The sequence below is a fragment of the Amblyraja radiata genome, chromosome 6 (assembly GCF_010909765.2).
Source record: "Amblyraja radiata isolate CabotCenter1 chromosome 6, sAmbRad1.1.pri, whole genome shotgun sequence".
Classification (NCBI taxonomy): domain Eukaryota; kingdom Metazoa; phylum Chordata; class Chondrichthyes; order Rajiformes; family Rajidae; genus Amblyraja; species Amblyraja radiata.
Genome location: NC_045961.1, coordinates 38,981,358 through 39,117,131, shown reverse-complemented (window position 1 = coordinate 39,117,131; position 135,774 = coordinate 38,981,358). Strand labels below are relative to the sequence as shown.

The 135,774-nt window shown below is 41.8% G+C and overlaps 2 protein-coding genes across 3 annotated transcripts in view; one reads left to right on the top strand and one right to left on the bottom strand.

Annotated features, from left to right (window-relative positions):
• Positions 1-54,922: 54,922 nt before the first annotated feature.
• On the top strand, positions 54,923-130,024 carry rev1 (REV1 DNA directed polymerase). Of its 2 annotated transcripts, XR_004412321.1 has the most exons (24): positions 54,946-55,080; positions 67,686-67,752; positions 70,159-70,291; positions 70,553-70,721; positions 77,201-77,347; positions 78,242-78,948; positions 84,102-84,200; positions 87,506-87,622; positions 88,619-88,751; positions 89,214-89,342; positions 95,052-95,206; positions 102,273-102,392; positions 106,195-106,415; positions 109,998-110,170; positions 112,392-112,494; positions 113,402-113,564; positions 117,857-118,035; positions 120,619-120,852; positions 120,981-121,062; positions 122,386-122,570; positions 124,279-124,429; positions 125,256-125,358; positions 127,411-127,525; positions 129,272-130,020. XR_004412321.1 is itself a non-coding variant. In XM_033022564.1 (23 exons), the coding sequence occupies exons 2-23, from the start codon at positions 67,696-67,698 to the stop codon at positions 129,381-129,383; spliced, it is 3,672 nt and encodes a 1,223-aa protein (XP_032878455.1). In that variant the 5' UTR covers positions 54,923-55,080; positions 67,686-67,695; the 3' UTR covers positions 129,384-130,024. The 2 variants fall into 2 exon arrangements, 1 of the variants encoding a protein (XP_032878455.1); XM_033022564.1 differs by lacking the exon at positions 127,411-127,525 and having other exon boundaries at positions 54,923-55,080; positions 129,272-130,024.
• A 5,111-nt stretch (positions 130,025-135,135) lies between these two features.
• The window catches only part of eif5b (eukaryotic translation initiation factor 5B), a 71,475-nt gene continuing 70,836 nt past the window's right edge, over positions 135,136-135,774 (bottom strand). Inside the window, exon 24 of the mRNA XM_033022563.1 lies at positions 135,136-135,774. This exon is cut by the window's right edge and continues 890 nt beyond it. The gene's annotated coding sequence lies outside the window, so the exon portion shown is untranslated.

Sequence of the window (135,774 nt, the reverse complement as noted above, 5' to 3'; positions counted from 1 at the left end):
GGTAGCCTGTTGTTCAAGCAGGTCCCAGTCGGTGCGATCAAAGCAGTCCTGGAGTTGTATATATATATATATATATAAGAAGCAAAACTTGTATGTGTCCACAAAGTCTCTCAAACAATCAACAAATCGCTTTAGTGGTTTTGTTTGCCAAGGCATGATTTGGATATTGGGGAAAAAAACAGCTCCAGCAGCCAACCTATTGCTTCAATATTTTAGACATAAATACTACAAATGTAGATCGAGCGGGGGAAGGGCGAGATATAAATAGTTAGGAATCAAATAGTAAGGCGTTTATATAAGACCAGAATGCCAGGAATACAATATATAACCACTGGCAAATAAAGGGCGTAGTTTAATTGTGAAGTTGAAAGATTGTCAGTGGTATTAGAACCTTTGCATCGATGTTATGAGTCTATGACTTGAGTCAAATCTTGTCATCTAAGGAGATTTGTTTAGATACTTTGTTCAGGGGTCTCTGACTGCCAATGACTGATTACAGCATCTTTATGGTTATACTGACCTTCAATTATGTGAAACCCATATTGATATGAACATAATCAATCAATAGTGCTTATTTGTCACATATGCATAATGCCAGAGGCCATTAGGACTGTAAACTCCTATCTCACCAGGGACTAACTTTACTGTACCACTCTACTGCTTTTTTTAAAAATTGCTGTTTTTTTCCCTTTTTCCTTCCGCCCACAATATTTAATGTGTGATTCTGTTTGTAGTTTGTTTGGTTGTTTGTTTGTGTGTCTTTTTGCACAAAGTCCGCGAGCATTGCCACTATTCATTTCACTGCACATCTCGTATGTGTATGTGACGAATAAACTTGACTTGACTTGACAGTGAAATTCATTTTGTATATATTACACATGCAGGCGGCACCATTTTTGGCACCATTATTCACAGTCCAAAGACCGGTCGGCCCATGCGCTCGATGTACTGGAGCAATTCCCGCGAACTGATGTCCCACCCCTCTCCTCGCATGGCCATCTTGGTGTCCCAGGGATCGGGATGTCTCCTGCAGCCTACCTGAAGGGGCTGGGGACATTACCTCGGTTCACCCTCCTACTAATCCTTGCTTCTCGCGTCCAATGTCTCCAGCTCCCTCCCGGTTGCACCGACCGACCAGCCTTCGCGTGGGTTCCCACTGACCGCGATTCGGGTGACTTCCTGGTCCCGCTGACCGACAAGCCTTCGGGCGGGTTCCCACTGACCGCGATTCGGGTGACTTCCTGGCCCCGCTGACCGACAAGCCTTCGGGCGGGTTCCCGGTCCAGCAATGGCCAGATCCAAAGAAATAACAAAAAATATAAAAATATATATTTTAAGTGAGATACTATTGATAATTCTAATTTTTGTCCATTTGGTGCATCCTTTTCTACAAAGAAATGAAAAGGTGCAGCTCTCATGAACATGTTGTTTGGGCTTCATGGAAGATCTCGAATAGCAAAATTAATGTGCTTTGGGTGAATCTAGTAACTTGAACACTTTGAATAAATTTGTCTGCAGATTTAGAACAGATCTGGTTTTAAATAATTATACTTTTGAAATGATCCTAAGCATGGCTTTTTGCAACCATATTTTGATCAGTCACAAAATGAGCAGGCTGCATATAAGCACCCAATAAGCATTCATATGCTTATTATATGTAAATAAGTAATGTAATTTCTGAGTTTAGATAAGTGCAATCTGTCCAAGGCACGATTTATTGTGTATGACAGCTGAGCGCTCTGGTTTATTTATGCAACTGCTCTCTTTAATATTTCTTTCCCATCCTATTACTCCAAATGTATTTCTCACTGTGATGGGAAATAATTCATTTACATTCATATAGATAGCTTACCTGTTGTTCTAAAAAATGTTTTAAAACAGATTATTTTTGAAGCTTGGACAATGTTTTGGTAAATGTGACAACTAATGTATGCATAATGAACTCCAAAAACGATGAGATAAAATATCACAGTCTGATCTGGAGGTATTTTGAGGGGAATAAATATATTCCAGCACATCAGGAAGAACTCCTACTCATCTTTAAATAGTGTCATGGGATCTTCTGTGTGAGCAGCTCAAGATTTATCAGATAATCTGAGAGATAACACCGACTGCAGGTTATCTTTGAAGTGGCTCTGGCCTGGGTGTTGAGCACTCAATACTCAACTTTCTAATTCAAGAGAAGGTTTGGTCCCACTTCAATCAGTGAGGTATGAAATGAAGCAATACAAAATAGACATATTAAAAGCTAGTTTTGACAAAACAAACAGGCACGTTTTCATAGACACAAAGAACTGCACTTGCCGGTTTACAAAAAAGACACAAAGTGCTGGAGACAGGAGTAACCCAATGGATCAGGCAGCATGTTGTTTAAGAAGGAACTGCAGATGCTGGAAAATCGAAGGTACACAAAAATGCTGGAGAAACTCAGGCAGCATCTCTGGATAATGTGAGTAGGCAGAGATGATGCCTGGCCCTTTAATTGCTCTAGCACGTAGTGTATTTATCTGGCTATTTTCACGATCTGCAAACTTTTGTTATGTACTACAAATCTAGGTCATAGGTTACATGTGTATTTTGCAATGTAAGATCATTAGAACATAAAAAGTTAAAACAAGAGTGGGCTATTTAACTCTTCTGCCTGCTCAATGAAATCATGGTTGACCTTTTACCTTCACTCAGCTTTCCCCCTACCCAATATCCCTTAATTCCATTACTATCCCATACAACCTTCCTTTACCTCGGCTCATTTGACATTTTTATGGCAGGATCAAGCATTCCAGAAAAATGTCAGATGATTGATGCATGGCAGGAGAAGAGTCCGGCTCTGTTTTCCGGACCTCTCAGATGGGCCCAACCAGGATCTAAGGTACCTACAATCCATCCACCTCTTCTTCCAATATTGTTCCTCTGTTTACTGCATTCTACACACTCCACCATGTGCCAGTCATCCCTGGTCTTTGTCCAACCATCTGGCAATCAAATCCCCGCTTCACCTGTATCCACTTATCACTTGCTAAGCCTTGTCCCACCTGCACTGCTCTTCCAACTTTCTTCTCTCTAATACAATCAATCTGAAGAAGGGTCCTGACCCAAAAAGTCACCTATCCATGTTCTTAAGAGATAGAAACATAGAACATAGGTGCAGGAGTAGGCCATTCGGCCCTTCGAGCCTGCACCGCCATTCAATATGATCATGGCTGATCATCCAACTCCGTATCCTGTACGTGCCTTCTCTCCATACCCCCTGATCCCTTTGGCCACATCTAACTCCCTCTTAAATATAGCCAATGAACTGGCCTCAACTACCTTCTGTGGCAGAGAATTCCAGAGATTCACCACTCTCTGTGTGAAAAATGTTTTCCTCATCTCGGTGCTAAAAGATTTCCCCCTTATCCTTAAACTGTGACCCCTTGTTCTGGACTTCCCCAACATCAGGAACAATCTTCCTGCATCTAGCCTGCCCAACCCCTTAAGAATTTTGTAAGTTTCTATAAGATCCCCCCTCAATCTTCTAAATTCTAGCGAGTACAAACCAAGTCTATCCAGTCTTTCTTCATATGAAAGTCCTGACATCCCAGGAATCAGTCTGGTGAACCTTCTCTGTACTCCCTCTATGGCAAGAATGTCTTTCCTCAGATAAGGAGACCAAAACTGTACGCAATACTCCAGGTGTGGTCTCACGAAGACCATGTACAACTGCAGTAGAACCTCCCTGCTCCTATACTCAAATCCTTTTGCTATGAATGCTAACATACCATTCGCATTCTTCACTGCCTGCTGCACCTGCATGCCTACTTTAATGACTGGTGTACCATGACACCCAGGTCTCGTTGCATCTCCCCCTTTCCTAATCGGCCACCATTCAGATAATGGTCTATTCAGATGCTGCCTGGCCCATGGAGTTACTCCAGCACTTTGAGTAAATCTGAATGTTTTGTTGATGTAATTAGTCTTACTTAATGGTAGAACAGGTTCTGAATAATTTAGTTTGGTTCCCGTAAGTTACTGTTTTTTATCATATAACAGTGACTTATAGGAACAGAACCAAATTAGCCTGTTCTACCAGTTTAATTTAAAAGCCATCCACCTCTTTGCCCGAACAAAGAAGCACAAAGAAGCACAATTTATGAGCTGTAAAGGTCATTCAACAAACAGATTGCTTTGAAACTGACAATATAAATTATTCCTGGTAAAATCACAATGCCATACAAAATTAGTAATATCAAGTATATAAATATAGAGAAAGGCACAAAAGGTTTTTTGCAATGGATTATGGAAATAAATTATGAATGTGAACCAGCCCTATTACTCGTGAATGATACAGGCGAAAATGAATTACTTGCAATCTTATGGATTTACAGTATCTACTCAGTTTATTCATTACAATCTACCTACCCTTCTAATATAGTTATTATTGAAAGCATATATGATCGTAATTGCATTTTAAATTTCAAAAGCAGCTTCATATTGTCCAGTTTTTGACTTCTGGTATCTTGTAATATGCTAGTTTGTGGGAAGAATTTAGATTATGATACCATTATGCCCCTGTCCCACTTAGGAAACCTGAACGGAAACCTCTGGAGACTTTGCGCCCCACCCAAGGTTTCCGTGCGGTTCCCGGAGGTTGCAGGTGATTGTCGGAGGTTGCAGGTAGTGGAAGCAGGTAGGGAGACTGACAAAAACCTCCGGGAACTGCACGGAAACCTTGGGTGGGGCGCAAAGTCTCCAGAGGTTTCTGTTCAGGTTTCCTAAGTGGGACAGGGGCATAACTGTTACAGTTTGTTGAAAATGTATTGATTTTGGATATTTTGCTTGGCACTGCAGATTGAACAGAGTATGAGATCTCTGTGAAAGAACAAGCAGGTCTGCTATTGAGGAGGAAAGAGATCTGTGTACCATTAACTAAGTAGTGGCAGATACGATAGTAGGATATAAGTGACTTTTAAGAAGCTTTTAGACAGGCACAGGTACAGTGGATGGGGGGGGGATATGGATCACCCCGCAACGGAAACTAGTTTTATTTCACATATATGACAGTTCACATTCAAAGTTATCAAAAGATAAGAATCAAAAGTTAGGCTATTTCTTCAATGCAGAATTATTTTATGGAAAAGTTATTTCTGTGACTGACACTTAGATGTAAGAATTTATTTTCTACAGACTAAATCCATATCCAGATTGTGAAACCTTTCCTAAATATTGTATTCATCTGTAAATCATTCACTTAGTTTAGGAGCTCACTGCACTTCCACATCCTGTAGGGTTTATAACAGTTAGCTTCTTAGTGATTATGGCTGCATTCCTATGATACTCCATAATGGTTTAAAAGGGTATATTTTAAGTAGCATTCATGCAAATTTAGGATTAAAATAACAAACAGAAATGTCAGATCAATTATGCGAATACAAAGCATCCTTTACTTCACCACAGATTGTAATAAACAGTTTGGAATGCAAAATGCTGGAGTAGCTCAGCAAGTCAGGCAGCATCTCTGGGGAACGTTTTGGTTAGGACCCTTCTTCAGTGCTTGTGAAATAAGAGAGGAAAATATTTTTTGATGTTGGTTAATAGGCATCCAGAACTGAATGACGTCACGTTACTCCACCATTTAGTGTTTTGCTTAAGGTTCTAGCTGCATCTGCAGCTCCTTGTGTCTCCAATTTCACACTTTTCCCTCGTTCAAAATTTGAATGCTCTTTAAGACACCTTTAACATTATGAATGGTGTAATTCTGCGAAGCTAACATCATTAATATTAACAATTATATCACTGATGTTTCCAGATTACAACGATTTGTTTACCACGAATGAACAATTTAACAGTGGAGGCCAAGTCATTGGGGATTTTTAAGGTGGAGATTAACAGACAATTGATTAGTAAGAATGTCAAGCGTTATGGGGAGAAGGCAGGAGAATGGGGTTGAGAGGGAAAGATAGATCAGCCGTGATTGAATGATGGATGGGCCAAATGGCCTGTTTCTTCACCTATGACATGAACTTATGAATTTACGATGTGTTGCTCTACTTTTCCATTTACAACTCCCCAGTACAGAAGCAATCTACCCCAGCCTGGAGAAATACCTGGGTGATTTGGACATGTAGCTGAATATATATATTTCATACAGACACTGATTAACCCATTCAGAAAAATTCTATTTGTCTCCCCTTGACAGTACTTTTGCTGAGCAGACCTCTCCATCCTCTGGTATTAAAATCTCGTGGGTTACAATTGATCAACAACTCCACAAGAGTAGTCATAAAAACACCATAGCTACAAGGGCATGCAAAGCACTGGTTATCCGGCAGTGATAATTCATCTCATCTCACTAATTGTAAAACACAAATCAAACGGAATACCCTGCGGTTCCCCAGACGAGTGCAGCGCCAACAGCACCCAAGAGGTCCAGCACAAAGATCTTAGAGCAGAGCGCTCTGCTCTAAGATCTTTGGTCCAGCACTACTGACAACAATGTAACCTAACTGATAGGCCCTTCACCCCACAACCTAAACATCCATTGTACTTCATCAATGGCTGCAGTAAGGGCTACCTAAAAATGAATTCTAACATACTTGTAAGCCTTCTTTGATTGCGCACACAAAAACCCAGGGCCCCAATTGTCCAGAGGACAGAAACATGCAAATAGACTTCCCTCCAAGTCATACATCACCCTAGCTTGGAAATATATTACTGTGAATTCATTGTTGCCGAATCAAATCTGGAACATCTTACCTCTGGAGCACTGTAAAAGTACCTTCACCATATGGACTGCTAATGTTGAAAATAGATGTTCACCACTGTCTTCTCAACCACTGATGGTCATTACTGTAAATGTAACAATGCTACAAATTTTTGAGATTTTAAAAATCAAGTCTGCATTTTATCCCATCAGATAAAGCATAAAAAGAAGTTTAATTTGACAACTAATTCACTTTCATATCTTCAGTATTAAAAATGTTATGGCCATTTTCATACTCGGAAATTAGCATCTTGTTCCCTATTGCTTTTCCATTGACTTAACACAAAAGCTGTGATCGAGGACAGTCAAAAGCCCATAACTTTCTTAACAATTAAGAGAACTGAATGAAAGTTTCAGTTATTATAGATTGAAGCATTCTGAAACAAACATAAACCATCTTACTTGGATGACCTGAAATTAAAGCATATAATTAGTTAATTACTTAATTGTAGTCAATTACAAAATTGACCATTGTGACGGAATAATAATAAGCACCCAGACTGCCTTGAAAATTCAAAAATGTGATATTCTCAAGATCAGAACTTTAATATTATTGTTTTATATCCTGTAAGTCTGTAACAGATAGGTAAATAAATTACAATTTCTAGCAATATACCAAGTCTTTATGGAGAAGATCAGTTGCTAGCTGGTACATTGACATATCATAATCAGTAGCATCATCATACTCCTCAGATTGTAACCAATAAGCAACTCTGTACACCTTGTTTTTTCTCAACTTTTCAATTTTGGCATTGTAAACTACAGGTTTTTGCTGTTCAAACCACGCATGACATGCCTTTCTGCCCACTACTTTCCCATTAAGAATGTCCTGTAGATTCAATTTCTTAAGAAAAGGATATAGCCTAAGTATCCAAATAACAAACTAATCCCATTCACACAAGAATTCACAATATAACATTATTTTTAAATCTCACTGTCACGAATTTATATGCCAAATGGAAGGAATTTGATGTTTAATTCCCATAAATTAATTTTAAAACATCCGCTCAATATAATCAAAATTTTAATTTTTTTGCACAATACATGGGACTAAAACTGATATTTAATATAAAAATATTGACTATGGGTAGACAATAACACAAAATATAGATGATTTAGATGCTCTTATGATATGATTGCCCAAAAAAAAAAGAGCATTTAAATCATCTTGCGAGTGGGGTTTTCTGGAACGCTGAAGGAAACCATTGGAACGTTGCATTTGCGGTGAATTTGAACCCCAAATCGGCAGGAAAAACACTGCCGGTTCGTATGGGACCCAAATCACATTTTCGCAACATAAAATTTGATAAAAGCCATCCCAAGAAGCAAGTTTATATGTAAAATAAACGACTTACCCGTTGTTTTGTCCCGTTCACGCAATCCATCACATTGTAGGCGTTGAGGTCGCTTTTTATTTTAATCTAATTATTAAATTGTCTCGCGATTTGAAAAAAAAAGTCGGGAACGGAAGTCGGATCGATTTTTCTTCAGCAGCTAGCAGCCCGAGGAAGTCCGCCTCTGTCAGGCAGGAGAAAACGGCATTTTAATCCCCCCCCCTCAAAGGCACCAAATTTGCGCGCACACGCCCAGTGGCAAAACTGCAGCGCTGCTGAAGGTTAGTATTGTAACATCGCTAGTAAATGCTGGGCTTACCTGCACCCGCATTCCATCATTCAATTAATAAAATGTGACAACATCAGTGCAAAGTTCCCATTGGGCCAATTGGGCCACTTAGTCATAAATCAAAGGCCACCAATGTTCTTGAGACTTCACTGTCAAAAATTTAGTGCTGCTGTAAGACATATTATGTTTCTCTGAAGGTAATCACTCTTATACATTATGTGTCTGATCATCATACTTTTATAGGACATTACTCATATGGCTTTGTATCTATTTGCACAATAGCATGATTTAGGTAATTAGCAAAACAGTGAGCAGTCTGAAGAAGGATTTCGGCCCGAAACATTGCCTATTTCCTTCACGCCATAGATGCTGCCTCACCCGCTGAGTTTCTCCAAGCATTTTTGTCTACCTTCGATTTTCCAGCATCTGCAGTTCCTTCTTAAACAAGCTACAAATGGTTGCTGTCTCGTGAAAATAATAAATTAAGCACCAGGGCTTTCACTTTGATTGTCATATTTTACATCAAAACATAGGAAGAAGAACATTCCCAACAACTTGTAAACTAAATTAAACTTGTAATCCAAATTCAGGGAGGCACAGTGGTACCGCAGTAGAGTTGCTGCCTTACCACGCCAGAGGTTCCATTCTAACTATGGGTGCCATCTGCACGGAGTTTGTATGTTCTCCCTGTGACCACGTGGTTTTTATCCGGGTGCTCCGGGTGCCTCCCACACTCCAAAGACATGCAGGTTTGTAGGTTCATTGGCTTCTGTAAATTGTAAATTCTTCATAGTGTGTAATATAGTGCTTGTGTACAGGGTGATTGCTGGCCAACGTGGACTCAATGGGTCAAAGGGCTTGTTTCCATACTGTATCTCCAAAGTCTAAATCAGTCATTTGTCTTTTAATCTGCTTTTCTTCAACTTCAGAATGGTAGATGATAATTTCTGTAAATCAGTCAGAATTTAGCTACATTAGTATTTTGTGGCAGGAGTTTGGCTGTGTTTAATATAGTTCAGAAACATCCTGGTGTGAATATTAAAGCTGAGTATAGTAAGTATGGTAAGGAAAGCAAAATATGTGTCATTACCTGAAATGTTTAAAAGATAGAGATGTTGTTGTCAATGTTGGGCAGGTTAGGATAGAGATTAGTGTTATTGTTGAAAAGGACAAGGATGTAAGCAGGTGTGAACATTGTAATTTGTCGTTTGTAAATTGGATTCTTTAACAGATCAGGTAGTGCTTGGGAGGAAATTAATGATATTGTGGAGAAGCCACTTTAGTCCACAATAATCCTTTGTAGCCTTTGTAAATTGCACCTTGTGTGCAGGGAAGTGAATGCGAACATGGGATAACATGGAATTAATGTGAACGGATGATCAATGGTCGGCATGGACTCAGTGGGCCGAAGGGCCTGTTTCCATGCTGTACCTCTAAATTAAAAACTAAACTAATCTACTTGTTTAAACAATAACATTAACGTGCAAAACAATGCTTACAAAGTTACTTTGCTCAATCGATACAAATTATCTCCACAAGCAAGCAAAAATAATGAATGTATGATGCTAAGGGAGTCATCTTCAAGGGAGTTTCATTTTGCAGTTTTACTTTTATGAAAAGCATTTCCTGTCCCTGCCTGTCAACCCAGAGAAAGCTAACCTGACGTTTACATTCACTGCTTCATAGTGAGGCTGATTATTGTTAACGCTGTGGAGAAAAATCTATTAACCACCACCATTCATGGGCACACTTTAAAAAAAAGTCACTATATATGAAAGCCGAGAATAGAATTAACTATATTTCCCAAATAATTTGTGTGGAATTATCAAAAATCTTACAGGATGGCATGTTTATGTGAGAGTGTTGAGTGTGGGATGTGCAGAAATGTATAGGGCAGAGCCGTGTCAGAAATTAAACCATTATTATTTATGGTTAAAATCCTTGAAAATGACATGTAGAGGAGAGTTTCTCCTAACCAAGATTCATCGGCATTTCTATAGAAGAGCTGATTCTCTTATCCTTTTGTTCACTTCGTTTTTGTCTGAGAAGATGCAAGAACATCAATTGTTGTCAATTATCATACTGGTGGGCTCCATAGTTAGTAAGTAAGTAAGTAAGTTTTAATTATATAGCACGTTTTAAGTCAACTCGCATTGACACCAAAGTGCTTTACATAAAATAAATAATAAGTTTCCATACAAACCATAGAAAAAGGTTAAAAAAAAAAGAAAAAATGGACAAAACACATTATAGAGTTCAACACAAACGTCCCCCCACAGCAGAATCAAAAATGTCCACTGTGGGGAAAGGCACCAGAAAGTTAAGTCCTCTTCCTCTGTGAAACACCCGAGGTCGGGGCCCATTTGTGGCCTTGCAGCCAGTCCGATAATTTTCAGGGCCCTCTTGCCGTGAAGATGGAACTCCGGCGTTGGGTGAAACATTCCTCAGCGGCTTGGAAAGTCTGGAGCGGCTGCCTCCTCCCCGGAAACCGGGGCACTCGTAGACCTCAGGCCGCGCCGATTGGATCTCCGACCCCGGCAAACTCGATCCCAGGCTCCGCGGCGCTCCAAATCCAGCGCCGCCCGCAGCCACAGCTCCGCGATGTCGGGAGTCGGCGGCCACAGTGCTCCGGAGCTTACCGCACGGCGACCCGGTAAGGCTCCATGATGGTGTCCCAGCGCTGCGCCACCGCCGCCGAAGCTGTAGTTCCGGCCGGTCCCGACAGGAAACGCCGCTCCATTCTCGATGGTAGGTTGCGAGGACGGGGCGAAGAAGCAGCTCGGAGGGATGCTGCCTCTCCGACCAGGTAGGGGACTAAGAAATAAAGTTTCCCCCTTCCCCAACTCCACCCACCACATAAAAGACCTCCAACTAACATTTTTTGACAGGACTTAAAATAAAAAAAGATGAAGAGACGGACTGCGGGCAGGCTGCCATACACAGACGGCGTCCACTCCTGCACATCCGCCATACACTATAGTCATTTAATAATCAATGCATAGATTGTGCATCTTTACCTTCGTATCTAGTATTAATTAATATAACAGAATAGTAAAATTAGTGGTGGTAAGTTAACAAGGGATACAGGAAAATAAAATATTTTGTTCTCAGAAAGAACTTCGGTTGTACAGTCACTGTTAAAATTTGATTTTTAATTTCCCAATATGGGTTACATTATTTTTCCAGAGTAGGAATTAATCAGCCACATATACTCACTCTTAAGCTCAAAAGCTGCGTTTGAATTCTGATTGTTATTTTATTTTAAACACTAAAAGGGAATCATTGTGTGACCACAATTACCTCAATTTGCCTCAAGCAGCATATGACATGTTTGTAAAACACTGCCAGGTGAATGGCATAGACTCATTTCAATCTATCAGCACATTGAAATCTAAAATGCTGCTGCTTTCGCTGCTAAGTACTTTAACCCAAGTGGGGACAGCACAGTAGATACATCTTTTGGGAACAGGAAGTGGGCAGCTTTTCATGTGGCAGGAAATCAATGAACTGGGCATAAATTATATCCATAAACCGATTTCAGCTGAGACAAACCAGGTCCCTCTTGTTCTGTGACACACGAGGGCGTAAAATGGAACAATTTAAATGATTTACTGTGTATGGTTTCCTTTACGTCAATTTATGACTCAGAGAAATTCTTCATCCTTTGTGATTTATCTCTGCTTCTCAGGAGGGAGTCCAAGGATGGATATCCTAATTTAACTGTTTCATTATTATTTTAATGTATCTAGATGGCTGTTTACAAGATTAATGAGATGGGTACATGTTGAACATTTGTGTTTAAAACATAAGATACAGAGTAAACGCACAGAATCTTTTGCCCAGCGTAGGGGAACCAAGGGCCAGAGAACATTGGTATAAAGTGAGGGGGGGAAAGATTTAATGGGAAACTTAGGGGTAACTTTTTTACACAAAGGGTGGTGGGTGTATGGAACGAGCTGCCAGAGGAGGTAGTTGAGGCATGTATGATTGCAACATTCAAGAAATATTTTGACAGGTACATGGATATGACAGGTTTAGAGGGATATGGGCCAAACGCAAGCAGGCGGGTCTAGTGTAGATGGGATATGTTGGCAGGTGTGGGCAATGTGGGCTGAATGGCCTGTTTCCACTCCGTTATTCTATGATTCAGTAATAGAAACATTAGGAAAGAAATTTCACCCCCAGTTAGCTGAGATGCCAACAACTAATATACCAACAACGATATAGACAATAGGTGCAGGAGTAGGCCATTCGGCCCTTCGAGCCATTCAATGTGATCATGGCTGATCAGCCCCAATCAGTACCCTGTTCCTGCCTTTTCCCCATATCCCCTGACTCCGCTATTTTTAAGAGCCCTATCTATCTCTCTCTTGAAAGCATCCAGAGAACCTGCCTCCACTGCCCTCTGAGGCAGAGAATTCCACAGACTCACCACTCTCTGTGAGAAAAAGTGTTTTGTCTTCTTCGTTCTAAATGGCTTACTCCTTATTCTTAAACTGTGGCCCTTGGTTCTGGACTCCCCCAACATCGGGAACATGTTTCTTGCCTCTAGTGTGTCCAAACCCTTAACAATTTTATATGTTTCAATAAGATTCCCTCTCATCCTTCTGAACTCCAGAGTGTACAAGCCCAGGTGCTCCATTCTCTCAGCATATGACAGTCCCGCCATCCCGGGAATTAACCTTGTAAACCTACGCTGCACTCCCTCAATAGCAAGAATGTTCTTCCTCAAATTAGGGGACCAAAACTGTACACAATACTCCAGGTGTGGTCTCACTAGGGCTCTGCACAACTGCAGAAGGACCTCTTTGCTCCTATATCCGATTCCTCTTGTTCCAACATGCCATTCGCTTTCTTCACTGCCTGCATGCTTACTTTCATAGACTGATGTACAAGGACCCCCAGATCCCGTTGTACTTCCCCTTTTCGCAACTTGACGCCATTTCGATAGTAATCATGTGTTTGCTACCAATGTGGATAACCTCACATTTATCCGCATTAAACTTCATCTGCCATGCATCTGCCCACTGCCCCAACCTGTCCAAGTCACCCTGCATTCTCATAGCATCCTCCTCACAGTTCACACTGCCATCCAGCTTTGTGTCATCTGCAAATTTGCTAATGTTACTTTGAATCCCTTCATCCAAATCATTGATGTATATTTTCTATTATGGACTCGCTTCATATAATAAAATAATACAAATAAATTCTCACACTAAATCTTGATCCTGTTTGAGAAGCATGGACTCCAAAGTCAGTGACAAGCAATGCAGTGGACATTTACACGGTTGTTTTCATCTTCAGGTAAGTACAACAAGGAAGCTTTAAAATGGCTGCATATATTTAAAGTGAGTCTTTCAGATTTTCAAAAGGTTGCAAAGCTAAGTATTACGATAATAAGTATGTAGTTGGGAACCTGAGAAGGTCAGCTTTTTAAATCAGAGTAACTTAGTTTTCATATGGTGTTGCAGAAGGAAATGGAACACCACCGATCCATGCACCATACATTTGATTTCCTCAATCTTAATGTGACTACCAGTAATACAAACAGCATCTGGGTCATCCACATTTGAATTAATTTTATTATTTTATTATATAAAGCGAGTCGACATTAGAAAATATATTGTTGTTGGTATCTCAGCTTACTGGGGGTGACATTTCTTTCCTAAAGTTTCTATCACTGAATCATAAAATCATAGAATCATAGAGTCTTACAGTGTGGAAACAGGCCCTTCGGCCCAACTTGCCCAAACCAGCCACCATGTCCCAGCTGCACTGGTCCCACCTGCTTGCGTTTGGCCCCTAGCCCTCTAAACCTGTCCTATCCACGTTATTGGATTCATACTATGGAAATGTGTTAGTGCAGTATCTAGCTCTACTGAAATCCAACCACAGCTAAAACCACAACTTCAACCTCACAAAAGGACAATGTAAGTACTGCCCATCATTGAGGCTTCTTCACATCTGTTTACAGGAGATGGAAGCAGCATATATCTGTAATAATGAAAGAGCGTTCACGTTGCGGCCCTGTTTTCACCCATCTTCCCACCACCACGCACAAGAAGCGCAAAACGGTCACCACTGTATGCAGATGCCGCAAAGTGTGTTCAGCTCTGGCTGGACAACTTCTAATCTTGTGTGTGGACTCGATAAGAAGAAGAAGATCTGGAATGCTGCTTCGATATTTTTACTCAGCAGTGGTAAGGATTTTAAGACACAATAGATTGTTACATTGAGAAAGAGAAAGCACATCCTCTCCCCTGCTGCAAACAAACAGTTGGAGTAAACCAAAATGTGGAAACAAAGAAGTGCAGAAGCTGGTTTATACCAAAGATAGATGCAAAGTTAGCGGATCAGGCAGCATCTCTGGAGGAAAAGCATAGGTGACGTGGACATTAAAGCAGGAAACAAAAGGTTGGCTCCCAGAGAATAAAAAAACAAAGCAAGCAAATCAGAATGACAGGAGTAATATCTTTTGTGGCTGAATTCAGTTTGACAAATCAAATCATAATTTCCAGAGAAAAAGGAAGCCACAACGCCAGTAGATCTGAACAGCAAAAGACCAAACCTGATATCAACAAAATATTGGTCTAATAGAAGTTACTGCTAGAGCATTTGATGAAGAAAGAAAGCTTAGGAGACCAGGTAAAAAAACAAGCCTACATCCAGAGAATGTATTGATACTGAATCTTCATCAACTTCAACTTCATTAGGCTGACTACCCGAGTTAACCCGACAAAGAGTTTCATTCAACTTCTACATCACCATACGACCACAAACTAAATGACTGTAGCAAAAAGGTCAGGAGGCAAAAACACTGTAATACACTCGACTTTACCAATGATCTAACTGGTGATTCAGTGGAGCAGCTGTTTGCTGCAGTTACGTTGGTCTAAGTGATCTGCTTTCATCTTTAGACGGCAATGATGTCTCAAGTCTCTTTGGATAAAAATAGGTCTGACACTGGCACCTCGAATTCCTACGCAGCTTCCCTTCGGGACTCTAACCCAGAAAACCGATGCAAAGAGGATTTGCAGCAGCATCATTAATGAAGACTTTAGCTCCCACATCGCAAAGACGTGCGGAGTTTGTATATTAATTGGCTTCTGAAAATTGTCTCTAGTGTGTAGGGAGTGGTTGTGAAAGTGAGATAACATAGAACTAGTATGAACGGGTGATCAATTATCAGCGTGGACTCAGTGGGCTGAAGGCCATGTTTCCATGCTATATCTCTAAACTAAACAATGGCCAAATTCACATCAAAATGTAAAGATTCATCCATGGTGCACCATCTGATTATAGTTCGGGTCAAAGCTATCTAATGTATGAATGAGAAACCTTCTGGTTGAAAAATAGTTTTCGTACGATTTTAGCATCCAGAGCATCGCATAAGAGTAACTCATTGTTTCTTGAACGTAGATGAAGTCAGTAACCTAACCAGATCTCTGTGTCCATGTTGCCTGGAGCTCTCTAACCAAGGAAAAGGAAATTAACCCTTCTCTCATTGAGCAGAAGGCACCCCAGGTCTCTTTTATGTAACAGAAATCTCCACATTGGGAGGAACTTGCATTTATCATGTTACCTGAACTGACCAGAGTTTCAGATGATAGTAATAAACAAAGCAATTCAGGCATGTCTGGTTTACTGTGCACAGAATAACCCCACTGCGAATGAAATGTGTTGGAATGGCTGAGTGTTTTCTCCTTACACTGTATCTGGTTTCTAAATGTCCTACACACCTGACATAGGACATCAACGCAGAAGTCACAACCGAAGAGACCAGATATGAATTTCTGGTCACCACTGACTCTTCTTTAACGACCAAATGTGACAAGTCAGTTAGGCTACAAATGGAGCACTTGAATGGTCAAGACATAGAAGGCAACAGGACTGGTGCTGGAAACATGGGATTACTGTGGAGGATACTTGATGATGGCATGTCATGGCAGTCTGAAGCTGCTGATTCACTCTTCACTCATTGACTCCATGTCAATGCACCATTGTAAACATCAGGAAAACGAAGTATTTTAATAGCATTGGCAATTAACCATTTTTCCTGAGGATGAATATCAGTACAAGTGTGTTCTTCACTTTTAAATTAGTTTTTTTTTCAAAACACCAGGCTCCATCAATATAAGCTTTAAATACATAAAGGCTTCCTAAATCAATCCTACTACATTTCAAACAAGAAAGGATGCCATTCAATCAATTTGTGGAGGTTATATATAATTAGTATCATTAGAACTACAGTACATATCATGGACGCTGGAACCTTGGCAATGTAAATATTGTGCTTCATTTTCTTTCTTTTTACTCTAATTTACATCTGCACCTTGGAGAAAAACCTAAAGTAATACAATCAGCTCTCTTCCCCTGCATCCTGAAATGTAGTGCAGATGGACAATTTATTAGAAAGGTGCTCCTCACAACAAAATCTTGCCCACGTCTTTCTTTTCCATCTTTCTCCCCCTTACTACAATCAGTCTGAAGAAGGGTCCCGATCGAAATTGCCATCTATCCATTCACTCCGCAGATATTGCCTGACCTGCTAAATTCCTCCAGCATCTTTTATCTGGCTCAAATACTTGAATTGGCTCTTTATGTACAACTTTACTATTGATTGTGTAAAGAAACATTCTTCATCTTATCTCAGGAATTTGTGGTTTTCCAGCAAATGCAGCAACAAAACAGGTAAGCACTAAATCTGCAGCTGTGAGTGACGGAGACTGCAGTTTAAAGCTCCTGGTATTGAATTTCCATGCCTTCCCTTCCTAGTGTTAACACAATCGGAACATTGTCCAGTTTTGCTGTGAGTGCATATTCATTGACTAAAGCTGCTAAAACAGTGCAGAATACAATACGAAGGAGAATGCCTAATCTTAATACCTACTGTAGGTTACAGTCATCAGAAAACAAATATATACAAAAATGTCAAATCGTCACTTGATCTTGTTGTGAACCCTTGAGAATTCAGTTGTTTGAATCTGACTTTGTCCTATTATTATTTTAACGTAGATTATCTATCCAAACAAATGAAGGAAGGAAAATCCTTAAGACTCCAAAGCCATCATTTATCCTCTGTTGCAAATCAGAAGTATCTCATTGAAAGCACACAACCACATAAAGAAATTATGAAGTTTCTGACTGAACAACTCCTCATCATTCACTTCAAAAGGTATGGAAATCTGAAAATATATTACCATCTTTCACCAAAGACACACTTGTAAGTAAATATGTACAGTATCTCGATGATTTTATCCTAACAATAACATAGTCAATTAGATGCCAGTGTTTAAGCCATGGATGCATCCAAGAAGTTTGGTGATAATTTGGTTGACAAAAGATGGTGTTGGCTATGATTAGGCCCTGCATGTTGCACAGAACCTGCATGTTGCACAGGTAGTCGCCATCTTATCTTCTAAGATGGCGCCTACCTGCGGCGACATTTTGAGAATGGCACAAAGAAAAACAGTAAGATACAACAATTATGAACTCACCTGCATCAGGAAATCCACTGTAATCAACGCCGTAATAAAGATATGTGTGGAGGACTGCATCCCTACAAACAACTTCCGAATGTTTCCCAATCAGAAGCCTTGGATGAACTCTGAGACCCGCACTCTTCTGAAGACCAGACACCGGGCATTCAGTGGTCTACAAGAAGTCCAGATACGTCCTTGGTAAGGCCATCAAAAAGGCCAAAAGGGACTTCAGCTCCAAGCTGGAGGATGAGACAGATGTTCGGCAGCTGTGGCGGGGCCTGAATGCAATCACCTCCTACAAAGCGAAATCAACAGGCAGCTCGAATGTCGGCGAAACATCACTTCGTGACGAACTTAATGCGTTTTACGCACGCTTTGATAGGGTGAACACTGATGTGCCTTCTCGAGCCCCCATTCGCTGTGATGGTATTTCAGTCTCAGTCACAGAGGACGACGTGAGAAAATCTTTCAGAGGGGTGAACCCTCGAAAAGCGCCTGGACCTGATGGTATACCGGGTTGTGTTCCAAAAACCTGTGCGGACCAACTGGCTGGAGTTTTACAGACATTTTCAAACTCTCACTTCTGAGGTCTGAGGTTCCCACCTGCTTTAAAAGGGCATCAATTATACCGGTGCCCAAGAAGAGATAGGTGACGTGCCTCAACGACTATCGACCAGTGGCACTAACGTCGGTGGTGATGAAGAGCTTTGAGAGGTTGATCATGGAGCAAATCAACTCCTACCTCGACAAAAACCTGGAAGTTTGCCTACCGCCACAACAGATCAATGGTGGATGCGGTCTCGCTGGCTCTGGACCACTTAGACAACAAAAACTCATGTCAGGCTGTTATTCATTGATTACAGCTCGGCATTTAATACAATCATCCCCTCCAAGCTGATTACCAAGCTCTCAGAACTGGGTTTCTGCGCATCCCTCTGCAATTGGATCCTCGATTTCCTCATCCACAAACCACAGACTGTACGTATTGGTGGAAATGTGTCAGTCTCGATAACAATCAGCACGGGAGCACCTCAAGGCTGCGTGCTCAGCCCCCTGCTGTACTCACTCTATACTCATGACTGCGTAGCCGGTCATAGTACGAACTCCATCATCAAGCTCGCTGACGACACCACTGTTGTGGGACATATCACTGATGGGGACGAGTCAAAGTATAGAAGAGAGATCGACCGATTGACCAAATGGTGCCAGCACAATAACCTGGCTCTCAACAGCAACAAAACCAAGGAACTGATTGTGGACTTTGGAAGGGGTAGGATGGGGACCCACAGTCCCGTTTATATCAACGGGTCAATAGTGGAAAGGGTCAAGAGCTTCAAATTCCTGGGCGTGCATATTTCTGAAAATCTCTCCTGGTCCGAGAACACTGATGCAATTATAAAGAAAGCACATCAGCGCCTCTACTTCCTGAGAAGTTTACGGAGAGTCGGTATGTCAAGGAGGACTCTCTCTAACTTCTACAGGTGCACAGTAGAGAGCATGCTGACCGGTTGCATCATGGCTTGGTTCGGCAACTTGAGCACCCAGGAGCGGAAAAGACTACATAAAGTAGTAAACACTGCCCAGTCCTTCATCGGCTCTGACCTTCCTACCATCAAGGGGATTTATCGCAGTCGCTGCCTCAAAAAGGCTGGCAGCATCATCAAGGACCCACACCATCCTGGCCACACACTCATCCCCTGCTACCTTCAGGTAGAAGGTACATGAGCCTGAGGACTGAAACGTCTAGGTTCAGGAATAGCTACTTTCCCACAGCCATCAGGCTATTAAACTCAACTGAAACAATACTCTGAACATTAATAGACCATTATCTGTTTATTTGCACTTTATATGTTTATTTATTCATGTGTGTATATATTTATATAATGGTATATGGACACACTGATCTGTTCTGTATTCATGCCTACTATATTCTGTTGTGCTGAAGCAAAGCAAGAATTTCATTGTCCTATCTGGGACACATGCCAATAAACTCTCTTGAATCTTGAATCTTGAGAATGAGTAGCTGCAGGTAATCACTATTAACTTTCCAACTCCTTTTTTGCAAATGGATCCCATCCAGGCTTGATAATCTGTTCCCATTTTCAGTTTAATTTAGGGATACAGTATGGAAACAGGTCCTTTGGCCCACCGAGTATATTGGTTCTACATTAACCCACTTTCTCATCCTCCTACTACACACTAAAGGCAATTGACAGAGGTCAGTTAACCTACCACCCTTTGCATTTAAATCTCCAAGATTGATACGATTCTCTGACCTAGTAACAGCTGAGATCACTGAGATGCTGGTTTACAAAGAAGGTCACAAAGTGCTGGAGTAGCTAAACAGGTCAGGCAGGCAGCATCTCTACACAACATGGATAGGTGTCGAGACCCTTCTTCAGACTCAAACTTTCTTGGCTACTGATCATCCTTTGTTGTATAATTATCTCGTGTTCGAGATGGATAGAGAGATATGGAAATAAATATTGGCATTTCAAAAATTCCAGCTCATAAAACCACATAAAGGGTATTCACAAAAAAATATATCAAGTTCAAGTTCAAGTGAGTTTATTGTCATGTGTCCTGGCATTTACTACAAAACAGATCAATGTGTCCATATACTATAATATAAATATATATACACATGAATAAATAAAATGATAAAGTGCAAATAACAGATAATTGGTTATTAATAATTAAAGTTTTGTCCGAGCCAGGTTTCATAGCCTGATGGCTGTGGGGAAGTAGCTATTCCTGAACCTGGTTGTTGCAGTCTTCAGGCTCCTGTACATTCTACCTGAAGGTAGCAGGGAGATGAGTGTGTGGCCAGGATGGTGTGGGTCTTTGATGATACTGCCAGCCTTTTTGAGGCAGCGACTGCGATAAATCCCCTCGATGGAAGGAAGGTCAGAGCCGATGATGGACTGGGCAGTGTTTACTACTTTTTGTAGTCTTTTCCTCTCCAGGGCGCTCAAGTTGCCGTACCAAGCCACGATGCAACCGGTCAGCATGCTCTCTACTGTGCACCTGTAGAAGTTAGAGAGAGTCTTCCTTGACAAACCAACTCTCTGTAATCTTCTCAGGAAGTAGAGGCGTTGATGAGCTTTCTTGATGATTGCGTTAGTGTTCTCGGACCAGGAAAGATCTTCAGAGATGTGCACGCCCAGGAATTTGAAGCTCTTGACCCTTTCAACCATCAACCCGTTCATATAAACGGGACTGTGGGTCCCCATCCTACTCCTTCCAAAGTCCACAATCAGTTCCTTGGTTTTGCTGGTGTTGAGGGCCAGGTTATTGTGCTGGCACCATATGGACAGTCGCTCGATCCCTCTTCTATACTCTGACTCATCCCCATCAGTGATACGTCCCACAACAGTGGTGTCGTCAGCGAACTTGATGATGGAGTTCGCACTGTGACCAGCTACGCAGTCATGAGTATAGAGGGAGCACAGCAGGGGCTGAGCACACAGCCTTGAGGTGCTCCCGTGCTGATTGTTATCGAGGCTGACACATTTCCACCAATACAAACAGACTGTGGTCTATGAATGAGGAAGTCGAGGAATGAAGAAATCAATTGTTCTTATTAAAGGATCATATCTAAATAAGTAGACAAAATATCCAAAAGTGGCACCATCATTTCTTTATTCACAGTGTATATCTGATGATGATTCTGAATCAGTTTTTTGTTACTTTTCTTTGTCATGGTAGCATTCTATCTATGTTCATTTGGTGACGCATCTGCAAATTTCTGACTGTCTTTGTCTATTACACATCATAAGCGAATTGGTGGTGAAAATCAGGACCTGGTTTGATTCATTTCAACAGAATAAAACTCTGATAATGAAAGGAAGCACGATAGATTCTGGAAATCTAAAATGAACAGCAATAAAAATGGAAATAGCTGGTCAGGCACAATTTGTCATAAGAGAATAGAGGGTCATATTTCAGCTGATTGATCTTATGTCATATGCTACAATGCTGTAAAAGTATATTCAGCACCAAGGCATTTTTTGCTTTGCACTATCTGTTATGCTTGTATATGGCTTGATTGTCCTCATGTACAGTATGATCCGATTTATCTATTTATTTATTTATTTAATTCTTTCTTTCGAACAGAATAAAAGAATAAAAAGCAAGTGTGAAACAGCATGCAAAAAACAAAACAGGAATATTTATAAAGTGTCATAAACAATATCTATAAATAAATGAAATTGTATGTCCGAAAAGGAGCAGGAAGAAGCCAAAGCTTATTAATTCCCATCCCTTATTCAACTGCTTATAATTATCTTATACAAATTTAGCAGCTATATGTACACCATATGTACACCAGCAGCTATATGTACACCAAATTATTTACATTTATACACTAATCAAATTGGTTGGCATGCAATCAAAGTCTTTTCACTATATCTTGGTACTCGTGACAATAATGAACAGACCAATACCGATACCTAGTACAGTATCTATATGAATGCAATGCATACTTTAATTATCCAACCTTCTCTTGGAATTTATTTGTGTTACTGGAGCTCGTCCTGTTTATCTTTTACAGTGAGAATTCTATTTTGTTTAACATTCTTCGAAGAAAACCACTTAAGAACACAGCCAACTGTGTGTGATTTTCAGACCTCAGTCAGTGCAGATCTGTTACATCATCTCCTCCTCATTGACCATCGACATAAGTGTAACTCAAAGCTGCTCCTACTAGTTATATTTGTCCTAAATATCATTTCAAAGGCCCTCCCCATTGTAAAACCTGTAAATCTGGAGTAATCAAAGCGATACAACTGGCTTGATCTTCTAAAAGGCTGAAATTGCTTTTCTAACTGTTAGTACACTGATAGTCTTGTGGATTTCAAAGTATAATTGTATGTGTACTGGTGCTTGGGAGATTGAATCTCAGCTCACAGTCAACGAGGGAGAGCAAATGATTGGGGAAATTACAACCTACAAAATTGTTGCCATCTTACTTTTGAACTGATGTGTTTATGTCATGGCAGCAAAAGTAGGCCATTCAGCCCATCGAGTCTACTCAGCCATTCAATCATGGCTGATCTATCTTTCCCTCTCCACCACATTCTCCTGCCTTCTCCCCATAATGTTTGACACCCTTACTAATCGGCACGGTGGCACAGCGGTAGAGTTGCTGCCTTACCGCGAATGCAGCGCCAGAGACCCGGGTTCGATCCCGATCACAGGTGCTGTCTGTATGGAGTTTGTACGATCTTCCTGCGTGGGTTTACTCCGAGATCTTCGGTTTCCTCCCACACTCCAAAGGCGTACAGGTTTGTAGTTTAATTGGCTTGGTAAATGTAAAAATGGTCCCTAGTGGGTGTAGGATAGTGTTAATGTGCAGGGATCGCTGGTTGGCACGGACCCGGTGGGCCGAAGGGCCTGTTTCCGCGCTGTATCTCAAAACTAAACTAAACAAATCAAGAACCGGTCAATCTCCAATCTCCACTTTAAAAATACCTAATGAGCTGGCCTCCACAGCCATCTGCTGTGAATTCCACAGATTCACCACCCTCAAACTAAAGAAATTCCTCTTCATCTCTTCCTCTTCTAACGGTATGGTCTCTTATTTAGAGGCCGTGCCCTCTGTTCCTAGATTCTTCCACTAGTGGAAATATCCTCTTCACGTCTATTCTATCCAGGTCATTAACTATCTGACAAGTTTCAGTGAGGTCTTCCCTCACCTTTCTAAACTCCAGCGATTACAGGCCCAGAGCTGCCAAACGCTCATCATACGTTAACCCAATCACCCCCAGGATCATTCTCGTAAACCTCCTCTCCAATGCCAGCGCATCCCTCCTCACATATGGGGCCCAAAACTTCTCACAATACTCCAAATGCAGTCTGACCAGTGCCTTGTAAATCCCTGTTTTTATGTTCTAGTCCTCTTGAAATGAATGGCAACATTGCATTTGCCTTCCTTACGACCAATGATGAATTCATGTACAGTCATACACTCAAACCCAATGTATAAATTACTTACTATGCCAATATTTGAGCTGTTGGATGCAAGTAAGAAATTAAGGCTAATGTGATTTCATTTCATTTTTCCTGCACTACTTGAAATAATTAATTTCTTGTGATTCTGAAATGACAAAAGCACAAGATGAACAGCTGTGAAAGAGGGAAGTGAGAGAAATCATTTTATGGTCTGTGCAGTTTGTAAATCAGAAGATGAGATCAAGGGGAGGTTAATAACCTACACGGGGATCTTTACTGCTGTATGGATTTGACTATATGACTGCTGAGCACATGTGTGTGATCTTCACACTGTGTCATGGGCCACCTGATCAGAGTTTCTCATCCAATTGCTTATATTTCCCACGATGGCACATGTTTCCTGCTTACCTTAAGAGACGGCACAGTGACGCAGCAGTGGAATTGCTGCCTTACAGTGCCAGGGACCCGGGTTTGATCCTGGCTCCAGGTGTTGTCAGTATGGAGTCTGTACGTTCTCCCTGTGATCCATGTGTTTTCTGCGGGTGCTCCAGTTTCCTTCCACACTCCAAAGACATGCAGGCCGAAGGGCCTGTTTCCAAGTTGTTTCTCTAAACTAAACTAAACTAAACTAAACTTACTATTTACAGCACTGAAAGAGATCATTGAGGCCATTGGGTGGATGGCAGCTCTCAGCAGAGAAGTCCCCTCCCCCCTCTTCTGAATTCCCTGTAGTCATGCAGCACAGAAACATGCCTTTTGATTCACCTCATCCATGCCGACCAAAATGCCCCATTTAAGCTTGTCCCATTTGCCAACATTTTGCCCAAACTTTTTCTATCCATGTGCCTGTCCATGTGTCTTTTAAATGCTATTATAGTTCCTGCCTCGACTATCTCTCAGGCAGTTTGTTTCATATATCTACCATTCTTCGAGTGAAAAAGTTGTCCCTTACATTCTATTGAATCTTGCCCCTCTCACCTTAAACCTATGTCATCTGATTCTTGTTCCCCTACCCTGGGTAAAGGATTCTATTCAGTCACCCTCTCTCTTCTCCTCATGATTTTATAGAGCTCCGTAAGATTACCATCAACCCTCTTGCGCTCCAAGGAATAAATTCCCAGGCCAATGAACCAAGCCATTTTTATGAACCTATCTACTTGCGACACCATTCTCAGGAAACAATATACCTGTACTCCTAGATTCCTCTGCTTTACAACACTCCTGATGACCCTACCATTCACTATGAAGGTCCTGTTCTGGTTTGACTTCCCAATACGCAACACCTTGTACTTATCTGCACCTTGCACTTATCCGTGGGTGCCACGCACGTGATGCGCGCATGGTGCGTGGTGACGTAGGCAGTGACGCGCTGTCGCGCGCGGCACCCCAGTATTTTGGTATGTACAAAATCTTCGCGCACCATCTGCATGACGCGCTAATGACGCCCAAGTGGGACAGGCCCTTAAATGGTCACGATGATTGAGAATCACCTCACGCCCATGGAACCCGCTCTGTCACCGAAGCCCAGGACTAGTGTCTCCTTTTGGTGACCAGCTTGAAACGTTTCTCTTCCCACAGATACGACCTGACCTGAGCACTTCCAGTATTTTCTGTTTTTTATCACAATTGAAATATCCGTGTTAATCATTTAAAATACCAATTATTTCCTGTTTTCAGAGAGTGAATAAGGGAAATACTGACATATATTTGACTAAGTATCCATTTTCATGAGTTTGCTATGGTTCAGGCAGAAATATTGCTCTCTAACTCATAGAGCAGATGTGGTCTCCTGCTAAGTCACCATCTTGCCCTTCACTATTTTCTTTCTATAATTTATCTTGGTCTGTTTTCTTATTTCAAGCTCATATTTTACCAAAAAGAAACTCCTTTCTGATGAAGTCTGATCTGGGCGTGACTTGTCAAAGTAGAGACCTTGGAATCAGTGAAAGGTTCCTCAGCACTGCCACGTTACTTCCTGTGGATTTTTGCATTCTTGAAAAATCTGTTGAAAACACCAAACACCGAGAATCATAGAAGCATTGCGGTGGGATGGTGACGCAGCAGTTAGTGCTGCTGCCTCACTGCACCAGGGACCTGGGTTCAATCCTGTCTCACGGTGTGATCTGTGTGGAATACGCATATTTTCCCCATGACCATGTGGGTTTCTGCCAAGTTTCCACCCACGTTGTGGTGTTAAGTTAATTGGCTGATTAGCATAGGTATTTATTGGAATGTTTCACCAGGACCAAGAAATAAATAATCAGAAGAGATTACTCTCTCGTAATAATTTATTTCGTAATAATCTTAATCTTTTATTCAGACATTTTACGTGTTATTTTTTATTCAGACACTCCCCCGACCAACGCAACAGGTGGCATACATAAACTCGCACTTACGTAAACAATTCCGGCAGTTTGTAACTTCCACAATGCTGTACGATCACTCAAGTTTACGTCAGAAATAAGCTGGAGTAATGACCCTGTCTCACGGTGCAAGTCCACCCATGAGTGATCCCGAGTGAAAGAAAAAATCAAACTCGTGGTTTTCTACGAGATTCCAAGTTTATGTTCACGAGTTTAAATGAGTTCCCACTGTATGTCTAAGTTTGCCGTTTACTGCTCATTGCTAAAATGTACCAAGTTCCACTCCAGAGTTACCAAGTTCCTCTCCCGAGTTACCAAGTTCCTCTCCCGAGTTACTCTTGAGCCAACAACGACTACTGATGTGTGGAAAAATCATCACATGGTAAAAATTATGTCATGCAGTTTTTTTTTCCATTATAAAAAGCCTCACATGTTTAAATTTCTTAGGGTTACGGAATCAAGGGATATGGGGAGAAAGCAGAAACTGGGTACTGATTTTGGATGATCAGCCATAATCATATTGAATGGCAATGCTGGCTCGAAGGGTCGAATATGATCACTTCCATTATGTAGAGAGTCTCAGAATGTTAATAGAGATTCCATTCGTTTACATTGCGCTTTGTGCAGGTATCAAATCTTAGCCCAATTAGGCTGCGAGGATTGATTTCAAAACTTCAAATTATTTCAAACAGTGTTTAATCCGAACAACGGAGCAGGGCAGATGCCAGCCCCCTTAATCATCACGGACAGCTCAGTGTGAAGTGGTGCTGGAATTATATATGTGAAATAGTCTTGGGAATTTTATTATCGATCCTAAATGCTCTATTTAAATTATAGGTTGTTTAGTTTGTTGTGAAGTGGCGCCGGATTTAACACCTCAGTCTATTAAAATTGAATTATCTCACTGAACGAAAACATGCAATATGTTTCCAAGCAAATATCCAGTGGTTGAGAATTAAAGAGCAGTCGTTTTAAACGGGCGGTTGTAGTCAATAATACGGTAACCAAATGATATTTATTCATTGCTAGAGAGGACGATGTAAACATAGTGAGGTTAGTGAGCAGCCTCTAACATTAACCGCTCCTCGAACTGTTCTGTTGTGTAGGAAGGAACTGCAGATGCTGGTTTACCTCGACGATAGACACCAAAAGCTGGAGTAACTCAGAGGGTCAGACAGCATCTCTGGAGAGAAGGAATGGGTGACGTTTCGGATCGTGACTCTCCCGGTTGCTACCTGGACCTACCTGATCTCCCAGTCAAAGATCTTATAGCGGAGCTATAAGATCTTTGCTCCCATTTGCCAAACACTTCCTGTCTCCTCCCCTTCCTTAACCCTCGAGCTGTCTCCTCCCATCCCCCCGCCCTCGGGCTCCTCCTCCTCCCTTTTTCCTTCCTTCTCCCCTCCCACCCCCTATCAGTCTGAAGAAGGGTTTCGGCCCGAAACGTCGCCTATTTCCTTCGCTCCATAGATGCTGCTGCACCCGCTGAGTTTATCCAGCATTTTTGTGTACCTTCGATCTTCCAGCATCTGCAGTTCCTTCTTGAACACTTCCCATTCCCACACTGACCTTTCTGTCCGAGGTCTCCTCCAGTCAGAGTGAGGCTAAATGCAAATTGGAGGAACAGCATTTCATATTTCGCTTGGGCAGCTTACAGCCCAGTGGTATGAATATTGATTTCTCTCACTTCAAGTAACCCCGGCATTCCCTCTCTGTCTATCCTTCCTCCACCCAAGTCGCACCAGCTGCTCGTTTTCACCCAACAAACAGCGAATAATAGTCTGTTTCCTTTATCATCGTTACTTTTTTGCATTCATTGTTCTTTATCTCTCTACAATACATCATCATCTATATCTCTCGTTTCCCCTACCAGTCTGTCGAAGAGTCTCGACCCGAAACGTCACCCATTCCTTCTCTCCAGAGATGCTGCCTGTCCCGCTGAGTTACTCCAGTTTTTTGTGTCTATCATCGCCCTTCTTCAGACTGTTCCGTTGTATTGACCGAAAACGAATGATGTGACAGTACAGGCGACTTAATGAATGAAATGGAGACACGCGGAATTAAAGGGACTTGGAATAACTGGGGCGGTGGGGTTTTATCGAAAAGTGACTACATGAAATGTAGAGCTATAGCTGCTCTGAACCGGCCCTGCTGAGTGCTCCCCACCCCCATGGACTGTCTCCCTCGGATGGTTGCGTTGCACAGACACATCTGCACTTTAGTCTGTTTTGACTCATTTACTGTTGTAATGTTCTTTGTACAAACCGTGTTCTCAGGGTATCTAAACCTAAATTTTAGTAGTTACTTAAGTTATGATGTCGGGTGGAAGCTGCATACCCAAATCTCGTTGCACTTATGTGCAATGACAATAAAATACATTATTATTATTATTATTATTATTATTATTATTAAATCGGTAGAAGGAAACGGGCATGCGAGGTTTCGGGTCAGGGTCCTTCTTCAGACTCCATGACCCGCTGAGTTCTTCCAGCTGTCAAATGGAGACATGGGGGACCACAGATGCTGACATGTTGAGCAAAATACAAAATGTTGGAGCAACTCGATGGGCCGAATGGCCTAATTCTGCTCCTATGACATGAACTCACGAAGTGTCGAAGTAAGCCAGTGGGTCAGGCAGCATCTGTGGAGGGAATGGATAGGCAACGTTTCAGATCGGGTCCCTTCTTTTCGAGCCGAATCAACGTCTGTCTATTCCCTCCGCTGATGCTGCCTGTCCCGCTGAGTTACTCCAGCACTGTGCGAGTTCCGCCAACACTTTGTGTGTGTTTTATGATCATGATTCCAGCATCTGCAGTTTCTTATCTCTACATAAACTAGGCCTCAGCAACACTGAATGTACTAACCGGAAGATTATGTTACTGCTGCCAAAACAACAGTTGGCAATGTATGCACGGTAGATGTCACATTGCGTGGGAGGCAGACACAAAGTGCTGGAGTAACTCCGCGGGACAGGCAGCATCTCTGGACATTTATAAAGCATTACATTTTGGAACACAAGGAACTACAGAAGCTGGTTTACAACAAAAAAACAAAGTGCTGGAGTAACTCAACGTGTCAGGCAGTATCTGTGGAGAACATGGACAGGTGACGTTTTGGGTGAAAGAAGGGTCTAAAGTTTGAAGAAGGGTCCTGACCCGAAACGTCACCTATCCAAGTTCTCTGGAGATGACTAATCTTCAACATTTCACTTCCAGCACTCAGGCCAAACCCACGGTAGACTCAAGAGTCACTATGGTAAACTCACGGGCTACTACGTTCTTACAACGAGTTTAAAAGTTAAAAAATTTAACGAGTTAAAAAGAGTAAATTTGACTTGTGGAAATCTTTCATCATGTTGAAAGATTTTCAAGAGCTAACAAGTTTCCCGAGTACCTGCCGTTAGCGCTACGAGTCGCTAAGTTACGTCCACGAGTTCCGACGTTCCCGCTACGTTAATTCTACGTGATTACCACAAGTTTGATTTGTTTTAAACTCGGGATCACTCGTTGGTGGATTCGCACCGTGAGACAGGGGTTTTACTCAGCGGGTCAGGCAGCATCTCTGGAGAACAGGGATAGGTGATGTTTCAGGTCGAGACCCCTCTTTAGATTCCAGTTGGGTAGAAACTCATTGAATCTGAGGTGTGCATTTTCATTCCTTTTGCCCGATAGGAGAGTGGAGAAGAGGGAATGGCCAGGGTGTGACTAGTCCTTGATTAGGAGATCAAACAACAAATCCAATTCAAATCTTGCCAATGTGAGTCACCATTTGAAATTACAAACTAAAAAAATGATTCAAATACTTAAAAGCTGAAGACTAAACTGATATAGAATAGTTAATTTTTGAAAAGCAGTATTTGTAAGAAGAAAGAAACACACTGCTATTAGTTCTATAAATAATATGCAAACCACAGAGAAAACACTTAGTCCACTGCAAGGAAAAGATCATACATAGCTAATCAAAAATGTTGTGGTAATTACTGGGCTAAATTACATAAAAGAGAATCTGTTCACAGTGCAGCCACGTGATACGGGGCGAAAAATGAATTCATTTTTATCAAAATTCTGATAGATGAATAAAAGATTGGGGGGGGGAAACATATTAGTGGAAAATAATTAATCTGAGAAAATGGTTTGTTTTACGGACTGGATATTATGTTGAAAATGCAGCAAAACAATGAGATAACAGATCACCCATTAGACGATAATATCAAATTTGAAACTTCAAGTTAGTTGACTGAGTAAAAATACACAACTGAGCAACTGACCAAAGATAGCAATGTATTTGGCTGCAACATCAAGTCAATAGGAAAATATGATTCAATTTATGGCTACAAAAACAAATGCCAATCTACATTTCAAATTCTATATAATAATTTAACATTAAAGACAAGAATCGATGGAATCCTCCCAAAAAATAGGTCCGTAGAAGATGCTGTCTTTCTTCCACTACATTCAACTGTGGATCACCAAGACAATAAGAACGCAGTGTCAGGATGCTATTCATTAACTACAGCTCAGCCTTTAAGACCACATTACTGAATAAGCTCATCCTTAAACTTCTGGGCCTTGGGGCCTCCATCCGGAACTGGCAGCCCTCGGTCGGTTAGAATTGGTTGTAATATTTCCCCACACTGACCCTCAACACTGGTGCACCTCAGGGATGTGTGTTCAGAGACCCATGCTCTATCCCTAGACACCCATGATTAGTGGTTCAATGTTATTTTTATTGATACATGTGTGAAGTGCAAATACTCAGTGAAATAATTTTCTTACAAACAGTCTAGTAGAGTTTTGCCATATCTAAGCACAGGCCCGATTAGCAAATTATACAGAAATAGTCTACTGTTCGATCCCACACGCAAGAGGCACCTTACTACTGGTGGCCAGGTACAATGCTAACTCAATGTTTACATTCACTGGTGATCAACTGGATCAACAATGATGAAACAAAGTGTAGGAACTTTGTGTTATGGCGTCAGAACAACAATCTGGCTCATCATGTCAGTAAGATTAAAGAATTGATTGTTGACCCAAGGAAGAGGGGGTTGGTGAGGGTGGGTGAACACAATCCTGCACTCATCAGCGAAGCTACTGTAGAGATGGTCGACAGCAAAGTACATCTGGGAGTGGTGTAGGGATGATCAGCCATGTTTAACAACTCAACTTTATTAACAATTAACTTTAGACTTTAGAGATACAGCATCCTTTGGCTTATCAAGTCTGCGCCGACCAGTGATCACCCCATACACTAATATTATCTTATACACTAGCGACAATTTACAATTTTACCAAAGCCAATTAACCAATTTCCGGAAGTGGCAGCGCTGTTGAACGGCTGCGGCTCGCCTGCAGTCCGTCTGTCTTTACTTTTTGTTGTTGTTTTCTTTGTCTTGTTTTAGTCAAATTTTAGTTATTAGGTTGTGTTATGTGTGGGGGGGGGGCTGAAGCATGGTTTTCTGTCTCTCCCTTCGGGGGAATGCGACTCTTTCTGTCGTATCCCCCCTTCTCTGCCTCCGTCTACACTGAGGCCTAATGGCGGAGCTGGCGGCCTCCAACTGCGACCGACCTCAAGGCCCCGGAAGCAGAGCCAGCCAGGAATCACCAACGCGAGGCTGGCCGAATTCGGAGCTGTGGCGGCGCTTCGATGACAGCGGCACGACTCGGGGCTGTGACGGCGCTCCGGTGAGGGCGGCCCGACTCGGGGCTGAGACGGTGCTCCAGGGGCTGAGGCGGCTTTCCAGCGGCGGCGACCTGAATCTGGGGCTCGGCCGCGGGCTAGTAGACGACATCGTCGAGAGCTCGCAGGTCACAGGCTGGTGCCTGTTTTCCGGAGCTCCCGCGGCAACAGCTGCGTCCGCTGGACTGGAGAGCGGCAGCTTCGACCACCCCGGGCCGCGGAGCTTGAACCGGCCCATTCGCGGGGCTCGGTTGAGCCGCAGGACTGACTACCATCGCCCGGTGGGGTAACAACATATCGCCTCAGTGCAGAGGGAGAATGAGGAGGGAAGAGGCAGTAACTTTAAGACTTTTGTCTCCATCACAGTGAGGAGGTGCCTGGTGAACTTACTGTGGTGGATGTTAATTTGTGTTTATTGTGTGTTTTGTTGTTTATTATTATATGTATGGCTGCAGGCAACGACATTTCGTTCAGACCGAAAGGTCTGAATGACAAATAAAGGATCTAATCTAATCTAATCTAATCTAACCTACAAACGTGTACGTCTTTGGAATGTGGGAGAAAAGCAGGCACCCGGAGAAAACACATACAGTCACAGGTCAGAATCAACCCCAGGTCTCTGGCAGCTCTACCGCTGCACCACTGGGCTGTCTTTCCTGACTTTCCTACTAGCTGTCTGTACCACCCATTTGCTGGCATTCCAACTAAAACAACTGGAAATTCGGGATCAAGAGGTTGGCATCAAATACTGTAACGTTGGCATGTGGATTAGGTATTGAAGCAGTGAATTAACATCAGTTAACAAGAGGATATATTGGAAATAAATACCCAGCATTAGGTAAGGAAGGCATTGACTGAATAAAAGCCTGGAGATTGAAAAGCCCTTGTAGGACCGAAAGCACCTATTATCCAAACTACATTTTTTTAAAAGGACGTCATAGTTGCGCAGCGGTTGAGTTGCTGCCTTACAGCGCCAGAGACCTGGGTTAGATCCTGACTCAGGGTGCTGTCTGTACAGAGTTTGTACTTTCTCCCTGTGGGCTCTCCTTGGGTGCTCTGGTTTCCTCCCACACTGCAAAGACCTATAGGTGTGTAGGTTAATCGGCTTAGGTAAAATTGCAAATTGTCCCTAGCGTGTAGGATAGTGTTAGTGTGTGGGGTGATCGCTGGTCGGCATGGACTCGGTCCTATTTCCACACTGTATCTCTGGTCTAAAGTCTAAACTCACTCAAGGAGATGTTGTTTCCCAACATTGGAGCTGGTGGTAAATCAGCACCACTATCCCACTCAAACCCCATAACAGACCACCCCAAGGTGGACCATTGAATTCTGAGGCATGCCATTAGGTTGCGGTTGTAACTGTTGAAGAATGCAGTTAACTATGTCAAGGCAGGATGAGACTGTGTAAGACATTATGAAGGTCAAAAATGGTGAAAGAATTGGACACCTCTGTTGCAGGTATGTTGGGAAAATTCATATAATTTGGTACCGATCACTCTTGTTGATCTCAAATTCTGTGAAACATCAGCACATAAACATGCTGGCCTTACACCATTGCTTCATGTATTTTTCGAACCTCACATAGGTCCAGAAGAGGCAAGACGTGCTTAATGAGCCATTTACTGGCAAGCCCTGTCTAGCAGGTAAGGCATGTTGCATTTGTGTACATCTTTGTGATAGAAATGCTTGCTGTTAACTATCTACTATCATTGAGACATAATATTGACTTCATTTTGAGGACATATTTTAAGGATTTTCTTGTACACAGTTAAGAAAGAACACAAAATAAATCAATTAAATATTTGAAAGGTTTGAGACTTTACACTTTAGAGATACTGCCCGGAAACAGGCATTTCGGTCCACCGAGTCCGCGCAGACCAGTGATCACCCTGTACACTAGCACTATCCTGCACACTAGGGACCATTTTACAATTTTACCAAGCCAATTAGCCTACAAACCTGTATGTTTCTGGAGTGTGGGGAGAAAAACTGGAGCACCCGGAGTAAACCCGCGCGACCACAAGGAGAATGTACAAACCGAAGTCAGGATCGAACCCGGGTCTTTGGTGCTGTATGGCAGCAACTCTACCACTGCTCCACTGGTTGTGAACCAATAAAATTACGCAACCAATGCAACAACAAACTAAACCCAAGAATTGGAAGAGAGACTCAAGCAAGATCTGAAAGCTACAGATGCTGCCTGACCTGCTGAGTTATTCCAGCAGTTTGAGTTTTACTCAAGATTTCAGCATCTGCAGTTCCTTGTGTTTACATTTTACTGCTTCACTGCAAAACTTCTCAAAGTATATCCTCCTACTGGGGAGAAGTTCCCCTCCTCTCTCCGACAGGAGTTCTGTGAGACCTTATCTCACTGATCACCCGCTGTGATTCCTGCTCTTCCACCATGTTCTGAGACTCTGAGGAAGGCTCCAAACATTGTCTACCCTTGTCTCCACAGATGCTGGCTGACCTGTTGACTTACTCCTGCACTTTGTGTTTTACTCTGAAAACCACCTGATAGATTAAGTTGTTTTTACCCATTTGATCTCATAAACATAAAATAGTAAATTCACCGCTTTCAGACTTTATATTGAATTTTAATTTTTGCAAGAAAAATGAGAGTTGTGACATTTGCTTGTAAATTCTTGTTTCTAAGAGTGTGAACCCAATGGGTGTGTTAAATGGGCTCAAAACATAATGATGCTGTCAGAATTTATGTAATTTAACATCTGGCGGATTATTATGCAAACTGCAACTTCAGGATTTGCCCCAAGTACATAGTAAGAGTACATAAAGTCATTGTACATCTTTAGCCCAGAAAGAAAAACATGGAAAAACAGCCCTGGGTTCAATTTCTTGAGAATGTTCAATACTCCAAGGAGGAAAATCATAATCTCCTGCCTGATGAGAGAGGGGGAGAAGATGAAGTGACCGGGGTTAGACTTGTCCTTGATTATGCTGGTGGCCTTGCCGGGGCAGCGTGAAGTGTAGAAAAGTGGAGTCAATGAAAGGGAGGTTGGTTTGCGTGATGGACTGTACCAGAAATGAGAATTTTATAAATCTGGACTTTAGCAGAATCTTAAGAGCGCCACAGCATGCAAAAGTGGTAACTAGTAAAATATGAGGAAAATATTAAAAAAGTGGAAAAATAAATCAGTCATATCTGCATTGCCCTTTTTCTGATTTTCCACATTTTGCCTCAGGCTTGATCTTTTGTGATTATAAGTGTTTCCATTTGAAAAGTGCTGGTTGCTGCAGGAAAATATTTTTGTTTATCACATTTATCTGTAATAATACACAAGTGACCGGAATTGAAGATGATAGCTTTTCCCTATCCCTTCAATAATGCTTGAAAATCACAAAGTAAGTGAAAGTACAGAGTGAAGTTATAATCAAAACACCCCGACTTTATTCGTACGTATATATAATTATGAGAGGCATAGACAGGGTAGATAGTCAGAACCTTTTACTCAGGGTGGAAATGTCCAACACTAGAGGGCAGTTATCTGGTGAGAGGGATAAAGTGTAATGGAGATGTGTAGGCAAGTTATTTTACAAGGGGAGTGGTGGGAACCCATTTCCAGAATAGCAGATACGATAGTGGCATTTAGGATGTGTTTAGATAGGCACATGGAAGTGTGAGGAATAGAGGGATATGGATATTGTACAGGTAGATGAAATCAGTTTAACTTGGCATCATGTTCGGCACAAACATTGTGGGCCGATACAGTTCCTGTGTTGTACTGTTATGTGTTATGTTCTTAACCCCATGTCACCCTCAATTAACCAATATTAGTGCATCAATTATTTCCCTTGTTATCTTTTTAATCCCAACTGCAGTGAAACATTTCATTAGACAATGTTCTTTTGAAAGATGCTACTGATTGTCCTTGATCATTTTTTCTCCTTCTCTTATTGTTGTTACTTACAATTGAGGACAGATTATGTCTCTCTAATTCTTCTTTGTTCTAATTTTTTGTCAAAAAACAAGAGTACTTCCTTCCAACCACCCTGCCCTCCCCTTCCCACAGGAGACCACACACACAAAAGGATAGTTCCTGGTGTGTATGGCATATTGATAGAAGTGAATATTCATGGGAGGCACCATTTCCAATCAGTAAGGATAAACACAGATCATGAGCTCGAAAATTAAGCTCCATCTCAATGACCACAGCTCATTGGTATGACTAGATTTCTGAGTTGATTGATTTGATTGTTTGAAAGATACAACAATGAAACAAGCCCCTTGGCTCATTGAATCCACGCTGACCATCAGTTAGCCATTCACTCTGGTTCTATGCTATCCCATTTTCTAATCAACTCCCTACACACTATGGGCAATTTACAGAGGCCAATTAACCTGCAAACCCACACGTCTTTTGGGTTGTGGAAGGAAACCAAAGCACCTGGAGGAAACCCATAGTGTCACAGAGAGAACGTGCAAACTCCATACAGACAACACCCAAGGTCAGGATTGAACCCAGGTCTTTAGCGCCGTGAGGCTGCAGCTCTACCAGCTGCATCACTGTGACGCCATGTTAATGTGCTTTTATTTCAAAATCATATGTAACTTATTTTCAAATCTTTTCGACAAAAATGGTCTAAATCATCATTTAATGTAGTAATACAACTATTTAGTTATGTACAATCTTTTCTTTTCAAATTGTACTTCTCCTACTCGGCTTTAACATTAACCTTAATCTTTCCCTTGATATCAGAGGAATAACTTTCCCTGTTCACCTTCATCAGTTGACCAGAGACTTTTCGTGGACGCGTCAACATTTGAGCCTTCGATGAATTTTCCACACTGCATCTCTAAACTAAACTAAACTAAATCTGAACATTATCATGTACTTATGTCTGTAAATATGAGCAATTTTTGGCATATTTTGTTTTTATTTTTTAGTTAATGATGCTTGACTCTCCTTCATTGGACTTAAGATGGGCAATGTTTTCAAAATCTGATCAACTGATTGATTGCAGGATACAGCATGGAAACAGGCACTTCAGTCCACTGAGTCCACTCTCACCATCGATCACATATTAACACTAATTCTATGATATCTCACATTTGCATCCACTCGAGGCAATCCACAGAGACCTAAAAACCTGCATGTCTTTGGGATGTGGGGGAAACTGGAGCTCCTGGTGGAAACCCATGTGCTCACAAAGAGAACGTGCACACTCCACACAGACAGCACCCACAGTCAGGATCAAACTTGGGTCTCTGGTGTTGATAGCAGCTCCACCGCCATGCTGTCCACGATACAATTCAAGGTACATCTCAAAATTTCAAGGCTAAGTATTTAACATATTTTCTGACTCTCCAGCTAAGAATCTATGAAAATTGGTGTAACTGGCCAGAAGATGTTGCCAATGACAAATCTCCTCAGCCAGTGGCCTACGTACATACAAGAAAGAGTATAATGTTTTGGATCTATCAAGTTTCTTGCAGTGTCAAGATCTTTCACAATTGAAGAGCCTTATTTGATGCGACTATTCTAGTCCAGCACATACCAGCAGCTATGAAATGGCTGAAAAATACTTTGACAGATCATTAAACCTTTCGATTACTTTGAATGCTCTGATTGTGTTTGATATTTAGAAACATTCAAAAACCATGAAAACTCAGTTAAATAATGAAAACAATTTACAACTTTATTATAAAAGTAAAATTTAAAATATCACAGAATAACATTCAAGAGAGTCTGCAGAAGGATCTCGACCAGAAATGTCTCCTATCCATGTTCTCAAGAGATGCTGCCTGACCTGGTGTTATTCTGGCACTTTGTGTCCTTTTGGGTATTGGGGGACCTTGTCAAATGTCTTCCTAAAGTCTACATAGACAATACCCACAGCCCTACTCTTATCAATCACGTTTGAAATAAAACGGAATCAAGTTGCAATGAATAGAATTTTCCAGAAAAACATTTATAATTTGGGAGAAAAAAACTGAAAACTGCATCCTTTCAAATCAATTTTCTGAGAAATGACATTTATTCTGATTAAAAAACATCAGTAATACTGATTTCCTTCTTATCTGCTGCAGAGCCCTTTGTTCACAGCTAGCTTTGGTCCAGTTTACAATCATGCATATTAGGAAAATGAATGTTGCCAATAACATATTGTCACATATTTCCTATATTGATCTCGTTCTTTTATGCAACCATTAACATTTTGTTATCAAATAATTTTTATTTTTCTGTACTCTTTGAGCTCAACGCAACAAAAAAGAGATAAATAGTGGCATTATGCCACTGTACATCAAAAGGACCTCTGCACACATCGGGTCTGCAATCAACTACTCAAAGTGAAACATTAGTCACTCCATTTCTCTGCAGCTTCAGACGAAAAGGGGTATTGATTTTTTTTAATGTTATTTTGACAGATGTTTAGGAAAACCATTTTCCATAGGAAATATAATTTGAAAGGGGATTATGAAACATTAGGTCATAGAACATTGTGCCATTGAATCTGCTTTAATCTGTGTCTGTTAGTAAAAATTGATTTATATAAAATATACAACTAAGATTTAGTTTACTGTATTTTATTGTCACATGTACCAAGGTACATTAAAGAGCTTGCACACTAACCAGTCAGTGGAAAGCCATCCACTGTGTACAGATACATGATAAAGGGAATAATGTTTCCCTAATGGGATAAAGGGAATAAGATCAATATTATCTTATTATAATAATAATAATAATAAATTTTATTTTTATAGCGCTTTTCTAAGACTCAAAGTCGCTTTACAATAGTAACAGACAATAGCAAACGGAGAAGCGGCGAACAAACAGCGCCAGCGTCCTCTCCGTGCAGCACATAAAGAAAGAATACAGACATAACAATAATAGACATTTAATCGGAATAACATATAATCGGAATATAACAAATAATAAAGACATCACAGAGACACAAATTAAAAACAGAATTCAATCCAAAAACAGATTGATATATATATTATATATTATAATATTATAATAAATACTATTATAAATTTCTATTATCATGTGCACAACCACACAGTTTGTTGATCTGAGAAGAGTAAGATTAGACCCAACTCTACAAAGATTAAAGGAATATTGGCAAATAAATGTTGTTTTTTATATCAATTTCAGGAAAATATCTTTTTTTTAAAATTCGTGAAATTTGCTAATGTTGCTAATTTATTTTTATATTTCTGCGACACTTCTTTGTTTTCAATATATAGAAGTGGTGGAATTGTGAACAGTGAAGAAGGCTGTCAAAAGATGCAGCAGTGTCTATATCTGTTACAGATATGGACAGAGAAATAGCAGATGGAGTTTAATCTGGGCAAGAGTGAAGTGTTGCACTTTGGGAGGTCAAATGTAAGGTTTGGGTTTGGGTTTAGGTTTATTATTGCCACGTGTATCAAGGTACAGTGAAACATGTTGTTTTAGATGCTATGCAACTGGATCAGTTATACCATTATATTGATATAATCAAGTCAAAAGTACATTGGATGGAGCAAAGGGGAAGACACAAAGTGCAGAATATGGTCCTCAACAGTGTAACACATTGTAGCACATTAGCTCCATAGACAAAGTCTAATGTCCTTAATGGGGTAGAGGTGAATGGGACAGTGCACTAGCTAATAAAAAGACCTTTCAAAACCTGATAACAGAGGGGAAGAAGCTGTTCCTGCTACTGGTGGTGTGCGCTTTCAAGCTTATGTACCTTCTGCTGGACGGGAGCATGAAGAAGGAATGACTGGGGTGGGACAAATCTTTTTTCTGAGTTAACCTGAAGTGTAGAAGGACTCGACGGTGGGAAGTCTGGTCTGTGCCATGGACTGGGCTACATCTACAACTCTCTGCAATTTCTTGCGGTCTTGGGCAGAGCTGTTCCCAAATCAAGCTGTGATGCAGTTCTCTATGGTGCATCTGTAGACATTTGCAAGAGTCGCTGAAAATATTCCGAATGCCTTTATTCTCCTCAGGAAGTAGAGGCGTTGTGTGCCTTCTTGGCTGTCATATCAATGGGGTTGGCCATGGCAGATCATTGATAATATTATTCGCACAGGAACTTTTAACTCTCAACCATTTCCACTTTCGTAACATTGATGCTGATTGGGGCATGTACTCCACCGTGTTTCTCAAGTCAATAACTAGCTCCTTCATCTTGCTGACATTGAGGGAGAGGTTATTGTCCCGGCACCATGTCACAAAGTTCTCTAGCAACTTCCTGTACTCCGCCCCTTCAGTGTTTGTGATTCGGCCCACCACAGTGGTGTCATCTCCAAACTATAGGTGGAATTAGAAAAAATCTGGCCCTACAGAGTGAGTGTATTGGGAATATAGTAGGGGACTAAGGAAACATCCTTTCAGGATACATGTGTTGAGAATTATTGTGGAGGAGAAGCTGTTACCTTTCCTAACTGATTGAGGTCTGTGGGACAGAATGTTGAACATCCAGAGGCAGAAGGGGGAACTGATTCCTAGGTCCAGGAGTTTGCTGATGAGTTTGGACGGGATCATGAAGGGGGAGATGGCTTTGCTGTGGACCTGTTGGGCAAGACCCTTAGCAGCTTTCATGAACAAAGGATCCAAGTCCATTGCTCCCTGAAAGTAACAACATTGGTAGATGGAGTGGTAAGGAAGGCATATGGTATGCTTGCCTTCATCGGCAGGGGAATTCAGTATAAGACTCAGAAGGTCATGTTGCAGCTTTATAAAACTTCGGTAAAGGTACATTTAGAATATTGTGTGCAGTTCTGATCGCCCCAGGTTGTAGACGTTTTTGAGAGGATAGAGAAGAGGTTTACCTGGATCCTGCCTGGATTGGAGTCTAGTGGTTATTAGGAAAGATTGGAATAACTTGGTTTGTGTTTTCTGCAACTTCAAAGACAGAGGGGTGACCTGAGAGAAGTTTATAAAATTACGAGAGGCATAGATAGGGTAGTCAGAACCTTTTCTCCAGAATGGAAATATCAAATACTAGAGGTCATAGCTTTTGGGTGAGAGGGGGAAAGATTAGAGATATGCAGGGCAAGTTTTTTTACTCAAAGAGTGGCAGGTGCCTGGAATATGCTGCCTGGGTTGGTGGTGGAAGCAGATATGATAGTACCATTTAAGACTCTTTTATACTGGCACGTGAAATTGCAGGGAATGACGAAATAGGGATCATCTGCATGCAGAATTTGTTCAATTTGTAATTATGTTTGGCTAAGTTATCATGGGCCAAAGGGCCTGTGCCAGTACTGTACTGTTCTATGTTCTATGCAACTGATATTCAGAATTTTTCAACAAAAGAAATAAACTCAACAAGGTAGGAATTGGCATTCCAATGAATGAAGGAGTCATTCTACAATGCAGCGTAAATATAATAAATATCTTGTCAGTGCATCCTTTCTCCAAGGATTTTGCTATGATTTGTATAACCTGGATTTTGTTGACGTTGATGAGAGAGGGAAGCTTAGAGCTAGAGGCAGCATTTGAAACTAAGCATCAACTACCAAAGGGGTGTTTACCACTAACCATGCCTCAGTCAATTCCAGTTTAATCATTTGACGACTGATTCACTCTCAGCACTTAAAACTGATAACGGTAACCTGGCTGAGTGCATGATGACATGTTTTAAACCTTGTATCATGAAAATCAAAAACCTCAAAGTTAACAAAAGACAAACTAACTTAACTTAAAAAAATAAAATAAAACTCTCAAAGTTTATTCTCAAAACTTAAATTGTGGCTCAATTTTTTGTTTCTAATTTTGTATTTGACAATATACAGGACCTGTGTCATATGGAAATCAGTAGTTCAATGGTTCTATATTTGTAACATTTGCAACTGCACAGTGAAATTTGTTTTGCACATTTACACACGCAGGCACCACCATGTTTTAGCGCCATTTCCAAAGTACAAAGTCGGCCCGTGCGCTCGGTCTACTGGAGCAGGTCCTGATCCAGGTAAACCCCAGGCTCCTGCGGGGCATTCCTCCATCAGCCTGTGAACCGACGTCCCTCTCCTCGCCTGGCCATCTGGTCATACCGCTGTTCACCATCCTCCCGGCCCGTGCTCCTCGTGTCCATTGTCTCCAGCGGTTCCCTCCCAGTACCACGACCCGTCGAGCCTTCGGGCCTTTGGGTCGTTTGGGAGGGTTTCTGGTTCCACCGAGCCTTTGGATGGGTTTCTGGTTCAATAATAGTTTCTTTAATGCAGTGACCTCTTGAAGGATAGTTTCATTAGACAAACTGATGTTAGTGAGAGCAACAACGTTAAACTTCCAGAAGGTGGCTGTTTGAAAGGCTGTTGGGGTCCAGCTGCCTCTATAAGTCAAGTTGAGTTTACTGTCATGTGCACAAGTATGGTGAATTACAGCTGCAATGAAAATCTTGCTTGCAGCAGCATCTCAGGCACATAGACTCAGACAACACACGGGAACATAAATTAAACATAATTTACACACACATTCTACAAGACAGTGACAAATGAAAAGACTGTGCACAAAACAAGACATGAGCAGTAAAATTAGAAAGCAAGTCCATGGTGGGGAACGAGGTCGTTTGTGGTGTTCCATTGCTGAGGTAGGATTAGGGTTGTGCAGGTCAGTTCAAGAACCTGATGGTTGTAAGAAAATAGCTTAAACCTGGTGGTGTGGGACTTTAGGCTTCTGTACCACCTGCCCAGTGGAACCAGAGAGGGCGGTCTTTCAAGAGAGAGTGAGATTTAGCTCTTAGGGCTAACGGAATCAAGGGATATGGGGAAAAAGCAGGAACGAGGTACAGCCATGATCATATTGAATGGCGGTGCTGGCTCGAACGGCCAAATGGCCTATTCCTGCACATATTGTCTATGTTCTATGTGTCTATGGTCTGGATAGGAATGGTGGATGCCACCTCCTTGATGGGAGAAGGCAGTGATGAGGACAGTGCCCAGATGGATCAGGCCGAGTTCACCACTGAAAGCTGATTCATGACAATCATTTAAAGCCTGTGACTGTATCTTCACTGAGGGTTTAAATTAATGGTTACATCCAGGCCTATGAAGAGTAAATGAGAGAGATGTGACATTTTCCTGAAGGAATGGAATCCGTAAAGGAATAGATTGAGTCAATGCACAGTCTTTTACCCACAGTTGTGTACGGGTAATCGCTGGTTGGTGCGGACTCGGTGGGCCGAAGCGCCCATTTCCAAGTTGTATCTCCAAACAAAACTAAACTTGTTTTAAAAGAACACTTCCAGCAAGCCCCATGTTCAGGTTTAAATTCAAAAGATTTATTATTAATTACAACGTTTGCTAGGCTATTTGCAGATAACCCTTTTTAACCATTACAAATCACAATATGCAGATATTTACAGTGAATTCTGACAAAGAAGAAAATCAGAAAATCGGGGACATTTCCTCACTGTCATAATCGGTAACACTGTGACAGCAGATGTTTTTGAGAGACCCTCATGCTTACAAATGTGTGTCTACCCCAAGAAAGAGAGTCTGTAGAGTGCCTCCGAGGGATTTTTAGAGCAGCTTGTAATGGAGCCGACCAGAGAAAAGGCAATACTGGATTTAGTGTTGTCCAATGAACCAGATAGGATAAGAGAACTTGAGGTAAAGGAACCGCTTGGAGGTAGTGATCATAATATGATTAGTTTTAATCTGCAATTTGAAAAGGAGAACGTTAATTCGGAAGTGGCAGTGATGCAGTTGAACAAAGGGGACTATGAAGGCATGAGAGGGGAGCAGGCCAAGGTAGACTGGAAAGGGATCCTAGCAGGAATGACGGTGGAACAGCAATGGTAGGAATTTCTGGGCATAATCCGGAAGACGCAGGATCATTTTATTCCAAAAAGGAAGAAAGATTCTAAGGGGAGTAGGAGGCAACCGTGGCTGACAAGAGAAGTTAGGGATAGCATAAAACTAAAAGAAAAGATGTATAACACAGCAAAGAGTAGCCGGAAGCCAGAGGATTGGGAAACTTTCATAGGACAACAGAAGGAAACAAAACGAGCAATACGGGCTGAAAAGATGAAGTATGAAGGGAAGCTGGCCAGGAATATAAAGAAGGACAGTAAAAGCTTCTTTAGATATGTTAAGGGAAAAAGAGTAGCAAAGTCAAATATGGGCCCCTTGAAGGCAGACACGGGTGAAGTTATTATGGGGAACAAGGAAATGGCAGAAGAGTTGAATAGGTAGCAAAGAGTAGGAGTGAACGGGTCCTTTTCAGAATGGCAGGCAGTGGCGAGTGGAGTGCCGCAAGGCTCGGTGTTGGGACCACAACTGTTTACCATATATATTAATGATTTGGAAGAGGGAATTAGGAGCAACACTAGCAAGTTTGCGGATGACACAAAGCTGGGTGGCAGTGTGAACTGTGAAGAGGATGTTAGGAGGCTGCAGGGTGACCTGGACAGGTTGAGTGAGTGGGCAGATGTGTGGCAGATGCAGTATAATATAGATAAATGTGAGGTTATCCACTTTGGCAGCAAAAACAAGGGGGCAGATTATTATCTCAATGGGGTTAGGTTAGGTAAGGGGGAGGTGCAGCGAGGCCTGGGCGTCCTTGTACATCGGTCACTGAAAGTTGGCCTACAGGTACAGCAGGCAGTGAAGAAAGCTAATGGAATGTTGGCCTTCATAACAAGAGAATTTCAGTATAGGTTCTTCTGCAGTTGTATAGGGCTCTGGTGAGACCACACCTGGAGCATTGTGTACAGTTTTGGTCTCCTAATTTGAAGAAGGACATCCTTGTGATTGAGGCAGTGCAGCGTAGGTTCACGAGATTGATCCCTGGGATGGCGGGACTGTCATATGAGGAAAGATTGAAAAGACTAGGCTTGTATTCACTGGAGTTTAGAAGGATGAGGGGCTATCATATAGAAACATATAAAATTATAAAAGGTCTGGACAAGCTAGATGCCGGAAAAATGTTCCCAATGTTGGGCGAGTCCAAAACCAGGGTCCACAGTCTAAGAATAAAGGGGAGGTCATTTAAGACTGAGGTGAGAAAAAACTTTTTCACCCAGAGAGTTGTGAATTTATGGAATTCCCTGCCACAGAGGGCAGTGGAGGCCAAATCACTGGATGGATTTAAGAGAGAGTTAGAGAGAGCTCTCGGGGCTGGTGGAGTCAAGGGATATGGGGAGAAGGCAGGCACGGGTTATTGATTGGGGACGATCAGCCATGATCACAATGAATGGCGGTGCTGGCTCAAAGGGCTGAATGGCCTCCTCCTGCACCTATTTTCTATGTTTCTACCTCCAACAAGAGTAAAACTAGGAGGGAGACTGGGGCAGGAATGACAATTCAAAGTATGTTATGGGCCACTGTACCTGTGAAAGCCCTTTGGCATTGTAGTAAATGCTGACGAGCAACCTGTTCCCTACAGTACCGTGCTGCGGTGTTATTTAGTGATTGGACCTTCTTCTATCAGTATTGTAGCCCAGTGTTATACTAGGTGGACTATTCTCCATCTCTGGTCTCATACTGTGATGGACCCGTGTGCACCAGTATAATAATCCTTAGTCTGGAGCTGAATATGGATGTGGATCTGGACCTGGACCTAGAAGGATACACTGGAACCAACAAGGTGTCTGCTCCCGAAGTTTCTTAGTTCCTGTTTCAGTTTCAGTTTCAGTTTAGTTTATTGTCACGTGTACCAAGGTGCAGTGAAAAGCTTTTGTTGTGGGCTATCTAATCAGCAGAAAAAAAAATACATGATTACAATCGAGCCATTTACAGTGTGTGTAGATACATGATAAGGGAATAAATCCATGGGACAATGTACAGCCCATATCAAAGTCATAGAGCATAGTCAATTTTCCTTTATGATGTGGGGACCCCTCGCCATTTGATCAACATTCTTAGTTTTATTATTAATAATAATAATAATAATAATAATACCTCTTCTTCTTCTCCTCCTCCTCCTCCTCCTCCTCCTCCTCCTCCTCCTCCTCCTCCTCCTCCTCCTTCTTCTCCTTCTCCTCCTTCTCCTCCTTCTCCTCCTCCTTCTCGTCCTCCTTCTCCTCCTTCTTCTCCTCCTTCTTCTCCTCCTTCTTCTCCTCCTCCTCCTCCTCCTCCTCCTCCTCCTCCTCCTCCTCCTTCTCCTTCTCCTTCTTCTTCCTATTTTTACCAAAGACAATTAACCTACAAACCTGTATGTCTTTGGAGTGTGGGAGGAAACTGGAGCACCCATGTGGTCATAGGGAAAATGTACAAACTCCGCACACACAGCACCCGTAGTTAGGATCAAACCCGGGTCTCTGGCGCTGTAAGGCAGCAACTCTACTGCTGCACCACCGTGATAACCTTCTGATCATTTGTTCATTTACTGTTTGTGCCTGGAATAAGATCCAGGTCCCCCATGTGTGTGACATTTATAGATGTGGAGGAATTTGTATAGATATTGAACAGAATGCATTGTTTGTTTTGATGTCACTGACTGATGGCTGAGACCACCTGGGCAATGGCACGATCTGGGTGGTCACCTTCTTACAAGGAGTTGTTCCTTATGTTTTCATAGCTGATACCCCCACCACACCCCAGCCCTCATTGCCAATGCCCTCAAGGCTAATCATCTCACAGGCAACCACATGGTCATGCCCATTCCCCTGATTATTGGCTGTTCTTTATTAATCACCTTCTTTAACCTCTCCTCATCATTATGTCAGCTTCGGATCAATTCCCCAGCAAATCCCTCACTAGTCTGGTCATTTCCAAAGCTGTAGATCCCCAGCGACAGACTCGTAACAAACACCCTCACACACCCCAGTCTCCTCCATAACCAAACCCTCCACTGCTCCAATCAATATCCTCAGCTGGTTCCCGCACTCCTCTGCCATCCCTCCACACCACTGCCCCACCAACATCTAGTCTTTTCACAGATCATCCACCCTTACCCCTGAGAATATCGGCAACCTGGACTGACCAACATCAAGAAGATAGACAGACACCATGACTAGCATCCCCTGTGATAGCCACAATCCACAGCATTCACTATCATGGAGGGTAGGGGCAGCTCAGAGGTGGAAATGGGTTTGTCAGAGTTTATGGGAGCAAGGTCTACTCTCCACTGCATCACACCTTGTATTTGATGGAATATCTGAGTCTGGGTTTTAATCTGACAAACAGCAGATGAATATTCCACATCTTTCAATGATGTTACAATTTCTGCTCCATCACTGTTGCAATATGTTGGTCGACAGATTTTCTCTTTGCTATGATATGTAACAAAGGCTTGAGACAAGTGCTTGAGGGCAGCCATGGTGGTGCAGCAGTAGAGTTGCTGCCTTACAGCGTTTTATTCCAACTATGGGTGCTGTCTGTGCGGAGTTTGTACGTTCTCCCCATGACCCCGTGGGTTTTCTCCGAGATCTTCGGTTTCATCCCACACTCCAAAGACGTACAGGTATGTAGGTTCATTGACTTGGTGTATGTGTAAATTGTCCCTAATGTGTGTAGGATTTTACACTGGCTTCTTTACACTGGCTTCCTGTCTGCCAAAGAATTGATTTCAAAATACTACTGTTGGTTTACAAAGCACTGAATGGTTTAGGGCCAAAATACATTTCTGATCTTCTGCTTAGCTACGAACCACCCAGACCTCTCAGATCGTCTGGGACAGGTCTGCTCTGTGTCCCCAGAGTTAGAACTAAACATGGAGAGGCAGCATTTAGTTTTTATGCACCACATATCTGGAACAAACTCCCAGAAAATTGCAGGTCTGCTGCAACTCTCAGCTCTTTTAAATCTAGACTGAAGACTTTTCTGTTTGCCGCTGCCTTTCAGTAAACAATACAATTTATTAATTACCTATATTGCACTGTAACTTCTATTCCTGGTTTAATTCTATTTTAAATATTTTATTTGATTGCTTTTAATTTTGTAATTATTTTATCTGAATAATCTAACAATTGTTTTACATCTAAATGTCATTTTATATGTGTTTCTTTCCAATGCTTTTAATATTTTATGTAAAGCACTTTGAATTACCTTGTTGTTGAAAGGTGCTATACAAATAAACTTGCCTTGCCTTGCCTAGGATAGTGTTAATGTGTGGGGATCGCTGGTCGGGGCGTAATTGGTGGTCCGAAGGGCCTGTTTCCGTGCAGTACCTCTAAACTAAACAAGATAAATAAGAATTGGTCAACGTTGGCATGCTGAGACATGACAAATAACTTCTCTAACACAATGCTAAAGGCCTGACAAATAATTAATTTTGATTGCTGTTTAACAACATCACAAAGTCATAGTCCACATTTAACCATTCTAGAACTTTATTTTTCACCTTCCCTATCTTTGTAATGAACCACATATAGCCGTGGGGAATCTAACGCTGCCAAGTGTGCTTTATTGAAGTCATATATCAGTTTCTTCTGATTAAACTTGCCTCTCAGGAGTTGTTTTCTTCACAAAAAGACATTCAATATTTATTATGATATTGTCCCGAATCAATCTATTGTAACCACATACTGGCAAAGAAGCAACTAACGTATTTTTAGTTATTAAACTTTCCTAAATAAAATAACATTGAGATTAAATTGAATTTTATTTTCCCCTCTCAGTCAAGTTCAAATTGTACGGACATGACACATAAGATTTGCTCAACTATTGCCTCTGCTTTCATCATGCAGAATATGACACATCTATACAGTGGGTTGTGAATTTCCTGCTATCAAAGTTTATTATCATTAGGTGAGTGTAAATTGAGACCTGTTATTCCCAAACCTCGCAAACTTTGATAATTTTGTTTTGTTTTTTCCCCCACAGAAAACACTCAGTAGTATTTCCACTTAGTAGTCACTGTGATTCAATAAATATGTTTGCTCATCAACTCTCCTCCACCCACCCGATGTTGCAAATACACACATCAATGTTTGTGAGAAATGATATACGTGTGGCCGGCACTGTGGTGCAGCAGTAGAGCTGCTGCCTTACTACACCAGAGACCCGGGTTCAATCCTGACTACGAGGGTGCTGTCTGTATGGAGTTTGTATGTTCTCCCTGTGACCACGTGGATTTTCTCCAGGTACTCTGGTTTCCTCCCACACTCCAAAGACGTTTGTAGGTTAATTGGCTTCAGTAAGTTGTAAATTGTCCCTACTGTGTGTAGGTTACTGTTAGTCACTGAAGTAATGAGAGGTAAAAATAGAAACATAGAAACATAGAAAATAGGTGCAGGAGTAGGCCATTCGGCCCTTCGAGCCAGCACCGCCATTCAATATGATCATGGCTGATCACTCAACTCAGTATCCTGTTCCTGCCTTCTCTCCATACCCCCTGATCCCTTTAGCCACAAGGGCCACATCCAACTCCCTCTTAAATATAGCCAATTAATTGGCCTCAACTACCTTCTGTGGCAGAGAATTCCAGAGATTCACCACTCTCTATGTGAAAAATGTTTTTCTCATCTCGGTCCTAAAATATTTCCCCCTTATCCTTAAACTGTGACCCCTTGTTCTGGACTTCCCCAACATCGGGAACAATCTTCCTGCATCTAGCCTGTCCAACCCCTTAACAATTTTGTAAGTTTCTATAAGATTCCCCCAGAATCTTCTAAATTCTAGCGAGTACAAGCCGAGTCTATCCAGTCTTTCTTCATATGAAAGTCCTGACATCCCAGGAATCAGTCTGGTGAACCTTCTCTGTACTCCCTCTATGGCAAGAATGTCTTTCCTCAGACTTGGAGACCAAAACTGTACACAATACTCCAGGTGTGGTCTCACCAATACCCCGCACAACTGCAGTAGAACCGCCCTGCTCCTATACTCAAATCCTTTTGCTATGAAGCTCCTTGGTAAATGGAGAGTGCATGTGGGGGTCTGGGAACTTGGACAGGTTGGTGAAGAATAGCATCCCACAGGAGCTGTATTGGTTGTACAAAAGGGTCATAGAGACTTTCCAGGATTTTGACCAGGTACTTCTGGCTGGAGGTGCAAGTGAGGTCTCTGTAAGCAGCATACTGCATAGACACAACATGAAGCAGTATGCAAGGCCACCAAATCTCTGCGCCTCTCTTCCTGAGTATGGGGTTTGCTGACCTTCATGAAACTGCAATGTTTTGTTTAGTTTAGAGATACAGCGCGGAAACAGGCCCTTCGGCCCTCCGGGTCCGCGCCAACCAGCGATCCCCGCATATTAACACTATCTTACACACACTAGGGACAATTTTTACATTTACCAAGCTATATATTTGTACGTCTTTGAAGTGTGGGAGGAAACCAAAGATCTCGAAGAAAACCCACCTGGTCACGGGAAGAATGTACAAACTCCGTACAGACAGCACCCGTAGTCGGGATCAAACCCGGGTCTCTGGCACTGCAAGCTGTGGCAAGGAATAACAACAGCAGGCTGGAATGATCATGAGGATTGGAAACTGAGGCTGATTTAGTTTAGTTTAGAGAAGCAGCATGGAAACAGGCCTTTGAGCCCATCGAGTCAATGCTGACCTTCAATCACCCGTTCACACAAATTCTATGTTATCCCACTTTTTCATCCAATCCCTACATACTAGGAGCAATTTACAGAGGCCAAATAATCTACAAACACACATATCTTTGTGATAGGGGAGGAGGCCAGAGCAACCAGATGGTCACAGGCAAAACTTGCAAACTCCACGCAGACAGCACCCAAGGTCAGCACTGAACCTGGGTCTCTGGTGCTGTGAGGCAGCAGCTGTACCAGCTGCATCACTGTTCCACCTTGACATCACTGGCAAAGCAGGCCTGATACACGTGAAGGTACACAAAAATGCTGGAGAAACTCAGCGGGTGCAGCAGCATCTATGGAGCGAAGGAAATAGGTGACGTTGCGGGCCAAAACCCTTCTTCTGATACACGTGAACCTGTTTACAAGGTTGCAAAATATCACAGGTCAGATAAGAGGAGTAAAATTAGGGCAGCATCTCGGAAATAGTGATCATAACATCATGTACATTAAGATTATGATAAAGTTCGATATACATCTGACAAAAAACAGATTATTAAATTGGAGGAGTTAACTTTAAGGGCCTGCGAGGGTTGAGAAAATGGGAAACAACGATTTAATTTTAAAGATACAACATGGAAACAGGCATTTCGGCCCACCGAGTCTGCGCCGACCAACAGTTAACTGGTCACACTAGCACTATCCTACACACTAGGGACAATTTACAAAAGGCAATTAAGCAACAAACCTTTATGTCTTTGTAATGTGGGAGAACCTGGAAAAAAACCCATACGGTCATGGGGAGAACGTATACACTCTCTGTAGACAGCACCCATAGTAGGATCGAACCCTTGTCTCTAACACTGTAAGGGAGCAGCAACTCTACCCAATGGGCTAATGGACAGGTGTGCAGGCAAAGATATATTCCCCTAAATGGGAATAAAAGGTCACGGAGCTCCAGGGATGAATCAGGACATAATGCAACCACTGAGGGTGAGGAAAGAGGCGTTTAATGGGAATCCTGGAGATCAAAAAACAAGCTTAGAGAATACAAGGGGATCAGGATAGAAGTCACACAAATAATCATAAAATCAAAGAGCAGCCATGAAAATTAAATTATCAAGGAACATTGTTATCAAGGAACATGTTGCTGCACAACATCACTTCTCCATCATCAACAATAAAAATAGAGGAGGTGGAGAGGGTGTTCAGAAGGCAGAAAAACCGGATATCTCCAGGACCGGAAAAAATGTTTCCCCCTCTAGTCTCAAGCTCTGTGCTGAACAACTGTCTACACAGACATTTTCAACCAGTCCCTGGAAACCTGTACTGTCCCTGCCTGCTTCAAAGTCTCCACTATTGTCCCTGCACCCAAAAAGGCAAGGATTACTGGTCTTAATGACTACAGGCCTGTCGCGCTGACCTCTGTAGTCATGAAGACCCTTGAAAGACTTGTGCTGGCCAAGCTGAAAAATATCACGAACCCCCTGGACCCTCTGCAGTTTTCATATCAGGTCAATAGATCTGTGGATGACGCAGTCAACCTGGGTCTGTACTTCATCCTCCAACACCTAGACCGCCAGGGGACCTATGCGAGGATTTTGCTTTTTGATTTTAGCCCTGCATTCTACACCATCATTCTATGTTATCCCACGTTCACATACTATCACTGCACATGAGGGCCAATTGGCCTTACACTGGGTCAATTAACTGACAAACCCACATGTCTTTTGGATGTGGGAGAAAACGGAGCACCCAGAGGAAACCCACGTAGTCATAGAGAGAACGTGCAAACTCCACAAAGACAGCACCGGAGCTCACGAACCGGGTCTCTAGCACTGTGAGGCAGCAGCTCTACAAGGTGCGCCATTATTACTTATTTGATATTTGTGCTAGCATAGTGCTGCTGCCCTAATTTGCAAATTTAGGCAATGACATTCCTTTGTTTTAATAAATGTATTTGTATGTATTCTCATTGTGTGGCGGTCCCTGGGGGGTAGGCCACTCCTTGGATCATCCCCCTCGCCGATTGAGGAACAGGGACGTTGGTCTGCCACGGGGTTACCAGAGGACCCTGGTATGTGTGCTATCGCTGTGTGGATTAAAGACTACTGTTTGAACCTGCCTGGTGTCTGGTCGCTACAATTGTGTGATTGATACATTTTGCTGTAAGGTCTGATGTTTTAAATTACAATACTATTTCCAAACTGAATTTTTTTTAACAACCAATTATTTGTTCCCAACCACAATACGAGCTTGTTACACAGGGTTGCAATTTGTTTGGAGATCCCTGTAGCATGTTTATAAGCAGAAGAGGGCTGCAAAGTGGCACAATAGTAGTGTTGTGGCCTTACGGCGCCAGACACCCAGGTTCAATCCTGACCACGGGTGCTGTCTGTATGGAGTTTGTACGTTCTCCCTGTGACCGCGTAGGTTTTCTCCTGGTGCTCCAGTTTCCTTCCACATTCCAAAGACGTGCAGTTAATTGGCTTCTGTAAATTGTCCCCAGTGTGTAGAATAGAACTAGTGTCTGGGTGATCGTTGGTTGGCGTGGACTCAGTGGGCTGCATCTCTAAACTAAACTAAAGTAAACTAAAACTGAACTAAAACTAAACTAAACTAAGGTAAAGACCAGGTCTAAGATGGCTGAGAAAGTCAGTTATGATCTACCTCATTTATTCTGCACACTACCGAGCAAAACCATTTAATGTCTAAAAAGTAACTCTCAGGCACAAGGAAACAAATCTCAGTGTTATGGTAAAAAAAGACTGGAGTACTGGAGTAACTCGATGGATCAGGCAGCATCTCTGGAGAACAAGGACAGGCAACTTTTCAGGTTGGGACCCTTCTTCTGATTGTAATGGGGGGAGGGAAGGGAGAGAAAGCTGGAGGAGAGGATGGGGCAGGACAATTCCTGGCGAGTGATAGGTGGATGCAGGTGAGGGAGGGCAGGCAGTTTGATTTTGAGATGGTTGGACACAGGCCAGAGATGAAAAGATTAAAAGCGTGAGAAGGAGATAAGGAGAGAAGAGTGTGAAACATAAAGCCAGAGAAGGAATACAGGTGGAAGGGGACAGGGGAAGTGCGAAAGGGGGGAACATCAGATGGGGCACATGGAAATAGCATCTGCCACCCAGTCTGCTCCTCATGTAGATATTTAATCAGTAAGGCCACCACTGGTGAAACACAATAATTTCATTTTATTGCCATGTCATGTAAAATACGCCTCAAGGTAACTTATAATGGAATATTTACATTTATTTTGTTTTTTTCATTGGTTGTTGGATTCGACTGCATCTACTGTCATCCCCTTGCTAGACTGTCAGGGGCAGTCCAACAGTCAACCATAATAAAAACAGAAAATGCTGGAAGCATTGACTATAGATCAGACAGCACCTGTGGAAATAGAAACCAAGATAATATTCAAGACCTTTTAGACCTTTGTCAACTACATTGCAGTGTGTCTGCCTCACGCAAACTGTGCAGGTTGAAGAAAGTGTTTTAGTTTAAAGATACACTTGAACACTACTGAATAGGACACTATTGATTGTATAGATACAGAATCAAAGAAGAGTTTTTGGACAGTTTTGGTTTTGTACATATTTTTATTCTGAATAAAGGTTATTTTTGAAAACATAAAATATCTCTTTATGGAGTGAATTAAACTTGGTTTATTTTGTCAATTGTTACCTGGTTCATTTTGTTATTATTATTACACCTGGATGGTGTGTTAGAGAGCTAGCTCCGACTGTGCATGCCCAGATCATAGGACACTCGCTACAAACATTCTCGGCAGCTGCAGTGCTGCAAAAGTTGATCCGGTTTTTGTCTGTTTAAGAAGGAACTGCAGATGCTGGAAAATCGAAGGTAGACAAAAATGCTGGAGAAACTCAGTGGGTGCGGCAACATCTATGGAGCGAAGGAAATAGGCAACGTTTCAGGCCTAAACCCTTCTTCACTCGTAGTTGCAGCGCATCGCCGCCCGGTGGCGCTGTGTCCGTTACAATTGCGACACGTGACCGCCAGATGCCGCTGCTGCAGGCTGCAGTTGCGGTCGGACCGCCAGGCGCCGCTGTGGTGGGCTGCAGTGGCGGGGTCGGACCGCCAGGTGCCGCTGTGGTGGGGTGTAGTGGCGGGGTTGGGCCGCCAGGTGCCGCTGTGGTGGGCTGTAGTGGGCTGTAGTGGCGGGGTCGGACCGCAGGGTGCCGCTGTGGTGGGCTGCAGTGGCGGGGTTGGGCCGCCAGGTGCCGCTGTGGTGGATGTAGTGGCGGGGTTGGGCCGCCAGGTGCCGCTGTGGTGGGCTGCAGTGGCGGGGTTGGACCGCCAGGAGCCGCTGTGGTGGGGTGTAGTGGCGGGGTTGGACCGCCAGGTGCCGCTGTGGTGGGCTGTAGTGGCGGGGTCGGACCGCAGGGTGCCGCTGTGGTGGGCTGCAGTGGCGGGGTTGGGCCGCCAGGTGCCGCTGTGGTGGGTGTAGTGGCGGGGTTGGGCCGCCAGGTGCCGCTGTGGTGGGCTGCAGTGGCGGGGTTGGGCCGCCAGGTGCCGCTGTGGTGGGTGTAGTGGCGGGGTCGGACCGCCAGGAGCCGCTGTGGTGGGTGTAGTGGCGGGGTCAGACCGCCAGGTGCCGCTGTGGTGGGGTGTAGTGGCGGGGTCAGACCGCCAGGTGCCGCTGCGGGATCGAGACGCGCCGGAGACGGAGACAGAGACGAGGTCGGAGGGAGCGCGCGCGGCGTCGGCGTCGGAGCCGGGAATGGGGGAAGCGCGGGCTCGGCGACCAGACTGAGCGACGGCGCCGGGCGACAGGCGAGGCGAGGGGACGGATGGCCGCCGGTGGCCGGGCCTGGCGATGAGTGCGGGGCCGTGAGGTGAGAGCTCGCCGGCTACGTGACCGCCAGCCCGGGGCCCGCTCGCAGACACAACAGGCGGCGCCTCCTCCCCCGGGGGCGTCTCTGGGCCGCAGCCCGGGATCCCCCCCCCTGGCAGGCCGGGCAGCGCCGACACTGACCCCTGGAGACCCGAGTCCCACCCCCGGCTGCTGCGCTCGGGTAGACGGGTCCTGGGTCACCGCCCCGCCCCGGCCTCACGGCGAGGGGTGGAGCGGGGTTGGAAGCGCAGGAGGAGGTGGAGGGGGTGGAGTAGGGGTGGAGTAGGAGTGGAGGAGGGGTGGAGTAGGAGTGGAGGTGGAGGAGGAGTGGAGGGGGTGGAGGAGGAGTGGGGATGTAGGAGGAGTGGAGGGGTGGAGGAGGAGTGGAGGGGGTGTAGGAGTGGAGGGATGTAGGAGGAATGGAGGGGGTGGAGTAGGAGTGGAGGGATGTAGGAGGAATGGAGGGGGTGGAGTAGGAGTGGGGAGATGTAGGAGGAGTGGAGGGGGTGTAGGAGGAGTGGAGGGGGTGGAGTAGGAGTGGAGGGGGTGTAGGAGGGGTGGAGTAGGAGTGGAGGGGGTGTAGGAGGGGTGTAGGAGGGGTGGAGTAGGAGTGGAGGGATATAGGAGGAGTGGAGAGGGTGTAGGTGCAGTAGGATGATGGAGAGTCTAGAAGGGTGCGGGGGAGGTGTAAATGCAGGAGGAGTACAGAGGGAGGGGGTGAAGGGGCAGTAGGATGAGGAGGTGTGAGAGGAGGGGGTGTAGATACAGTAGGAAGGGTGTAAGAAGGATATGCAGGAGGAGTGGAGATGGAGTAGGTGCAGAGGAGGGGTGAGCGGGAGGGGGGTTTGAAGGGGGGGGTGATTTTTCATTCTGATATTTCATTGTGATGTGAACATTCTATGATAGAGATGTACATTTTCAAAATGTAATTAGATGGTGAAGCAGGCGGAAGGTTAGACCATGTTGGGCCAAAGGGCCTGTTTCTGCACTATAACACTATTCAAACATTCAAAATGTTAAGGGAGAGTGGTTATAAAGAAAACAATTTTATGCAGCATAGTTATGATCTTGAGTTCACAATGTTTTCACTGCCCCTACAGAATCAATTATGGTTTTCTTAAGGTGACTAGAATGGCACTTGAAATAAACTTATTTTCATGGCTCTTGGTAAATAGAGGGAATTGGGACTAGGTGGATAGCTCTGCAAAGAACCAGTGTGTGCTTGATGAGGTGAATCCTCATATGCCGAACCATTCTGATTCCGTTTTAAGTTATGAGAACCCTTTATCTTCAATCTGCCAGCACACTTCCTCTTTAATCTGTGATATTTGCACATTAGTGTGTTACCAAGAAGCAGTCAGATTTATTTTAATACATGGATAGTAGCCGATCAAAAAACCTATTGCGAATTTGGATGGTAATCAGATTTGTCAAATACCAGATTTAGTGAGCAATTTCTAAGCAGATATCTTCATTATGTAGCCTCAGAAATCTATTTGTGGTTGTTTATTTACCCCAAGAAAAGACATGGTAGAAAATTAAAGTAAAACCTAACAAGCACTGGCTTTTCAATAATCTTGAGGGTGCCTTATAACCTGAAAGTACATTGAAGAACCACTGCAGTGATATTTTGCGGCTGTTAGCATGTCCATTTCCCCCTTGATTCCTGTCAACCAACTTTATTATTACTTTAATAAAAAGACAAAAATGCTGAAGTAATCAGCGGGTCGGGCAGCATTTCTGGAGAACATGGATAGATTATGTTTTGGGCAGCGAAGGCAGCAAATCTGATCGCACTAATGTCCCTGCTGTCTGCTGTAGGGATTTTTATTGCCAGGATCCTCTTCAATCAGCACCTACCCATGGGTATTGAGTTGCTCTGTGAGTTACACTGAAGATTCCTTCCAGCAAGAGGCATGTGGCCATGATCTTCACTGAATGACAGCTCCAAGAAATGTGCACTGAGGATTATGTGGGACCATTATTGATCTTAAAGGAGTATTTGACTCTTAATAGAAACAAATTGTGGTGATCCCTCTTCAAATGACCGTAGAAATTCATCTGCTTCATATCTACTACCTGACAGCATGCAGCTGTGATTCTGACCAGTGGATCCTCTCAGACTGGATCCCTGTGCAGTCAAAGGAAAAGCAAGGTCATGTCATCACTCCAATCCAACAATCTTCTCACTAGCATAAAGCTAAATTACAAAACTAGTGGGAATCTCTGGATCCAAGGTCATGATAAACTTGGTCAACACAGCTGATGCATTCAGATGCTGAGTGCCAGACCTTTGTTGACTTGGTTAATTGAAATGAATGTGAAAATGGATCATATACAAAAAATCTGTAAAACAAAGGTACTTACCCATTTGCCTTGCAATCCCTGAAGATAAAGGTCCGCAAAGAGACCCCACAAAAAAGGTTCCATTATATCGCCCACCACTCAATGAAGGCAGACATCAGTCATCAAATCAACCATAATCTCAGTGTGCCAATACAATCTTTGGCCTTCTGAAGGATCAAAGACACAGAGGTCAAGATGTAAACCCAAGGCCACAGTCAACCAAGCAGCAGTGCCTCCTCCTTCAACCCTCACCTCAAACATGGACTGCCTTCTGCAGGTATTTCTAGACACTGGAGAGGGATATACCCTTCCATTGGCTTCATCTACACTTCATGCTGCCTCGGCAAGGCCACCAACATAATCAAGGAGTAATCTCATGCTGGTCACTCCTTCTCTCAGCAGGCAAGAGGTGTAGAAGTTTGAAAACGCATCCATCCAGATTGAGGGACAGTTTCTTCCCAGCTATAATCAGGCAGCTGAACTGTTCTCTCATCAAATAGAGTGCAGTCCTGACTTCCCCTCTACCCCATTGGAGACCTTTGAACTATCTTTGTTAAAGAAGGAACTGCAGATGCTGGAAAATTGAAGGATTTCTTTCCAGGTGCAGCAGAGGTTCACCTGCACCTCATCTATTGCATCAGCTGCTCTACATTGGTGAGACCAAGCGTAGGGCACAACACCTCCGCTCAGTTCACAATAACCAACCTGATCTCCCGGTGGCTCAGCACTTCAACTCCCCCTCCCATTCCGAATCTGACCTTTCTGCCCTGGGCCTCCTCCATGGCCAGAGTGAGGCCCACCGTAAATTGAAGGAGCAGCACCTCATATTTCGCTTGGGTAGTTTACACCCGAGTGGTATGAACATTGACTTCTCCAATTTTAGGTAGTCCCTGCTTTCCCCTTCTTTCCCCTCCCCTTCCCAGCTCTCTCACAGCCCACTGTCTCCGCCTCTTCCTTTCTTCTTCCCGCCCCCCCCACCCCCACATCAGTCTGAAGAAGGGTCTCGACCCGAAACGTTGCCTATTTCCTTCGCTCCATAGATGCTGCCTCACCCGCTGAGTTTCTCCAGCATTTTTGTCTACCTTTGAACTATCTTTAATCAGATTTCATCGTGCTAAATGTTGTACCCTTTATCTGTACACTGGACAGTTTGATTTTAACCATGTACAGGTGCACAACCTTTTATCCGAAATTCCGGAAACCGAAAAGCTCCGAAAATCGGACATTTTCGGTCCTGGAAAAAAGGGAGGGTATATTGCCCGGGAGAGTAGGAATCCCTAGACCTAGTACAGTGAGCGTCCACCGAGGGTCGCCCGGAGAGGTTCCGCGGTCACCTCTCCGGGTGACCCTCGGTGGACGCTCACTGAACTAGGTCTAGGGATTCACAAAAATGCTGGAGAAACTCCGCGGGTGCAGCAGCATCTATGGAGCGAAGGAAATAGGTAACGCTTCGGGCCGAAACCCTTCCTCAGACTGCCCTATCAGTCCCCCCTATCAGTCTGAGGAAGGGTTTCGGCAAAGGGAGGGGAGAGAAGGGAAAAGAGAGAGGAAGGATCTGCCGGACATGCTGTGTGTGTGTGTGTGTGTGTGTGTTTGTTTGGTGGAGTATGAGGGGAGAAGGAGAGAAGGGAGAGAAGAAGGGAAGGGAAGGGAGGGAGGGAATGGAGGGAGAGGTCCAGCGGCGGGAAAGGATGCCTGGGTCCGGGCGTGAGCTGAGTCCGAGGTTTGTAAACGTTGCTGCAACCCCATCTACCCCTTTCTTCCCCCTCTACCTCTCTACTCTCTCTCGGCCCGCAGCGATCTGCCGGACATGCTGTGTGTGTGTGTGTTTGTTTGGCGGAGTCAGAGGGGAGAAACGCCGGCACTAAGAGCGAGCGAATGCGCAGACAGAACGGACAAAAGCAACGATCATAGGTCGGAATAGATGACCAAAGATCTTTGTAGGTGACATTTCGGGTCGAGACCCCTCTTCTGACTGACTCAGGGGAAAGAGGAGCAAGAGCTATGGACGGTACTAAGGACAAGTGAATGGAAGATATGCCGATATCTCCCGTTTCCCTTTCCCTTAACTATCAGTCTGAAGAAGGGTCTCGACCCGAAATGTCTATCAACGCCGCTCTATGACGTTGCTTTCGTCCGTCTATCCACGCTTTCGCTCGCTCTTGGTGCCAGCACTTCTCCCCTCATGGCAGCTATTGAAAAAGTCGACCCGAAATATCACCTATTTCCTCCTATTATCATGTATTCCTCATCAGAGATGCAGCCTGATCCGCTGATTTACTCCAGCCTTTTGTGTCTGTCTTCGGTTTAATCAGCATCTGCGGTATGTGACATTTAAAAAGTACAAGGCATGTGCCGTTTAAAAAGGAAGTGATAAAAAACATTTAACAACACCTAAACTGTTACCCCGCAACGCTGCGAGAGGCATAACTGAAGTCGGGTCGGGGTTACTGAAATGACGGAGGTTACGCTCCGGTGCAGACTACGCGTCAGTTCATTGTATTTCGCAGGAGTGGACCATCTTGCGCGCTATAAGATCTTTGCTCCAATTGATTTGATTACTCTAGTGTTTTTGGATTGAATTCTGTTTTTAATTTGTGTCTCTGTGATGTCTTTTTTACCTGTTCTATTCCGATTATATGTTTTTATTCCGATTACTATGTAAGGTGTCCTTGAGATGTCTGAAAGGCGCCCATTAAATAAAATTAGGCGCGGGGCCCAATTGGGAGAAATAAGTCCTATCGGCTAAAGGCCGGCCCTGACCGGGTAACTGCCAGGATCGAGGCGCAAACTCGCGACCTTGCGGCCACGAGCCGAGCACTCTACCACTGAGCCACATGTTAAAATCTACGCTAAAAACCTTCCGTTCGGAAAACCGAAAAATCCCGAAATCCGAGAAGTGTCTGGTCCCAAGGCTTTCGGATAAAAGGTTGTGCACCTGTATAGTCTTTTCAGAAAGGCACGCAAACAAAAGTGAGCTTGGAGGAATTGGCAATGATGTTTCTTTTGTAAACCACAACTCTTAATATCTTATATGTGCATGAACTATCTCAAATATCTTGTATGTGCATGAAATAACATACATTTCTCAGTTAAGCTGGAAACTTGTAGGTGTTTTGCTGTCCCTCTAAGCGATGGGATATTATGGATGATAATGATATACAAGTGTAGCTTGGAGATAGTAGGAGAGGTTGCAGTATAAGAGGTTTTTGTTTGTGATACCCACTTTGTGACCCTCCCCCTGGGGCTAGATCCAAACCAGGAGACACGATCACCTGAGCACATGACACATGGGTTACTGATACTCATCACTCCCCTAACTGCATGGAGCAGAGTTGCAGATAAAGATTTGGATTCTGCCACAATGATAAGTTTCATAAGTAAGCTCATTTTTGTTGTTATTACTCACACTCGCTGTGCAGACGGCTTCAGCTATCATGTGTAATGGTTTAATCTGTTTGTTAATTTGCTGCTGCCTTAAATGCTATGGGTGATGTAAGGTCTAGTCCTTTAATTACTTTACATTTGGCCACCTATTGTGTTAATGTTTGAAAGTTGCAGGTCAACTCTACAAGTAGCTTCAACAAGAATTGGCAGTTGTGTACAGTGCTACCCACCCCCCACTCTCCCCCCAGTCAGATTTCCAAATGTTGGTCTGAGAGACTGCTCCAGCCATGATGTCTTGTCACAGAAGGCCGTGGAGGTCGTTAATGGATATTTTTAACACAGAGATTGACAGATTCTTGATTAGTACAGGCATCAGGGGCTATGGGGAGAAGGCAGAATGGGGTTAAGAGGGAAAGCCATGTTTGAGAGAAAGTCATGTTTGAATGACAGAGTAGACTTGATGGGCCGAATGGCCTAATTCTGCTCCTATAACTTATGAACGATATTTGTCCATTGCTGGTTAATATCAGAGGTGTTATGTAGAGTGATAATATGTATGCATTCTTTCGTTGGATCAGCTTGATCTCCAACCCATGCGGGAAAGGAGTGCAATGCTCCACTATGGTTAGCATTGCAGGTCCCAACTGCTTATAATTCAATGGACTTTGTCGAGCACTGAATTCAGGATGCTTGCAAAGATTATGTTAGAGGTTTAAATCCAGATTTTACTAATATATATTAAAGTGGAATCAGCATATAACTGTTTAAATGCATGTACTGCCATTTATTGACAGTCAAATGTTGTGATCCTTGCTGAGCAAAAGTGAATGTCATCAGTCAGGATGCTGGGATGCAGAGGACCTGAGGTCACCGATCATGATTTGCAAAAGACCGCTTTGCAAGTGCAGCAAGTCATTTGAAAGGATAGCAGAATATAATTGTTCCATTTGAGCTATTGATACACAGGAATATTGTGTTCAGCTTCGATCTTTCTGTTCAAGTTCAAATGAGTTTATTGTCATGTGTCCCTGATAGGACAATGAAATTCTTGCTTTGCTTCAGCACAACAGAACATAGTAAGCATTGACTACAAAACAGATCAGTGTGTCCATATACCATTATATAAATATATACACACGGTATTGGGGGTTCAGTATTAAAGCACACGGTATTGGGGATTCAGTATTGATGTGGATAGAGAACTGGCTGGCAGACAGGAAGCAAAGAGTAGGAGTAAACGGGTCCTTTTCACAATGGCAGGCAGTGACTAGTGGGGTACAGCAAGGCTCAGTGCTGGGACCCCAGCTATTTACGATATATATTAATGATTTGGATGAGGGAATTGAATGCAACATCTCCAAGTTTGCGGATGACACGAAGCTGGGGGGCAGTGTTAGCTGTGTGGAGGATGCTAGGAGGCTGCGAGGTGACTTGGATAGGCTGGGTGAGTGGGCAAATGCATGGCAGATGCAGTATAATGTGGATAAATGTGAGGTTATCCACTTTGGTGGCAAAAACAGGAAAGTAGACTATTATCTGAATGGTGGCCGATTAGGAAAGGGGAAGATGCAACGAGACCTGGGTGTCATGGTACACCAGTCATTAAAAGTAGGCAGGTACACAAAAATGCTGGAGAAACTCAGCGGGTGCAGCAGCATCTATGGAGCGAAGGAAATAGGCGACGTTTCGGGCCGAAACCCTTCTTCAGACTGATCAAGTAGCATGCAGGTGCAGCAGGCAGTGAAGAAGGCGAATGGTATGTTAGCATTCATAGCAAAAGGATTTGAGTATAGGAGGTTCTACTGCAGTTGTACAGGGTCTTGGTGAGACCACACCTGGAGTATTGCGTACAGTTTTGGTCTCCTAATCTGAGGAAAGACATTCTTGCCATAGAGGGAGTACAGAGAAGGTTCACCAGACTGATTTCTGGGATGTCAGGACTTTCATATGAAGAAAGACTGGATAGACTCGGTTTGTACTCGCTATAATTTAGAAGATTGAGGGGGGATCTTATAGAAACTTACAAAATTCTTAAGGGGTTCGACAGGCTAGATGCAGGAAGATTGTTCCCGATGTTGGGGAAGTCCAGAACAAGGGGTCACAGTTTGAGGATAAGGGGAAATCTTTTAGGACCGAGATGAGGAAAACATTTTTCACACAGAGAGTGGTGAATCTCTGGAATTCTCTGCCACAGAAGGTAGTTGAGGCCAGTTCATTGGCTATATTTAAGAGGGAGTTAGATGTGGCCCTTGTAGCTAAAGGGATCAGGGGGTATGGAGGGAAGGCAGGTACAGGATACTGAGTTGGATGATCAGCCATGATCATATTGAATGGCGGTGCAGGCTCGAAGGGCCGAATGGCCTACTCCTGCACCTATTTTCTATGTTTCTATGTTTACACACATGAATAAATAAACTGATAGAGTGCAAATAACAGATAATGGGCTATTAATGTTCAGAGGTTTGTCCGAGCTAAGTTTAATAGTCTGATGGCTGTGGGGAAGTAGCTATTCCTGAACCTGGTCGTTGCAGTCTTCAGGCTCCTGTACCTTCTACCTGAAGGTAGCGGGGTGATGAGTGTGTGGCCAGGATGGTGTGGATCTTTGATGATACTGCCAGAGTTTTTGAGTCAGCGACTGCAATAGATCGCCTCGATGGAAGGAAGGTCAGAGCCGATGATTGACTGGGCAGTGTTTACTACTTTTTGTAGTCTTGTCCTCTCCAGGGCGCTCAAGTTGCCGAACCAAGCCACGATGCAACCGGTCAGCATGCTCTCTACTGTGCACCTGTAGAATCTAGAGAGAGTCCTCCTTGACAAACCACCTCTCCGTAATCATCTCAGAAAGTAGAGGCACTGATGTGCTTTCTTGACAATTGCATCAGTGTTCTCGGACCAGGAAAGATCTTCAGAGATGTGCACGCCCAGGAATTTGAAGCTCTTGACCCTTTCAACCATCGACCCGTTGATATAAACGGGACTATGGGTCCCCATCCTACTCCTTCCAAAGTCCACAATCAGTTCCTTGGTTTTGCTTGTGTTGAGGGCCAGGTTATTGTGCTGGCACCATATGAACAGTTGCTCGATCTCTCTTCTATACTCTGACTCATCCCCATCAGTGATATGTCGCACAACAATGGTGTCGTCAGCGAACTAGATGACGGAGTTCGCACTATGACCGGCTATGCAGTCATGAGTACAGAGTGAGTACAGCAGGGGTCAGAGCACGCAGCCTTGAGGTGCTCCCGTCTGATTGTTATCGAGTCTGACACATTTCCACCAATACGAACAGACTGTGGTCTGTGAATGAGGAAGTCGAGGATCCAATTGCAGAGGGATGCGCAGAGACCCAGTTCTGATCAGTCTGAAGAAGGGTTTCGGCCCGAAACATTGCCTATTTCCTTCGCTCCATAGATGCTGCTGCACCCGCTGAGTTTCTCCAGCATTTTTGTGTACCTTCCATCATTGATCTGTTGTGGCGGTAAGCAAACTGCAGTGGGTCAAGGTTTTTGTCGAGGTATGAGTTGATTTGATCAACCTCTCAAAGCACTTCAGGGTGGATGTTAATGTGTTGGAAGAAATTCAGAGAAGGTTTGCTGATACTTGGAATGGATGGGTTATCTTGTGAAGTAAGGGTATGGACAGGATAGGCTAATATACACTGGGATTTAGAAGAGTGAGTAGGAACATGTAGGATCTTGAGGCTTCTTGATTGGAAGATTAATGGAGAGGACGGTTCCTCTTCTGGGAGAATCTAGAACTTGGGGCTTACTGTATAAAATAAGTCACTCATTTAAGACACATGAGGGGGATTGTTTTTTTCAGAAGGTCGAGTCATTGGAACTCTTTTCCTCAAAAGTGGGGCGAGGGGTGCAATCTGAGTCTTTAATTGATACCTGATTAAGCGAGTGATGAAAGGTTATAGTAGCAACACAATGACGCAGCGAGTAGAGTTGCTGCCTTGAAGTGCAAGAGATTTGGGATTTGATTATGACTAAAGGTGCTGTATGAACTGTATGGATTGTACATTCCCCCTGTGACTATGTGGGTTTCCTCTGGGTGCTCCGGTTTCCTTCCACACTCCAAAGACGAACAGGTTTGTAGTTAATTGACCTGAAAAAAATTTAAATTATCCCTGGTAAGTAGGATTGTGTACTGGGTGATCGTAGATTAGGAAAAGGGGAGATGCAACGAGACCTGGATGTGCTTGTACATCAGTCACTGAAAGTAAGCATGCAGGCACAGCAGGCAGTGAAGAAAGCTAATGGCACGTAGGCCTTCATTGCAAGAGGATTTGAGGTTAGGAGCAAGGAGGTCCAACTGCAGTTGTACAGGACCCTGGTGAGACCGCACCTGGAGTATTGTGTGCAATTTTGGTCTCCTAATTTGAGGAAGGACATTATTGCTATTGAGGGAGTGCAGCGTAGGTTTACCAGGTTAATTCCCGGGATGGCAGGACAGACATATGATGAAAGAATGGGTCGATTGGGCTTGTATTCACTGGAATTTAGAAGGATGAGGGAATCATATAAAATTCTTAAAGGATTGGACAGGCTAGATTTAGCTCTTAGGGCAAAGGAATCAAAGGATATGGGGGGAAAAGCAGGTGGCTCGAAGGGCCGAATGGCCTACTCCTGCACCTATTTTTATATGTTGGTTGGCACAGACACGGTTTTCCAAAGGACCTATTTCCACGCTGTATCTCTAGTCTAAAGTTAACAGAGCAGTGCAGGAATGTAATGTTAGGGTTAATTCAGATCAGCCATGATCTTATTAGACGGCTGAGCGAGCAATGCATTGAGAATTGAAAGACTAAAGAAAAGTGGAAGATAAATTCTTTACTCAACACACTAATTTGTTTAATGTTTAATTTTTAAGTTTTTAGGTATAGCGTTTATTATATCTTAATTTATTTTTAGTTAGAATAGAATAGAATAGTTTCTTTATTGTCATTGTAACATGAACCATTTATTTTTCATTTGAAAAATATTTTAAAGATAATCTTTCAATGTTTTGAAAAACAATAAAAAATACTGGCAAAGCCAATGTGGAACTTTACAAGCTGTCAAAATTATCAAAGGATATTTTGGGTCAGGGCTTCAGGCCACGCCTCTGAAGTCTAGAATGTTTCAGACTGAAGATATTCACTCTTTATTCTCCGCTAGGCTTCTTCAGGTGAAGGAAGATTTGGTGGCCACAATCAGGAAGGGCACGTGCGGGTAATGTAAATGGTCTCAGGGCTGAATTATGAAGCTTTCTGGGATATCTTAAAACCAACTATAAATAAATATCACCACTGTGTTTCTTTTGTATGCTTTCTTTGTTTTTCCTCTATCTTAAGATGTGCTGTTATTTGGACAGTTCCAGGTGGTTGGTACTCATGCAAAGCAATCCTACAAACTTGTTTTACAACGTGTGACTCGGTTATGCTTTGATTATGTTTTGTTTTGGCATGCTAATTATTGAACGAAAATATATGTTTATTGGATTAGATGATTCGGGTAGAACCTTTTAAGAAGCCGACTTGCATGAAAAAGTATATGCAACCTCTCAATTTTCTTTTGGTGTTGTTTGGAACAATTTTTCAGTGGCTTGCCCTGTGCTTTTTACTTGAATAATTGTAGCTTTTGCCAGTCTACGGGTGTAAATGCAACTCATAAATGATGCCTTGTATGGAAGGTTGGAAAGCACATCCTGATGTTTCATACGAGACAATGATTTCTTAATTGCACATTGAGTTGAATAGATATACAGAATCAGGAAAATAAAATATTTTCAATTGCAGCATTGTTAATATCCCAACACACCCACCCACTGTGCTGAAGTGATGAATGATGCAAGGGCAATCTTAATGAGATTTACAGAGCACAATAATTGATTAAACAGTATAGTCTTACTGATTACCATGAGGCAGTATGGGAGCAGGGAGCAACAAATTGTGGAATCAGACATTTTTTTGCAGGAAGGATAATGTTTAAGTGCAGGATTATTAAAATACTGTGAGTAAAGCCCTTTCTTTCTCCTGATCACAAGGTTTCACCATAACATTACAGAAATACTTCACTATTGTTGCTGTACATTCAAAAAAAGAGAGCAGTCTCAATAATGGCAGAAATAAAAATAGGAACTGTTGCATCTACCAACAGATAGGTTAAGAGAGAGTACAACACTATAATTTGCATTTTAAGAAATAGGAGCTAGTATTTTTAAAACTGAATTATAATTTTGAAGTTCCAGCTCAAACCTGCTTCCTGTTGAATCCATTCACCAAACCCTTGGAGTATTCTTGTCGCACAAGTTCTGCAGATGTTTTGCTCCCTACTGAGGCTCTTAAATAATTCTTTGCTTCTCCTGTGTATTTTATAGGTACTATTGAGAACTAAAAAAAAAGATTTATCGTTAATCAGAGTCCTTCAAGATTTGAGCAGATTATGTCACAAGAATATGTTCTTTGCTGTAATGTATTCGTGGCATGGAGATGGGGGGGGGGGGGGGTGAAGTTATAACCAAAACAATAGTGTTTTCACCTTGGATGTTGATATATTGAAGCAAATTTTGAGGATTTTTGTTTTCAGTAGAGATTTTAATTTTTACAAAACTAATTTCTATACTTATGGAATGCTGTTTTACTGAAGCATCTAATGATGCTTGTGCAATGAATGTTGGATTTATCTTTTGGATTTAGTGAACATTGTTTCCATATAAATTAACAGTCGCAGCTTTAATGACACGTTTGAAGTCGTGCAGTTCTGCTAATGTTGCTTTTGTTGCTAACTTTTTGATGTGATTAATTGTATTTGGCCTTGCATTCTATTTTCACATATGTAAAGTTTAGACATTATTCTCAAAAATCACCAATGTGAAATTAAATCTCAGAGAACCTACTATGAGCCGTGGCGGATGGAGGAAACGTGCCGGCAAAGAGGATGGCTGGAGGGATTGGGTATGTTCAACATGATTTGCCTCTGATAATCTGCTCAATTTGTACATTTTGTTTTCTATTTGTGTATTGGCATTGAGAATGTATTTATTATATGTATGTGTATTATATGTATGTATGTGTATATGTGTGTGTGTATATATCTGGATGAAAATGTAGATGGGTTGGTTGATAACTTTACAGATGATAAAAAGATTGATCGAGTTGGAGAGAGTGAAGAAGGCTGTCAAGGGATACAGTAAGATATGGATCAGGTACAGATATAAGCAGAGGAGTGGCAAATTAATTTTGATGAAGGCAAGTGTGAGATGTTACACATTGAGAGGACATGCACCTATTGTCTATTGTCAAACGTATGGGGAAATTATACTGTTAATGGCAGGATCCCTAACCACACTGATGTATAGAGGAATCTTCAGGTCCAAGTTCATAGCTACCTGAAAGTAGCAACACAAGTAAATGGAATGGTAAAGAACCCATATTGTTCGCTTGCCTTCATCGATCAGAGCATTGAGCGTAGGAGTCAAGAAGTCATGTTACAGCTTTGTAAAACGTCTGGTTAAGCCACGTTTGGAATATTGTATGCAGTTCCGGTTATCACATTTCAGTAAGGATGTGAAAGCTTTGGAGAGGGTGCAGAAAAGGTTTACCAGGTTGCTGCCTGGATTAGAGGGTATCAGCTATAAGAAAACATTTGCATTGTTTTCCCTGGAGCATCGGAAGCTGAGGGGAGACCTGAAAGAAGTTTATAAAGTTATGAGAGGCTTAGCCAGGATAGATAACCAGAATCGTCTTTCCCAGAGTGGAAAGGCATAGCGTTAAAGTTAGAAGTGAAAAGTTTAAAGGAGATGTGTAGGGCAAGTTTTTTTACACAGTGGTTGGTGGCTGGAACAGGATATCAGTGGTGATGGTGGAACAGATACAAAAGTGGTGTTTAAGAAGCTTTCGGATAGGCACATGTATTGGCAGGGAATGGAGAGATATGCATCACATGCAGGCAGATGGGATTAGTTTAATTTGGCACCGTGTTTGGCACAGACATTGTAGACCAAAGTGCATTCTATGCCCTTGAACTCCATCGGCATTCTCTCTTGCTACTGCAAATTAGCCTTTTGTGTAGATGGATAAATGGCAAATAAATCAATGATTAGTTAACGAGCACAAGCAAGAATAAATTGCAAAGGAACAGCTCCGGAGACCCGGGTTCGATCCCGATTACGGGTGCTGTCTGTACGGAGTTTGTACATTCTCCCCGTGACCTGCGTAGGTTTTCTTCGAGATCTTCGGTTTCCTCCCACACTCCAAAGACGTACAGGTTTGTAGGTTATTTGGCTTGGTAAATGTAAAAATTGTCACTTGTGGGTGTGCGATAGTGTTAATGTGCGGGGATGGATGGTCTGTTTCCGCGCTGTATCTCTAAACTAAACTAAACAGGAGAATGAGTGGGGAGATGGAGTTTATACCTGCATAACCCCCATGCGCCAAATGGCCTTTGTGTCAAAATAAGTGAACATACTGAAGAAACACATAACCTTTGGGATTTAATAATTCACCAGAGAAGGTTTTGCTTTGCATGGATATCAGCTCCTCCTCCTGTTTACACACAGCAATTAATCTGGAATTAGTTTGGTTCCTTTGCATTGATTTTTCTTTCACCTCGGATGATAATTGACTTTAAACTGCACTTTTATTTTCGTCCTCTGTTTTTGCAATAAATTTCAACAAGGGTCAAGACTTTCTAATATTATGCGAGCAGAAAACTAAGCAAAGTGTGGAAGTATTAGATTAGTCATACAGTGTGGAATCAGGCCCATCGGCCCACCGGGTCCGCACCAACCAACTCATACACAAGTTTTATCCTACACACTAGGGACAATTTACAGAGGCCAATTAACCTACAAACCCGCATGTCTTTGGAAGTATTATATCACCAAAATATGTGTATAAATTTAATATTAAGCAGTTTTACAAATAACCAATAGAAATTTAGCAGAAATAGGAGAATGAAGGAATGGGCGGCAGAAATGCTGCCTTACAGCATCACAGACCCAGGTTTGATCCTGACTACGGGTGCAGTCTCTATGAAATTAGTACGTTTTCCTCGTGACCGCGTGGGTTTTCTCCGGGTGCTCCGGTGTTTCCTCTTACATTCCAAAGACGTACAGGTTTGTAAGTTAATTAGCTTTGGTAAAAATTGTAAATTGCCTCTAGTGTGTAGGGTAGTGCTAGTGTACGGGGTGATTGCTGGTCAGTGGGCCAAAGGGCCTGTTTCCACGCGATATGTCAAAACTAAAAGGTCTCTCAGGACGATGCAAGTTAAAATATTTTGTTTATAATTCACAACTAAGTATTGTGTCTGGATAAATCATTGCAACTGAAGTTTCACAAAATCTCTTGAATTTCTCCTAGGGTGGTTACATGGCAGCAAAGATCGACAAACTGGAAAGGCAGTTCAAATCAGATTCTTCACTTCAACAAGAAAATGAAGGGACAACATCTTGCATTTTCAAAGGTGTTACAATTTATGTCAATGGTTACACAGGTATGTGTGTTTAAAAATTAGTCTGGAGTCACTGTTATCTTTCAGAAAACTGGAACCAACGTGAGCATATATTATGTCAGCTGGGTTGAGAGCGAATTGGTAATTTTAGGTAAAATTAGTTTGAATGCAATTTAACTAAATATTTGTCAAAACTATGTAGAAGAAATTACATTATTAGATAGTCTATGGATGCCGAGATACAGAATACTGTCTAGGCCCTGTTTTTTTTTCTCCGTCTTTAAATGAAATGTTCTGCTTTAGAACCAACAGCTGATGAGCTTCGAAGGCTTATGATGCTGCATGGGGGCCAGTATCACGTGTACTACTCAAGGTCTAAAACTACACACATTATTGCAACCAACCTGCCAAATGCAAAAATAAAAGAATTGAAGGATGAAAAAGTTGTTCGGCCTAATTGGATCACAGACAGGTCAGTAAAAGTGCAATAGTTATCATTACTATGAGTTGGGTGAGAAGAAAATAGCACTGAATGCACTGAATACCGAATGTTTATGAGTCTTTCCATGATGCTGTTTATGAATTGGCTGCAATATAACCTCAATCTTAAGTATATGAAAGCTCCCAACTGGATAATGGAATTGATTTAAATGAAAGGGTAAGATTTAATGCAACATTTGTAACAAAAGCATGTAATTCTAAACCTGTGGTCAAATCTATTTCCACATTTTCAATATTTTATTAGTATTACAAATTAGTTATTATTGTTGCTATGTATTTACTTTTGCTGGGCCTTGTCCTTAATTTGTGTTATCTATGTGCACCGGAATTTATGGGAAGATTTTTAGGTGAAATTTATATCTTAGTGGAACAGCTCCCAAATTGCATTGTGGTATTTTGCATATTCTTATGAAAATGCAACAACAATTTGTGGCAGCAATCTAATGAAATTGACATTTCTCTGAATGAGAAACCACGTTATTTTTGTTTATACGAAATTGTTAGTTTTATTGAAATAGTATTTGATGCAATATAGTTTAAGTACATTTCAAGACTTTTAGACATCAGTGCAATCTCAGAACAGTTGCTCTAGTTTTGGTGTTGTTGGAGTGAATATATCAGTTAACTTTATAGTGCAGTAGGAAGAATAGTACCCAGTGTTGGTTCCTATACATGATCCATATCCCTCAATTTCCAGCAGTTCCATGATTCAATCTATAAGCCTCTTTAATGCCACTATCGTATCTGCCTCCACCACCATCCCTGGCAAGCGTTCCAGGCCCCTGCTACTCAGTGCAAAATAAAACTTGCCCCACATACCTCCATTAAACTTTTCCCCTCTCACCTTATAACCATGCCCTCTAGTGTTGGTCATTTCCACCCTGGGGAAAAAGGTTCTGTGTCTACCCTATCTATTTCCCTCTCTCATAATTTTATATACTTCCATCAAGTCTCCCTTGAAACTCTGTCCCAGAAAAAATAATCCGTCTGTCCAACCTCTCCCTGTAGCTGAAATCCTCTAATCTAAACCTAGTAAACCTCCTCTGCACCCTCTCCAAAGCCTTCACATCTTTCCGATAATGGGGTGACAGAGCTCCAAATGTGGCCTAACCACAGTCCTATAATGCTGCATTCTGACTTCCTAACTCTTATATTCAATACCCCTAGCAATGAAGGCAAGCATATCTTTCACCACCTTTACCACACTATGCACTTGTGCTGCCACGTTCAGTGAGCTATGAACTTGGACTTCAAGATCTCTGCACAACAGTGCTGTTAAGGATTTTGTCATTAACCCCTTACATTCATCCTCCCAAAGTGCAACACCTCACACTTGCTCACGTTAAACTCCATTTGCTATTTTTCTTCCCATTTCTGCAGGTGATCTATATTTCGCCGTAGCTTCTGACACCATACTTCACTGTCTACAATTCCTCCACTTTTAGTAACGTCAGCAAAATTACTCACCAACCCATCTGCATTTATGTCTGTCATTTATTTATATATACTGCAGAGGTCCCAGCACAGACCCCTGTGGAACTCCACTGGTCACTGAGCTGCAGCCAAATTACCTAACTTCCACCCTAACCCTCTGTCTTCTATGAATGCCAGTGCTGAATCCATACAACCAAGTCATTGTGAATCCCATACATGTTAATCTTCTGGAATCAACCAACCATGAGGGTCCTTATCAAAAGCCATTCAAAAATCCATTTACAGTAAACCCTCGCAATTACGGACCTCTATGTAACGGATTTTGGTCATAGCGGATTGAGGCATCCGTTCGTGGTGGCAGTTGGTGGTTGGCGTGAAGCACAACGGAAAGGCAGTAGCGGGGAGAGAGCAAGCAGTAAAACACAGCATTGTCATTGAACATTGCATTGTCATAGAGACTCCGGCCCAACTTGCCCACACCGGCAAACATGTCCCATCTTCATTAGTCCCACCTACCTGCATTTGTCCCATATCCATCTAAACCTGTCCTATCCATGTACCTATCTAAATTATTCTTAAACTTTGCGATAGTACCTGCCTCAACTGCCTCCTCTGGCAGCTCGTTCCATAAACTGAGCACCCTTTACGTGAAAAAGTTACCCATCAGATTTCTATTAAATCTATTCTATTCCCCTACTCTGTGCGCTTGGCACCCAAACTATTCCCCTCATGATTTTGATCTGTAAGATCATTCCTTGTGCTCCAAGGAATAGAATGCTAACCTGCTCAACCTCTGTCTATAGTTCAGGCCCTCGAATCCTGGCAACATCCTCGTAAATCTTTTCAGCAGCCCTTCCAGCTTGACAATATCATTTGGCACGGGATTGCAGCAGCTACCACGAAGCATGGTCTCGGGGTGTTGGATGCAGACGCTTGTGCATGTCACTGCATGCCTCGGTGTTCTGGTAACACCGCGACACTCCCGTTGCACCACCTCCCACTTCCGCCAAGTTACGCAATGAGCTAGCACCACGTGGCATGCGGTTGTGGGAGCCGGGCTTGTCCCTGGCGCACCACGTTTGGGGCACGGGGTACTGCGGCACCCTGGCCTGTGAATTCCCACTGGTTTAACCCCGTCACATTTCTTCCCACCCAGCCTTTGGTTAAACATTAATATTTACCCCTCACTCTCGGTTATTGTGGAAAATCGGCAGCAACAAACATCATCCCCTTGCACCCCCCCCCCCCATGTATGAGAGGGTTTACTTATACAACACCCACTCCCCTACCTTCAATCTCAATCATCACCTCAGAAAACTCAATCAAGTAGTAAGACACGACCTGCCGCATACAAGGCCATTCTGGCTGTCCCTAATTAGCCTGCAGTTCTCACAGCAAATTCTGTTAATCAATATGTGATTTGCTTTTTAATGAACCATATATATTGAGGTTTTTGCATTTTTCATTGATGTGATTTGCAGACTTGGCGGCACAGTCATCACTATATAGACAGAGAGTATAGTCGGGGACAGAGAATGCATCCATGTGTTGAGAATTAGTTTTCATCCTCAATTTCTTTTCCATTGTGAGTACTAGCCATCAGATTTATAGAGCTTAGTTTGTAACTTGCCATGGTGAGATTTGAAAATTATCTTTGCATTTTTTAGTTAAATGCTGTAACTTCGTTACTCCATGTTTTTTCTGGCCTGTTTTTTCACCACCACAGTTCCTCAAACTTGTGCTTAGTCCTTGTCGAGAGACAGAGGGCCAATCTAATTAGCTCTCTACATCCTGGAATCCAGTGACAGGGCCTTGGCAGGACTGTAAGACATTCAGAAATCAAAAATTATTTAAACATTTTATAATAGTTAACTTGAAGACCTAGAAACACAAAATTAAAAGCAATGTTAAAGAATATATAAAAAAAACACGTGTCTTTTCCTTTGGCTTGTAATCCCCTTTGAAATCAAAGGGATTTTGATTTCTTCTGCATGACCCTGGAGAACCCCTGTAAGATTGTGCTCTGCTGCTCTCCAACTGAGTGTGAGTAAATGATGGACTTCCATGTTTGACCTCATGTCTGTGGAAATCCTGGATTACCATAGTTTAAACAACAACATTTTGGTCTAGTTCTGAACTACCCCATTAATATTTTTGACTGTTTTGCAAAATATCTGGAATTATGGTAATCAGTGTGTTCATTTTAGAGGCTATAAGAGTGAGTATCTTTTGGAATTGTAAATCAACATCACTCCACTAAACCAGTTCATTCTGGAAAGGGAGGGGGCGCTGTCCTGTGCATGGCTGCCCAGCCTGCAGCTGTCCGTCTTTTCATCTCTTTTTTTTATTTTTAGTTAGTTAAAGTGTTTTTGTTCTGGAGGTCTAGACTTTTTTATGTGGGGGGTGGGGAGGGGGGAAGGGGGAAACTATCTTTCAGGGTCCCTACCTGGTCGGAGAGGCAGCTTTTCTGCGGGCTGCAGTTTCGACCCGTCCTCGCGGCCTACCAGTGGGCCTGGAGCGGTGTTTCCTGTCGGGGACCGCCCAAAACCTCGGCTTCGGTGGCGGCACAGCGCTGGAGCGCTATCGTGGAGCGGAGCGGGCGATGCCTTGCCCGGGTCGCCGCGCTGGAGCTCCGGTGAGCTGAAGACCGCCGAGATAAACATCGCGGAGCTGCGGGTCTTTGGAGCGGCCAGCTGCGGGCGGCGGCGCTGAACTTAAACATCGGGAGCCTGGGATCTCTCAATAAGGCCAGCGGCCTTATTGGCTTCGGAAGCCGCGGTCTCCGGTGAGGGAAGCGGCCGTTCCAGGGTTCCCATGCCGCCGAGAGGATTCTCCCGACACCGGAGTACAATAATCCGGCGAGAACGGCCTGGAACATCGGGCCTCCTTAAAGGCAACTGTGGAGGCCTCAATAGGCCCGACTATGGGTGGACATGGGATGGGGACTGGACACTGTGCCTTCCCTCATAATGGGAACCATTGTGGGGGGATGTTTTTATGTTTAAATTTCTTTATTATTGTTATGTCTGTATTCTTTCTTTATGTGCTGCATGGCAAGAAGCATTTCACTACACCTAGGTGTATGTGACCAATAAAATAATCTTTGAACCTTTGTCCCTTGTTATTCTTAAGTTTGTTCTTAATTTTATTTTAAACTTTTATTTCTAATACATTGACCAAATTTGCCAAACAACAGAAGTTCTTGAAAGTTCAGTTTAATCTCTAATTATCAGGTGGGGCTCAAATTTTGGGTTGTGAAATAGTTTATAATGAGCCTTATCAAATGTACATTTATTCAGCACACATACAGTGTGCTTAATGTTCGTCATGTCCTTGGTGCTGTTGTCAATTGACCAGTTCCTCACTCAGTGAGCTGTATCCTTCTATATGCTTCAGACCTGGACGACTTGCAGCAGGCTCCTCAACGCACTGGAAAAATACTACTATTCCTGTCTCCCCAAAATATCCTTCGTTCACTCAAGGATAAGTAAAACAATGGCCGCATTCTCTTTCAGGCCACATCCGCAGCATTGGGACCTTAGTTGTTCTCAATTGGCTATAACACCACATCATTTTGTTTCGAACTGCATTTCGTTGTCTCTGTACTGTACACTGACAATGACAATTAAAGTTGAATCTGAATCTGAATCATTTGCATGTCTGACACCATACTCCCAAAACAGGCGCTCTATTTTGAGCTCTGTTGTGGGTATAGATTATCAGGCAGACACAAACAACGAAGAAATGCAACATCCACGCTAACTCCTGGAAACCTCTGGCCCATGACTGCTCCAAGTGGTCAAAGAGCTTTCAAAAGACATTGAAAACCTCAAATGCATGCATTGAGAGCAGAGAAAAACCCTGTGTTATCAAACGTGGAAGTCCAGTGGTAGGAACGCACCATATTACGCACTGTCCTCCCAATCACCAATGCAGCCACTGCCTGTCCCATCTGTGGAAGTATCCGTGGTTCTCCCATTGGCCTCATTAACAACCTCAGCACTCAAACAATGGAGTGGAAGCAAGTCATCCTCAATCCTGAGGATCTTCCCAAGAAGAAAATAAGTTAATCATTTCAGGCGCCCCAACAATAATCTTCAATGATTGGTGGAAAAAGAAACTTGATAACATTAGAGTTGCAAGTAAATATAAAAAAACTACTATACAAATCAAGATCAATCAGTTCATATAGAATTAATATAACCAATGGAGTTCTGGTTTTGCATGTTATTATTTCCTTCTCAAAGATCTGCTGTAAATCCTCAGGTGCAGTGTGTTCAATTAAGCTATTAGAACAAAAACAAGTGGTATTTTGGAAGCAACTTATCCTATTAATCTTGCATCGTGCCGGTACAATGACTGGAATTTGCATCTTGATCACCACTTATATACTATGTCTGTTTAGAAATATACAATAATATGCATAATATACGATCTCGCTTTTGAATTTTCTTTTGATACTGATACTGATTTATTAATAAAATTAAAATCTGAGATTTGTTCCTCAGCTTTGTTCCTCTAAGCAGTCTCAATTACATATTTGAATTCCTGATTCTAAAGATATTTTCTATCACATTTGTATTTTCTGTATCAACCATTGATGTCACAGAATTCAAAATTAACTTAAATCCATCAGAAACTTCGTTAAAACTCTAGCATCCTTCCCATCTTTCATATTTATGTAATGTATTTATGAACTATATATTCTGCAGTGTTTTGTACAGATGTTGTAAAATCGTTACCTGCTCTTTTAATGTTTTTTTGAACTATTTCCAAAGATTTCAAGGTTCATAGTAATAAATCAATTTTTGACCGAAAATGATTATTTCTTTTGATATTTTTCTTGTATTTGCCTTAATCAAGTTTTGATAATACTCCTTTTTGAGAGCTCTTGATATATCTACATAACTTTACCACCAGCACAAGAACACATATTAATGAGGTGTATCAATGTTACTGGGCTTCTAAGAATTACATGCTAAATTATCTGTTTTTTGTTGTTGTTTTCCTTTGCAGTATAAAAGCTGGGTGCCTCCTTTCTTACATTCCTTATCAACTGTACACTAAGCAGTCAAGTGTCCAAAAAGGATTAAACTTCACTGTGAACAAACCTGAAGAACCTACACCAGGCCCGAGCAATATTTACAAACTTCATAGAAATGTGTGAGTAATTTCACCATTTTAGAATCTTGTTGTAACATCTCACTCCTTAACCTGTAATTTTTTGGGTCTAGACGGACATGAAAGCTGAAGTTTTCAAAAGGGAACTGCAGATGCTGGAATATCGAAGGTACACAAAATTGCTGGGGAAACTCAGCGGGTGCAGCAGCATCTATGGAGCGAAGGAAATAGGCGACGTTTCGGGCCGAAACCCTTCTTCAGACTGGGAAGGGTTTCAATCTGCTTTTCCTCACCTAAATCACAACCCAGTCTGAAGAAGGGTTTCGGCCCGAAACGTCGCCTATTTCCTTCGCTCCATAGATGCTGCTGCACCCGCTGAGTTTCCCCAGCAATTTTGTGTACCTTTGAAAGCTGAAGTTGTTTTGGTTGAGCAGAAAATTGATAATGTTGATTAATGGTTTATCAAAAAGATGCTGCATCTAGGTTGGAATTCCAGTTGCAATACCACGTTAACAGGAAAAACCTAGGTTGTAATTTCCTGCGCTTAATGAGCTATTTCATCCAGTCCTCAATCTAAACTACTGGCTTCATTGAAATAATTGGATCCGTTGTATAAAAAGTATGTGATCTGCAAATTTAATTGGCTGGTGCCATAAGTATGGAACAAGAGTTAGTTCTAATTTATTTTATTACTATTACTAATAATCTTCTATGTGTTTGTAATTATCCTTCATCCTCTCAATGTTCAGCAACTGTTGACTACACCATCCTCCTTCCAACAACCTCTCCACTGTCGTCAAACTGCGTGATATTGCACTCACCTGGTCCATGCTCAACCTGTCCAGTTACAGAAAGAGAATCTAGGAACAGTAACTATCACATTTATGCATTTTTTTGCAAAATTATGAAAAATACTATTTCTTATGTTTTTTTTAGAAAAAGTATAAACAACAACCAAGAGAACGTGAAACAAAAGGGAAAAGGAAACCAGACCAACAGTGGAATGAATGGATGGGACAAAAATAATGATGATTTTGAACTAATGGAATTGGAGCCTGCTTTTCCTCACCTAAATCACAACGGAGTTCATAGTTGTAGAGACCATATCGCTGTTAATTACACCAATGAGCCCAATTCTAATAGTGCCTTAAAAACACAAGATTATTTAAAACTTTTCAGTGAAACTTTGTGGGGAAAGGAACCTGGAACCCTTGAAGTATTGGCAGAAGCTAATGATGACCGTGAAACAGATTTCAAAAACTGTGAAGAGCAGTTGGCAGAAGGCAATACCTTTCTGACTGACTGCACAAGGACTCCTTCCAGTTCTTCTTTAAATGAATGCTTCAAAATAAATGGGATTAGGCAATCTGCAATTCGGGAGATTTCAAGAATGAAAAGCAATGCAGAGCCTTCGCCTACTAAAGGATCTTCCCACGGGTCATCTAAACCTGCGGACCCAAGTTTTATATCTGAGTTTTATGCCCATTCAAGACTGCATCACATAGCAATGTGGAAGTGTGAGTTTACAGAATATGTGAACAGACTTCAAAAACAAAATAATGGGGTTTACCCTGGCAGAGAGAAACTAAAGAGAATTAATATGGAAAAGATTCTGAGAAATCCTAGTGGCTCCAATCATTTGGGTAAGATTCTGCTTACTGGTTTTATATTTTGGGGATTTGCACCTTGTTCTTCATTTGCTTGAATTTCCCTTTCTGAGAGATTTTTATTTCAAAAGTGAGGTCCCTGTAAATGGGGACCATTTAGTTGTCCCCATTAAGCTATATAGGCTATAACTGTGCACCTAGTTAGAAAAGTTTAAGATACATGCCTACTCTCTTACCGGGAAATTTGACACAATATTAGGCCTGGAAATGTTTGTACTTATGACAGGTGCGGAGTACAATTTACCCACCAACAACCTGTGTAGGAATTCGGCAGACTAAGCAGCCTCTGCGCCACCTGATCTTTCCACCAGATTGGTGAGGCTGTAGATACGCTGATAGTGGACCACATTTCTATGAAACACATGAACATGAAGGATCAAGAGGCAGATGGTACGATTAAGCTTCAACCTAGGGGTAGGTTGAAAACAAAGGTGACTGTACGGGAAGAATTGGTAGCCCGGGTGATTTTAAAAAAATGTATGAATCAGTTATTGTTCAGCTATTATTAATGGCCAAAGGGAAGTGTGGTGTCTTTGATTTATGTTTATTCACTGTAGGTCAGAAACCCTGCCATCTCCATATTCAGCTAAATATAGTTGAGAAACTTGCTTTGTCTGTGCTCTTTGAGTTCAGTCTTTAAAAATCCATGTGTTGGTCCCATCAGGCAAGATGTACAGAAGTGTGAAAACGCATGCCTCCAGATTCAGTGACAGTTTCTTCCCAGCTGTTATCAGGCAACCAAATCATCCTACCAACTGGAGAGTAGTCCTGAGCTACTATCTACCACACTTAGGGACCTCAAATTATCTTTAATCGGACTTTACTGAACTTTATTTTGCACTATATGTTATTCTCTTTATCATGTATCTACACTGTGGACAACTCGAATGAAATTATGCATAGTCTTTTCGCTGACTGGTTAGCGCGCAACTAAAAGTACGTGAAAATTAATTAAACCAGGTGCCTCCAAACGTTTCAGTATGAGGGCCACATTATATACCTGGCACATTTTTGCGGGCTGTTGGAAAAAATAAAGAAATGTCAGTTTTATAAATTTAATGTCTCTCTCTCTCTCTCTGTCTGTCTGTCTCTGTCTCTCTCTGTCTGTCTGTCTCTCTCTGTCTGTCTGTCTCTCTCTGCCTCTCTCTGTTTCTGTCTCTATCTGTCTCTCTCTGCCTCTCTCTGTTTCTGTCTCTGTCTGTCTGTCTCTCCCTCTGTCTCTGTCTCTCACTCTCTCTGTCTCACTCTGTCGCTCTGTCTGTCTGTTTCTCTCTCTGTCTGTCTCTGTCTCTCTCCCTCTCTGTCTCTCTCTCTCTCTCTCTCTCTCTCTCTCTCTCTCTCTCTCTCTCTCTCTCTCTCTCTCTCTCTCTCTCTTTCTCTCTCTCTCTCTCTATCTCTCGATGTAAACTATCGCGGGCCCCGTCTTCTCCAGCAGGATGGCAATGATGTCGGGTGGGGGCGAGCGCCCCTGAAGCTGAGGGAGCTGGTGGGACAGGCCGAGGGTATCCGGCACGGTGTCTCCCCGCCCCCAGGTTGCAGACGGTGCGGGGAAGGGCCGCGGCGGGTACCATCAGCCTCTCCCTCTCCCAGCTCCAGGACGCTTGCCCACCCCCCCGACGCAGGGCGGCGGGGGGGTGGGCAGAAAAGGAAAAGGAGGGGCAGAAAAGGAAACTTACCCATGGAGCTGTCGGGTCCCTGAGGGGGAAAAAAAGATTGTGACGGCAATCAAGTAAAGATTGGAGCAAGTGGGGGGCGCTGTTTCATCTCGCTAGCACAGAATCCGCTACCACAAAACCCGCTAAATAGCCTGCTGTACGGAACGTGTTAAGAGCTTGCTGCGGGCCGGATAAAATCTCGTGACGGGCCGGATGTGGCCCGCGGGCCATAGTTTGGAGACCCCTGAACTAAACCAAATATATGTAGGCTTGTTTTTCCTGAGTTCTGCTTTACACTGCATCAGCTATCTCTGAGCAAAACGATTTTCTATTGTGGGCCTCTGATGTTAGACCCCTTATTTGCTTTAATTTGCATATTAAGGCAAAAGGTATAGGAGTGAAAATGCACACCTCCCGATTTAGACACAGCTTATTTCCCGCTGTTATCAGGCAATTGAATCATCCTACCACAACCAGAGAGTAATGTTTAACTACTATCTACAGTGCCCTCCATAATGTTTGGGACAAAGACCCATCATTTATTTATTTGCCTCTGTACTCCACAATTTTGAGATTTGTAATAGAAAAACATCACATGCGGTTAAAGTGCACATTGTCAGATTTTAATAAAGGCCATTTTTATACATTTTGGCTTCACCATGTAGAAATTACAACAGTGTTTATACATAGTCCAGCCATTTCAGGGCACCATAATGTTTGGGACACAGCAATGTCATGTAAATGAAAGTAGTCATGTTTAGTATTTTGTTGCATATCCTTTGCATGCAATAACTGCTTGAAGTCTGCGATTCATGGACATCACCAGTTGCAGGGTGTCTTCTCTAGTGATGCTCTGCCAGGCCTGTATTGCAGCCATCTTTAGCCTATGTTTGTTTTGGGGGCTAGTTTTCAGCTTTCTCTTCGGCATATAAAAGGCATGCCCAATTGGGTTCAGATCGGGAGATTGACTTAGCCACTCAAGAATTGACCATTTTTTAGCTTTGAAAAACTCCTTTGTTGCTTTAGCAGTATGTTTGAGATTGTTGTCTTGCTGTAGAATGAACCGCCGGCCAATGAGTTTTGAGGCATTTGTTTGAACTTGAGCAGATAGGATGTGTCTATACACTTCAGAATTCATTATGCTACTGCCATCAGCAGTTGTATCATCAATGAAGATGAGTGAGCCAGTACCTTCAGCAGCCACACATGCCCAGGCTATAACCCCCCCACCACTGTGTTTCACAGATGAGGTGGTATGCTTTGAATCTTGGGCAATTCCTTCTCTCCTCCATACTTTGCTCTTGCCATCACCCTAACATAATTTAATCTTCGTCTCATCTGTCCACAAGACCTTTTTCCAGAATTGTGGTTGCTCTTTTAAGTACTTCTTGGCAAACTGTAACCTGGCCATCCTATTTTTGCAGCTAACCAGTGGTTTGCATCTTGCAGTGTAGCCTCTGTATTTCTGTTCATAAAGTCTTCTGCGGGCAGTAGTCATTGACAAATCCACACCTGACTCCTGAAGAGTGTTTCTGATCTGTCGGACAGGTGTTTGGGTTTTTTTCTTTATTATTATAATAGAGAGAATTCTTTTGTCATCAACTGTGGAGGTCTTCTTTGGCCTGCCAGTCCCTTTTCGATTAGTAAGCTCACCAGTGCTCTCTTTCTTCTTAATAATGTTCCAAACAGTTGATTTTGGTAAGCCTAAGGTTTGGCTGATGTCTCTAGCAGTTTTATTCTTGTTTCTCAGTCTCATAATGGCTACTTTGACTTTCATTGGCACAAATTTGTTCCCCATGTTGATAAATAGCAATAAAAGTCTCCAAAGGTGATGGAAAGACTAGGTGCTGAGAGCTCTCTTCAACCTGCATTAAGGAGGCATTCCTGAGCAATTACAAATGCCTGTGAAGCCATGCGTCCCAAACATTATGGTGCCCTGAAATGGGGGGGGGGGGGGGGACAATGTATAAACACAGCTGTAATTTCTACATGATGAAACCAAAATGTATAAAAATATCCTTTGATATAATCTGACAATGTGCACTTTAACCACATGTGATTTTTTTCTATTACAAATCTCAAATTGTGGAGTACAGAGGCAAATAAATAAATGATGGGTCTTTGTCCCAAACATTATGGACGGCACTGTACCTCATTGGTGACCCTCAGACTATCCTTTGTCGTACTTTGCTGGCTATACCTTGCACTAAACGTTAATTCCCTTATCATGTATCGATCTATACGCTGTAAATGGCTCGATTGTGATCATGTATTGTTTTTCTGCTGACTGGAAAATACGTAAAAAAAGCTTTTCACTGTACTTCAGTACATGTGACAATAAACAAAACTGAACTAAAGTCATGCCTATAATTAGGCTTCAGAAATAAGATGTACAGTCATCCAGCTTGTTCAAAATTGAAGACACAAGGAACTGCAGATGCTGGAAACTTGAGCAAAACAAAGTGCTGGTGGAACTCAGCGGGTCTGGCAGCATTACAGAGAGAATGGATAGGTGACGTTTCAAGTCAGGATCCTTCTTGATTGAGTCTGTAGAAAGGTCCTGACCCAAAATGTCACCTCTTCGATCACTCCATAGATGCTGCTTGAACCACTAAGTTACTCCCAGCACTTTATGACTGGGTACCTAAATGCCTTACCATGTTATAGAAACAGAAAATAGGTGCAGGCCCTTCGAGCCAATATAATCATGGCTGGTCATCCTAAATCAGTACCCCGTACCTGCTTTCTTCCCATATCCCTTGTTTCCTTTAGCCCTAGGAGCTATATCTAACTCTCTCTTGAAAACATCCAGTGAATTGGCTTCCACTTGCTTCTGTGGCAGAGAATTCCATAGATTCACAACTCTCTGGGTGAAAAAGTTTTTCCTCATCTCAGTCCTAAATGGCCTACCCCTTATTCGTACACTGTGACTCCTGGTTCTGGACTCCCGCAACATCAGGAACATTTTTCCTGCAGCTAGCCTGTCCAATCCCATAAGAATTTTATATGATTCTATAAGATATCCTCTCATCCTTCTAAATTCCAGTGAATATAAGCCCAGTTGATCCATTCTTTCATCATATGTTGGTTCCACCATTCCGGAAATTAACCTCGTGAACCTACGATCCACTCCCTCAATAACAAGAATGTCCTTCCTCAAATTAGGTGACCAAAACTGCACACAATACTCCAGGTGTGTTCTCACCCAGGGCCCTGTACAACTGCAATAGGACCTCCTTGCTCCTATATGCAAATCCTCTCGTAATGAAGGTCAACATGCCATTAGCTTTCTTCGCTGCCTACTGTACCTGCATGCTTACTTTCAGTGACTGATGTGCAAGGGCACCCAAGTCTTGTTGCACCTCCCCTATTCCAAATCCATCACCATTCAGATAATAATTCTTGTTTTTATGTTAAATGCTTAGGTAGTCATTTAGTACCTGAGCTCTTGCTATTTACTGTTTATCTCCACAGGCACTGCGGATTTGCCCAGACATAAGAGCTGCATAATGCACATCGACATGGACTGTTTCTTTGTATCAGTGGGCATTCGTGATCACCCAGAACTGAAGGGTTTGTAAATGTTAAATTCTATTTTTATCAATTCTTCAACCAACAAGATACAAGTTTAAAGTTGTGACTTTAAACTTAAGCATGAGGATGCAAACTGATTACAGCGTTGTATAGGAATTTCAAGAACATATAAATGGGCTGAACAAAATAATTGTTTGAATGATTGGGCTGAAAGTTAAGAGTCAAGTTGTGAGTTTCTGCAAAGGTGAAATTTCATTTGTAATGTTCAATGGGACCAGGAATCACCCTCAAATGGATAAAAGTTGAGAACCTGTATGATCAAATCATATATTTGAAAAAAATGAATAAATGTCTTGGGAGGTTTAGAAGGTGAATTATGAGGAAGCTATGAAGTGTGGGGATGAAATTCAAAACAATAGAGGTAAGGTTTAGTTTAGAGATACAGCACGGAAACAGGCCTTTCTTCCCACTGAGTCCACGCCGACTAGCGATCAACCCATACACTAGCACTACCTTACATGCTAGGGACAATTTACAATCTTTACCAAAGCCAATTAACCTACAAACGTCTTTGGAGTGTGGGAGGAATCTGGAGCACCCCGGGGAAAAACAACATGGTCACGGGGAGAACGTACAAACTCGGTACAGATAGCACCCGTAGTCAGGATCGAACCCTGGTCTCTAGCGCTGCAAGCAATTCTACTGCTGCACCACTGTGCCACCCCTACATTGAGTCTGCTCTGCCATTCAATCATGGCTGATCTATTTTCCCTCCCAGCACCATTCTCCTGTAACCTTTGACGCCTTACTAATCAAGAACCTATCAATCTCCACTTTAAAAATACTCAATGACTTAGCCAGCACCTCCGTCTGTGACAATAAATTCTACAGAATCACTATCCTCTGACTAAAGAAATTCCTTCTCATCACTATTTTGCAGGTGCATCCTTTTATTCTGAGGCTGTTCCCTCTAGTCCTGGACTCTCCCATACTGGAACCATCCTCTTCACATCCACTCTATCTAGGCCTTTCATTATTTGGTAGGTTTCTCGGAGATCTCCCCCTCATCCTTTTAAACTTCAGCTCAGAGCCTTCAAACGCTCCTCATATGTTAAGATCATCAAGAAAGGATAATGGTTACGCAGAATCTGTGGTGTATTGTTGCTGGAAGCTGGGGACAGAAACAAACATCTTGAGCTGACAATGAAATGGATTGGAAAATGAAATTTATTGTAAAGATGGATGTTAAGTTTGGTGAAAAGTAATAGCTTTTGAAAATCATTTGAATTGAGGAAGGCTATAGTTTATCCATAAGAGACTCAAACCTAGGAGGGTGACACCGGAGGCTGGCTGGAGAAAGGGAAAGACACTTCCTGGCAGAAAGAAATAGGAGTTTGCAAACCCCTGTTAATATACTAAAATGTTTTAGCAAACTTTACGAGAAAATTATCATCAAAATTTGGCACCAAACCACAGTGTATCATTATTAGAGCAATTGGCTGAAAACTTGATCAAGGGTCATGGGAGAGCTAGAGAGTCAGAGATTTGTGGAGGGAATTTGAGAATTTAGTGAGTCTACCTGTGGCAGAGTGATTTATATTTCAGCAAATAGAATAGAAGAGACCACTTGTTGAAATTGTAGCAATCCAGTGTTTGCATGGAAGGTCGTAGATTGAATTTGAATTTGCTGAGTACTCTTCATGACCTCGGAACAAACAAAAATCCTAAATCTTTGAGCAACAAGGACTTTAGAGAGGAAGAAAACAAAACCAAAATATCCTTTGATAAATAGATGCTAAAAAAAATTGCCGTACAACAAATTTAGTGGTTTTGAAATATAGGCACAGCACAAATTGCAAACCGCTCAATACTTGAGGGTAATGAATGTTTTAGTATTTCAGAAAGCTCTGAATGAAAATTGAAGCAGTGTGAGATGTTGATCGTATTAGTGTAACTTGAAGTTTAAAAAATAAATCACGATTATCAGAATACCTGGAGTGAGGTAACTGCATCATGTTGAGTACGTGATTCAGACTGTAGAGATTAGACAACTTACTGAATTTAAATGTCAGCTTATTAAGGAAAACAGATGGATGCATAGTCAGTCAGGATTTAAGGTCGTAGAATTAGGAGTAGAAGTAGAATTAGGCCATTCGGCCCATCAAGTCTACTCCGCCATTTGATCATGGCTGATCTATTTCTCCCTCCTTACCCCATTCTCCTGCCTTTCCCCTATAACCCCTGACAGCCGTACTAATCAAGACTATTTATTCCTCTGGAAGAAAAAAGGGAAATTTCAGAGTTGGGGTTTATGGGACAACAAGGAGTCTCATGAAATATCCCCCATAACGTCGTTGGCTACATTCAATGTGCAATGTAAGTTGGATCAATAAATACATTTGTCAAAATTAATTTAAAAATACAACTTGGAAAATAATTCAGAAGGAATTAAATTTGAATGTTGAATTTGTACCTCAAATCAAACTGAACTTCAAATTCCTGGGTGTGCACATTTCCGAAGATCTTTCCTGGTCCCAACACACTGATGCAATTATAAATAAAGCACATCAGCGCCTCTACTTCCCGATAAGATTACGGAGAGTCGGTATGTCAAAGAGGACTCTCTCGAACTTCTACAGGTGCACAGTAGAGAGCATGCTGACTGGTAGCATCGTTGCTTGGTTCGGCAACTTGAGCGTCCAGGAGCGGAAAAGAATGCAGAAAGTTGTGACCACTGCCCAGTCCATCATTGGCTCTGACCTCCGTACCATCGAAGGAATCTATCGCAGTCGCTGCCTCAAAAGGGCTGCCAACATCATCAAGGACCCACACCATCCCGGCCACGCACTCATCTCTCCGCTACCATCGGGTAAAAGGTACAGGAGCCTGAAAACTGGTACATCCAGGTTCAGGAACAGCTTCTTCCTCACAGCCACAGGCTATTAAACTCGCCAACAAACAGACTCTGAACTGTAACAGCCTATTGCACTTTATCTGTTTATTTATGTGTATATATATATGGTCTATGCTATATAGACACACTGAACTGTTCTGTATTATGCTTACTATATTCTGTTGTGCTGCAGCAAGCAAGAATTTCATTGTCCTATCTGGGACACATGACAATAAACTCTCTTGACTTGACTTGATTGTTGAGGCCAGTTCTACAGTGGCCATCTTAGGGCGTCTTTAAAACTTTTGAACTATTGGATGGAGAATATCTGCACGAGTAGATTATAATTAAGTCTGTTATCCATACCCCAAGAGGAAGAACAAGTATAGTTCTAATATGTGAAAAATGGAATAACGGGTAAGAACAGAACTTTTCCATTTTTGCCTTCTAGGAAAGCCTGTAGCTGTTACCCACAACAGAGGTCATGGTCGAGTGTCCGTCCGACCAAGTGCTAACCCACAGTTTGAAATGCAATATTACCAGAAGAAGATGATAAATGACAAAATGGGTAAGGATTTAATATTGCCATAATATGTATTTCTCTTAGTTAATGTAAAAGTGTCTAGCTTTCAATTTGTGTGCACGCCACATTCTGGAATTTCTGATTGCTTCATTCTTCATGGAAGTAATTGTAGTATTGAGTAATTTTTAAGGGTTAATTTCAAAATGAAACTATTCGAAGCTCTTTAAAAATAAAAGCACAGGAGACAAAGAAACTAATGAGTTAGACACTAAACTAATTTTCTCAAAGATAATAATTAATTCATTATCCCACCTCCTTAATTGATAACAGCTCTCAATCTGAGAAGTTTTATATTTACTACAATGGCAAAATGCCACTAGTGAGTTTGGAGCCCATGCTACAATTTGCCTGACCTGTTTCTATTTTTTCATGAAAATCAGCTGGAATGTATAATAGGTAGAAGATTCATCATTATCTATTTTTAAGCTACTGCACAAATTAAATGTAAACAACTTTGTACTAAGAGTATCCTCGTGCAGTTTGCTCAATATGAGTGTTCTAGCATTGATATTCTCTCCTTCCCCGTCTCCAAGCAAGTTATGAACATAGGGAGATAAAACCAGACACTTGACCATTGAACATGTGTGTGCTGAACCATGCATCCACCAGCACCAATTCTTCTGCACTAACATTCCAGCTACAGTTGTTGCATAAATAAAAAGTATGCATGGTCCCTGAGAAATGCTTAACAGCTTAATTTAATAATACTGAAACAATTCAGCTTAAGTGGCCCAGGCTAAAAATCCCAAATTGCAGGATATTGCTGCTGATTTTTGAATAAAATAAATAAATGAGTGCCTTCATGTGGAGGCATTTGTTCAACAATATTAACACGCGGAGGCTAATGTCAGTGTGATTATTATTTGCATTTACTTCCTTTATGTTCTACTTTTATTTGTGGGGATTTAATATACCATAAAAGAGGGAAATGAAAAAAAAAATAGTGCCAGATTTACAGTGATAATTTCATTGTTTTTATAGAAGAGAAAAAAGTGTCCGATAAAGTAGATGGCAACGTCTGGGAGAATGCAAATCCTGCCTCTGTGAATGGTATTAACATGGATCTGATGGCCTTATCAATGGCAGAAATTGCATCTTGTAGTTATGAAGCTAGGTAAATAAAAATATCTGATTTTCAAGATAATTTAAAAATAGAATAAAAGGTTTATGCATTTCATATAGTGTTTGTTGCGCCTGATTTATTTAAGTCTTGTTTATTGTCAGCAAGGACACTTTATAAATGTTGTGATTAATTCAGGAGCTATTTATAAAAATCCCATCTGCTGATATAAAATCTGAGCCTGTGGCAGTAGCTTGATGATGATCCAGTGGGATATCCTAAGAGTGATCAAAAACATGTAATTAGCTAGTCAGTCAGCTAAGAAAAAGAGGCTGTTCTGCTTCAGGCTCAGTGGGCCAGCTGTTTATTTAGCTGCCTGACTGACAACAACATGGACTCTTCAAGTTTGGCTTTTAAAATTGAATATTCCCACCTTACTAAATCTTCTATTTAATTTGACCATTAAGATGTGTTGTGAATTTTGAATGTAATTGGTTTTATGTCATTTCTTGACAGACAGACTGGTATTAAGAATGGCATGTTTTACGGACAAGCAAAACAGTTATGCCCTGATCTTCAGGCTGTTAGCTACAACTTCAAAGCTTACAAAGAAGTGGCGTCAATTATGTATGAAACCTTAGCGAGGTAATTTAGCTTATTGTATATAACATTAATGCAATTCATAATTATATCAATGCATTGTTTTATAAAGTAATCTAAATACATAATTAAAACAAGGGGAAAAATGCTGAGTTTACAGCTGTGTGTTAATTACTTTTAATTGCATTCTGCAAAAGTAGTTATTTCTGACAGCTCAATTTAAGTACCAGGTAGATATTTACCAATATGTGCAATATGGATAACACAACATTTCAGCTTCCTACTTGTCTGTGCGCAGTATGCTAAACTTTAAAGCAAAATAACAAAGGATAACCAATCCTGAACTTGGAAAGTACTCAATTCAGCACTCAACCACTAAGAAGGTTTCACACTTGGAATTGTAAAGTCAGCTCATGTTTGACGACTTTTGTTTATGAATACATGAACGGTAGGATTAAGTAGAAGCACGTATACAATATTTCAAAAGAGTCAACAATTTGGCTCAGGAGATAATATAACCAAATTGGTAAAAAGTCAGTTAATGAACATGAAAGGAAGACTAAATGGATTGCAATTGCAGAACAAGGATTCAACTCTGTAAATCCTCCATCATTCGGTTAGATTATGGTTATTTTGTATTTCTACCCCAATTATCCACCTTGATTACTCATCTCTTGATACCCTCACAGAGTAAAACTATCATACTTGGTTTTAACGTTTTCAATTGACCTCGCCTTGACCTTTACCAAGAAAAATCCAGATTTTCATTAACCTTTTTGAGAAGAGAAGCCTGCTGAATTTGTTGCTGAATGGTTGATCTCAAACTCAATTGTTATCCCTTACTGTTCTGAACTGACCCACAGGAAGAAATCTTTTCCCTCCTACCTTATCAAATAATAATTAATCATAATTACCTTACGTATATCCTCATTTGAGAAGGTTTTGAAGTTTATCTGTGCGTGAATGCGGAGTCCACTTTAGTTTGACAGATATCAGGAAACAATATGTCAACACACAAAATAGGTTTAATTTGGCACACCAGTAGAACATACTTCAAGATTTCAAGAAAGTACAGCAAGTCAAATGAACAAAGAAGTGACAGATGGTAAATTAGGAAGAATAAGAGTTGGGTGATACAGTGCCCTCCATAATGTTTGGGACAAAGACCCATCATTTATTTATTTGCCTCTGTTCTCCACAATTTGAGATTTGTGATAGAAAAAAATCACGTGGTTAAAGTGCACATTGTCAGATTTTATTAAAGGCCATTTTTATACATTTTGGTTTCACCATATAGAAATTACAGCTGTGTTTAAACATAGTCCCCCCATTTCAGGGCACCATAATGTTTAGGACACATGGCTTCACAAGCATTTGTAATTGCTCAGGTGTGTTTAAATGCCTCCTTAATGCAGGTACAAGAGAGCTCTCAGCACCATGTCTTTCCTCCAGTCTTTCCATCACCTTTGATTGCTATTTATCAACATGAGGACCAAAGTTGTGCCAATGAAAGCCAAAGAAGCCATTATGAGACTGAGAAACAAGAATAAAACTGTTAGAGACATCAGCCAAACTTTAGGCTTCCCAAAATCAACTGTTTGGAACATCATTGAGAAGAAAGAGAACACTGGTGAGCTTACTAATCGCAAAGGGACTGGCAGGCCAAGGAAGACCTTCACAGCTGATGACAGAAGAATTCTCTCTATAATAAAGAAAAATCCCCAAACACCTGTCTGACAGATCAGAAACACTCTTCAGGAGTCAGGTGTGGATTTGTCAATGACCACTGTCTGCAGAAGACTTCATGAACAGAAATTCAGATGCTACACTGCAAGATGTAAACCACTGGTTAGCCGCAAAAATAGGATGGCCAGGTTACAGGTTGCCAAGAAGTACTTAAAAGAGCAACCATAGTTCTGGGAAAAGGTCTTATGGACAGATGAGATGAAGATTAACATATCAGAATGAAGGCAAGAGCAAAGTATGGTGGGGAGAAGGAACTGCCCAAGATCAAAAGCATACCACCTCATCTGTGAAACACGGTTATGGCCTGGGCATGTATGGCTGCTGATGGTATTGGCTCACTTATCTTCATTGATGATACAACTGCTGATGGGAGTAGCATAATGAATTCTGGTGTATAGACGCATCCTATCTGCTCAAGTTCAAACAAATACCTCAAAACTCATTGGCTGGCGGTTCTTTCTACAGCAAGACTATGATCCCAAACATACTGCTAAAGCCCAAAGGAGTTTTTCAAAGCAAAAAATGGTAAATTCTTGAGTGGCTAAGTCAATCACCTGATCTGAACCCAATTGAGCATGCCTTTTATATGCTGAAGAGAAAACTGAAGGGGACTAGCCCCCAAAACAAGCATAAGCTAAAGATGGCTGTAATACAGGCCTTGCAGAGCATCACAGATAAGACTCCCAGCATCTAGTGATGTCCATGAATTGCAGATTTCAAGCATTCATTGCATGCAAAGGATATGCAACAAAATACTAAACATAACTACTTTTGTTTACATGACATTGCTGTGTCCCAAACATTATGGTGCCCTGAAATGAGGGGACTTTGTATAAACACTGCTGTAATTTCTACATGGTGCAACTGAAATGTATAAAAATGGCCTTTATTAAAATCTGACAATATGCACTTTAACCACATGTGATTTTTTCTATTACAAATCTCATATTGTGGAATGCAGAGACAAATTAATAAATGATGGGTCTTTGTCCCAAACTTTATGGAGGGCACTGTATATCTTTATCTATCGATCGATCGATCGTTTTATGCGTTTGTGAATCTCCTCCGAAATTTGCCAATTTTTTTTTACATATTCCGTCCGGTAGGGTTTTTCCTCCTCCTCTTAATGTTTGTAATATTAGAATATTCGCTTCAACCTTAGTGTGCGTGTGAAGCCGCAGCACCCCCACCCCCCAACCGCGTGTTGGGGGAGCAGACCCAGCGGGTCTGCACTTTGTTTAGTGTATATTTAAAACTCTCGTGTTGGTTCCTACGGGTTCTATCGGTAAAAAACATTAAAAATTTCAAAATGTTAAAAAAATCAAACTGCTTCTCGCCCATAGAATGTTGACGAACGTTCCATCATGTGATGTCACAATGCCCAATGCTCAGAGATGTCCAATCGCAATGGATCTCATTTACATATGCCTTTGCTCCAGCCCTCTGCCGCCTGTGTTGAAGTGCATGATCAAGTGATCAACATAATGGCCGTTGAGACTCTCTCCGCCCACAACCCGCCCCCAAACACAGGTTTTATAAGCATCTAAGTATTAAAACTACCCCCTCCCTCCCTCCTTCCTCCTACAAGTTCTCCAGATCCGGAGGTCACCGGGGACAGGGGAGATCCTGGAGAGGTGAAAAGGGGGAGTGGGGGGTTTGAGGGAGAGGGGGGAATGGGGGAGGTGAGGAGGGAGAGTGTAGGAATAGAGGGAGAGGGAATGGGGAATTGATGGACTGCCGCTAACCCTCTCCCCCTCCCTCCCCGCTCTCCCCCCCCTCCCCCACACCTCTCTGCCCCCTCTCCTCCCCTCTCCCTCTCCTCCCACCCCCTCTCACCCCCATCCCCCAACCCTCATCTCTCCACCCCGTTCCCTCTCTCCCCCCACCCCTTCCCCTCTTCCACCACTCCCCCTACCCCTCTCCCCCTCCCTCCCCACTCTTCCACTTCTCTCCCCCCCTTCCCCTGCCCCACTCCTCTCTCTCCCCCTCTCCCTTCCCCCTCCCTCCCCACTCTTACCCTCCCCCCCTCCACACACTCCCCCCTCTCTCCTCTTTACCCCTCTCCCTACCATTCCCCATCCCTCCACCCTCCCCCACACTTCCCTCTCTCCCCTCCCCACTCTTACCCTCTCCCCCTACCTCCCCACTCTTCCCCCTCTCCCCTCTACCCCTCTCCCCCTCCCTCAACACTCTATCCCCCTCTCCCACTCCTCCCCCACCCCTCTCCTCTCCCCTCCCTCTCTTACCCTCTCCTCTCCCCCACCCTTCTCTACCCCCCTCACCAACCCCTCTCCCCCTCACCTCTCTCCTCTCTCCCCCATTCCCTATTCTCCTCACCCCTCTCCTCACCCCTCTCTCCTCATCCCTCTCTCCTCACCCCTCCCTCCTCACCCCTCTCTCACCCCTCTCCCCATCTCCTCCCTCCAACCCCTCCCCCCTCCAACCCCCCCCCTCTCCCCTCCTCCAACCCCCTCTCCCCTCCTCCAACCTCCTCTCCCCTCCTCCAACCCCCTCTCCCTTCCTCCAACCCCCTCTCCCCTCCTCCAACCCCATCTCCCCTCCTCCAACCCCCTCTACCCCCTCCCTTTCCCCCCTCTACCCCCTCCCTTTCTCCCCATCTCTCCCCTCTACTCTCTTGCCCCCTCCCCCTCTCTCTCTCCTCCCCTCTCTCCCCCCACTTTCGCCCTCCTACCCCCCTCTCCCCTACCCCCCCCCCGTGTATGTAGTTAGAGTGTTTGTGAAGCCGCAGCCCCCTCCCTCCCCCCCGCAACCGCATATTGAGGGAACGGGACCCAGCGGTCTCCCCTCCGTCCCCTCTCCCCACCCCGTCTCCCACTACCCCCCTCTCACCCCCCCTGTGTGTGTGGGGGGTGGTTAGTATGCGTGTGAAGCCGCAGCACCCCCCCCCCACCGCGCATTGGGGGAACAGACAAAGCGGGTCTGCACTCGGTCGAATGTTCTGTAAAAGGCAGGATATGGAATGTGCAGTTAATGGCATGAAGCTGAAGAGTGTGAATGAACAGTGATTCCCGTGAGTTTATTTACATAAGTCACAAAAGCTGTAAGCAATGCAAGAGCTTTATTGAATTTGGTGGCTTAATAGATGAGCATAAATTAAGTATTCAAAGGTTTGGTTTGGCCAGAATTGGTGTCTTGCACACAATTCAACACTATCATGTCTGTTTGAATGAATGCATTCAATTTATTATAGGCTTTCACCAATTCTCCAACTCAGGGGGTAGTATTTTTTTCTTATTTATTCCAAGGGAAGCCTTGAAGATTACAGGACCTTACATTAAGTATTATTTTATCGTGATTTACACATTGTATCCTTTATCTTTACACAGCGGTCGGCTTGATTGTAATCATGTTTAGTCTTTGACTGGATAGCAGGCAACAGAGGCTTTTCAATGTACCGCTGTACATGTCACAATAATAAACTAAACATTTATATAGTGATTAAGAAATATCTAAATGTTTCTAAAATATAGAATATTTCAACCAATTAAGTACTTTGAGGTGTATTCTGTAGTAATTTGATGTGTATGGTAAATGGACTGAATAATATTTTTAATGTTGTGTTTATAATGTTGGAAATTAAATATAATCACTGGTGAAAACCATTTACCACAATCAAGAATAGTCGATCAATTGTGGCACTGTCATGATATGTTCACAACGAATTTACTTGTATCCTTGAAAAGCCATAAATTGCTCAGATTGGCCTGCTTTTCTGGCTAAGACAATCCATCTGGTGGGAAATATTGAAGGCATAGACATAAAGTGCTGGAGTAACTCAGTGGGACAAGCAGCACCTCAGGAGAAAAAGGATGTGAAATATTGTCAGTTTTGTACAGTGGATTTTGACTAATAAGCATTGAATAAGAATTTCGATTATGAGCATGATACTCAAAAAAACAAAACATGCACCATCGTCCTATATATTTTTTTAAAAAACAACCAATACAGTATTTGCACTAATTCATTTATCTTGTTCTCTGCATTTAGCTACACTTATGATATTGAAGCTGTCAGCTGTGATGAAGCTCTTGTGGACATATCAACAATCTGTGCAGAAACTGGTTTGACACCTGATGCGATAGCAACTGTTATTCGATCAGAGATTAAGGAAAAAACACAATGTACTGCATCAGCTGGAATGGGTATGTATCTAGGTAGCAGACATCAGACCTTTAAACTTTTCAATGGTGGACCTAAATATTTTTACAGTTTCTTATTTCCGAATAGGAAGATTATTTCAGGCAGTAGAAGTTTCAAAAATGTATCGGCCAGCGTAGTGGTGCAGCTGGTAGAACTGCACCTCGCAGCACTAGAAACCCGGCTTCGATCCTGACTTTGAGGGTCATCTGTTTTGAGTTCACATATTCTTCCTGTAACTATGTGGGACTCCACCCACATTCTGATGACATACGAGTGTGTAGGTTAATTGGTCTTTGTAAATTGCCCTTAGTGTATAGACAGTGCATTGGCAACTCTTGAGCAAATGAAACAGTCCACGTGCTCACCTGGGCAACAATCCATCATACACAAGTAACATTTGCACTACAGAAATTGCAGGCAGTAACCATCTACAAAAAGATAACCACCCTAATGTGACATTCAAAGGTTTTAAAGGTCTTTTATTGTCACGTATACCAATTAAGATATAGTGATATTCGTTTTACCATAGAGCCATCTATCTATAATATAAAGGTTTGTGCGTGTGCGTGTGTGTGTCTGCCTGCCTGACTGACATGTGGCTGCCAGCCTTTGATTCGTTGCCACGCCAACGTCAGTCGCAGAATCGCCGAGATTTTTTCCATTTCGGTAGAGATTTCACTTTTCATTCTAAGTATCCACTCCTGATTAAATGTTGTCGTGTTTATGTACACATTTTTAATAAAACCCTTCTCCCCCCCCCCCCCCCCCCAAATAAAAATAAAAAAACAGCTTCTCACCCATAACATGTTGGTGAACGTTCAATCGTGTGATGTCACAATGCCCAATGCTCACAGATGTCCAATCGGAATGGATCCATTTACATATGCCTTTGCAGCAGCCCCAGCCACCCCCCACCCCCGCAGCCTGTGTCGAAGCGCGTCATCACGTGTGTGGGAATAGAGAAAGAGGATTGGGGGTGATAGGGAATGGGGAACAGATGGACTGTCCCTACCCCTCCCCCTTCCACTCTCCCTCCCCACTATTTCCCCTCTCTCCCCCCACCCCTCTCCCCCTCCCTCCACACTCTTCCCCCTCCCTCACCCCTCTCTCCCCCTCCCCATCCCTCTCTCCTCCCCTTCTCCATCTCCCTCTCCTCGCCCCTCTACCTCTCCTCCCCCTCCTCCTCCCACCCCCATCCCTCTCTCCCCCACCCCCCTTCCCTCTCCCCCCTTCCCTCCCCCACCCCCCGTCCCTCTCTCCCCCACCCCCCTTCCGTCCCCCACCCCCTTCCCTCTCTCCCCCACCCCCTTCCCGCTCCCCACTCTTCCCCCTCCATCCACACTCTTCCCCCTCTCTCCCCTACCCCATCTCCCTCCTCGTCTCCCTCCCCTATCCCCCACACCTCTCTCCCTTCCCCCCCCTCTCCATCTCGCTCTCCTCAGCCCTCTCCCTCTCCTCCCCTCCTCCTCCCACCCCCCCCTCTCCCCCACCCCCCTCCTCCCTCCCCACTCTTCCCCCTCCCTCCACACTCTTCCCCCTCTCTCCCCTACCCCATCTCCCTCCCTCACACCTTTCTCCCCCTCACCTCTCTCTTCCCCTCCCCCACCCCTCTCTCCTCCCCCCTCTCCATTTCCTTGCCAAAGACATTCTTGCCATAGAGGGAGTACAGAGAAGGTTAACCAGACTGATTCCTGGGATGTCAGGACTTTCATATGAAAAAAGACTGGATAGACTCGGCTTGTACTCGCTAGAATTTAGAAGATTGAGGGGGGATCTTATAGAAACTTACAAAATTCTTAAGGGGTTGGACAGGCTAGATGCAGGAAGATTGTTCCCGATGTTGGGGAAGTCCAGAACAAGGGGTCACAGTTTAAGGATAAGAGGGAAATCTTTTAGGACTGAGATGAGAAAAACATTTTTCACACAGAGAGTGGTGAATCTCTGGAATTCTCTGCCACAGAAGGTAGTTAAGGCCAGTTCATTGGCTTATTTAAGAGGGAGTTAGATGTGGCCCTTGTGGCTAAAGGGATCAGGGGGTATGGAGAGAAGGCAGGTACAGGATACTGTTGGATGATCAGCCATGATCATATTGAATGGCGGTGCAGGCTCGAAGGGCCAAATGGCCTACTCCTGCACCTAATTTCTATGTTTCCCTCTCCTCACCCCTCTCCCTCTCCTCCCCCTCCTCCTCCCACCCCCATCACTCTCTCCCCCACCCCCCTTCCCTCTATCCCCCACCCCCCTCCATCTCTCCCACCGTCCCCTACCCCGTCCCTCTTCCACCACCCCCCCTACCCCTCTCCCCCTCCCTCCCCACTCTTCTTCTCTCCCCCTTACCCCACCCCTCTCCTTCCCCCACCCCTCTCTCTCCCCCTCGCTCTCCTCTCTCCCCCACCCCTTCCCCTACCTCTCTGTCCCTCTTCCACCACTCCCCCTACCCCTCTCTCCCTCCCTCTCTCCCACTTCCACCACTCCTCCCTACACCTCTCCCCCTCCCTCCCCATTCTTCCACATCTCCCCCCATCCCCCACCCCTCTCTCTCCCCCTCCCTTCCCTCTCGCTCCCCTCTCTCCCCCACCCCTTCCCCTACCCCTCTGTCCCTCTTCCACCATTCCCCCAACCCTCTCTCATCCCCTCCCCCACCCCACTCTCCTCCTCCCCTTCCCCCCTCTCTCCCCCCTCTCCATCTCCCTCTCTCCTCACCCCTCTCCCTCCTCCCCTCCCACCCCTCTTCACCCCCATCTCCCCCCCACCCCATTTCCCCTCTCTGTTGCACCACTCCCCGCTACCCCTCTCCCACCCCCTACCCCTCTCACCCCCCTTCCTGCTCTCCCCGCTCTCCACCCACTCCACACTCTCCTCCCTCTTCCCATCCCCCTCTCTCTCTCCCCCCCCCCCCCCTGCACCACAGCGGTTTCTCCACATTCCTCACAGTGATGGAAGGCACCGTCAAATCTTCTTCCCTCATTTTTCTCCCGCGGTCGGCGCAGTCGAACCTTCCGTCGGGACGATCGAAGCTCCCTCGTCGGGGCGATCTAAGCCCCTGCGTCGGGGCGATCGAAGCCCTCGCGTCGAGGCGATCTAAGCCCCTGCGTCGGGGCGATCAAAGCCCTCGCGTCGGGACGATCTAAGCCCCCGCGTCGGGGCGATCGAAGCACTCGCGTCGGGGCAAACGAAGCCCCAGCGTCGGGGCAAACGAAGCCCCAGCGTCGGGGCGATCTAAGCCCCAGCGTCGGGGCGATCTAAGCCCCAGCGTCGGGGCGATCTAAGCCCCAGCGTCGGGGCGATCTAAGTCCCCGCGTCGGGGAGATCGAAGCACCCGCGTCGGGGAGATCGAAGCACCCGCGTCGCGGAGATCGAAGCACCCGCGTCGGGGCGGTCGGAGGTCCCGCGTCGGGGCAGTCAAAGCTGCCGCGTCGGGGCGGTCAAAGCTCCTACGGCTTGGAATTCCCAGTCGGACTCTAACCAGGGACTGTGAGCTCCACGATGTTAAGTCCGCAGGCTCCCGCGGTTGGAGCTCCCGAAGTCGGTCTCCAGCAAAGGCTACGTCAAAGTAGAAAAAGCAGCATACCAGAGGACTGGGAGAAATTCAGAGACCAGCAGAGGAGGACAAAGGGCTTAATTAGGAAAGGAAAAAGAGATTATGAAAGAAAACTGGCAGGGAACATAAAAACTGACTGCAAAAGTTTTTATAGATATGTGAAAAGAAAGAGATTAGTTAAAACAAATGCAGGTCCCTTGCAGTCAGAAACAGGTGATTTGATCATGGGGAACAAGGATATGGCGGGCCAATTGAATAACTACTTTGGTTCCGTCTTCACTAAGGAAGACATGAATAATATGCCGGAAATAGCAGGGGACCGCGAGTCAAAGGAGTTGGAGGAATTGAGTGAAATCCAGGTTAGTCGGGAAGTGGTGTTGGGTAAATTGAATGGATTAAAGGCCGATAAATCTCCAGGGCCAGATAGGCTGCATCCCAGAGTACTTAAGGAAGTAGCTCCAGAAATAGTGGATGCATTAGTAATAATCTTTCAAAACTCTTTAGATTCTGGAGTAGTTCCTGAGGATTGGCGGGTAGCAAATGTAACCCCACTTTTTAAGAAGGGAGGGAGAGAGAAAATGGGGAATTACAGACCAGTTAGTCTAACATCGGTAGTGGGGAAACTGCTAGAGTCAGTTATTAAAGATGGGATAGCAGCACATTTGGAAAGTGGTGAAATCATTGGACAAAGTCAGCATGGATTTACGAAAGGTAAATCATGTCTGACGAATCTTATAGAATTTTTCGAGGATGTAACTAGTAGCGTGGATAGGGGAGAACCAGTGGATGTGGTGTATCTGGACTTCCAGAAGGCTTTCGACAAGGTCCCACATAAGAGATTAGTATACAAACTTAAAGCACACGGCATTGGGGGTTCAGTATTGATGTGGATAGAGAACTGGCTGGCAAACAGGAAGCAAAGAGTAGGAGTAAACGGGTCCTTTTCACAATGGCGGGCAGTGACTAGTGGGGTACCGCAAGGCTCAGTGCTGGGACCCCAGCTATTTACAATATATATTAATGATCTGGATGAGGGAATTGAAGGCAATATCTCCAAGTTTGCGGATGACACTAAGCTGGGGAGCAGTGATAGCTGTGAGGAGGATGCTAGGAGACTGCAAGGTGACTTGGATAGGCTGGGTGAGTGGGCAAATGATTGGCAGATGCAGTATAATGTGGATAAATGTGAGGTTATCCATTTTGGTGGCAAAAACAGGAAAGCAGACTATTATCTAAATGGTGGCCGATTAGGAAAAGAGGAGATGCAGCGAGACCTGGGTGTCATGGTACACCAGTCATTGAAAGTAGGCATGCAGGTGCAGCAGGCAGTGAAGAAAGTGAATGGTATGTTAGCTTTCATAGCAAAAGGATTTGAGTATAGGAGCAGGGAGGTTCTACTGTAGTTGTACAGGGTCTTGGTGAGACCACACCTGGAGTATTGCGTACAGTTTTGGTCTCCAAATCTGAGGAAGGACATTATTGCCATAGAGGGAGTGCAGAGAAGGTTCACCAGACTGATTCCTGGGATGTCAGGACTGTCTTATGAAGAAAGACTGGATAGACTTGGTTTGTACTCTCTAGAATTTAGGAGATTGAGAGGGGATCTTATAGAAACTTACAAAATTCTTAAGGGGTTGGACAGGCTAGATGCAGGAAGATTGTTCCCGATGTTGGGGAAGTCCAGAACAAAGGGTCACAGCTTAAGGATAAGGGGGAAATCCTTTAAAACCGAGATGAGAAAAACTTTTTTCACACAGAGAGTGGCGAATCTCTGGAACTCTCTGCCACAGAGGGTGGTTGAGGCCAGTTCATTGGCTATATTTAAGAGGGAGTTAGATGTGGCCCTTGTGGCTAAAGGGATCAGAGGGTATGGAGAGAAGGCAGGTACGGGATACTGAGTTGGATGATCAGCCATGATCATATTGAATGGCGGTGCAGGCTCGAAGGGCCGAATGGCCTACTCCTGCACCTAATTTCTATGTTTCTATGCTACCAATTCCTCAATGTTAGGCTGTGGTGCAGACAGAGATACATTAGGGGGGGAAAAATCGCATCTCCATCGAGGTAAGAGATTTAAAAAAAGTTCCCACCCCCTACATAAAACAAGCTAAAGAACACTAAAACATACATTTAACACATACTATAAAAAAAAGAGAAGGAAGGGACAGACAGACTGTTGGCGAGACAGCCATTGCTGGCACCACCTGGTGGTCAATTGATTGATTGATTAAAGGATACCACATAGAAACAGCCCCTTTGACCCAACCATTCACATTTTTTATATGTTATCTCACTTTCTCATCCACTCCCTACACACAGGGGGCAATTTACAATTAACCTTCAAACCCCACGTTTTTCAGAGGAAACTGGACACCTGGAGGAAACCAATGTAGCCCCAGAGAGAATCTGAAAACGCCACACATATAGCACCCGTGGTCAGGGTTGGACCTAGGGCTCTGATGTTGTGAGGCAGTAACTCTACCAGCTGTGCCACTGTGCCGCCCTCGTTGATATTACCATTGTCAATTCTACCACCATCGACATCCCGTGGGAACATCATTGACTCAACTGGGTCAGCTACTGAATGTACTGGCTAAATGAGCAAGATTATGAATTCTGCTATGGGATCCGCTTCCTAACCTACTCCAGAAGCCTCACAAGAAGCAACTTTTAGAACATTCCAGTCGTTTGCTACCATGGAGCACTCCAAGCACTACATTAAATATTCATTCCTTCCACACAATGTACAGTCTAGTGAAATAATCGTCAAAATACACTGTATTTAATCACTTTATTTACTCCAACGGCACTCTAGACATACAACCTTTACCACCCAGCAGGAAAAGGCTTCAAGCATATGAGAACATCCCCATCTGCAGGTTTGCCTCCAATTTACTCACCATCTCAACCTGGAAATTTATTGGCATAACTTTACCAGCACGAATTCAGTAGCTCAAGATGGCGATGGTTGAAGATCGAGATAAAGGACTATATTTTTAAAAAATCCTTATTAGAGATACTTAAAACTAAAACAAAGTTGGACATTTACCAAACAATGAACAATTGATTCGTTTGGTTCATGCACTTTTTCTTTCCTTTTAAAAAAGATAACTATGTTTGTACAATAAAACCAAGAACTCTTGAGTCAGTACAAGTTTACAGCAAATCCTTTCATTGATGATATTCGCAGTTAGATCAGATGTATTAATTGCACTGATGCATACGATTTATGGGTCTTTTTATGTAACTTTAAGGTTTGTCACCATAGGCTGTACTGTCCTTTGACTAAGCTGGAAGGTACACTTAAGGATATCAGTAGAAGATTTGAATTATTGAAATGGGGAGAATCTCTTGCTGCCTAGGATCATGCAATATCACTATTTGAGTGAGGTCCCAAAGCCTGTAAAAACATATAGTTGCAGGAAGAATTCATCTTTTTCCATGGAGAAATTAACGCGTGGAAAATAAAGCCAGAAATTAAAATTCTAATTCTGGACATACTAATGCCACTGTGCTGCATTTAATAGGATCGAACATTCTGCTGGCCAGAATGGCCACTCGTAAGGCCAAACCAAATGGGCAGTATTATTTAAAATCGGAGGAGGTCGATGACTTTATCAGAGATCAACTTGTAAGCAGTTTACCAGGTAAATCAGATTATTCATACGATGGTATTAACAATTAGCATTATTTGAAAATGAAATTAAGTGCACAGTGTTTTTTATGTAATGGCTCTCATGGTTTAAGAATATCTCTTCACAGTTCAGAGCAACTGCAGGAAGTGCCCAGATTAAGGCAGGGTTCTGTTCCTGCGAATTATTCATAACCTGAACTGTTTGCAAATTGAAAATGAACAAAAACAGTGTGTGCGGGGGAATCACAGAAGTAGCTGTGACGGGTGAGTTAGCGAGCATGGGAAGAGTAGTTCAGGATGGGGGGGGAGGGGTGGGGAAGAAGGGGAAGGGAAGGCATGTAGGTGCCCCGTTTTCACACAGCAGAAGATGCCTGTAGCCACAGCAGGCAGCAAATCTATCCCCATCCTTCCCACTATCTCCAAACGATCGCTCTCATATATGGGGTATCCATACGTCAGGAATTCTTCACCAAAGAGTGGACTGTACAGTACTTTTGAAGATGCAGCAATCAATTTACAGGTCACAACTTGCATTTATAGAAATCTGAAAGCAATGTCCTATAGGAAATATTGAATGAAACAAACTATTGTGTGCTTACGTAGAAGGCCAGGCAGCACCATTGAGTGAAGGGAGAATCATTGATCTGAAACATTAACTATTTCTGTCTCCACAAATGCTGCTTGACCCACTGTGTAATCCCAGTGGTATCTGTTTTATTGTATTACGTTATGATTTCAAGTAGTGAAATATCCACGGCACTTCATGAGAATGTTACCTAATAAAATTCAAAAGCCCAGCCATATGTGACTTCTGAGACAGACAAATTAAGGTTTGGTCATTTATGGTGAATCTTATGCAGTGGTGAAAATGAAGGGAAACTTTTGGAAACTGAAGAAATCATGGAAAACCAAAAATTTAAGCCAATAATAAAAGTGCTTAGAGTGGAATGATTAAAATTGTGGATGTGCAAAGGCCTACATATAGGTCCACCACCGATTTTCCTTCACCCTTGGTTCCAGAGTCTTTCTGGATTATCCGTTTTGCCAGACCAACAGAGGCGACGGCCCCCGAGAGGAGTCAAAACGGTACTGGAACAGTCCACCTTGGCCAGCAAGGGGCCGAGATACCGGCCCACAAAGTCGGCCTCGGAAGTCGACTATGGGAACGGCTGCAGGGGACAAATTCAACCCACCGATCGGCCACTGAAGTGGGCTGTGGGAATGAATTTGCCGGCCCCAGCCGGATCGGAGTTCCAGAGCTCTGGCCACAGGGATAAATTCGACCCCCCGATCGGCTGCAGTAATCCCGCTGAGGTCGAGATCCATCGTCTCACCTGGCCTGAGTACAATTTTTTCGGGGTGACTACCGGGGAGGAGTTCAAGTGAAATTTCGTAATTTTGTCTGGATTGGAGGAGGTGCCAGACCACCAGGTTCTGGAAAATTGGTGGTGGACCTGTACAAAGGAGAATATATCAGATGTCTACTAGTGGGTCAGAGCAATGGACAAGGTAAGGCATGAAAGATTTTATAAAAAGGCTGAGGATTTTCACATTGAATGTTCTGAGGTCCATAGTTGGTCTAAGCTCAGGAGTGATATTGGTGCAAGTTAATGTTTCGGCAGCAAAGTTCTGGTTTGGTCAAAGATTTTGGAGGGTGAATAAGAGACTGGCCAGACGGACACGGGAATTAATAAATGGAGAGGTAATGAAAGGTGCAGATGCGTATTTCAATAACAGATGAGTTGAGAATGGTCAATGATTATTGGTGAAACACTTGAGTAAGCAGTGTGACAAAAATGCTGAAACTCAGCGGGTGAGGCAGCATCTATGGAGCGAAGGAAATAGGCAACGTTTCGGGTCGAAACCCTTCTTCAGACTGATGTGGTGGGGGAGGGGATGAGGGGGCAGGAGGAAGAAAGGAAGAGGTGGAACCAGAGGGCTGAGGGAGAGCTGAGAAGGGAGGAGAAAATAAGGACTACCTGAAATTAGAGAAGTCAAAATGTTCATACGGCTGGGGTGCAAACTGCCAAAGCGAAATATGAGGTGCTGCTGCTCCAATTTACAGTGGTCCTCACCCTGGCCATGGAAGAGGCCCAGGACAGAAAGGTCGGATTCGGAATGGGAGGGAGAGTTTAAGTGCTGAGCCACCGGGAGATCAGGTTGGTTATTGCGAACTGAGCGGAGGTGTTCGGCGAAGCGATCACCAAGCCTACGCTTGGTCTCACCGATGTAGAGCAGCTGACATCTAGAACAGCGGATGCAATAGATGGGTTTCAAGGAGGTGCAGGTGAACCTCTGCCGCACCTGGAAAGACTGCTTGGGTTCTTGAATGGAGTCAAGGGGGATGTCAGCTGCTCTACATCGGTGAGACCAAGCGTAGGCTTGGCGATCGCTTCGCCGAAAACCTCAGCTCGGTTTGTTGCCTATTTCCTTCGCTCCATAGATGCTGCCTCACCCGCTGAGTTTCTCCAGCATTTTTGTCTACCTTCGATTTTCCAGCATCTGCAGTTCCTTCTTAAACAGTAAGCAGTGTGAAATGTGTTTGGAAACTGACTCAGCGAGCAGTTTGAACCGTCTGCAAAGTGGTTCAGCCTCGTAAATGAGTGCACTTCCATTTAAAACACTTTAATCAGGGCGAATAACAAGAACATAGCATTTATCATGTGTATGACGCCTGATTTGTGGGGAAAGCTGTACATACTCGTAGAATCACAGCGTGATATATCACATGAACTTTATTTAGCCAGCGGGTTGTCATCAATGTTTCTCTCTTCATGAACCACCAAGTCTAATTTCACTCACTTGCTTGCTCACTCACTATGCCTTTCAGTATTCTGCCTTTACTACTTAATTAATGTTATTTTTGCTCATTTTCAACTAGGAAAATGTTTACTTAAAATTAGTGTATTTCAAACAGTTATATTTTAAGATGGGTAATTATTTAAATAATTTATTTCATTGAAATATCACATTTTACATTTATTCTGGGTAATTTGATAAATTTAAATATTCCATATGCCTTGGAACCTGCCTAAAAGGGCAGTGTTAACAGAATGCAAAATAAGTTGACACCTTGTTAATGGACCAGGTATTTGAAGGATAACACTCAATTCAAGCCCTGATTGCCACGATTAATAATCTGTTGGAAAAGTGTTCATGTGTTGCAAATTAAATTTTATTACTTTAAACTTCTTCAGAGGTTTTTGCATGGAACAAATTAATGATTTTTCAGTGAACATATTTCCTTGAGATAGACACAAAATGCTTGAGTAACTCAGCGAGAGGCAGCGTCTCCAGAGAGAAGGAATGGGTGACGTTTTGGGTCGAGACACTTCTTCAGTCTAAAGTAGGGTCGAGACCTGAAACATCACCCATTCCATCTCTCCAGAAATACTGCCTGACCCGCTGAGTTACTCCAGCATTTTGTGTCTATCTTCGGTCTAAGTAGTTCCTTCCTACATATTATTTTCTTACATGTTAGACTATTAAGATTGTGAATATTTGAATTTTTAGCACAAATGTTTCGGAGTATAAACCATTCAAACACAAACCATGAACCTGTAAGTGAAGGATAAATCACCAGCTGAATCGCACTATGAGATTAAATGTTTAAGAAAGAACTGCAGATGCTGGAAAAATCGAAGGTAGGCACTAAATGCTGGAGAAATTCAGCAGGTGAGGCCGCATCTATTGGCGACATTTCGGGTCGAGACCCTTCTTCAGTGCTAGTTTCTCATCATCAATGCTTGTTTCTCATCATCATTTTCTTTTCTGTTTCTTACCTTAAATTTATATGCTGGTGGTGTTATATTTAGGAGTTGGAAGAGCATTAGAATACAAAATGGCATCATTTGGTGTTAAAACATGTGGCGAACTGCAGCAGATTTTGATGGCAAGACTTCAAAAGGAATTTGGGCCCAAAACAGGCCAAATGCTTTACAGATTCTGCCGAGGCCTTGATGATAGGCCAGTCCGAACAGAGAAAGAGCGAAAATCTGTATCTGCAGAAATCAACTATGGAATTCGGTTTAGTCAGGTAAGTTATTTATTAATATTTTTGAGAACTTGCAATCTTTTGTTCATATTAATAGCAAGCTTTTTTACATCTGATCCTGAGCTTTATGCAAATCAAATGATCTGCATCAACTTTTGGTCTCTGTGAAGTACATTTAAATTGAAATAATTTGCAATATCAAATGTATGATTCAAAATAATTAAAAATGTACCTACTTATACCAGGTCTCCATTATTCTACCATTGGCCAGAATATGCCACAAACAAGCAGGATTGGTCAGTCATTTATGCTCATATATTTAAGCCACATGCAACATTCTTAAAGCAAAATGAATATAAATGTAAATACTGTATGTATGACAATTCTTGCTTGTATCATTTTTTTTACATGGAAACTTTTGTTTGGAGTGCATGTATAATTATTTATTTTTATTAAAACCATTCAAATTGAGCAACGTTAGAACCACAGAATTGTATTTTGCCCATTAATTACTCAGTAAACAAGGCGATGTTCCAAGACTCAGCAACAGACTTAAATGATTACCCCATTTTTGTTGTCAACTTCCTGAGGAAATCTGCGGAGGAGTGTATTCCTACCAAGACCATCTGTAGTCAGACAGAGCTCCAACACCACCTTTAAATTCGTTGACAATGCCAATGTCATTGGAGAATTAACAAAATAACGAGTCAGAGTACAGGAGGGAGATTGTAAATCTGATTGGGTGGTGTCAGAAAAACCATCTTGCTCTCAGCATTAGCAAAACCAAGGAGCTGACTGTTAACTTCAAGAAGGAAAACCCGAGAGACCATACTTGTGTCTTTGTTGGGATGACGGTGAAGAGAATTAACAACTTCAGTTTCTTGCGCATACACATCTGTGATCTGTCCTGGACCAAGCACATTGATACATTCGTAAAGAAAGCTCCTCAACCCTTCTGCGTCATCAAAAGTTTGAGGAGATTCGGCATGTTGGTGATCAAACTAATACAAGTGTATGGTGGAGAGCTAACTGACTGGTTGCAAGATCCCCAAGAAGGAAGGAGGCTCCAAAAAGTGGTGAACATTGCCCGGTCCATCATAGGGTACTGACCACTCCACCATTAAGGAAGCTGCAGAAAACATTGCCTCAAGAACACAGCTAATATTTGGCCATTGGAAAGAAGGTACAGGAGCCTGAAAACTGTTACCTCGCAGTTATTTCTATCAACCATCCATCGTGCTTTTGATCTACCCCGCACAGCCCAACATCAACACTGAACCACGTCGGACTTTGTACTATTTTGGTTACTCTATATACTTTGTATTTTGCACTATCATAGTTTTGTTTGCTTAGAAAAATTGATAATTTATCATATATTTATTTATCTGGTTGCATCTATTGTGTCTGTAAAGGTGCAGCACATAGATTGCTCCAGTTCCTATCCAATGTATATGACAAATAAACATGCTTGAATTATTTGATTAGATAGATAGATAGATATAATTTATTGCCACACAACCAGGGTTGGTGGAAATTTGGGTTGTCAGCAGCAGTGCAATAATAAAGAACACACAATAAAACTGTAACACAAACATCCACCACAGCATTCATCACTGTGGTGGAAGGCACAAAAATTTGGCCAGTCCTCCTCCATTTCCCCCCCGTGTACAGGACCAGAGTCCAGTCAGTCCAGGATCGGCTCTTCCTCACCGGAGACCGCGGCTTTAGATTGTTGTAGGCCGCAGGCCGGCGGTCGAGATTTAAAGTCCCCGCCGCAGCCAGAAGCACCGTAGACTGCAGGGCCGGCGGTCGAAGCTCCCCTCCAGGGGTGATGGTAAGTCCATGCCGGCCCCGCGGTAGAAGTTGGCCGCGGGCCGGCAGTGATGGCTTCTTCTTCCCCCGGGGCCCCCACGAGGGATCCCGGGCTGTAGACGCCGCACCAGCTGGAGCTCTGCAGACCGCGGCTTCAGGCTGCGACTTCAGGCTGCCGGCTGCCCCGGGCCAGCGAACGGAGCGCTCCCCTCCAGCGAGGGCTCACCCGCTCCACGCCGAGAGTCCACGCTGCGCCCGCCGCTGAAGCCCCGGGCGCGTCTCCGGGAAAGTCCGCGTCGATCCTTGATGTTAGGCCACGGGGGAGGCGACCTGGAAAAACTCGCCTCTCCATGGAGGAGGCGACCGAAGCGGTTTCCCCCTTACCCCCCCACACCACCCCCCACACAAAACACACGAAGAAACACAAAATACACACTTTAAAACATACTAAAAAAATTAAAATAAACTGGAAAAACTGACGCGCTGCTGACATGGCTGCACACAGAGGTGCGCCCCCTAAAGACCTAATTATTACATATTATGAGAATAGAGGTTGTAGGAAAGGTTGAGCTATGAATATCTTTGTCGTCGCAGGGATCTTCAGTCGCTGGTCTGCAAAATAAGACACAGTGCTGGAGCATGTCAGGTAGCATCTCTGGCGAACATGGATAGATGACGTTTGTTGGGATGCTTCTTCCGAAGTCTTCAAAAGCCTGAAGAAAAGTGTGACCCAAAACATCACATATCCATGTGCTCCAGAGATGCTGCCTGTCACGTCAAGTTACTCCAGCACATTGTGTCCTATTTTGAATATCTTTGCCACCTGAATTGAATGCATACATTCTGATAACTACACAGCTTCCTTAATGTAATTCCTATCAAATCATTGCCATCCGAGACCAGGATATTATTTTCCATTATCCTCCGTTTCACTACCATTCCAAATGGTTCCTTTTCCCTGTCATTTTAAAACAAGATTACCCTAATCTTGATAGCCTTCACCTAATTACAAAAGTTTCTTACAAGGTCCTTGAATGCCTCGAATTTTTGTGAAGTCTTGTGAAGCTTCTTTCCAGCAATTTTCACTATTTGAATCATCCCAATCCATTTCCATGTACCAAAAAAATTCTCCATTGAAAACACCAATTGTATTCCTTGTTCTGCTAAGAATAAGAAATACTTAGATGCTAGATGGCATTTTTGTTGGTACACTGCATTAAAATTGAAGGTAATGAATCTTAAATGATAGACACAAGATCTGGAGTAACTCAGTGGGACAGGCAGCATCTCTGGAGAGAAGGAATGGGTGACGTTTCGGGTCGAGACCCTTCTTTAGTCAGGTAGTTCCTTCCTACAATCTTACATGATAGCTACTTTCTCTCCCCAGTGATTCTTATAAACTTGTTGACAGCTGAAGGCAGTAATAAAAATTATGAACTTGCAGGTCAGACGCTTGACTTAACAGGGAAGTAGAAATAGAGGGGAAATCCCAGCACCTATGCTTAATATAACTGACTTTTGATATTTGTCTTTGTCTACAACTCTGGTTCAAAATTCTCAATTAAAATGAGATTTTGTGGCAAAGGATCTGTTTTTGCTTAAACCTGCAACTCAAAATACTTTTTGGCCATGACTATCGCCCTTTGAGATTTTTGTTAAATTGATGGTGGAAAATCTCTTTATTGGTTAAGGGTTTGTATTTATAATTTTTGTCCTTCCCTCAAACATTTTAAATTAAAAAACAGTGTTAGAAAAATAATATACAAAACAAAAATTGTGCAAAATTCTCAAAACATTCTTTCCCTCCCTCAGACTAAAGAGGCAGAAGTATTTCTTTTCAATCTTGCGGGAGAAATTCAGCGGCGACTGGAGCTGTCCAGAATGCAAGGGAAACGTTTAACTCTTAAAGTAATGGTGAGAAAACCTGGTGCACCTACAGAACCGGCTAAGTTTGGTGGGCATGGAATCTGTGACAATATTACTAGGTATGTTGAATTGTGAATCGATGTTTGTAAAAAAGAAAATATATAATTCTAGAAAAAAATAATGTCCGACAAAGATATATTCAAAGGTTAGTTAACAAGATCATCTTTTCTTCCTTCACTACACAACATCTAAAAGAATAGTGGTTTATGTAAAAATTGAATATAAAACAACACAAAATAATTTTTGTTAAACCTTAGGTTATTAGTATATGTATGCTTTCATAATCACTCGCATAGGCTTTATTTATTCTTTCATCATATTATACAACATAGCAAGCTCTCTATTTTTTGGGTTTTTCGTAAATTAAACTTAATTAAATTAAACTAAAAATTAAAACCAAAATCCACAATGTATTACTGGACACAGAATTAGTAAAGTTGAGATTATTGTGAAAACTCGAGCTCAAGTCAGCACAATGCCCAAGTTGCACTTTAAATCTATATAAATATAGACAAAGCGTGGTGTTTTTTTAGCTGAAATTCTTACATTATTGGCTTCAGACTCCTTGTGTTTTGTGACGTTGCAAACAGGGTTAGTAAAATATCACGGTTAAAATATGCAAAATTTCAGTGTATCGAGGTTTTGAAAATATGCGGTAAAAAATGCGGTATTCCCAGTTGGAATTAATCTTGCTCTTTGGATATGGTGCTTTGATTTCAACAAAAATTCATGAACATTCTTTATTCTGCCAGATGTTGAGGAAATTTTGTTTGTCATGTCATTACAGCTTATCTTTTAACAACTTGATGGGACTTCATAATTTATTCTGGTGAAGATAGTTTTGCTATTTTCACTTACTAGAGTTACGTTTTTAGATAGGTTTAGTATATAATTGAATATTGGCATTTTTTCCAGGATAACTAAAATAGTATGATCGGAAATCGTAAGACCACTGCACAATACTTGATTAAACCTCACCTGTGATTAGATCGCGGTGATTAAAAGTTCTTAATTGAATTGCTCTTTATGTCCAACTAATTCACAACATTCATTATTAAAGGCAACGCCATAGAATGCTCATCATAGAAGTCTATGATTAGTCTTTTCTACACCTTTGGATGGACTGCACTTTGAATACGGCGTTGAAGTCTTATACGTAGCAATTATTTGCTATTTCTGGTGGTCTCTTTAGGAAAGTAGTGTTAGACTGCCTCCTGACAATTAGTATAGAAAGTGTTAGTTATCCAGGGTACAGGGACCAGTTAGAATTTTGTAAGAGGTTTTGGTTTATTCATCCAGAATCATTTCACTACACTACCAAACTTCTATTCATTTGGCCAAGATTGTTGATTAGCACTCATCGTTTTGTTTTGTGTGTGCCTTCTTAATTTTGTAAATGTCTATGGATTTACATTTCCTATATTTGCAAATGCCACTTAAATACCACTTTGCACTCCCTGCTGTTTTTCATTTGTCATCTGTCATAACAGGCAACCCAAAGAATGCTGCAAAATAATTTAAAATATTTGCTGTATTTTTAAAGATCTTTTGTTTCTTCAGTTTCAAAATAGTTTAAATTTTAAAATTATTTGATGCTCAATGAACCTGACATAAGATCCCATATTTAGGCTTATTGTTTTGCATTATAAAATATCTTGTAAATTAATTTCTAAAATGTGAAAGAATAAGGTGCAAGACAAATTATATTCCATCAGATTCCTTCATCTAATTCCGTACACGTGCTACATTTGAATCCTCAGAAAAAAAGTTTATATTTTGATATGCAAATTAAAGGTTATTTTTGCTGAATTTTGATAATAGTAAATTATTCATCTTAGCCCTAGAGCGCTGAAACAATAAGCTTAGAAATTCACTGCAGTAATGTTCTGAACAAAACTTCCTGCTTACAGCAGTGCCACCACCCGATTTTTGTGCAGTTTGAGCATGTTGCGTAGTTTGTAAGAGTAATTTTGAAGGATGTTGTTTGGAATTTGCTTTTACAGCGATTAATTTATGCAATCTGATTAAATTCTGAAAATGTGTCCTTTAGTTATGCGTTTCAAGAGGCTTGATGTTAACATGATAAATCTAAAATATGGTGCAGACTTTTAACATTTCTTTCTATATTTATATTAATATGATAATTTAAGCATAGAATTGTAAGGAACTGGATTTTACATTTGTTCCTCATATGGTATTTTATAAATTATGCACCTAAATATGTTTTGATCCTACCTTTATTGTCATTTTAACAATTGTCTCCAAATTTGGAATCTATAGAAGTGTGACCTTAGACCATGCAACGGGAAATGCAAAAATAATTAGCAGAGAAGTACTGAACATGTTCCACATGATGAAGCTGAATGTGACAGATATGAGAGGGGTAAGTTAAAATTGATGGATTACGATCGATACACTATGTAATTGAGTGACACCATAATAAAACTAAAACTTTAAACTATTTTGACATTCTTTAGTTGAATCTGCAGTATGCTGTTGGAACGCAGAAAAAGTTTCATTTGGGAATCAATTACCAGGCTTCCAAAATCCAAAGAAAAAGAATAATGTTAAAGTGGCACAATTTAAAGTAGAATTTAGTCTATCTCAGGTACCATTTTCAGTTGGCACCACGTCATTAACTATTTTGAGGCCTTTTAAGAGGAGGCAGAATGGATTTCCTGAAAGAATGGGTACATAAAGATTAGGTACTTCAGACACATGGAGAGATTGGAGATGCTAGGATTGTTCTCCTTAGTGCAGAGAGGCCAGTGCAGAGGAGATTTAATGGTGTTCAAAATCACAAATCATTATGATCATGTTGATACAGTTAATTGTATTTTCTGGTTGAAGCATAAATAACCACATTAATAGTTTTGATGTAAATCACAGATTATGTGAAAAATTATATTGTGGCCAATTTATTGGAGGTCTGAAGAAGTAATGTGGATAGAGATAAATGATTTAGAATATATGGAGATGCACTAGGCCCAAGCTTTCAGAGAATTCATTAGGACATAACTTGGATAGTCCTACATTAGATTTGTTTTGTAATATTTATGCAGTTTGTGCAATAATTTGTTATGCTGTGCTTATTCTAGTATATCCCCAATTGCAAGTTGCACTATTATATGAAGAATCATTCTTTGAACAAATTGAATAATTGTGAAATATGGTTGCAGTTGTAAAACATGTGATGCAGTTAAACTGTGAAATATGGGGGGAAAAGTAACATTTTAATTGCATAAAAATGAATTTGAATGTAGTCTAGTTTTTCTCTTATTTTTCTTTAGGTTGGAATTCAAATGCATCAGTTAATCCCAGATACCAAAGCTTCACTTAATTCATTCTCTTCATTTGTACGGAATAATGTTGCTGGTGCGTCATCATGCCCAAAGGTGGATCTGTTTCAGGCATCCAGATCAAGGAAAACTGTGGAACCCAGACTTTCAGAAGGTTAGCACATTTGAAGAGTTGAGTGCCCCCTACTATAGAACAATTTGAGAGAAACGGAAGCAGAGGTAGCACGGAAAAAAAGTGTAGATGAGAATGATTGAAGGAAAAAGGAAAGGATGACGGATACTTTTATTTCAAATTAGAAAAGAGAATTTTACATAGACAATATATGGGAGAAAAAATAATGGACCTTGATCCATTCGTATGAAAATATATAGAGAAATCCAGCTGCCACACATCCGATTGTGTATGCTACAATTCAGCTTGCCTATGACTACATAGGAAATGTATACCTTTTCTGTAGTGTTTTCTCTCTGACAGATGTATTTCTAAGACCCATGTGAAAAAAATTGTCCTGCAAAAAAGCAAACCTATTTGTGGAAAAGTTGCATGCTGCCTCAGTGGACATACACCTATTTGAAAGAGAGCTGTATCTAGCATACTGTGGCTATACTTTGTTTAGGCAATTGTAATAATCATTCAAAGTCTGCTTGAATTTTTAACAGATGTGTTCTCTTAATTTCTGTCACATATTGTTAATTACCATCAGCTACTACAAGTGCCGCTGAATCCTGTGGTTGTAGCTTTGCATCTAATTCAGCAGTGTCATCACCTGTTGCTACATTATATCATCAGGTTTGTCCTGTAGTGTAAACATGGGACTCTATATATATATATATATATATATATATATATATATATATATATATATATATATATATATATACACACACACACACACAGCGCCTCACGTTTTACGCAGAGGATACTTGTCTGAAAACTGGCACATAATTCAAAAACGCATAAATTATACACATATACATAACTACACTGTCAGTAGTAAATTTAAGCGCTTTATTCCCAAAATATGAGTGTGTAAATCAAGCTTTGATATTAAAGGAACAAGCACATTATTTAAAAAATGCATATATCAAATATGTGTAAAATACAATGTGTTTATTGTTTTTTTCTATTGCAGCTCCATTACCAGTTCAAATTGTTTCTGCATTATCTATGGGGTAAATAATCTAGAGGCCCTGATATATAATTTCATGAAAGGACAAATGGATGAAGCCATAATTGTAAACTTTCTGGGTTTTTTTTGAAAATGTGAACCTTTTGTGAACCTTATTCTATGTGAGCGCAAGAATAAAGGGTTATTAAATGTATATAAACACAGTTAGAACTTTGAATGCAGATTTTAGACACCCCAATCCGAAGAGCTATTAACATACAGTGAACCTTCAATGTAGACTTGTTACAGTGATGCCAAGAATGGGAAATTAATGGTAATACAGAGAGATGAAACGCTGAGATTTCTTCCCCACCAAGCAAATTGAGGCGATTTACTAAAAAGTTGCAAACTGATGTAGGGTATTGATAATGAAAAGAGAACCATCATTTCCTTTCTTTGGAAAATCAGTGAGAGGTTGATAATTTAAAATGGTCACCAGATAGGCACAGAGATTATCAATGATTTTGTGAATGTGGAGTGTATATGACAGGGTATGACTAGGACAGAAGTACTGTATCCAGTGAGAGAATATTTAATGCTGAGAACAATACAGGGGTAAGGTTTAGACTACACTTTCTCCCATACTGCATGGACTACTACCCTTTCCCAGTTTCTCGATCTCCGCCGCAACTGTTTCCAAAATGAAGCTTTTAACTCCTGGACATTTCTTTCAGGAAATCAGACTTCCTTTTGCCCCCATCCAAGCACTGTAGTTGACCAAGCCTTTACTCGTATCTCCGTCATATACTTCACTTCTGATCTCACCCCACCTCGCCTCGGACAGAACAGGGAGAGAGTTCCCTTACTCCTTGCTTTTCATCCAGCATCCAGCACATCATTAGTCAACATTTCTGCCATCTAATACAGGATCCCACCATGAGTCTCATCTACGCCTCATTATTCCTTTTTTTTGCAGGGACTACTGTACATTCCTTTCTTCCCACAGGATCACCCTCCTGCCCAGCCCACCATTACACTGTTTATTTTCCCTTCATCTCCCCATCACCATGGCACTCCTCCCTTTGGATCCCTTCCATTCCCATTTCCCCACCCCCCTCCCATTGGTCCCATCTGACACCATCACTTTTTATTTGGTTCAGCTCTGCACCTTCCTTTCCTAACAAATTCCAAAATCTGCAGTTTTTGTTCTCTGCTTTTCACCACTCAGCCTCTGTTGCTAACTCCACCCTTCCCTACGCCACCTGACACTTATCTGCCCATCAGCCCACCCCAACAAGTATCCACCTGTCACTAGCTTTTGTCCTACCCTTCCTCCAACCTCTCTATTCTGGCTACTTCCCCTCTGCTTCTGCAATTGAGATAAAGGGTCTTTACCCGATAGGTCGACTGTCTATTTGTCTGCACAGATGCTGCCTGGTCCGCTGAGTTTCTCATATGGCCTGCCCTTTTTGCTTGCATTATGCTGGAATAAATTGGATAGCTGAAGTGCATTGAATTGTTCTGGAATTGATTAACTGAATAGCTGCGAGCTGTGCTGCAAAGTTCGATGGCTCTCTTCTATAATGAAATATAGTGAGATCGCAGGTTAATTAGTGACCTTGCAACTGAAATATCAATTTACCGGCACTGTAGTGTCACACAAGATTTGTTTAATGAGAATAAAACACTGCACTGTTCCTGGACCAGAATTATATTTTCAAATCCAATAATATAAATCAAGCCCCTTCACCGAGGAATAATTTGGTTGTGTGCCTATGTAGTACTTAGAAATTGCATGAATTCCAGAGAGTCCTATACAATAGCATTTGTTATGGCCTTGAGAACATAAAGTAAATGGTTGAATTCTCAGAGGCATAGTTGATTCAGAGTTCATGCTGATCTTTGTGAAAAATCCCATTGGAAATACTACTAATTTGACCAAAGAATGGACTATTAGTTCTTCATAGCAGAAAATGTTATTTTTCTGGTAACTTTCATGTTTATTTTTAGATAAATCAATTACTGTAGCATGAATTAGATATATTTTGTGTGAGTGAAGCCAAATATTAACCTGTTGTGAACCATGTCCAAATTAAAGAACTAATAGCAAGAATTTAGTCTTGCCACAGGATTAAACCTCAATACTCAATTTAATATAACTTTATTACTAACCTTCTTGAAAATATTACCACATTTGTGATGCCATTTAGAGTCATAGAGTCATAGGGTCATACAGCATGGAAACAAGCCCTTCAGCCCCATCTACACTAGTCCCACCTGCCTGTGTTTGGCCCATATCCCTCTAAACCTATCCTATCAATGTACCTATTTAATGTTTCTTAAACGTTGCTATAGTACCTACTAACAGACAAAAGTAGCAGACTTCATTGGCAGACAAAAGTCTTCATTTGTTCATACAATTACACTTTTGGACTATTAATTACATTCCAGTGTCGCAGTTTAGAAACGAAACATGCCTGGATTGCTGATGATGAGCTAAATCTCATAGAATTAAGATTATAGTTATCACCCAAAATGTATGTGCAATTTTACAAGATGCCAAATATAACACAAATATACCCTAGACATCTGATCTTCACCAAAGTTCAAATAACAGATCAACAATTTTAAATTACAAACAATATGGTGAAATGGAATACTTTCCCCACTTGAGCATTTTTAAATATTAGCAAATTTAGTGTCTCACCTGCAGTTATTTATTTGCACTACACTGCAATAAAGGAATTTAAAAAATATGCTTCACACATCTGTCATTACTTGACTGAGGCCAAAAGATATATTTCTTTATTTTACTCAGGGCAAAATGCAGTGACTAAATACAGTAAAAGATTAAGATGAGATAATCTCATCATTAAATAAAGCATTAAATATTCACCCACTGCGTAAATGTATTTCACTCAGTGGACAAATCAGCTTTCAAAATTGGCATTTGAAAGATTTTGGTATTTAAACGTATTGTACTATAATACTGAAAATGAAATATATCTGAATTACAATTCAATCTTTTCTTTAGTTCATGTGATTTATCACTTGTAATTATGGTAAAAAATGTAATTGCTAAAGTATTTATAGATTTTCATTTTTATCTTATTGGGTTTTGTGAATAAAGTATTCCCAGATAATGCAACGTAGATCAGTCGGGACAACATTCCAATTTACTTAAGAGAAGGTAGTATACATTTTCTGAGGCCACTGTGCAACCATCGATAAAAACTGTAAGGCATTTAACCGTTTACATTTCACATGTGGCAGTTGTACATAAACTTCATGTACAATCTTCACTCACTTTACTGTATTTTCTTACATATGTTCACAGACCCTGTTCCTGCAAGAAAAAAGGCACAAACAACTGGAAACTCTCCCCTGCTTTCATCTAACACACATCTCAGAAGTTCAGAAACCTCATTAAAAACTGGTGGAATGCTTACCTCAGAGAACACACCTGTCTGTAAGGAAAGAGCTGGCATTAATATTGAAGTGCCATCCCCATCTCAGGTAATGTGCAAGTATTTGTTATTACAGAATCTTTAACACCAATACAATGGTTTTTTGAATAAGCTAGTCTCTTGTTTTAATTTATATCTATACTTGAAATATTAGTTCAAAAGATTGTCAATATCTCCTTCCACCATCTAAGACAACCAATAGTCAAGTTACTTAGATATAGATCTGAGATAGATAGTCACAAAGTGGTGGAGTAACTCAGTGGATCAGGAAGCATCTCTGGAAAAAAGGGATGGTTGACATTTCGGTTAGACACCCTTCTTCAGACCCAGAATAGTTATGTCATTCTTTCCCTGGACAATAACTGCAATAAAGAATAGAGCTCTTGCCCATGATGTTTTTCAACTTAAGAATTATTGCTATTGTGTAAATATAACATGCATCATTAAATTTTCACATTGTATATTTAAACCGCTTGAACAATACTTGGATCCATGCAGGTCAATTTCACAGTTGCATTATGACTTTAGACAGGCTCTTTGTTGCACGGATGTTATTTTCAAAACTATTGTGTAGGATCATCTCTTTGGTTCTATGAATTTTGTGAACTTTGAGAAGAATTAAAAGAAATTCCTTGGCTTTGATCATTCCTTGGTTTTAAAAGCCATGACATTTTCAAAGACTGGAATTTAAGTTATTTTACTTGGAACTCCTGACCATATATTTTTTCCATCAATTTCAGTGATTTCAATTTAGAAATATGAATATGAAAGTACATGATTTATTTTAAAGAGATGGGGTGTGGTGATGAAAAAAATCTGATTAGAAAAGGCGATCCCAAGATTAGACTTCTGTTTGAAGAAGGGTCTCAACCAGAAATGTCACCCATTCCTTCTCTCCAGGGATGCTGCCTGTCCTGCTGAGTTACTCCAGCTTTTTGTGTCTATCTTCGGTTTAAATCAGCATCTGCAGTTCCTTCCTACACATTAGACTTCTTTATACTAGTTTTATCTTTTGTTTCTTGAGAGTTCATTGTTCTGGTAAAATTTATTGTAAATGTTATTTATGGCACTCCACAAATGACAAATTGATGGAAGACCTATTCCAAATCAGTTTTTCAGTGCCTGGCAAAAACAATGTGGTGCACTTTTTTTACGTTTTCTATCATTTTTTTCTTTTTTTGCATGAAAACACACTCTTTCCAGGGGAAAGCTTTCTTGGTAACTTTCCCAAGTGAGTATTGTTCATGTGTGAATTTTGAGAGAAAGCACTTCAAGGTATTAATTAATGTATTGGGACAATCTTCATCTATTAGTCTGACACCCTTTTTCACACACTTACAACACTGGTCACACGTTAGCATTCAGAAGGAGGAACCTTGCCCAATGTTCTGAGAACTACTGAAGCCAAATGTGCCAACCTATTTTCAAATCCGATTTGGACATTTCTAAAAAAGTAACTTCGGTGGTCATAGAAAACAGGTGCAGGAGTAGGCCATTCGGCCCTTCGAGTCAGCACCGCCATTCAATATGATCATGGCTGATCATCCAAAATCCGTATCCCTTGATTCCGTTAGCCCTTAGAGCTAAATCTAACTCACTCTTGAAAACATCCAGTGAATTGGCCTCCACTGCCTTATGTGGCAGAGAATTCCACAGATTCACAACACTCTGGGTGAAAAAGTTTTTCCTCATCTCAGTCCTAAATGGCCTACCCTTTATTCTTAAACTGTAACCCCTGGTTCTGGACTCCCCCAACATGGGGAACATTATTCCTGCATCTAGCCTGTCCAATCCTTTAAGAATTTTATATGTTTCTATAAGATTCCCTCTCATCTTTCTAAATTCCAGTGAATAGAAGCCCAGTCGACCCATTCTTTCATCATATGTCAGTCCCGCCATCCCGGGAATTAACCTGGTGAACCTACGCTGCACTCCCTCAATAGCAAGAATGTCCTTCCTCAAATTAAGAGACCAAAACTGCACACAATACTCCAGGTGTGGTCTCACCAGGGCCCTGTACAACTGCAGCAGGACCTCCTTGCTCCTAAAATTAAATCCTCGTAATGAAGGCCAACATGCCATTAGCTTTCTTCACCGCCTGCTGTACCTGCAAGCTTACTTTCAGCTCTTCAATGCTTGGTAAGATTTAACCTTTCTATGTACAGAATAACCTTTGCAGCATTCTGTATACATATTTAGACATTTTACACTGATAGTCAGGTGGATTTTAGAACATGCATAGATCTAAATGTTTTAATTTTTTAAGTAGTGAATTATTGAAATACTGTAGTGAATTTTTTAAATAGCAAATTATTCATATAGTGTTTTTATATTCATCTGGAATGAGATGCTGCAATTAAAGTATCAATAATGATTTAAAAAGAAAATTGCATAATTTTATGTTTAAAGTAAGTACTTTATTCTTGACTCATTGCTTTGTGAAATTTGTAGTGTTGTGTATGATTTATAGTTTTATTAGATATTTTAGTGTACAAATTTTAGTTACTAGTGTACAAAAGATATCATGGCTTTTAAATTCTTTGTGCACCAAAATTTTGAAATCTAAATCTTTTAGAAAATGTGCTCAAAACATTAAAAAAAAAAGTAATATTATATTTTTCTCTTTTTTTAGATAGATCCTACCGTTTTGGCTGCGCTCCCTCCAGATATAAGAGCGCAGGTGGAGCAGACATTCTCAGCTCGACAACAACCCAGTCTTACTGATATCCGTGTCAAAGAATCAGTGAGAGGCATTGTTACTGGAAACGAACCTGGGTCAATGGGGACACTGATTCTCGAGTTGCCAGAAGCTCAGGCACCAAGCAGTGCTGCTGGAATGATCGTAGCTCTCCCAGCCTTTTCACAGGTAAAGTGTCACTTATTGTTGTGGTTAAACTTTTTGTAAATCTTGATGACCAAATAGCTCCATCTGTATAAATGATCAAATCTTCATCACATAAAAGGGATTTAGTATTCAGGATATTTTATTTTCAGGTTGATCCTGAGGTTTTTGCTGCTCTTCCCCCTGATGTACAAGAAGAACTAAAAACTGCTTATGATCAAAGACATCGACAAGGTGAGATTACTAATAATACTGGGGTCTTTCAGGTGCAGTCTCTAATTATTCAGATTTCTCACTAAATAGAATTTTATAAATGGATAGACATGAGGGAGAAAGGAATGACATTTAAGTTAAAGCAAAACGCAAGGCGACTAATTGTCACTCACGTTTATGAAACAGTGTGAACGTTCATAAATATCTAATTTAATAAAGTTTGTCTGGTCAATAAATCTACAGACAGCAACGTTGTGGATTATATTAAGGGAGTATGTGGCAGGCCAGAATTACTGCTTGCCCATCTTGTCTTCCATTGACCAACACCAAATCTATGGCGCAGACATAAAAAAAAATATGAAGACATTTGTTTCAAACTTTTCATCTAAATGTTACAATCAACTATTCACAGACATGCAATCTACTTACCATTCTCAAGAAAAATGTATTTGCAGCAACCAGTCATAATTTGCAGAAATAAGAACTTGGCAGTATTTCATAAACCCCTCCATCTTTAAACCACCTCATAACATTTGAAGAAATTCGATTGAGAATGCATTGACTTAAATATCCATTTGTGTTGTTCCTCTTTTCTTTTAATTGGGACCAGTCAGTGAAATAGTTAGCCTCAAAGCTTTCTGTCCTTGCATTATTTTGTCTTATTTGTGGTGACATTTGTACAGTATTAGCTGCTCACAAATCACTCTTTCTATATGGTTGTACCTTTATATTTTCCCTTTGAATTATGTTTGATAAAATTATTTGACAACTGGAAGAATCTTTGAAAGAATTGTATGAGTTTTAAACAGTATCAAGTAATTCTGTTCTCAGCATTGAGTATTTATACTTGGGGCTATCCCTTCCTCAATTTAGAGTTCCTGAGCTAAATTGTAACACTGCAAGGTGCAGAAGCAGATTCACAGGTACCTATGGGAAACATTGCATGTGAGGTTATTCCAGTTTTGGTCACTTTCTTTATATACCCTTCGAGATGCAGTCACAATCCATTCCTTTACTTGAGGTAATTTTATATATGTGAATCTGTTGAGGGAATGCAGTTCAGCTTAATCAGTCTCACAAAGGATGTGAGTAGATGATGGTCCAGAAAATATGAAGGAAGCAAAATAATGATTGTTCACTGTGGTGTTGTGTGTAGATAGCAGGGCACATAACCATAAAGGTTAGGAATTTAGCATTACGAAGAAAATGGATAAAGCTTAAAGCTTTTGGAGTGATAATGGCCGGGAAAGCTACTAAAGTGTATGTTAATGGTTCACTGTTCGCTTCTGAAATGATGTGGGTGTGATCCTCAAAGAGGTGGTGACATTTTTCTTAATCTTTTAGGCATGAAAAATCAATTGCTACAATTAAAGAATACTCTTCCTGAAAAATCAAAGAAACGTTTTAAAAAGAAGAATCACACTAGTCCTATTAAAACTCTAAGTCCTCTTAAAAATAAGTTAATCAGTCCACATAACGTACTGCCTGACTTGATCCGACATGAACGCCAAGTCAAAGAAAATTTTCAGGTAATATTGTGCTGCTAGATTTACGCTAAATCTACTTCAATAGTTAAATTATGTCTAGTTTTAACTTAATAATTTGTTTTGAGTTCATTTTATTTAGTCTTGTATGTAAAAATGCTGTATCCGTTCTGATCGATTTATTTTCATGATGCTCTGACTGAGTGGGAATCTTGTTTGTCGTACATTATCTAAATTTCATCTAAATTGGCAAGTATCATTCACTTAGCAGACAATATTCAGAATCTTTTGGATTTTCCCCATAATTTAGAAATGTTGGCATTGATTGTGTTATTCCAAAATTCCCTCAATTCTGGGAAAGTCATGGCAGATTCAAAATGTAATGCCCCTATTCAAGAAAAGAGGAGACAGAAGGCAGGAAGATACAAAATACTTGAATCTATTTTTGATGAGGTAATGACCAGACATTTAAAAAATCTGAACACAGACAGACAGAGTCATAATGGTTTTATGGAAGCCAAATTACATTTGACAAGTTTATTAGTAGACAGTGTTTGGATTTCAGTCACCTTTAATTTGGGTGACACATACAAGTCCACTGCATATGGTTAAAGCTAACAGCAATAGCCTGGATATATTAACCTGGATAGAAGGTTGGCTAACAGAAAAGAGAGTCACCATTTATGGAATATTCTCAGGTTGGCAAGCAATAGATAGTGAGATGCCACAGATCAGTGCAGCGGCCTCAAGTATTTATGATATCTTCACGACTAGGGGCGCTGCATTGAAGGTTTTTGATTCTGCTGTGTGGGGATGTTTTATGTTGAACTCTATTGTGTGTTGTGTTCTTTATTTTATTGTATGGCTGGATGGTGATCACATTTCACTGTGCCAACTGGCACATGTGACAAATAAATATATCTTGTATCTTGTATGACAGGTGAAGGGGCTAAGTCTTATATAGCCAGATTTATTGATGGCCCAAAGAGAGATGGGGTAGAAAGTTTTGAAGAGCATACAAAAAGTCTGCAAATGCATAGCGATAGGCAAAGCAAGTGGGCAAAAATGTGGGAGATAAAGTATATGATTGGAAATGTGAGGTCATCCATTTTTGTAAAGAAAGTTGAAAAGCAGAATGTTATTTAAATGGAGAGTGGCTACAGAATACTGTTGTAAAGATTGAATTAGGTGCCCTCATATGAAATATAAAATTGGGTTACCCCTTTAGGACTGAGATAAATAGTAATTTCTCACCTCACTGGTCATGTATCTTTGGAATTCTCAATCCCAACTGCTATGAAAACTGAATCACTGAAAGTACTCAAACCCAGGATCGTTTTTTAAACTATAGAAAAGTTGGGGATTCTCACGGTACAGACAGAAAGATGGAGCTGAGACTGTCATATCAGCCATCTTTTAATGTATTTACTGACGTGTTCCTTACAATTCAAATCAAAAGTCCAATCACTATTAGGTTGATTTTGCAGCATCTTAAAAACTATTTTTAGTAAAGAGTAGGGATTAATATTTGATAATTTTGGTTAAAAAAAGGGTTGTTGGGATGAGCCTACAGCCACATCTTTACTAATGTAGCTTGGTTGTACAGTTAATGGATCTAAACTAATGATAGCATCTTACTGACAGGTATAGCAATTGTACCATTCTGTTCTCCCAAAAAAAAGTAACAGTTCCTTAAATATCAGTGAGCTAGTGTGTAAACCATTTTACATGACCAGTTTTTATCTGTTTACAGGGTGATCCCGTTGCTTCCACATCCAACCACCTTGTATCCTTACAACATGAAAATTGCACTGACTCAGTGCATCTGAGAGCTAATCTTGCTGGAGCCTATGAACTGCAAGATGTAAAATCACTTCTCAAAGAATGGGTTACAACCATTGGAGGTATGTCTAAAATAATGGTAATAGCATCCTGTTGACTTAAGCCAGAGTTCAATTTTTGAACAAAAAAAGTTCACAAAATAGTCTAATATAGGACGCCACAGTAGTCATCTGAAATGCTGCAACTACATACATCAGTTTTTTCAAGGAAAAGGTATTTCATATATGCTGATTGAAATAAGTTGACATCGAGCCACATAAGGAAAATATTAATGTAGGCAACGAAAAATAGTGCGAGAGAGCTATGGACCAAGTGATAGGGTTAATAGATGTGTACTCAATGACTCCCTGCATGTTTTAATAATCGTTTGTAACTCCTACACTCTTTAGAGATCAGTATCAGCAAGGCAGTTGATTCTGGATATTGAATATTAGTATTAAAATTAAGGTAAACTAATATCTATTGTGCAATCCTATGCAATTATGCCTATTCCATAGAGTTTACCTGCAACTCCAAATGTGGCTGACAAGTAATGAACTACTTTAGAATGACAATAAAGGATACTTTGACTTGACTTTAGGATGATTGAAGTTTATCACTTCATGACACGCCATTTGGATGCTCAGTGACAGAGGAATTATTTTGATATTAGACGTATCATTTTAGTGAAAAAGTGGGAGAAATGGTACATTCTATTCCTCTTGTTAAATTTGTGTTTGAACTTGCAGGCACAGTGCTTTTGAAGAATTATGCAACTTTTTCATGGTAATTAAAAATTTAGAAAAATGGGAGATACAGAAAGTCCAATGCCCTTTAAAACAAAATATTGTATTCAAAATTGGATTTCTGCTAACAATAATTTCTCTGTTTTTTAAAATATTTGTATAGAGCCAGTAGAAGAGGACATTCTACAGGTTGTTAAGTATTGCACTGATCTCATTGAAGAAAAAGATCTGGAAAAATTGGACCTCGTTATTAAGTATATGAAAAGGTAATATCCATTTATCTGTCAAGCTATGCTGTGTTAACTATAATATCCAGATCAAGTATGTTTTTAAAGAGCACTTTCTGCTGTTGAACTCATGCTTGAATATTATTTATTTGCAGAATCATAAACTGCTTTATAAGTGGCCATAGATTAATGTATGAATGTTGTATGTGAGAGTTACATAAATTCATTGTTAAATATAGTGTTGTATGTTTAGATTTCATAAATCATTATCCTCAGATTGGAATTGTTTATGGCTATGTATGATTCATTTGATCTTATGAATCATTATTATGGACCACTTTTGTTCTTGTTCATATTTCAAATGCACCATAGGATAGTCAGTGAGAAATGTTTAATGATTCAAATTCCTAATGGAGTTCTTCATTCCTTATGGTTTGTGCTGAAGAGATTGAAAGGGGTGACTTTTCCAAATTTAAGCACACTTTGTTTGGGTCAAGTACATACTGATTAAAGTTAGACCAAGATTCAAATTTCTGATGCTCTTCTATAAAATAGTTGACTCAATTTCAGAAAAGCCCAGTGTAACATAAGATAGAGAAAAGGAAAGGATTGGTCTTGTGGATCCTTAATCCTGTGTTGAACCTTTCTAGTTTTCCCGAAGTAATCATCCTGTGATCTTTGAGTGACATTAGCAATTTAGAAACAAATCAGTTTTCTATGATTTTGAAAGATGCAATGCAGTGGTCGTGTTATGTAAAAGAGATCAGTCTAGTCACTGCTGTAAAGTTCGTTCCAAACAATTGATAATTTTATATTCTTGATAATTCTACCAGTGCCAGGGATATAAACTTATATTGTAATTACAATGAATGATTTCATAACATAGTCTTTTTCAGTTTTGATGTGAGCTCATACCAAATAAAAAAATTGGTGTCAATGAGAAACCTTATTTCACTTTGAACATGCCAAAAAAAGGAGCTATATTCCCACCACTTTGGGCAGGATTCAAATGCAGGTCCTAGATTTAAAAATCCATTCTACTAACTAACTGGATGACGCATCATAATTTAAAAAGATGTTCTTTACAATTCTGATAACAGATTTGTTGTTCCCTCTGTTTATTATAAAGATACTGATATCTCCATATAACACTTTCCTGTGAGATGCGAGTTTATTCACAAATACTGTTGTTTATGGCACTAGATGCTTTTACTTGTTTTGACTAAAACATTTAAATTGTCATCTGTCCTACACTAGTCTTTTTATTAAAACCATACCTGCCTGCACATGTTATTTCCTCTTTACACTATGCATCATTAATGCCATCTCTTTCAAATCTGACTCATACCCGTCTTAAGTAATTTAAAGTAAATCTAAATTGTTCTCATTTTTGATGATGCTCCATAACAACTAACAACTTTCTTAAGTGAAATCAACATTTCCTGTGTAAGATTACGATTCCTGATAACTCTCTTCATTACTGTTGGCAATGATCAGTGCTGCTCAAAATTCAGTCTTTTGCTTTTGTAAATGATCGATCAATTTATCAGTTAACCAACTGATCAACCAAATCATCCCAGTAAATCACCTCACCAGACTTCATATTTATCTCCTCAGCTGTACACTCTTCTGCCTTTCATCATCTGTATCTTGTAGGATATTCCATATAAAGTATTATTTCATGCTACTTAGATCAGTGTCCTTTTTTAAAATATATCTTCTTTATATAGGAGGATAAGGCACCATGATCATTGTGTATTATTTTCTGCATAGTTTTAAATCCACTATAAGTAATTCTAATTGTAACTTTCCGTAAAAGTATATTTACTGCTGTCTTGCATCTGTTCCAGCCATTGCAATTCTGGTTCCTTTACATATCTGACTTTTGCAAATCCTCTTTCCCACTTTTCTTTCACTATTGTAATATCTACTATCTTTAAGGAGAAAATAGACTTTAACTCATTTTTTTCCTGGTCTAAATCACAATTATCGTGAAGAAACTTTCCCTTTCAATTTCCTTATTATGAACATTTATTTATGCAACTTCTGTCCAATTTTATGGTGTTGACTATTACATTTGTTATTCTCAAGGTAGTGCCATTAATCTTCAATGGGCTTGCATTTACTGAAAGCTTGCGCCATAGTAATGGCACATCTACAGCGTACATCATTATTATCATTTTGCAGAAATTCCAGGAAATTATGCGTAAGTGACTCCTGCCATTGTATATACCACATGATACTTTTGCTGCTGCTCCACAGGGAGTTTTACCAAAAATAGTTAAACAGCTAATTATCAGCATACTGCTGCCCAAACCCCAATCAAATTATTATTAGGTTAGCGCTTTCTGCTTCTATATCTATGGAAGAAAGGCACCAGAAACAGAATACTCTTCCGTTGGGATTAACTGAGAATTGATCACTTTTCAGTGAAGATTTACTTTACTTTATTTAATTTCCATTTACTATATTAGTGAATGGAAGTTTACATTTTAACAGCCAACCATTTTCTAAATAGTTGCCTTGGGCATCTCCAAATCATTTGACATGTATATCTAAATAAACTTGCCACTTTTCAGCTCCCTAAAGCAATCTTTAATTTTGATTGAAATTGCTTTATCAATGGTTCATTCTGATTCCTTCCACATAAATCCAAGTGTTTCCTGACCTGCATTAACTTCCTCTTTGTTCATTCATCCATTTATTAATGACCACCTCACTCACCGAACAGTGTTACATGATGATTCCATATATTGTCCAAGATCCAATCCTACATCAGATTATGAGGCCTTCATTACCTTTGGAGCAATGGAGTTTTGTTTATTCATTGGGGATGGTACTACTTCATGTTTAACCAGTAACTACCACCTTTACCTCTGGTGACTCCATCCTTTGTTCTTTTCAATCAATATCTTTGGCTTCTCTCCTACCTTTGATTTCAAATAGCAAATTGCTAAAACTTCAATTAGTTTGGTTTTCTTTTCCGTGCCAAAGCTTTTTTTCCCCTCAATAACTCTGTGCACGTTAAAGGCCAAGTCTTTGAATTCTGCTCACATATCTGGGAAGGCTGCTGGACTTTAGCACTCGGTATGTAAGGAAAATTGTGCACAGTGGTGCTCCTGAGTTTCATTCCTTTTGAATACCAAATTATGCAACTAATAGTCTAACTTCTTGGTCTCTTATTTTCATTCTTGTAGTTTAAAACCTCACTGATACTCTGAAGCTTGAATCTTTTTTAAGTTTAAAAGCACCCCTTACATGTTATCGACAGAAATAAATATGGGTAAAATGTGACAGATATTATTGTATTGCTGATGCTGAGAAAAGTAACTCTGCAACACACGTGCCCGTGCTGTGAAGTCGGTGTGTCCTCGGCATGGCAGCCATGGCTGATTATCAGAACTGTCTATCCCCATTTATGTTGTATCTTCCGTTGATATATAAAATGGACAATGGGAGTACACCAGAAAGATCTGGCCCATGAAGGACATTGTTACAATTCAGAAGTGGCATTGGCAAATGCTACTTTCCAATAGTACTTAGTCTTCCATAAGCTGCAGTGACAAATTTCCCCTTAATTACTCATAACCCTCTTTTTACGAGGGGGAAGGAGCGATGGCAGGGACCAAACCTGTGCAGGTTTTGGCAGAAAATTTTAAATTATCAAACATTCAATACCTTTCAGCAATGAAAACCTTCAGCACATCAGGAAAACTTTAACTAAGTTCAAAAGGAATTAACATTTTGGATGTAGGTTCACAACAGAATCATTCATATTTTCTGTGCAGTTTAGAATTTTGGGGATGTTTTGTTTTTTATACTTTAGATCTATTTAATCATTGATAACTTGATGCATGTGTTGCAGTCATTTTTGCTCCTGGATGCTGCATAATTATTTTCAGCCACAGAATAATGCGAGGAAAATTATGCTTTCTATATTGTTCTCTGACAGGCTAATCCAACAATCAGCAGACTCTCTGTGGAACATGGCTTTTGACTTCATTCTTGACAACGTTCAGGTTGTAATGCAACAAATCTACGGCAGCATGTTAAAATTTACATGAAAAGACATTGCTAGTGATATTTTTAAAATCTGTAAAACATTGGAGCCTGGAGCTCTCATCTTGTGCCATAAAACCTTTGTGAAGCTCTTAAAATTTGCATGGTAGAAAAGCGTTGTGTTTTTATGAAACATTTCTGATAATGAAAACAACATTTTGTAGTTTTTTTTTCCCTCTGCAAAAATTGTGTACCAAATTCTCGTTGGTTGCATGTAAATAATTGTGTTGTAAAAATTATCATGTATGTAGAATACATTGTGTTTACAAAATTGTTGTTTATAAGCAGTTTGTTTTTTTAGTGGTTTACTTCTATTTAATAAAAAAGTTTGTTGTGAATTCATAAAATATTGTACACACCCATGTTTTTTAATATAAGGCACTGTATATTAGTATTTCAAATACAAGTTATCAGAATTATTCATGCAGTATTTCTGACTAATAGCCATCAATGAAATTAGTTGTTCTTGTGCAAATTCTGCGGCTCAGGCCTAGGGAACATTTTGCATATTGGAGTGTCTATAATTTAACTGCCTTAGCTCACCAACCCTGCACAAATGAAGCAAAATTTAATAAACAGTTACAGGTATGAAAAAAATTTAAATTGAAAGATTGCGCCTTTTTAATAAACTCCACTCACGCCTGCAGTTGTGTACTGCATTATTTTAGTCTGAATGAATGTTGGCCAGTTTTTAACCAAGCCTGTTAGATCTCCCCTTTGTCTGCTGCAGGGGAAATTATCATCAGGATCCTCCTCAATCACTGTCTGCCAGTGGCTGAAGAACTGTTTACAGAATGGGTGGAGGCAAGATGGACCTGGAGTTGTCATGCAGTGAAGATCAAGAAAATTCCAGCACTATAATACTCCCTTCAACCTCAAAACATTTGAACCATCAGTAAGGAACTGTTGGGCACCACCCTCAAATTCTGCTCCACTTAGAAATTCATTCCACCTTCTGCTTTCCGCATGGCAGGGCGCAAACCATGCTACTAACGGGTTAACAACAGCACCAGTCGCAGTGAATACCAAAGCTATATCATCACCACAAGACTTTTCTCAATGTTGCACCTCACCAAACATCCCATGTGAGTTGGACCAATCTTTAGGATGAATGAAAAAATTTGATCTACACCATATACATTCCAGAATAAATGTCATGAAGTTTAATTCTAAGCATACACAGGCATGCGACAGGAAAAAAACTGGGAAAAAAGAGGAAGAGAGATGGGGGTCCAGGGTACAGTTCCAAGGGGCAGCGCCCACTTTATGCAGAAAATATTTGATAATTGTACCTTGAAATGACACTGTTTTCTTGCCTGTTTACCCTTAATTTATACGGCCATTTTCTTTTATTGTACCTTAAAATAACATTTTTTTCTTGTTTGTCACTTCTTAATTTACAGAAAATTAGTGATAATCATACCTTAAAATGACACCTTGCTTGTTTACATTTGTCATATTGAAAATATTTTATATTACACCTACACCTACTTGTAACATGTTTAAGAAAGAACTACAGATGCTGGAAAAATCAAAGATAGACAAAAATGCTGAATAAACTCAGCGGGTGAGGCAGCATCTATGGAGTGAAGGAATAGGTGACGTTTCGGGTCGAGACCTGATGTGGGAAGAAGAAAGGAAGAGGCAGAGACAGTGGGCTGTGGGAGAGCTGGGAAGGGGAGGGGAAGGAGGGAGAAAGCAAGGACTACCTGAAATTTGAGAAGTCAATCTTCATACCGCTGGGGTGTAAACTACCCAAGCGAAATATGAGATGCTGCTCCTCCAATTTGCAGTGGGATTCGCTCTGGCCCAGGACAGAAAGGTCTGATACGGAATGTGAGGGGGAGTTGAAGTGCTGAGCCACCGGGAGAGTTAATGTGAAATGTTGGCCTGCACTTGGTCTCACCGATGTAGAGCAGCTGACACCTAGAGCAGCGGATGCAATAGATGAGGTTGAAGGAGGTGCAGGTGACCTTCTTCACGCCCAACCCCCGCATCAGTCTGAAGAAGGGTCTCGATTTGAAACGTCACCTATTCGCTCCATAGATGCTGTCTCACCGGCTGAGTTTCTCCAGCATTTTTGTCTACCTACTTGTAACATACCTGTTCCTTCCTTGTTTACTCTAATTAGAAAGGTATCCTTACACAGGAAATTTTTGATAATTATACCTTGAAATGACACAATTTCCTAGCTTGTTTACCCTAAATTTATACTGTAATGTTTTTTTAATTAAACCTTACAATAGCACATTTTACCTGATTGAATCAGGTAAAAAAAAAACATTGTAGTGTCTATGGCATACAGACTCTTGAATGCAGTGTGAGCGTTGTGTACGTAACTCTGCTCCTGGCCACAACCCCGGTACGATAGGCCTAGGGAACAGAGGAAAACCGCTACTCTACATGTGCAGAACTGAACGCTAGCCATACAGATACGCATGCAGACGTTTGGCCCGATTCCGTGACCCACTTTCCGCTAAAATCCACTCCACGGATTTCCACGCACTCAACCATCTAGTCTCGCTGAGAGATTCAAGATTCAATTTCATTGTCACATGCACCAATTAAGGTACAGTGAAATTTGAGTTACCATACAGCCATACTAAGTAAAAAGCAAAAATACACGCTGCACATAAAATAAAGCTTAAAATAAACATCCACCACAGTGGAATCAACATTCCTCAATGTGATGGAAGGCAATAAAGTTCAATCATCTTCCTCCTTTGTTCACCCGTGGTCGGGGCCTTTGAACGGGGTCGTTGCCGACGGTCCGCTGTTCTAGCCCTCACGTCGGGATGATGGAAACTCCAGCGTCGGGACGGATCGGAACACTTACGCTTCTTAACGGAGACCGCTGCTTCACGATGTTAAAGTCCACAGGCCCCGCGATCGGAGCTCCAACACTGGTGATCCTCGGTAAAAGATCTCAGGCTCCCGCGGCTTGAAACTCCGGGCCGGTCTCCAGGAAAGACCGCACCACTTCACGTTATAGGCCGCAAAGTGGGGGGGGGGGGAGCTGCGACACGAGAAAAATTGCATGTCCTTTGGGGTAAGTGACTGAAAAAGGTTCCCCCCGCACCCCCCACATAAAACCTACCAAGAGACATTAAAACAAACATTCAAGACAGACATAATAAACAGAAGGAGCAAGACAGACTGCGGGCGAGGCATCCATTACGGGCGCCACCCCGTGATGAAAGTCATTTATAGCAGAGATTTATACAGATTTTTTTTTTAACGAATTTCAAAATCCGAGGAGAAATCTCATGCCTGCATGCAAGAGACTCTGCATTTACCCGATCTATTCCTCTCATGGTTTGGTACACGTATATAAGATCACCCCTTGTCCTCCTGTGCTTCAAGGAATCAAGTTCTAGCCTCCTCAACTGCACCCTATGGTTCAGGCCCTTGAGTCCTGGTAACATCTTCGTAAATCTTCCTTGCACCCTCCAGGTTGACAACATCTTTCCTATAACGTGACCAAAAGTAAAGAGAATACTCTAAATGTGGTCTAACCAATGTCTTGTACAAATGCAAGTCGACCTCAACCTTGATACTCTTGATTGATGAAGGCCAATGTGTCGAAAGCCTTTTCGACAAGTGTTTTATTGCCATGTGTCCTAGATAGAACGATGAAATTCTCACTTGCTGCAGCACAACAGAATATGTAAACAGCATGATGTGCAACAATAATAATAATAATAGTCCATTGTAGTTCAGACCCTATATGAGGTTGTAGTGTTTAATAGCCTGATGGCTGTCGGGAAGACTCTGTTCCTGAGCCTGGACGTTAGTTTTCAGGCTCCTGTACCTTCTTCCCGATGGCAGTGGTGAAATGAGTGTGAGGCCAGGATGGTGTGGGTCTCTGATGATGTTGGCTGCCTCTTTGAGGCAGCGACTCCGATAAATCCCTTTGATGGTGGGGAGGTCAGAGCCAGTGATGGACTGGGCAGTGGTCACAACTTTTTGTAGTCTTCCGCTCCTGGACGTTCAAGTTGCTGAACCAGACGATGATGCAACAAGTCAATATGCTCTCTACTGTGCACCTGTAGAAGTTCAAGAGAATCCTCTGACAAACCGAATCTCCGTAAACGTCTCAGGAAGTAGAGGCGCTGACGTGCTATCCTTATAATTAATTGCATCAGTGTGTTGGGTTCAGGAAAGATCTTCGGAAATATGCACTCCCAGGAATTCGCAGTGTTTGACTCTCTCCACCATCGTCCCATTGATATAAACAGGATTGTGGGTCCTCATCCTTCCTCTTCCAAAGTCCGCAATCAGTTCTTTGGTTTTGCTGATATTGAGAGCCAGGTTGTTGTGCTGGCACCATTTGGTCAATCGGTCAATCTCACTTCTATACTATGACTCATCCCATCTGTAATTTGTCCCACCATGGTGGTGTTGTCAGCGAACTGGACGATGGAGTTCGCACTATGTCCGGCTACAGTCATGAGTATAGAGCGAGTCGAGCAGAGGACTGAGCACGCAGCCTTGAGGTGCTCCCGTATGGATTGTTAATAAGGGTGATTTCTGTCCGAATTGACAGAAATCACCCTTATTAACAATCCATACGGGAGCACCTCAAGGCTGCGTGTGTGGATGAGGAAGTCGAGGATCCAATTGCAGAGGGACGTGGAGAGACCCAGTTCCATGAGCTTGGTAACCAACTTGGAGGGGATGATGTGATTGAATGCCGAGCTCTAGTCAATAAACAACAGCCTGACGTTTTGTTTTTATTGTCCAAGTGTTCCAATGCGGAGTGGAGAGCCAGTGAGATCGCATCCTCTGTTTACCTGTTGTGACAGTAGGCAAACTCTAGTGGGTCGAGGTTCTTGTTGAAGTAGGATATGCGCCATAACCAACCTCTCAAAGTACTTCATCCCCAGGGACGTTAGTGCCACTCGTCGATAGTCGTTGACGCACGTCATCTTACTCTTCTTGGGCACCGGTATTATTGATGCCCTCTTAAAGCAGGTGGGAACCTCAGACCTCAGTAGTGAGAGGTTGAAAATATCCACAAAAACTCCAGCCAGTTGATCTGCACAGGTTTTGAGAACTCGACCAGGTATACTATCAGGTCCAGGCACTTTCCCGAGGGTTCACCTGATGGATCTTCTGACGTCGGCCTCCGTGACTGTGACACCATCAGGGTGTATGGGGACTCAGGAAGGCACATCAGTGTTCTCCCTGTCAAAGCGTGCATAGAATGCATTGAGCTCTTCAGGGAGTGATGTTTCGCTGTCGCTTGCGCTGCCCTGATTTTGCCCTGTAGGAGGTGATGGCATTAAAACCCTGCCAGTTGCCGAACATCCTCCCCATCGTCCAGCTTAGAAGTCCCTTTTGATGTCCTTGTCAAGGTCGTATCTGGACTTATAGACTTCTACATCTCAACCTCTGATGCCACTTTCAAGGAACTATGTATTTGCACTCTTAGGTCCCTCTGCTCTGGACCCTAGACTCCTACCATTCACCGTGTAGGTCCTGCCCTTGTTAGACTTACCAAAAGCAAGGATTTATTTTTGGATAAAACTAAAAAAACTTATGGATGGAAATGATAGAAGAATTGAGAGCAGAAAACATGATAAATTAGGATGGAATGTTGAAGAGTCATAAAACAATGAAAGTTACAGTTAACAATTAATAATTAAAGTCAGCATAATCATTTTCTATTTAATATTCCAAAAGTCAACCTGATTATCATTTAATAATGAATCATCTAAAATCCCAGGATCATGAAAATGTTATGACAATGAGAGCTTTGGGCAACTAATCATTCTTGTTTTATTTCATATAAACAAGCTTACTACCATTTGAACAAATGTACACAAAGCATTTTTCAAACTTGATAAAGAATGAAGAGAAATCTAAAAACATGTGCATGTAGTAATAATGGCAAATGGAATCTATCTAGATCTCACATTTTTACTATTCCCTACATCCAGCCTAAGTTAATCTATGTACCAATATTTTGAGGCATGTTCAAATACTAAAAACAATTGGTTTCAGCTGCTTTCAGTCAGTCTTTCAACGTCCCCACATAACCACTACCCCGCAGTTGGGAATTCAGTTCCATTGACATGAAAATTGAATTACACTCAACTGTGACTGTACCCCAAAACCATGCACATTGGTCTCATACAAAATGACTAGCAACTGAGAGAAGTATCAGAGGATAGCAGTTGCTCAAAGAACAATGAGGTTAACACCTTTCCAGGAAGGTGGAAAGTGGTAGGTACACAAAAATGCTGGAGAAACTCAGCGGGTGCAGCAGCATCTACGGAGCGAAGGAAATAGGCAACGTTTCGGGCCGAAACCCTTCTTCAGACTTCAGACAAGTGGTGTTGGGAGTTATGTGCAATGAAACCTTTCAAATAACAGCAACACATGCAGCCATTG

Coding starts and splice junctions, on each gene's coding strand:
- rev1 (XM_033022564.1), top strand. CDS start 67,696: ATGAGCCGTGGCGGATGGAGGAAACGTGCCGGCAAAGAGGATGGCTGG. Junction 106,416..109,997: donor ATGGAATTCGGTTTAGTCAG/GTAAGTTATTTA, acceptor TCCCTCCCTCAG/ACTAAAGAGGCAGAAGTATT. Junction 112,495..113,401: donor ATGTGACAGATATGAGAGGG/GTAAGTTAAAAT, acceptor ATTTTTCTTTAG/GTTGGAATTCAAATGCATCA.